This window comes from Strix aluco, chromosome 11 (assembly GCF_031877795.1).
Source record: "Strix aluco isolate bStrAlu1 chromosome 11, bStrAlu1.hap1, whole genome shotgun sequence".
Classification (NCBI taxonomy): Eukaryota; Metazoa; Chordata; class Aves; order Strigiformes; family Strigidae; genus Strix; species Strix aluco.
The window spans coordinates 9,631,209-9,771,761 of record NC_133941.1 but is presented as its reverse complement, the minus strand read 5'-3'; the positions used below and the strand labels follow the sequence as shown (position 1 = coordinate 9,771,761).

General features: G+C 40.5%; 2 protein-coding genes across 5 annotated transcripts; both read right to left on the bottom strand.

Moving 5' to 3' along the window:
- Window positions 1-69,079: 69,079 nt before the first annotated feature.
- On the bottom strand, window positions 69,080-102,125 carry PPP4R2 (protein phosphatase 4 regulatory subunit 2). Of its 3 annotated transcripts, XM_074836042.1 has the most exons (9): window positions 102,019-102,125; window positions 101,162-101,243; window positions 81,400-81,570; window positions 75,645-75,738; window positions 74,177-74,214; window positions 73,620-73,694; window positions 73,063-73,206; window positions 72,398-72,666; window positions 69,080-71,426 (listed from the first exon to the last, which is right to left on the bottom strand). In XM_074836042.1, the coding sequence occupies exons 1-9, from the start codon at window positions 102,050-102,052 to the stop codon at window positions 71,113-71,115; spliced, it is 1,221 nt and encodes a 406-aa protein (XP_074692143.1). In that variant the 5' UTR covers window positions 102,053-102,125; the 3' UTR covers window positions 69,080-71,112. The 3 variants fall into 3 exon arrangements, with proteins under 3 accessions (XP_074692143.1, XP_074692144.1, XP_074692145.1); XM_074836043.1 differs by lacking the exons at window positions 101,162-101,243; window positions 102,019-102,125 and adding an exon at window positions 100,431-100,570; XM_074836044.1 differs by lacking the exons at window positions 101,162-101,243; window positions 102,019-102,125 and adding an exon at window positions 85,346-85,439.
- A 9,164-nt stretch (window positions 102,126-111,289) lies between these two features.
- On the bottom strand, window positions 111,290-135,786 carry GXYLT2 (glucoside xylosyltransferase 2). 2 transcript variants are annotated; one of them, XM_074836037.1, is made up of 7 exons: window positions 135,527-135,786; window positions 127,890-128,079; window positions 127,566-127,697; window positions 120,988-121,239; window positions 119,859-119,982; window positions 116,365-116,537; window positions 111,290-115,618 (listed from the first exon to the last, which is right to left on the bottom strand). In XM_074836037.1, the coding sequence occupies exons 1-7, from the start codon at window positions 135,733-135,735 to the stop codon at window positions 115,436-115,438; spliced, it is 1,263 nt and encodes a 420-aa protein (XP_074692138.1). In that variant the 5' UTR covers window positions 135,736-135,786; the 3' UTR covers window positions 111,290-115,435. The 2 variants fall into 2 exon arrangements, with proteins under 2 accessions (XP_074692138.1, XP_074692139.1); XM_074836038.1 differs by lacking the exon at window positions 127,566-127,697.
- Between the last annotated feature and the right edge of the window lie 4,767 nt (window positions 135,787-140,553).

Genomic DNA, 140,553 nt, shown 5'->3' with positions numbered 1-140,553 from the left:
TGCACTTGACACACAAGACTTGGCAGATGGTTTTGTATTTATCCCCTTAAAATATCTGCACTGGAAGCAGCACACATACCACACACCCAGAGGACAGAGGAGGTTACGTGCCTTCAGGCGTGCGCACAACAGTATTGTTCTTTGAATTATTCAGGCTGGAGAAAAAAGTCACATTATTAAGAAAAAGTAATAACCACCACAACACATCTGCATGTATTTGTGAGTCACACATGTGCCAACCCTTCTCCTTCCTGAGTCCTAGTACAGTTTCTAAGTCTTTTGCCTAAGCATAAACAGCACCAGCCCCTCCGTGGAAGCTTCATGTGACTTTATGGGAGAAGGAGCAGACCTTGCGGAAGAAGAGTAGCTTTGCTCATCAACATTAACAGCTTATATATCAAACACTCACACACAAATGAGAAACAAAACCAAAGCTAGAAAACCCTTTCACCATGTTTTACAGTAATGTAGCATGTGTAGTTTTCAAAACTAAGTCAGAATAAATGTGGCAATTTCGGTTGCCTGCATGTGGCTGTTGATGAGTGCAGAGAAATATTTCCAAATTAAATGGATGAACATCCATGTGGCTAAAGTAGTACAAATAGGACCAGGCACAGCTGGTACTTTGTCTCCTAACATGGAGATTAGTGCTGTCAGCAGGGGCACATGAGCCCAAAATGCAGTAATTCTGCTAAATAACAAGTGCCTGCCAAAGGGCTTGTATATTCCCAGCACAGCTTTAAACCTCAAGTCATCACCAACATCTGAGACAACAAGGTTGCCTTAAAAAGGCAGTTCAGATTTTCATTCTCTCTACTGGCGGAGGAGGAGACCTGCTTCCAACTCAGTTTACTCATGTGCCAACCCACAAACAGCAGCAATGGACCCCAGCAAAGTACCTCGTAATACTGTCCTTTTTACTTTAACTACGCCAACAACCCCTCAAACATCTCTCACTTTCCTGTTTGATCAGTTCAGGTAACAACAATCTTTTGTTAAAAACAGGAACCCAACTTGCATTTACAAGGTCAGTGACCAAGCACATCACTCATCTGAAAAAGTCCTAAAAATTTTTTTTAAATCCATTTGGACCAAATTAAGAATCTTCACTCCAACGATGCTCACAAATGCAGCCAGTGCTTTCAGACATAAGTGAATACTCTTTGAAGACTGATATATCAGGTAGACTCCATGTGCTTCTGGTCCTCAGGTACAAAAATGATTGTGGCAAGCAAAAGGGAATGATCTATGCCCAGGCACAGGTACCCTATTCTTCTCCTTTGCAGAGTAGAATTGCTCCAAAGCAATTTATGCTTGATGAAGCTAAGGGATTAGAAATGAGCACCCACAGTGAAAAGAGAACATTACAAAAGGCAGCAACTGCAAGCCTTTCACAGGCTCTATATTTTAGCTTGTGATTCTTCCTCATCTTGAGTCAATCTGAAGTTTGTCCTCTCTCAGGAGTTGGCAGTCTTGTGGGAGGTCTTACTGCAAAAAGGCAAATCTTCAGGATTGTCGGCTAGCGGTCAGATGTCAAGAGGAATTCTGCCAGAACAGGAGGTGACCAGCTAAAAAAACACTGGCATTAAATAAAGCAGCTGTAGTTTTCTCTTTCAGCCAACAATCGCAGTGCTCTGGTCACTGCCTGCTCCTCCCTGCACAACCAAACTTCTCCTTCGTGCACATGGCCACAAAAGTATGCGTGTTTAAACACTGACATAAAGGCCCTTACTCATAGAGGCCACCAGGCACATGGAAACACTACACTGGGTTACTCGCAAGGCCACAACACGTTCCACCCTTTCAGTGACTTCTTGTGAATTCAGAAAGGAGCAAGAAGGGACCTGCTGACACATCAGACCCTCACGCATACCACCAACACGTGCCAGGACACACAGTGAGGTGTTTCATCTGTCCTCTGAGATGTTCCCAGTCTCTTTCAAAGCAAATGTTGTCCTCTGTGTGGTACTGAAAGACAAATTCTGCAGCAACACCAGTGGTGAGAACAGGAAAAGAAGAATGGGATGCCAAAGCGCAGCAGCAGGACAAACCTCTCTCCAGCAGCTGCGTATCACACCACTGTTCTGAGGACCCTTCCGAATGGGTGAATCCAGTTATGGCTCTCATCTTGCTCAGTGTAAAGGTCACATCCTAACGGGGTGAAAAGTGGGCTGAGGTTAAGATAAGGGATAGAAGATGAGAAACTCAGCCACTGTCACTGAAGCTGGGAAGGGTTCCTGAATGAAAGCAGTCACACAGACACTTAAACATGCAGGAGAGCAGCCACAAACAGAACATCCTCCCTGGCTCAGAGGGGGCTGCAGCCAGGAGGGCAATCTTGGGGCAGGTATTGTTTCGTACACTCACTCAAAAACCCCGATGCAGTGGAACTTGCTTTGCTTAACAAGCCAAAGCCCAGGCACACAGGGGACAGAACCTGGCTGAGCAAGGATTTAAGCCAGATCCATACCCCAAGCAAGTCCACTCCCCATAGGATCACTGTACAGTTTCCCTCCACCCAAATAACATTTAACTTTTTGTATAAAAGAAGCCTAGCTGCACAGAGTACTGACAGCAGTATGTGCCTGGGGTGCCTCATTGAGAACCTGAGTTTCACATCTCAGCCCTCCCAGGCTATTCATAGCTACTTTTCCCCATCTCCCTTCAGCTAGGAAGTCATTCTTGAAACTTTAAACAGAGTGAAAGCTAAAGATAACTGTACCTCCCACCCCCCCAAAAAGTTTCAGTTTTGAAGAACAGGCATTTTACAAGAGAAGAATATTTTGTTGAAAAATCCTGTTCGCTTCAGTACACACGATACAGATACATACAAATACACTTGCATGGATCTGAACTCAGAGTGTCTGTTCTCACCCACCACTGGCATAGGAACCTAACAAGTTTCAGAGGGCAGTTATTAGAAGAGAAGGTGAAGCATTCAGCCTCTACCCTCACATCTTCCTGAGGTTACAGCCATTATTTACTACATCACAACAATTTTTGTTTGCTTACAGTACACATTTGACAAAGCCCAGGGAAAGGCAGTCAAAGAGTTCAGTGATGAGATGATAAAAAACAGCATGAGGGTTGTTAGGCTATCAAGACAGCAAGCCAAAAATTGGGGGGGGGGCGGTGTGTGGAATTTTGACAAAGAAAAAACCAGAATCATGTGGAACGGTTGACGCACCCAGATTATAACCATTACTTAGGAATTACAGTGCAAGTCTGAATGAACAGAAGACTGTGAGAAGGAGACAGGCCTACCAGCTCGGGAAGTTCCCAAACTATTAATTGCCAGAACTTCTGAGGGCTAACCCAGGCAACAGCACTGGTTTGTATGTGCTTTTCAGGAGCATCTGCTAAACAGCATGATTAGAGAGAAAAGACTGGATTATACAGACTTTGGGTTTGACCTAGGACTGAGTCATCACACCACGATGGCATATGCAAGTAGGACAAATACAAAAAGGACCCCCATAGTCAGAAAGAGCCTTAAGGTGTCAGTTCAGATGTCTGAACCACAAGTGCACTGCTAGAAAGGGAGACAGGAAATGCATTCACTTCCGGTTCCTCTTTGTGGAGTAGAGTTACCTCCACAGCATTTAGCAGCTTACAAAGAATAACACCTTACTGGAAATACACATCAAACTTGTTCTGAAGCTGCTAAATGTGCTACTACTTTGGAGAGGAATACAATTTGATTTGTATAAAGATTTTTTAAGAATGCTTTATTTTGTTTGTAGTCACATGAAAAATTAGAGACTAAAATAAATCCTAAAATGCTCTGACAAAGAATTAGGCTATTTAAGCATAAGCCTGGGTTACTTGCAGAAAGCTGGGAAAGCCCAGCAAAAGTCCATCTCTGCCAACAGCTGACTAGTTCTGAAGGGGGATAGATGAAAGAACATCAGCAATTTTGAAAATTTATATTCTGAAATAAAGTGGGTAAACAAAAATTTAAACTGATATAGAGTATGAAATGGCTAGGAGTCCTTAAAAGTTAGTTCAAAGGTCACTAAAGGCAGTGGGTGTTTGATCAGGCCCATATGAATAAGGATTCTTCCCACTAGGGTAGAAAGATTAGGACATAACCTATCAGAGCCTAGCAACACCACAAGAATCAGCATAGTTAAAATCAAATCCGAATTTGATTTAGAATTTCTTGCTAGTAATTTCAAGCCATAGCTGAATGAAGCCAGACATCTTCTGCCAGAAGATGAATGATTTATACCCATGAAGTCACCACCTCAGATCATTTCTATCCTGACAAGTCTCAACCAAGGCTTTATTTTCTTATTGGCCATTTTTAATTGATAAACTAGTTCTATTAGTTCATTGTCTTTCTACCCACTCACTTGTAAACAGGCCAAAGTATTGACAGCAAGGAGTCCTCCCAGTGAAGACAAAAAGCTCATTCCTCCACTGGAGGAATTTCCCAGGCAGAGATGAATACAAAGAGATGGAAAACTTCTCTGCAAATATTTTCCATTGGAGATGTCCTCCCAAATAAGTGACTGAGGGGAGCTTTACTATCACAGCCCAAAACTGGGGTGGGCACCACAATGGCCAACTGCAAGCAATAGCTTCAAGTCATCTCTTCTTTAAGCCCTAATCAAGTTGCTTCTTTTGTTCAACAGATGAACAGACTTTCTTTGCTTAGTAGTGTTTGTCCATAACAAGCCAAACATCATCCTGCACTTGCAATGGCAAACACAACTTTAAGTTGAAGAGAAGAAATTTTAATGAGGGGGTGGGATAAGAAAGGAAGGTTAAAAATACTATCTACCGAGATTAAAGTTGCTGTTATGTGAACAGTGAGAAAACGACCAATACTGCCTAATAGTTGAATTGCAATCTATGAGGCCTTTTTGCTTTTATGGCTCTCTGGTTCATGCCAGTGTGAGCTACAAGCCATAACTTTAATAGCTTCAACCAAAGAGTTATGATAATATCAGACACTGTGGATGATGAGCAAATAACAGCAAAAATGTAATGAAAAGTATATATTTATTGCCTTGCTATTAAACCCAAAGCTATAAACATTGACAGCCCTAAGAGCAGCAGTTTCTATTGTCATTGATTAATGCCTTGTTTTGAAGAACAAGGAGAAGGTTAAAACAAGAAAGAAACAAAGATTTTTTTTTTTTTTTCTTCTCTCAATCTGAAAAATTACATTGGCTATTTTAGGTGGAATCTGCATTTCTGGAATGTTTTCATATAAGGCAAAATGCATAGCAGTGGAAATGCAGTTAGAGAGATCTTTTAGGGACTTTGAATCATACCACAATGCACATGCTAAAACACTAATTAATCAACAACCATCCTCACTAATGTGTACACTTCAAATTTGTTTCTTATGTCCTTTCATTAGCATAATTCTCAACTGACAGTGCAGCCATACCCACCGTGTATTCACTGCAAAATAAGGTTTAACTCTTAGGTAACTATTGCATCAAAGACTTCGAGGAGAGAAAGTCAACCCAGCCAAATCAATGCAAAAACTTTGCAATTAATGCAATTCATCACGATAACTACTGGTGCAAAAATATCTTCTGCCTATAATGGCATCAGGGATGCAGATGACAGCTTAAAACTTAGTCAGAAGAACATTCCATGTCTGCCACAACCTAGAAGACAATGGCTCTGCACCTGGATCCATCCACTGTAATACCACATCTTCTCTCTCTCCCTACCTAGCTACACCTTCAGAGGATTGTTTTTCCAGTCCAAGCCTCATCCCCACATCTGGTTCTGAATGGAAAAAATAAGGTTGCACACTCTTAACATTTCTGTAATGGTACCACCCTCTTCCAACCTGATAAGAAAGAAGTTTCATTTCTGCTGTTTCTGTTCTGATGAAATGTTCATACTAACATATGCTGAGAGCGCACAAAAGATTTGCACAATTCTTCCCTGCAGCACTGCTCCCCCTTTCCTGAACTCCTCTTTTAACCTTCTCTCTTTGGCACCATACAAACACAACCTGATAACCATCCAGGAAATCCAAAATTGTGTCCTCTTGAGATTTCCAGCAAAAAAAGAGCCTAGAGGTTCTCTTTTTAATCATTTCAGATTAAAAAAGAAATACAAAAAGGAAAGAAATGATCTAACTAAAGCTATATAAGATAGCAAGTCTGAGACTCACTCAGCAAAAAGCTAAGTCTGTGCCATTTTCTGGGGACAGACACTGTGCTCTTAAAATACAGTACATGGCATTGCCTCAGTGTTACACGTTGCATATTATACTGGCAGTTCATCAATTCTCCCGCCAACCCACTGACCCTTCTCCCATTAAAAGGGATCAGCTCTTCCCTCTATTGACATTTGCTATTCCTCTTTCTCAAGCCTCGAGCCCATCACTTCAGGTTAGACTAAAGCCCCCATGGCATAACTCACTGATTTTTTTTCCAGGTAACCACCCCTGGGCATTAGCCTGACTCGCTGCAATTCCACAAGTTCTCTCAATGTTTGCTCTAACAAGCTCAGACAAAAATGAGTTTTCCTACATAGGCAAGGGTTGAGAAGACGACCTTTTTGGTGAAAAGCCTAATATTCTTCCTCAACTAAAAGAAGGCCTATTTCTCCTGAACATCAGGAATGCTCATTGTGCCACACTGTTGTCTATTGTTATTTACATACACTATTCTTACACTGGGAGCAAAGATGCCCAAGTCCTATGGACCTTCCCCATGGCTTTGTGCTACTCCCTAAGGGAACTGGCATGATGTTTTCTTCTTCCTTTTCTTTTTTTAATAACCTGGATTGTTATTATTGCTGCTGTTGTTGCTAAAGAGCTCTAGGGGGAGATGTGAAAATAGTCTGTTCCCTTGTGTAATGCCTGAAATCAAACCAGAATACATCAGGCTGACACTGCCTGCCTGTTATTGCCTTAAAGCTTGTTATTAAAAACAAACAAAAACAATTGCTGCACCACACCATATTCCACCTTCCCCAGAATGGAAGGGCAATTTAATCTAGCGGTGAAAGACATACAGGATTCAGGACTCCTTTACACCAGCTCAGGCCAGCCAGGATCATCACCATGTGTGTTTATATGCCAGCCTCTCTGGGATATAAGAAATGTGGAGAGTATCCAGCTGAAGAGAATCCCACTCGCTTATACCGTTCTCTGCATATGCTGTTTGCACTGGAGAATGACATATCACTGAATAGCTGAAGAATTAATACAAAACAGCTTCAGGAAACGTGCATATAAATTCTTTCACTGGAATAGTTATAGAATAACAAATTCTGAGCTTGGAAATGTGCTTTCAAAAACCTGTCAAAGTAAAACTCTCCTGTAGCATCTCAACAGCAGCTGAACCAGTTTTATATAACTTATTCTAATCATCTGAGGATATCTATCTGCAGAAGATGGCGTATAAATCCAAAATCCAGTGTTGCAATTATTTGCGTGCTATTTAGAAAGTGGCAGGCACGCCACCCACAACACGCAGGTTTTCAACACAACCCCTCCCTCAAGAAGCAGATGTCACTCACACTGTCTGCTCACTGCCCTCACAGGCTTCTCGGAGCACCTGGAAAAACCTGACAGAGCACTGATGCAGCTGTTTTGATCAGAGAACTCCACAATTTGGCCTCCTAAAAGAAAAATACAAATCATTTCTCTCTGGACCTGACAAACACTGGTGTTTGGATGAAGGTGCTTAAAGTTCTATACTTTTAGTAGCATTTATGTAAAGAATTTTTTTTCCCCCTCTAGCATGAAAAGAGTGAAGTCTGAAGAGCTGCATTAATCTCTGTGAATCACACTCTCAGCTGCAACTACTGTTCAATATTCTTAAAACTGCCAGCACCAAAAATACAGGTTTTCTGCGCAATAAACACTTTTAAAAATACCAGTAAGGTCACTCTAGGGAGAACTGTTATCATGAAATAATTATGCCCTTTTGGGATATGAACACATAGCTGTGCTTTATGGATTAGAGTAACACCCCACATGAATTACAGGAGAACAACATCTCCTTGTGTTTTTCTCTTAAAGGTAGGAGGTTTCCTGGCCTCCTCCTCCCATATTTTTAGAAGATGGTCCAGGCGCCTTAGCTAAAAACATGTTCATAAGAATTGTAAGAGAACAAACAGCTGTGAATGTCTTACTCTACAGCCATCTGTGCTCATGTATTTTTAATGAATCATTTTGGCTATTCATTCACACAAAAGTTGTATTTGATGTAGTATTTGTAGATTACCTCGTTATCAGACAACCCTTTCTCTGCTGAGAGGGTAGCTAACATGACAAGAGCTTTACCACATCAGGTCTGAACTGCAGGTCACAGGCGAAGAGAAGCACCGGGACTGTCTTCTGGGGGAAGAGGACAAGCCTCTCACAGCTGCACTATCCTTAAGGTCCCACAGTTTGGTTTCACAGAGGCAAGTAATTCAAACTCCCAAGAGACTATCACAATAGACTCAAAGACATTGTCAGCTGTACATGAGGAAAGTACAACTCCAAATCCTCATCACTTGCTCGTGTCTCACCCTATTAAGGGTATCTCTAGTTCACATACATATACATACACACAATAACGCTTTATATATCTTGCTGTGTGTGCATATACGAATTAGTGCACCATTTATTGTTCATCATAAAGCAAGGCTAGATATCATAGCACTTAAAGACCCCTAGAAGGACTTATTTAAAATATTAAGAAAGGTATACAGTATTTAAAGATATTCTAACAGACTTAGAGTCAGAGCTGCAAGGATACGGTACATTTTCAATGGCATGGTGAAAAGCCTGGGTGAGACAGGGTCTTGGGCCAGTTCTAACCGGAGATTCACAGTCAGCAGTGCTGACACCTCTTGTCTGTGGGGAAGAGCTGCAAGATGATGGCTATTACTGAAGTAAAGAAATTAAAGCTTTCCTCTCAGGGCCTGCTTTCTTAACACATATACAGGGAGCTTCACCTGGATGGGAGGAAGCCACCCCACTTCCAGAGAAAGCCATGAGGAAAAGGGTCCCACTGCAAAGAGCTGCCTGCCAGCTGCTGCACTGGGGCTGCACCCACCTCTGGGGAGGTTCCACACAACGTGCCAAGCTGCAGCGGAGCTGGGTACACCAACAAGCCCCCACACAGCTCATCCCAGCCAGCTGAGGTCACCTACACTGGTTCTCTACACTCCAGTGCCAATAACACCACAAAAGACATGACTCTTTCACGGTTATTTGTTTTTCCAATCAAAACGAGAAAAGGTTGCAACATCTGTAAGATTTTGGACACTCTCCCAAAGAAAACAGTCATCACTTGGTTTGGAAAATGGCCTAAACTGCAATACTGAGGACCTATTTACACATAGACAATTTCAGGACAGAGCCCACACCCATTGAGGGAAGCAGGCTGAGGGATGAATTCACCCTTCAGTCCATATGCCAGAGAGAGGCTTTTGTGTCACAAATGCTCATTTTGGATCATTTTACATATGAGTAGGGACCTAAATGAGTGGGAGGCACAGGATGGAGACTGAAAAAGAGTGAGAGACCAAAAAGAGAGTAAGACTGAAATACCGTAGGAGACACAAGACAGACTGAAGGCTGAAAACACATGTAAAACAAAAAAAAAAAAGCAGGAAAGAGACCAAAAATGGGTGGTTGGCTGAAAAGGAGTGAGAGTCAAAGAGAAGATTTGAGGCTGAAAAGGGCTGGGAGGCCAAAAAGGGGGCAGGAGGTCAGAAAAAAGGGGGGCAGAAGTTAAAGTGAGGAGGTGAGACTTAAAATAGGTAGAAGGCTCGGAAAGGGGGGTAAACCAAAAAAAGTGTGCAAGGCCAAAAAGATGGTGAGAGGCTGGAAACTGGTGAGTCAGATGGGGGAGTTCAGGCCTGAAAGTGTTAGGAAGTCAAAATGGAAGGAGTTGAGGCCAAAAGGGGGTGGGAGACCAAAACAGTGAGAGACAGAGGAGACAGTTGAGGCCAAAACAGGGGTGGGAGGTCCAGAGAGAAGTTGAGGCCAGGATAAGGTGACGGACCAGAAAGGAGAGAGAGTTTGAAAAGGGGACACTGGAGACTGAAGTGGGGTGGGAAGCTGAAAAAGAAAGAATTGAAGGTGAAAAAGGGGTGGGAGGTAAAGGGGAGAATTGATGCCAAAAACAGGGTGCAAAACCCAGGAGGCAGTTGAGGCCAGAACAGGCTGCAAGACCAAGTAAGTGTGTAAGGCCCATGGTAAAGAGAGGCCAGAAAGGGGTAGGAGGCCCAAGGTTGAATCGAAGCAGACAAAGGATGGGGAGGCTGAAATGGGGCAGGAAGCTGAAAAGGGTTGAGGTGAGACCAAAATTATGGGCAGGTGAAGCAGAGCAGGAGCCAAGACCAGAACAGGGTCGTAGACAACAAGGTGGGGAACTTAAGATCAAAATAAGGTGGGAGACCTAGGGGAGAGTTGAAGCTGAAGGAGGGGTGGGAGGCTGAAAAAGAGGGAAAGTTGAGGATGAAATAGGGGTGGGAGGCTGACAGAGGAATAAGACTAAAAGAGGGATGGCAGGCATAGGAAAGAGTTGAGGCTGAAAGAGGGGTAAGAGGCCAAGAGAAGGGTGGGAGGCCCAGGGAAGAGTTGAGGCAGAGAGGGGTGGGAGGGTGATGAGAGTGGGAGGCTCACTGGAGAGCTGAGGCTGAGAAAGGGGTGAGAGGCCCAAAAAAAAGTTGAGACTGAAAGAAGGGTAGAAAACAGAGAGGGGTGGAAAGCTAAGGGAAGGGTAGAGACTGACAGGGGTGTGGGAGGCCAGGGAAAAAAAGAATGGCAAGAAGGGGTGGGAAGCAAAAAAGGTGTGGGAGACTGGAGAAAAAGTGGAGGCCAAAAGGGGGTGGGAGGATGAAAACAAAGGGCAATCATACCTGCTTTAAGCAAGCCAGCTTTTGTAGCCTATTACTTACAAATTTTAAATTCATGAACACACCCCCATTTTAATCACGATTTCTGCTAAGAAAGGAGTGCAGAAAATGATGAACGCATCCATGTGATACAACAAAACTTGTCTTTGCTAGTGTAATAACAGCCATGGGTTTATGAACCATTGGATAAAACAACCAACAGAAAAATTAGATCATTTGGCTGTAGCTACTGGAATGTAATAGATGGCTCTTCGGCTGGGATAACTGAGCACATACTGCAGTGATTAATGTGAAAATCCGGGTGGTGTATAAATTGTTTAACAGAAGAGAGCAATATGGCATGCAAACCAAACTAAAACAACCATAAATAACTTAAGCACCCTTGAAAAGATTTACAAAGATTTATTTCACATATAAATCCTCTTTGGTGTAATATCAGAAAGAGGATGAGCATTTCTTTGCTTATTTATACAGAATAGAATGGAAGTATCACTTCAGAAAGAGGAATGTTCCACTTCTCCACCCCCACCCAAGACATTATATAGCTGCATCTTGGCTAAAGGTCTGCTGAAAACTTCGACAGTAAAATCATGTTCATCAGCGCTATGTAATTATATAGCCAATGTTTATTTACAGGGTTGAAATTAATACAATACTAGAGGATGAACAACACAAAACTGGGTCTCACTAATAGCTTCTAAGGGCAGTATTCTCCAGACAGTCTCAGCATTTAAAACTATGCCTACATGGCAGGTTAGAGTGGGCTCAGGTGTGCCAACCCCTGAGCAGTACGGGGATTCTCACAGCCAAAAGAACAGTCTATCACATACTCACAGGGATGAATATAGAGCCTTTCGCGTTCCAGCAAGCCCAATTTCTTGAACAGTCTTTGGTCAAGCAAGGAATTGTTATTTCTTCATTGTTCAGACTGTATGCCAGGGTAGAACTTGCTGTGGGATGCCTTTCACTAACATGACAATACCTGCTGTTTGCTGTTCCAGTCTAGTAACCATAGCACAGCTAAATGGGGAAGCACTGGGCCAAGCCTTCCTGTCAATACTCCAGTGATTAAATCAAAGGCTGTGGAAATTCATCTAGCAGTTAAATACAATTGGATTTATCCTTCCAGCCCTATGTACCACTGCCAAGAACCACATATTCCTTAATTTGAGCTCAAACTGTAAAGTCTTTGGAATCCTGACATACACATATCAACCCATAAGATCAAGAGCAGCAAGCATGTAATTGTTTTCCCTGGGTGCTCTGAGGTTGCTCTGTAAAAGTCAGGCCAAGTTTAAAATGAATCATCACAAAAGAGAACGACTGGAGCTGAGCCTTATGTCACCACATCTCCTGTAACATAGAGAGTCTACAGCTCTGGTGTAAGCGGGGAATCAGGATGCTGCACATCAGAGGGGACAAAGCACGGCCCTCTCCCAGTTCAGGCTGCACACTGAGGGTACGTCCTCTGCACTGGGTTATACAGAAGCACTAGGGGCTGTAGCCAAAGACACATTCTTTAGCTGCTGCACATTACAGGGGGCTGCAGTTAAAAACGACAAAGCACCATTAAGACCACAGTTGGCCAGTGTCATAAGAGTTTGGAAGATAAGTTATTTTTTGTTATATAGTGATTTTAGACATTTGTCTCTATTCATCCACATTGGGCATGCTCTGTACGGAGTTCATCAGAAACAGATAACACCTTTGGACCGAAGGCAGTGGTGTCCCCATGCTTAGTATAAATATAAGAGTTCCCCCCTGTTTCTGAAAGCAGGGTATGACTAAGTCTCATCTGAAGTTTGAAGGCTTGGTTCACAAGCAGAACAAAGCCTCAGGATTTTACCCTTTTTATTGCTGAAAATGCCAAGAAAAGTTTAAAATTAATAGCAACCAGCATAAAGTGGAATAAGAAATAAAAGAAACATTTACTGCCTTATATACAGGCCTGTGCCCCTGACATTTCCATATCAGGGCAGTATTCTCTCTGCTTTAGCAGCAGGCAAGCATAAAACACACTCTTACTGCAAACACCATGAATTTTTCTGTCCTTTTAAACTTAGCTGTGGAAGGCTGCATACTATAAAAACAGAGAATGGAAGACTTTCATTCTACATAAGGCAATTACCAGGGCTGTCAGTGAGAGCAAGATTTACTACATGGAAAGGGTAAAGAGAAAGGAGTGTGCCAAGTAGTTCAGAAAAAACCGAGACAGTGTTGCAAGACATTTTGCCAACCCCAAATTTGGTAGAGGCCGTACAGCTGTAGGGCAACCTCCAAAACCCCAAACACCCCACAGGTCTTTATCTGTACAGGTGCTCCTATCAAAACCAGAATAACTACCTGTGTGGTGTGCAGCTTTTCAGAAGCTGCTTCTCTAGCAGAAGACATGGGACCACAGAACCAGATTCCTGTGCAGTTCTGAGGTTATCCCAAACAGTCACCTGCAAAACTAGAAGCTACAATGGGAAATTTTGCCAACAGACACCTGACTTCTCAGTAAACTGTATTAACCCTCCAGACTTCTGAGAGATGAACCACAAGTTTCATCCAATGCTGCTGCCACCACTGGCAGTGTTACCAGATGGTCCAGGCAAAGCAGATCATGAGCAGTGTGTTCTTCATCAGCGTTATTGCCCAGGAAGCTCAAAGGGAGACTGTTGCTCAAACTCAGCCAGAGCATCCTTGGTTCTGGGTGATTGGAAGTAGACTGCCACATCACAACTCGAAAATCTTAAAATACCCATTGACTGCAATTGGTCAGTAACACTACTTACAAGCTAAGCTCTCTAAATATATATCACCCTGCATCATCACTCTCAGTTTTGACCATGGTGCTACTATAAGAAATAACTAACATCATTTCACCCAAATCCTGCTGTACTTGAAATTCAGGCACTACTACTACTAATATGAAATAATGGTCACAGTTGGAAAGATTCCTTATGTTTGTAAGACACTCTTGGCTGGAGAAAGCATCTTCCATGGAGCTCCTTTGCTGGGTTAAACTGAGATAGCCATACTGGTGAACAGCTGAGGTTCTGCCCAACAAATCTCTATGCAATTAATAGTCCTTGCCAATGTAAGACTCTCAAAGATTGACTGCTGCTATTTTCTTCAAAATGGCACAAGAAAAAAAAAATGGATTTTTTTTGGTAAAAATTACTACTGTTTTGACATGAAAAGACACCAGATCAGCATTACAACATGGAGAATGCGATGCAAACTAAAGTATAAGTATAAAAATCTTTGTCAAACTCCCAAAGAAAGCAAATGTATTGGAATTCTCAGCCAAACTTCTCACTGGAGTAAAAAAGGGAATAGCAAGGGAATTATTCCATGTAGCATGTGTTGGTGGTTTTGGGGTTTTTTCCCCAAAGGATTCTCACTCAGCCAGTGGGGAGATACTGTGGTGATGAAAGCTGTAAGAAGTTTTAACACCTAATTGTTAGTTATTGCTATGATTGCTGGTATCCATTATTTTGGATTCCCAGCTGACTCAGAAATTACTGTCCCCTGTAGACAAACTGTTATCCTTAGCACAAAACATACCTGGTGCCTGTACAGCCAGTAAGAAAAGCAGCCTTCTGAAGTGCAGATAGGAGAGTTAAACTGAATCACTTTTAAATTGCTAAGCCATTGTTATGAAAGATTGTGCATAAATATTAACACCACTACTAAGCACTTGTATTTCATATTCCTGCTTGAAGCAAGTTCTTATTGCTGAGTTGTAACTGCCTGAAATTAACACCTTTTCCTGAAAATGCTGACAGATCATTCATTGTAATAGTGCTACAGGGCACAGAACACAGCTAGAACACTAATACCAGTCTATTTAAACCAGAAAGCAAAGCAAAATAGAGCTCTGGGTGTTAACATTAGCCAGCCAGCCCTAGAGCAGCCCATCCTACCTTTATAGCCCTGCAAACCTACATGGGGGGGAATCAGCTCAAATGCCAAAGGAGGGCAAAGAACGCCCCAGCTGCCAGTGCTTGAAAAATACCTGCCACGGCTTGGCCTTGCTGCTTTGTGCCTGATCTGAAACACTGAAGGAGGGTCAGTAGAAGGCCAGGATTCAACTTGATGTCACAGGTTAATCAGCCTGCCAAGGACAGTCTGACTGCTTTTGTCTTTCAGGAAAGATATCAACATGAAGTGACACAATCATCCTGACCTGGCACCGACTTATTATTTTGTAGGTGTTCATGTCTTCTTCAATCCCTTGATTTCCTTCCACAAAAGGAGTCAACATGAGGCATCTCCCATGCCAAAACAAATGCAAGAATGAAGGAGGCTAAGAAGGGGAAGAGATGGTATTGGATGCTGAAGCAATTTCACTCTCCTTATACCTCTCACTTCCCTTTCTACACAAGCACACTTGCAAGGAAATATTTACTAATTTCAAAATTTTATAACATTTCTTTTTAAAAAATTTGATAGTAGAAACTGAAAACACTGAAGCTCCGAACACACTGCTTTGTGTATATAAAACATTCTACTTTCTACGATTATTTTTTTTTCCACAAGACAGTTCAAGCAGACAACTTTGTTGAAGTTACAGACACAGCTTTTACTTCCTTTGCAGCAAAATGCCCCCAAAGCAATCTGAACCTATTGATCCCAAGTGAAACCCTCCTGCTGGTAACACTCTCTTGCCAACCCCAAATTAAGTTAAGATTTGTGCACAAGAACCCTGGCCATACTTTTGACAAACTATGTTTATGTCTCACTTTAGCCTGTTTGGATGTGGCCCAAGCTGCAGCCTCGGGAGGATAACCCTTCTGCTCCATCCTTGACACCTCCCAGGCAGAGTTCCAACAGCTCTCACCTCACTGATCGGCAGGGAAAGAAACTCATTTTTTCTCCCCATTTGCAGCAACAGAAAAGCTCATAAAGCAGTTGGCTGTCTGATTCCTTGCCATGAACAACAACTCACACAACCTCACAGAAAACTGTGACACTGTGCACTGCTTGCAGTGGTTTCCCCCGTTGTAATATTGCTGGTGCAGTGCTTCCTTCTGCAACCCCAAGCTGGCATTGGTTTTTCTCATCATTTTGGGGTGTGGAAGAGTCAGAATATGGGAGAAGCCTAGCTTTTCCACAATTTCTGGCCTTCCTTCCTTCAGCAGGTAAATTAGTCAGAAGGCCTGATAGTGTATTTGCTCCGCTGCTTCCAGAGTCAGTTAAAATTACTTGCAAAAGTTACCTTGAAAACTTCAATGCGCACCACAACTGGAATATTTCGTCTGCTCTACTGACTGGAGAGAGCCTACAATCTCCTCTCAGCACTGCTGTTCTATAACACGCTGTCCAGCCATACATTTCTAAGTAACCTGCCCCTCATATAGAACAATGCTTCTTTTGCAGGGTAGATAGAGGCACCAAGAGTCCAGCAGTGAGGTTTTCAAGAGGCACTTAGCTTTGGCCTAACCCCAACTCCTTTTGATTTCAGCAGGAGCACAGCTAAGTTCAGTGCTGTGAGCTACTTTTGATAATCGAGGCCTAAATTAACTCAGTAGTGGCAAACTCAGAAGGGTCTTGACTCCCATTAACCTGTGCAGCTTCCTTTAGTCACGAAGTAATAGCATGCAGAAGAGCTCTTTTATTCTGCATGGGTCATTCTATATCTGATTTTGGAAAATGCTTGGATTACCCCTCCTCAATTGCTGTAGTCTAATTGCATCTCAAAACACTGGGTCTTTATTTAACAAACAATCCCCTGTACACACTTATTTGTTTTACAAAGAACAGATTTCCTCATCAGCAATCTTAAAGTTGAATTTCTGGTTTTAACAAAGTCCTTCATAAAATGCCTTGGGGGGTGGGGGGGCGGGGAAGCACATTGCTGAGCTGAAGCAGAGATTTCAGCCACACACTTTAAGATTTTGGGTTTAGGATTCATTTGGTCTTTCCAGCTTCTAAAAGAAGAAAAGGGAAGAAAAGCTTAAAATTTCAATGAAATACATAATCCATCCTTTGCCTAAACCCTTCAAGTCACAGCATGCTCACCACCTGCTTTACTTTTACGCATGCAGCCTGGGCTCTGCAGGGAACAGTCTGTTGCAGTGAGGATTTCAATACAATTGCAAGGGCAAATGCTACAACTCAATTTTAAAGTGAAGAGGGAGAATTATAAATAGAATCTACTGAGAGTCATGCTTGCAACCATTAACAGTGTGTTGCATGTACATGCACCTGTGCATTTGCACATATAGCAAGAGCTCAGGGACTTGCCTTGTGACACTGGTTGTAACAGAGGGGAACAAGCTTACTAGACACTGTCACTTCAACGTATTTCTGCAGCCAAAGTTAGAGAAGATTAAAATATATATATATTAATCAGAGGACACTCAGTGGAGAGTTCAGAATAGCCTTTATCACAAAGGCTCAGATATATGAGTAAGTCATCCATTTACGTAGCTCAGCAATTCGTGTATTTAGGAAATCTAAATAAAAAACACCCCGCCTCCCGTCAAAGTGAAGAACGCCTTTCTTTGCCCACTCATCTCCTACACTGCCTTGCTGTTAAAGATATGCAACACTGCCGTGCTGGCCAACACTTTGATAATATCCTGATGAAAAACTGTGTAATCACAAAAATGACAAAAGTTATCCACGAGGATCTGAAAAAGCCATCATTTATACAGGGATGACTCAGATGCTGACCTTCCCTCGTGTTCTTTCCTAGCCCAGTGGCAGATAATCCACACTGTAGTTATTAACAAAGACAGTCCTATGAGCCTGATACAGTTAAATGATTTAGCACCTCCAGGTAAAACTTTTATACTGCATCTTAATTTACTACCCACTAGCGACCCTTCTTTTTTATCAGTCAGAACAGGCTAGATTAGATCTTCCATGTAGATTTTATGTTTTGTCATCCAGGAGATTTACGATCTTAGTTGCACCCACTGCATTCAATGAGGCAAAGCTATGTAATAGTTGTCCTCTTGCAATGCATGAAACTGTAGAGCATTACACTTCTGAAAAGCATCAACCAGAACACAGTTCAGGTCTGTATAAATTCAAAAGGCTAAGAAGAGGCATGTTACAATAGCAAGGCTCAGACAGACCCCACCACTGACCTGAGAAGAGCTGGTCAGGAATTTCCCACCAAATCATCAGCTTCCATTGTGTGCCATGCTGGGCAAGCAGAGAGTAAAAGCACAGTCTGCTTCCCAATAGCTTACAGTTTGTGTCTGAGATAAGGAAACTGCAACGTAAGGTTGCCTAGAACTAGAAAAAGAAGTTTTCTTGCCATGTGACGGTTTCTGCAGCTTAGGTGGGAATGGAGAGATGGTTTTGGTTTGGTTTTATTAAAAAATTGTCTTTGTATTTCAAGCTGGCATGATTCAAAACAAACATATTCTGGTAAAAAAAAACCCAGTCATTTTCAGTTTAAATATCATTTTTATATAAGCCAGTTGTAGTACTCAGCCCTTCAACTCAAACAGGAGTGTTAGTTGCCAAGTACCTCACATGTTTTGGTCCACAACAGCACTGGAAATAAGATGTTACAGAAACATTCTACTTGCAGGAACAAGACCCCCTAGATTTGTATTCAAAAACCTCTATCACCAACAATAAAAATGGTTGGGTTAAAAATCACATACTGTATTTCCTTAAGTAGATACTTAAAAAAAAAAAAGGCTAATATAGATAATAATCCATTTGCAAATATCATAACAGCAACTTTATTAAACACTAAAGCACAAACCACATTAACCTTAATTTCCAAAGATAACTTGCATGTGCAAGCACATTACTTCCTCAGTGGCCTTATGTTTATGAAAATTTCCAAAACTCGGTATTTTGATCAGCCAGCTAGCACACCTTCCCTGAAAGGGTTAATGAAAGCATTAGAGCATGCTTTTTTTTTTTTGTGTTGCAGTGCCAACACTTTCTGTATAAGGGATGAAAAACATGACAACGGACAGTTATAATGGGATGGATGGGTGTCTGATTACAGATAATATCCTCATTGTTTACTAAGCCACATCTGAGCTTCCTACAAAGAGGTAAAGAAAACAGCTAAGCAGGTTGTAATTCAGAAAGACAGAACTTTGCTTAATAAGAAATCTTGACTCCACATTTAATCAAAATAAGCTAGATTATGAGCAGTAGGGCAGTCTAGTGTGGAATATGTGCTATTAATCACACATCAAATAAGATCTAGGAATTTACTATTAAAAAAAAAAAAATCCCTATTCACCAGCAAGTTTATCAGAAATTTAATCAAAATAAAGAGCAAGTATGTAGCTTAAAAACGTGTTACATTAAGGTTAAGTGTAGTACCTGAAGCATCAACTATTACACATGCACATAAAATATGATATATTAAGAGCACATCTTTCAAGATCATAGGTATGCTACATCAAAGTGAAATTTTACATCTGCAAAGGTAAGAGAAGTCTCTCAGAGGCTATGAAATAAACCTTTTTGTCTCAAAACTGGGTGAAATTGAGAATACCTTAAGAGTCACTCCACTTATTACCCAATTACTTAGAAGCATAGCATTTGTATTTTACTCGGGAGTCCAGTACCATTCTGAGCAGGACCTCATCATAATCTGATTTGAGAGTTACACTCTTGTTTTGATGGATATGCTTCTTGAAATTATTGTCAGCACCCCAAATGCTGTAGGGCAGTAATGATTTTTATTTGGTTTCACTCAGAAGCAAGAGTTGTGTATATCATTCCCCTGACTAGACAGAAATAAATTAACCTATCACAGTACTTAGGAGTCTACAAAACTAGCTTCTGCAAAACTGCTGATTCCTCATATAAACATTGGGTATGTCTATCCCAAAGAAAAGTGTGTTATGGAAATACCTGAGTCAGCTAGCTCGGCAATGAGAAGCTGTGCAATTGCATCAGAAAGTGCTGAAGCTGGAGGGGAGCACACAAAATTCAGTCGTGTTGCTGCTGTCACCCCGCGCCACTCTGAGTCCACCCTTGGGTTTGTTGGCTCGTCACTGCCGGTCCCTGCAGCCCAAGCCAACCCACGGTACTGACAACACTCAGCTCTCCATTGGTATTTGTACACCAAAGCTACAGTCACAGCCACAGAATTCATTGTTCTCAACTCATTATAAATATTGCTACTCTGCGGCCGTTTTGTTTTATTGTGTTTTTATGTTAAATTTGATGAATAATTCTTGTTTAAAAGCAAGTCTCTTCATACCTCACTGTCTCAAATAATTTTAAGTCTTCAACTTGTGGCCTCACAGACTGTCGGAGTGCTGCAGGAACTGAGTCTGTGAGGAGAGAGAGGAGCTCTAACTCTAGAAGCATGGATTTCTTTGAAAAAGAGAGGCCCTGAAAGACCCATGTTTTCAAAATCCCACCTTAAACTGCTTCCTCTGCTTTAATCCCTACAACTGATCAAAACTCTCTTTATCCTCTGTTTTCATACAAGCTCTGTCAAGGAAGGTTCTTCGTTCTTTCCACATACCTGAGGACTTAGGTTGTTAATTTAGACTGGAGCACGTGCACCATCTTCTCTGCACAATTCCTCAAGTAAGGCTAACTAGTTCTGGTTGATGGAAAATACACACATATACGTAGATGCAGACATAAATGCTAAAGGTACTGCTCAAACCAGCCTCTTGATATAACTGAAGGATCATTTTCAATAACGGTTCTGAGTACATCAGAAAAAAAATCTATCATAAGTATGTAAGTACAACCCTTGGCAAATATCCACCCCATTTTGCTATTTTTCACAATATTATCTTACTATAATACTGTACGTCGCCACAAGCAACGTGTAGCGAAGTATGCCTTCATAGTATCCCCTGTTATTCTAACATAGCTTTATTCTATTACATAGCCACTTTCTTGTTAAGCCCTACTTCTAAAGATAACTTAGTGACTGAGATAAGCACCTTTTTAATATGGAAAACCTTATAGCAATTCTGTATCCATACAATTGTAGTAACATGGAAAATGCCAGTGGACACACACCATTCTGTGCCACCTACTTCCTGAACCAGAAGGGCTGTGTCTGAAGTGTGAGAAACAGCTTAATATATCTTCATTGATTTTTTTTTTTGCCTCCTCACTGAGACTCTCAACTTAGATGCAGAGGTTATTCTGCTTTTTCTTCTATGAGTAGCTATTAAGGACCAAACTAAAGTCATTGGCTTATTGTATAAATATCATGCCAATGGTGCGTTTCAGTTATTACTCACCAGGATCAGATCTCAAGTGAGGGAAAAAGCTCTAAATTCCTTTGCCAATTGCCAGAGATATCAAGGACCCTTTTCACACATTGATTTTTTCATGTTATTTACTTTACAATAGTAGGAATATCCCTTTGCATGTTCCAGATATAAGAAAGCTGAAGAAGTAATCTATATGAGTGTAAGATAGGATATTGAACTAGATTCCCTGAAGCAGAAGTCACTGGCATAGAGGTAATATTTCAGAAGGATGGAATTGATTTCTGACCCAGTACTTCAGCATCCTGCATTCATGAGAGCTCATATTGGATGAAAACAAGTCGATACAAGAGGCATATGAGATTTAAAAGGCTATGAAGTACAGTAAGATAACAATGGATAATTTACACATGATGCTTAATAAGCAACTGCAGAGAAGTTAGCTTTTTCTTTTGCTTACGCCCAGTGTAATTTTTCTTTTTCTTTACAGTTACAAAGTAAACTTTATAGGTGATCTTGTTAAACCTAAGCCAGGCCGGTAGCTCATACTCACATAAACCCTTCTGGTTTTAATGTGACAGTAGGCTACCCAGCAGGACAGCGTATTTCTTCTTGCAAGTGCATCTCATTAGCAACCGAGGGGTACCCAAGTGAAAATCTGTAAAGCTTGCTTTGCCCCTTCACACAGCGTGGGTTAGTCTGACAGCTTCTTCCTCTGGGAGGGGCTGTACCTCCTGCATTTAAAACACACCCACATAAAGAACAGACAACTTCCCCCCTTGCTCAACTAGGAAAGTTGTTGGGATGCTCTGTGAAAAATCAATGTTTTCTTGAACTGAACAATGTGTTTTAATATTAAAGAACACACGTTAAAGAGGAACATTACTATGAGACCATTTTACTACTTTCTGTGGTACTAAAGCCTTCTTCTGTTTCTGGTTTTCCCTCAGTAAATCTTGATCAACGGCAATCTTTTCAATTTTATCTCAGTCTCTCAGGATTTATATCCAAGGAAGAGAGCAGAATTTGGCCTTGCTCCAATTTGTCAAAATAATCAAAATAGCTTTTCTCTCATAAAAATCTAAGTAATAGGACTGAATATCTTCAGTTAACATTCAGCACTAACAGATTACTTGAAATCAAATACTCAATCTTACATAAAAATCCCTTTATTTTCCCTCTTTAAGTAAGCCTACATACTAACAATGCCAAGTATTGTCAGGTTAAAATATGAGACAAATTAACCCTCATTAAGAAAACGCACCTGCAACACAGCCTACCAACTGTGAAAAAGCAACTGTTCACTAGATTTGCATTCGTATTGTCTTCACCCTTCATTAAACAGCCCTACTGAATTTTGCTGATCAGTCACTGGCTGCTGTATGTTCAGCAAGAGGCACCTCTTTGGAATCATGACAAATTTGCAAAAGCAAATTATTTACTCAAAGAAAGTTAGCAGGGCATTTTAAAACAATCATCACTCCTTCCCCACTCCCCCCAAAAAAAGAAAACTGTATGTAAGAAGTCTGGTTAGCTGAAATGAGTATTTTAAGTTACAAGATTAAGTTTTTAGATTTTTATTAGAGTTTATTTCTGAGTCAGGAGAATGAAAAATACATAAATACTAGATGAAAGTATGATTACAACCTGACATAAAGGGCCATAAAAGTAAACAAGACAAGCACTCCAAGACCTAATCCTGACAGAAATGTTTTCAAACAGCTTTCACAAAGACTGATACAAAAGTTTTTGTTGAATTAAACATTGCCGTGTACAGCATTCATTTTTATCATTTCTAAGGGCAGAGGTACAAATAAAGTAATAAAACCAAAGGTGAAATAGCCTAAGCTTTGCTTGTCATTTAAATTGTGCAGTAAGCAACGCAACTAGAAGGATATTAGACCATTCCAACTGCATAGTCTAAATGCTATCAAGTTACCTATAATACATTCAAACAAGACTAACTTGAAGAGATGCCGTATTTGTTTTTACTACATTTTGTATACATGGGAATCACTAATGTTTAATTAATGGTTCAAGAACTATAGAATCAGGAACAGATCTAGTAAATAAGAAACATGGACATCAGGCAACATCGCAATGGGTACTAAGAGAAATTAGCTTAAAAAACTCTACCAGGTTGTGCTGCACCATTCTTTTACAGTGGCTTTTCACAGGAAGAAAAAAAAGAAATACATAATTCTCTCACAAAGGTGCCTCATCCCATTACATAAAGCTCTGGTCAGACAGACTTGTGTGTTGCTTGTGTAACTCGAAGCACAAGAGCAGTTCCACAGACTTCAGTGAGGGCAGAATAGAAAAGCATTTAATGTGACTGTTCTTTGCTTCTGCATCACGTCTTGCTGGCGTACTTCAGTTTTCAACTTACATTTAATTCAGAACTTTTAAAACACTGCTTTTGTGCATTCCTTTGCACCCCCAGCATGCTTTTCAATGTTTGCTTATAGTTAAAATGTTAAGCTCATCTGCTGGAGGGACTTACATATAAAACACCTGCATTACTCTAAGTTTAACAAACTCTTTCAGCACAAAAATGTGATTATTTGGTAAACAAATGGTCACCAACATTTGAAACACCAACAACAAAAACCTGCAGTCAGGTCTAAAGTTCTGAAGCCATACAGAGAACCTGCTTCAGAACAGGTGAAAGAGATGAGAGGAACTAAATGGAGGTATAGCAATGATGACCAGTCCTCCAAGAACCCAGTCTAAATCAAGGAACTGGCACACGTCAGAGTTCTGCAGATGGACAGCTATGCATACCTGGCTCATAGCACTTCTATTCCATCTCTGCCAAATACATCCTTCAGCCAAATTCACACAGAGAGTGCTGTCCAGTTGTACTAATTCTTCACAAGAGGCTTATTGCTTAAATCAGAGCCATCCCACTTAGTGTGTCAACCAAATCAGAGTCACTCAGCTTTTGTTTTTGTGGTCTTCTGTGTAACTGGCATTAGGCTATTAGCTGGGTGATTCTGGCACAGACCCTTACAGAGGCACAGCTCATGAGCATCACCGTTATATTCTCTGTTGGCTGCCCATCACAGAGGCCTGCTACAATGCTTAGCTTCACACAACCTGAGTTCTGAAGCCACTTCTGGATCTAAGCCTTCCCCTAATGCCATCTAAGATCTAATCTTGTAATGGACTGAGGACCTTCCAGAAGTTTGAGTTCAAAAGAACAGAAGGTTATCAGTTTTACGTAAGAATGACTACAGTAGGTCAGGCAAAAATTCATTGAGACCAATACCCTTTCCATCAGCTGCCATTAGACATTGAGGAAAATGAAAAATGTACAGTGTAGGTGTAGTGATATTTCTGTTTACCACTATCCACAGCACAGGTACACCAGACTCAACCTCTTTGTACATCACAGCCCACTGCAGATTTTCATTCTGTGCTTTCCACACATCCTGTGAAACATGAAGTTAGCTTTTGAACAGACTAGTAAACATCTACAGTCATCCGCAAGCACGTGTCTTTGGCAAACACAGCATAGAGCCTCCTTCGGCAACTACTACAGGAAAGATAATGCCTCACAGACCTCATCTGATTTCTTTGTGTGCATTTTCCCCTTGCAACTCATAGCATAATTAAACCAAAAGATTTAATACTCATGGATCATTGTCTGGAAGCTGGGGGGGGGTGGGGGGTGGGGTGTGTCTGTGTGTAGAAATCCTTGCTCTTTGATTTTCAACCTACTCAACAAACCCTGCTCACCCTAAGTTCATCCATCAAATGAATGGTTAAGTTATATATTATCCAAGACAAAGGTAAATTCTTATGTAATTCTCCATTAATAAGTGGTACACCTTCTGTAGTCTTTATATTTATTATTTGTGTATGTCTCATATGGCAGAGTCACAAAGACAATATACCAGGCATGAAAAATATATTATTGTTAATATGGTATATCTGTGCTGGAATCAAATGTGAATTGCTTTTGTTTAAATACAAGATATTACACATAGACTTTTTATACTTCTATAGCTATATTGAGGTATTACATTCACATAGCCAAAACCCAATAGGACAGCTGTTGCCATGTGTTAGTCCATTCCAAAGAACTTCCAGCTGACCTACAGCATATTATCTGGGAAAGCTTCAGTCTTGATCTAAAACCTTCAAGCGACCACATATCACCCAATTGTTTTGGTGTTTAGTTATCTGCGTTAGTATCAACGTGTTTCCCCACACAATTAACCATTTTAGAAGCATACCCATACAGACTGAAGAGAAGCCACCACATTTTTTCCAACAGAAACACACTCTCTTGGATGAGATGTAAGTGTATTGTTGTGTTTCTAGAAGGCTGTAAAGCTTGCCATATATGTTTGCAGCTCTGTACTTTGCATTGCCAAGACACTGCCCTTCTTAGAGCAGCGATCATCGTATAACATGCTCTGCACTACTCTGTGGAACAGATATTTGCCAAATTAGGTGCCACTACGAATCTTAACAGCTTGCACTTCAAACAGGAGGTGAACTACCTTGGTGGTACTTCTTACAACAGAAATACAGACTAGACCATACCTATGAAAAAAGAATATGACTCATACTTTGCTTTAGTTCAGCCAGTTTGCTGTGCCACTTGCCTTTATCAGTCCTCCATGGACAAGGTCACATACTAATCCTATAAATACAGTGATGCTATTCATGTTACTCCAGGGCCTACCTGAGTCTCTTTGATCTCCATGTCTTCAGAGGTAGCATCAGACTATGTCTGTCTAGCTGACCTGTAGGAATCTAGAGATTATAATACCGAAAATAATGTACCTAAGAATGGTGTGATCTCTATTTCTTTGGCAGTCTTGAATTCGAGGCTGGATGTTTTTCTAAAATGAAGCCAAGAAGCATGCAACCTGTGCTAAGACTACGCAGTTAAAAATCAGATTTCTTTTTTAACTTTCCCATATCAATCAGTGAAGAAAAACTAACAGCAGAAGTCACACATGTGGTTATCTCTGCCAAAACGAAGGTCCTGTAAAGGTAAACACTCTCAGACCTCTGAACTGACACAAGAAGGGATCTATATAAAAGTTATTTAAAACAAAACAAAAAAAAATTAATTGAACTATCAAGAAAATTAAATTAGAGGTCAGCCAAGTACCTTAGACAAGAGAAATCCACAGCTAATGGAGGATAAATACTGTGATGTTATGTTTCAAAGGACATTGATTGTTCAGAGTGACTTCTATCCAAGATCCTGAGGAGCTGTGCAAGCAGTAAGACACACACTACAGCTAAGGACCTGCTGATGGGCAGGTAGACACATCTCTCTGCACATTCTCCTCACAAAATGCTGTACTGGCAATCTCATCTTAATACCGCTACTCTGTTGGCAGCACCTTTGGCAAGCAGCCCAGCAAAAAGTGGGAAAGAATTGGGAAAAAATGTTAACAGAAGAACAGAACTATAAAACCATTCACCTCATTCTCCCTACTGCCATGGTGACCTTCTGCATATGCACAGTTTCAATGTTTCCATTCCGCTACTGGAAAACCCTGACAGAGGAAAGCTGTTCTTTTGCAGGAGCCCAAGTCTCTGCTGTAGTTTCTGTTTATTCTGGAACTAATGTCTATTTTTACTAGTTGCTCTCCTTCACCAGGACTCCATGTGAACTTTTATGCAATTCCACCTTTCTGGAACATCTGCAGATGCCGCAAATTGAATAATTTATGGTGTGACCTATGATCTCACAGAATTTGATTCACAGGACAAAACAATTCTGTAAGGAACACAAATCCTCCATTCTCCTGTTGAGAGCACAGAGCAGCAGTTCACCTTGAATTTTCAGCAGTGCCAGAAATGGAACAGCATGCAGGTACCTAGCATGTCACACCAGTTCTGGAGAAACTATCTTTTCCAGCCTCTTATGCACTGCAACAACCCCAGCTCCTGATAAATATTACCCTTTAGTTTATCCCCTTAAGACTAATATAGGCAACTAGAAGGGTTCTCACGGTAACCTCAACCCAAAATTATGTGGTCCATACTTCAGCACTCTTCAGTCAATGCACGATTCTTTGAAGGAAAAGAGAATGCATGTCTGCCAGTGCCAATTTAAGCTAACAAAATCTTTGCTTGCTCTTCTGTTTTTCTCCATTTCCCTTTAATTAAAGTTGCCACAGAGTATACTATTTCCTTATTTTTACTAAAACAGTATGGATCATTCTCTTATTCATTATTCTTACAAAAATAAAAGTCAATGAAGTAAATATGGCTGTTTTCATAAAGAGAAAATGCAAATCTATTCTTTTACACAGCTCTTCATCTGTTTTGCCCCATCATGGCCTTTCTAAACTAATCTACTGTTTGTGTTGGCTAAGAAGAGTTTAAAAATCCTTCAAGTTAACAAAATACAGCACTATGAAACAGATGACAGAACATACCATTTTACCACTGCTGAGAACTAATCCCACTTGAGATTATACTGACAATCTGAGAAGCTGAGCAAACACTTCAGTTTGAAAGTGAGGAGCTTTTCCACATCAAACTCACACATGTGATCACCTGGACACAAACTACCATGAAATGATTTGTTTCCGCACACAAACTGTTCCTTGCTGACATCCAAGAAAGATTCACAGGTTGGGGGTTTTTTGTTTGTTTAAATTTAAATTCTGGTTTCTTTTCTCTAAAGTTCTCCATCAGGCAAGAATCCTGCCCTAAAACCACAACATCAGCAGTCACGTCCATGGTACTGTAACCCATGGTCTCATCACAGCCTTGCAATGAGCATCTGCTAGGGATGAGCTAATAAGGCCAGAATTATGTGTATGTTGCACCTACAGCCAGATCAGGCTTTAGATACCACTTATTCACAAAGTTAAGGCCATCAGTAGAACCAGCATGGGAATTTTTGCAATATTTATTTTTGGCACCTCTTAGGAAGACACCTACAATATTCTGTACATGTTCTTAGCATCTCCCCACCTTTGAATTTTCCACTTCCAAAATTTTTTTTGATGGAGGAAATATCTCGTAGCTGTACAGAGTGTAACTAATGGGGCAAATGATGAAAAATTGGCTTTTCAAGTGATCTGTCTGAATGAACAGCCTCAGAACAAATTGTGGCTAGAATCTAGAAAAGCAGCAAAAAGAATAAAGTGGTTATTTATTCTTTAAAACTTGAAAAAGTAAAACTAGGAAAAGGAGATCTGGATAATGTAGTTCATGCTATCATTCCCAGTGAAAACAGTCAAACAACAAATTAATCATCTTCTAAAATTCGTTTCTTGCTGTATACAAGCAAAGAAGCTCTGCTGAGTGTGATGGGAAGGTACAAAGGTAGACATTCATGCCTTTTGGACCTTTGTGCCTTTTGAGGGATGGCCAACAAGGAAATCATCCATGGCAATCCTGCTATAGTGATCACATCCAAAACAAAGATTTTATGCAGTTGTGAGAGACTTCCTGAGCTTTACTGATCAGTTTTTTCCAGAGAGCACAACAGTATTCTTCATCTCAAAAAAGCCATTGATGAAATAAAGCTTGTAGGTTATAAAGAGCTCTGAAGTGACTGTAGAGTCAGATGATTATGTAAGAAATATAACATTGAAGATACTTAATTACATTGGCTCCATTCCTACAGCCTACTCTGCCAAAAAGGGAAGTAAATCACCCGAAAGGTACAAAACCACTATTAATACGCAGAACCACCACTCCATGACTGAAACCAGGCCCTTTTCCTATCTTACCTCATTATCAATGACATTCCTACAGACAGGTACAATGTGACCCTACTAAGGCAAAGTTTCTTCAACACCAGTGTGTATTCTAACATAGCTATATTTGTTAAATAGCAACTGAGTTATCAATAGCAGCACAGTAATTAACTAGAGATCACGTTTTTCCCTATACCTTACTGTTTAGAGTACCCCTGAAATTGAATAGGGGTTGGGGATTTGATTATCCCAAGCACTTTTGAGAATATCAGTCTTCATTCTGCCTGTATTCCTAATACGATCATAGAAGGGAAGGTCTTCACTGACAATGCTGTCGAAATTTCAAGTGTTCTGCAGTATTTAATGATGAGCTTTGAGTTGACATTCTTAAAAAAAAAGTTTTCAAAAATCATTTCAGTAAATGGGGAGTTCAAACTCTTTTTCAGAAATTATTTAGCAGTTAAAAGCCTACATCTAAAAGTCAGTATAACATAAGCACTATTGAATATTTCATCCATACGTTGGTAATGTTTAAGGTTGGATTTGGAATACAATGAACTTCAACTTCATACTTGAAGATTGAAGATATTTAGTAAATAGATACTCATTAAATACTTTACTGAAATTAACAAAAATATACTAAGAGACATGATTTAGATAATGTAATCAAAGGCAATTGTGCAAGCCAACTGACACTATCTTGAAATAAAATTTCAGTGCTCACATGAGCTTGTGTGTTGCTTCTGTGCTAACTGCCCTAGCTCTCAGTATAGAGATTGCTTCTAGAAATAGATGCTTTTAGCAAAAAACAGCTACAATTTGCAGGAGTAATTTCAGGACAGCAAATTAATAACAAAGAACAAGTTAAGTAAAACATGCTAATAAGAAGTCGCTTGCAGAGTAAAGCTCTCCCCAGCATTAAATAGCAGCAGCAAGAACCGTTCTCTCAGACACCTATAGGACACCTTTTTGTGTAATTATGCATTCATCAGTGCCGTGGGTAATGGAAAGCAGACCCTCAAAGCCTGCAAGTGCCACACAGTGTAGATGAAGCATTACTAGTTTTCATAAACCTGCCAGATATGACAGTCTGTCTCCCCCTAAACTCCACACATTTCCTCCTCTTTTTTTTTTTTTCGTTTGTTCTTTTGTTTGGTTGGTTTTACCCACCACTAGTATTATGGCTCCTCATCAGGCCTTACGGACCCTTAACAAACCCTTAGCTTCCAAGAACCACATTTCTAACACCAGATTCAACCATTTCAGTTAGTATTTGATTAAGGATTTGTCCCTAACCACAAAATATTGAACACTACATTTTGCTCTCACCTTTTTATCTGATCTTAGGGAACAATTAACAAGAATGTGGAGCACTAAAATAGCAGCAAATGCAGCCCGTGACAGCAACTGGAAAATGGACAAGTATTGCCTGCTGGATACAGCTGTCACATCTGTGCATTTAGGGGTTGGCAGAGCAAAGCTACGTGGTGAGAAATACTCTCTGGCCTTTGCTGTGGTGTATTTTTTTTTTCCTCTTTTTTTGCCCCAATCCATTACACTGCTTCTCTGTAGTCTTTGAGGATTATAACTGACACAGATACCCAAATCTGTTTTCTCCCAGTTATTACCCTTCGCATTACTTTAATGGACAGGAGCTCTGTTCTGACCTGGGGGTTCCACTGAGCACAACCCTGCATATGAAAGGCAGCACCAAACCACTGTGCACACCATTTAAAGTGCATGTTAAGAGTCAACAAATGCTCAGGGGATACAATCTGGTGAAGAAATCCATGGCCCAGTACACACTAAATCTGGCCTCAGGTTTCTGAGTCTCTTATCCGTACACTAAAAGTGGCAAGCACGCTTGCAGCACAAATGAGCATACCTGAACTAGGCAGCTAGCAGACAGGCTGACAAGCCTAGCAGGGGTGCAGGGTGCTGAAAAGGTTTGTGCAGGGGAAGGAGAGAGACCTTATCAGCAGCTCTGGAGAATGTTAAGTGAAATAGATCTAGAGAGAAAAAATTTATTATTATGAATGAAAATTCAGTTTGCATAATTTATGGTTTCGTGTCACACTACTTTTTACTCTTCTTGGATATCCTTCTTCACCTATGATTTTATAGGTAAAAGCTCTAGAAGAAGCAAACAAATGCTCTTTAAAAGCAGAAATAACACCATCAGCATGTAAAATTAAATTGTAGGTAGAAATCTATGTAATACCCATTAAACTGAAACCGGGAAAGCCTCTAAATGGACAAAAAAATTGTTTCACATTTTTAAGATTTCTTCTTAGTAACATCACTGCTGTTTTCTTTAGACTCAGATAAGAGTTTTCCAGCTAACATGCTTTTGGGTTTTTTTGGCCAGAGAAACATAGTTTGGCTGAGAAATTTCTACTAAAAGCCTACTGATTTCAGTGGTACAAGTCTTCTCAGCAATGGGATAAAGCTTCTGACACAAGAGTCATACAAATGTGCGAGAACTATTTTCATTAGTCCAGGGAGACTAGCCTCAGATGTTAACCACCAGCCGAATGACTATTCTCTTATGTCCCACTCGGACACTTCAGGGTTTCTCCCTCCTCAGCCCTGTTTTCTAAAAACTCATGTTAAATATTAATTGGAGCAGGGACTTGAATCAGGCTCTTTCACTTAGTATACAAGTGTTATAATTGCCAGGCAAGTGGCTATTAAGACCTGTCTTGTAGATATCACTCTTCCATTCCATTCCAACAATAGAAGCCCAGAATCATGCCATAGCAATGTGGTTTTTAAAATCTCAAAGTTTACAGATGCAAAATAATATTTTCCCATTCATTGCAATCTTTAAAGGAAAAGTGAAAGCACTAAATTCTCTTTGCTTCCTAATAGCGCCATGGATAGCTGGAAATTTCACATTCCAGCTCTCTCATAACAAGACCAAACGCTGGGCTCATCAGCACCTCCTAAGGCACAGACATTGCCAAAGAGCAGTAGACGCTCCAGAACCTCAGGCACTGCCATCGTCGTTTTTGCCAGATACACAATTGCCCAGAACAGCACATGAAATTCTCCACAGGTTTCTAAACCATTAGAATAATTCAAATGTGTATTCTGTGGTCCGCTTTATATTATTATAGCTCCAACTGAATGCAGATTATTATTTGCTCCGGTAATCACAACCCAAGTGTACTTTAAAAAGAATAGTGAGAAAAGAAAAAAAAAAAAATCAACTATTCACACACCAGTTCACTCTAGCTTGCAGCAAGCAGGTGGTTTTAATTCTTTTGTTTTCAAAATATACGATGATTCCATAAACCCGCAACCTCTTCAGACAATTCTTAAAAAGCCAACAGTTTATTAGTTTATTTATCTAACTATACTCAAACAGTATCAGTGCTCGAGGTGGAACTGAAATTTTTAGGACAGCACCTATGCCTGATTTGGATTACAGAGTGCCATACAGACTACAGGACTACATAATTCCTCGCCCGCCAAAAAAGGGGGTCCCGTAACAAGTTAACAATATGAAAGTATCCAAATATATGTAAAGACAAATACTAACAGTAGTCAAATAACACCAGCAATTATTCAATGCTCCCAGATAGTCCCCCACAGTTAGGTAGCTCTTAACAGAAAAAAACTGCACTCAGTTTTGAAATTCTGATACTTTTTTTGCAAGTTCACACTTGTGCACAAGCTTCAACTCATTCCTGTTTGGCAAAATATTTGAACATTAATCAGACCTTGATGTTGCTTGTTATCCAAATTGTCTTAACACATATTTAACAGAGTCCCAATTCTACTAAATTTTTCAAAGTCCAAATTAATTTTCTAAGTCATCTCTACTTTATGTTACTGCCATTAAGAGGAAGAGATACAGTATACAATCCTGTCCAAATGCCAAGTAAAAAGTATTCAATGAATAGAATTAAAACCAATGAGAAGATGCTAGCATCTAGCACAATCTCCCTACAGAAGAATCCAAATCACAGTATTTGTAAGCCTTTGAAAAAAAACAGTTTGAACTTCATTAGAAAAGGACCATTGCAATTTTGGCTTCAAATTCCCATCCTTCTTCTGAAAGTCTCTATTCCTCCCTTCCAAAATACAGCATTTAGTCAGCAATTTAATTAACGTCAGATAAAGCTCATAAAAGAATATAGTGCCTGTGTAATACTGTAACCAAGAAAATCACTCTACCATTAACAAAAGAAAAAAGACCCTTTGGGCAATTCATCCACCCTGTAGCACTATAATATGAAGCAATAGCACAGCAATATAACTAAGCATAATCTCATACCCAACAGAAGAATCTCTCAGAGATTCTTACAGGAAAAATGTCATTTAAAGATCAATTTTGATAGCATGAACTGAAAACAGTCAAGTTTCAAACACTATAAATGCTTTTGAAGCAGCATCTTCCTGCAGACATGACATAATGAGATTGGCATTCTTTGTCTCTGGGGTCTCGCAGACCATCCTGAGGCACCAAGCTTCCGCTCCTGCCAGCAGTGCATTTGGGAGCATCAGGATGCCACCTGCCCATCTGCCAGGTCAAAGGCTCATAGACTGCCAAAGAACTGTGCCAGAACTGGTTTCCATCACAGGAACATGGGGGAAGGGAAGGTCTGGGCAATGGGTGAAGTGTGTCCTGCCGGATATACTACGGGTCATTTGCAACTTGCCATATCAAGAATTTGAAGAGTGGTTAAGAGGTGCCTCAGATTTTGCATGTGGCATTGGAGCAGCACCCGTCACATTAGTGACTGGAGATCCTCTTTCCAAAAGGATTTAAAACCTGTCAACTTGAAGTAATTTTTACTTCTTCCTTCTGAAGAAATTCAGAGCAAGAGCCACTTTACTGGAAGCTTTCATAGAAAAGACAAAATGAAAAATAAAACCTATAGCCAAACCTGTAACTGAAGTAAAAATCAAGTATGGATGTTTTAACTGTAAAAAAATTAAAAACCAGAAGAAGTTTCCAATGGGATAGGTTATAGATCAAACAGAAACTAGCAAGATGAACACTACTGAACATAAAAGTAATACATTCCATCTTTTGGGTAACATCAAAATTGAAATAAACTATATGACTTTAGCTGTAGAATTTCTGTACAAGCACTGAATTCACCTGTTATGTATGAGCAGATGGCACAGTTACAGAAGTTTCTCCAGACTCTATTCACAGAATTGTGTACCTGGGAACCACCTTTCGGCAGAGAAGGGGCCAGAAAGTAAACCTGAAAGCTTTTAAAAGTAAAAAAGTGACAGTATTAGAGAAGGTCAAAAAGAAGAACTTAAGAACAGGCTACAAAGACAACAGGTTTTGTCTTCAGTTTCAGAAGGATGAAGTTTTTTTCCCTTGCATTCATTAAACACAATATTACCAAGTATTTTCAGCACACACTAGAAACAATCCAGTTGGTTTTCATCTATTCAAAGGGGAAAAACCCAATAACATAAAGCAGTAACACAGGAAAGTGATAATGACTGATGGCACAATATACTAAATTCAGAAGATGCCCTCATTGGCTATATTCCATTCTTCTGACAAAAAATAAAGAGGAAGGACAAAGGAAGAAAGATCTGATACTGTTTTTTCTGCTTCTTTAGTGTATAGTGTGTACAATGGCAAATACCATTATTTCTGGATGACTCTGCATGTACCAGGATTCATCCGTAATTTTTTTCTACATCCCTCTTCAGCACAAGTTCTCCCTCTCCTCATTCCCTGCTCATCCTACGTCTCTTGTTCTTCAATAGCTTCTTTAGAAGCCCTAGCTAGTCTCATTTTGCCATTTTTAAGGGAAATCTGTCAAGTACAAAGCAGTCACAAGAGGGATGTGCGGATTTCGTAACTTGGAGGGGAAAATAATTCCCAGGGCAAGATTTAAGGAACTCCAAACTCAGTTCTTCTAGAGAGTTTGGCTTCTCATAGAGGCACTAAATAATCTAGTTAGTGTTGAGAACATCAACATTACAGTGGATGCTGGACATTGAAAAAGGGAATCTATGTTCTTCTGTATCCAAGAAAACATAAGTTCCTTCATTATTTTACATGCAGGGAAATAAGTGTCATCCATTGTTTACTTCAAAAAACAAATACTTTTAGACTTTTGAGTGGGTGAAACTCCACAGCATTTTCTTTAGAGTTAAGTTATTGCTCTTTAAAAGCAAATTCAATACAAGCACAGCTACCTAATTACTTGTGAATCAGTCCTATATAAATATTAGGCTATAAATTAGACTGTTTGAAAGTAATTCCTCTGCTTCCCGAGGTCTACTGAAAAATAAATCATAATAAAATAGTACTGTGCCACAGTATAAAAGCCTTCATATTTTACCAGAGCTGAGATAATGAAAGATTCAGATGCTTTAAATTCTCCGAGATTCAAAATCTTGAGAAATCCATATATAGACCCACATACAAACTCCTTTACGTACTGATAACAGCCCTGCTGCCACCTTCAGAGCACTGTTTTACTGAGTTTAGTACTCAAAAGGCTCCTAGCAGAGAACAGACCTTTTCTCCCCACTACTGTTATTTTCAGGTAGGTCCTAAATTTAGAAGCCAGAAGAGTTCTGATGAACTCTAAACTGGTCAGAATAGATCCAGGCCCTTATTTCAGATGTGTCACTTAAGTGCTGAAGTGCCAGTGACAGATGGAACAAGCTGCATCAAGAGAGTGGCAACTGAATTGCCAGTCTCCAGAGGGATGTTTAGCTACAGACAGGCACATATGTAGCAGGAGACTTCAAGTACCATTTGCACCACAGCATGAATCTTCGTCTTGTAATGGATCTTAACAGAATTGACACTTGGCATCATACCGTCCTCCAAAGACCTAGGTATTCTCTCACACAAAGCGCTATAAATCTCCAGTAGGGGAAAGAACATACTTAATAATTAATCTGTTGGGATTTTAATATTGGCCACTAGCAAACTCTGCAAAGTGTTAAAGATTGATCAGCAAAACTGCCTTGCTGACAGGTGGATTTGCACTAGTGATAGCTCAAAGCAATGACAGCCTGTGTAACTTGGCATAAGATTCTTGAACAATACAAAGAAATTTACTTTAGGCTTGGATGAGTTCTGCAGTGGCAAGAGTCAAAAAGTAAGCAATTGGCCTTTACCTCCAACCACCACCAATGAAACTGAAACAACCTGTTTTACTCCTTTTTAAGCATATATACACAGCTTTTCTTTCTTACACATAGCCACTACTTTATAGATACACCTAGCACATGTAGCTAAACCAAACGACGACCTAGCTCTGATCTCTGATATTGCCAGTTGTTTTTCTACACAGCCTGGTGCAGTGACATGACACTAACTAGAGCTCTTTCAGGGATGATTTCTATGGCACTCATGACATCCACCTGGGACAAAGATACGCATCTAGTTACTACTGAGCTTTATATTCAGTATTCATACCACATACTTACGCTGATAGCCTGAGAACTAAAGGTTGAGAAAGTAGTTAAAAGCATTCCTTTATAGCTCCTCAAACAACGACTGACAGTTATTTTAATCACAGTTAATGATGTCTGATATCAGGTGATATTTTTTATAATGTGCTGTCACCAAGATTAGAAGCGTAGAAGCAATTTTATATTCTTATTTAGGCTATCGGGAAAAACTATTTGCAAAGAAATTGTTAAAAATGGCAGTCTTCAGAGAAAAGCCTATCACATAACAAATATTCAAGAAAAATACTAACTTTGTCCATCTCAACAACAAATACCATTTCTAAATTAATTTAAATGTGTTCTGTACAAACAGCCTGGGTACTTCATTCCAATCATCTTGTTTGGGGATTATGGACATAACAGTTAAAGTCAGGCACAGCAGCATCTGTATGCCTGCATTCTTAATAAAACCATTGTCTTAGAGGAGGGAGAAGCTTTAATGCGTTTTAGTACGCATTCTTAAAAAAAGCAGGCTGATGCATGTGGGAATTCTTGTATATTAAAAAGCTAAATACTTCCCCCCATTTTTGTTTTGTTTTTTTTCAGGTTTTTTTGTGGTGTTGTTTTTTGGGGGGTTTTGGTTGGTTTGGTTTTTGGGGTTTTCTTGGTTTTGTTTTTCTTTTTTAGACCCCCTCCACCAGGCTACTTTCTGAAAAGTACTTTTATTTAGCTGGATTGCCAGTCAAGATTCCTGGGCAATGATCACTTTCACAGTGTTACCAAGTGTCACTCACATCCTGACACATCACACTGATAAATTCAAAGTGATTAGTATACCTAGATATGAAAGGAACAGAGAGCATAACTTCTCAGATTCTGCTGTAACAAGGCATGTCATGTGCTAACAACTGAACACATGTTTACTAACAACCTGCCTTGCTTAAACGGCAGCAGCATCAGTACTGGCCTTACAGCAACAACATTGTGGTATATGGAAGTACTCTCAATCTGCTTGGTTCATGATTATGTTGAAATTTTAGGACAATCTCAGTAATTTCCAGCAAAATTACTCTCATTAACGAAGATGCGGGTATTTGCAGAATCTGGACACTAGACTAAACTCATAGGATAGGGGCTGATTTTTTAAATTAAGTGTATGAACATTGCAATGAAACCTCAATTAAGATCTCTAGAGGTTACAACCATCCAAGTAATAAAGCCACAACGGTCATGTAGCTTGCCACATGCAGTTGGCACATTAGATCCCAGCACACTAGTTAATAATTTTGATTTACAATAATACACATGCTCATTACTGGGAAGGGTCTTGAGCTGCTCTTACTCAAATAAATGCTAGTCCGTGCACTCTGTGGCAATATTCAAATCAAATTTCAAGTGAATTATCACACAGTAGCATTTTGGTCCATCTTCCCCACCTCCACCTTCTCCCATACTTCATTCTTCATTTAACAGAAGATAATGAAGCTCTGTCTCTGCAGCTGGCCTCTACCACTCAAGTCTGAAATGTGACCAGGCAAAGTTTATGATAAATTCTAGACAAACAATTCATTTTCACTAAAATTACAATCTCTGGTTTATGAATTTTTCAGTAAACTAGGGTCAAGTATCAAAGCAACATGGATTAAAACTGTCCTGAAATTCCAGTGCTACATAAGACTTCAAGTGTTTTGGGTAGAAGGCACAGAAATAAATCAGAAGCAAGGCACTTTTTTGAAGCAGCAATTTTCGTTCACATAAAACCTTAAACCCAAAAATGAAAGCCTAGAACTATCTCACTGAAGCCAAGGGGGAAATACCTCTCCACAGATCAAGCAGACATCTGAAGATCCCCTTCCACAAAGCCCCATTAACCATATTATGGTAGAAAATAACAGACCCTTGCTGGGTAAATTGCTGCCGACAGTTGGAGCTTTTCCAATGAAAATGTCTTATAAGCAACAGGGACATCTCAAATGAGAAGGATATTGGAAATCCTGCTCCAAAACAGCTGCTATTTCTCATGTTATCACCCCCTTGGGAACTCACGTCCTTGCACAAAACAGATTTTGCATGAGTAAGCCATGTAGCTGGGTCTGGAGCACTCAGAACTGCTGGAAATGACTCGCAAGCTAGTCTCAGATGTGCCCCATTTGGATTCCCCCTAAAAAAACCTGTGCCAGCCAAGGCTTTGGCACGAAGCTGCCCACAGCCTGACATCAACACTGTAATGATTTATGATGAACCTGCAAAGGGCTAAGTTCCTCTATTCCATCCCTCACTATTGCTTTTGTACACAATGGAACCTGGCTAACAGGACAAATCATAGCGGCCTTTGGGAAGTAGACAGGATTTTATCCTTCCTCAGAAATGAATACTGGCATGTTCTTACTTCCATCATCTTGTAACCAGCTTTCAAACTAAAGCATGACATTTCCTGTGGCTGCTTGCATATTTTATATTTTGTCCTTTCTGTGACTGAGGTAATTTCTCCCCTGTTTTCCTGGGTTAGTGGCCTAGGAAACTGTATATTTAGCTTTTCTTATTATAGAGGCGCAATAGAATGCAAGTCTCAATCCTGTTTCCCTCTCACCCACAGCTTAAACACAATTAACTTTTCATTTGATGCATTCTTCCCGTCTGCACTCATAATGCTCCCCCAGGAAATGAGAGCCAATAAGTCCTACACAAGAGTAGAAGAGCAGGGTACTGACCAAATATTGTATAACGCTATATTATAGGCCTATGGGAAAAAAGTTAATTGACGACCACAGATATCCTTTGGGAAAATGTTTAATATATTAGGCTCTTGCAGCAGAGTAATACAACACAAACAAACCCCTCCTCTTTGGAAACTGTGAATATATCACACATTTGGGAAAAAAACCAGCAAAATCCAATGCTGTTTTTATTAGTCATTGGTTACAAATATATCTAATAAGATACACAGAGAACACACTTAAAGAATATTAACTTCAACAAACATGATATCTACTGTGGCCTATATATCACCTTCCTGAATTGGGAAGCACCTTTGTATAGTTCAGGTGCTGTCATAACTTTTATGACAGTAATAACAATTAATAAGCATTTCTACATAGTTCCTAATGCTTGATAAGCTCAAGGAAAGGCTCAAAGACAGGCCCGGGCTCCTCAACACTCTCAGAGTAGGAGCCTTGGAAGCCTGAACAGTTGTATCAAGAGACTAATTTCAGAGGGTCTCTCTCCCTGTCTAAATCTCCCCAAAGGGATGTACAACAGTAATATTCTGCAAGGTATTAATTTGGAAGGTCAAAGACTAAATGCTCCAATAGCCACACAGCTTATGCAGAAGAAAAGTGGAAGTTCATTGAATAGCTTACTCATTAGCATACAGTTTCAGAGGAACTAACCCAGTCTCTACGGTAATATTAAGCAAGCCTCACGGCTAGGTTTTCCTTTACTTGTGTTAATAACTCCACTGAAGCAGATGCCAAATTTAAGCACCTGCAACAAGTTTACAGAAACATCCACATTTGCATTTGAGTACAAATAGGATGTTTGTTTGAAAATTAAGTGCATTTTTCCTGCCACAGGCTCCAATAAGAGCCCAACTAAACTAATCCAAATCAAACTAATCCCAATCTCAACTTCCACTAGCTTTGATAAGGTATAGGCACATTGGTACCCAGTCTCCTTGGATCTCCCACTATCCTCAGCAGGAAAATAGGTGTTCAGAATTGCTCTGGAAAAGCCCGTGCTTGCTTTGCTCCAAACTGACGGATCACATGAATGAAGTCCCTAAGCACGCAGACTGTGGTCAGCATGTTTGAGGACATGAGAGAAATTACTTAAACCACAAGACAGGGATAATCTGATCTGCAGTGGGGTCCGAGACTCTTCCTGGTGGGACTGCAGCCCACTTCCTGCACAGTCCCAGTGCATCCCAGGTATCACAGCTCACTGGGCCAGTAGCTGTGTCTGACACAAAGGTCCCAAACGGGGGAAAAAAAAGACTACACAATCAGAAGCAGCCAGCACAGCACAGACCGGTGAGGCTGGGATCTACAGGCACATGCATCTGCTTCTAGCCTCAGGGAGGGCACACAACACCCAAGCAGTTCACAGTGTTTACACTTCACCTTAAGTTTCAAAATTCAAGGCAGAAATATTGATCTGGAAGCAGAACTCTGAAGCTGTGTGTTCAGTGTAAGTGAAGAACAAATACAGTTGGAAGATAGCTACATACATACAGTTGGACCATAGGCGCTTTTTTTTAATTGACACATTTTAAATTCATATGTAACATGCAGCTTGCTGTTGTTCTTACTTAACTAGGACACTGGCACTTACAGGGTCTTGCCATAAAAATCAAGTTATATGTACATCTTCCCTGCACCTGCTCATGTCCATACATCTTTTCACCGATATATCTTAGAAGACTTTATTTGAATAGGTATTCTAGAGGAGGAGGAAGAGGGATGCCATGGCCCATCAGGCTACTGCCAAAGCTGTCACACCTGCCTAAATTGTAAGTCAAGGCTGTATCCTGTAAGCAGTGTTCCCAGATCCAATAAAGAGGTCAGCCCCCTGAATGGGGCACTCAGGGGACTAACAGCAGCAATAGCCAGGCCAGCTCAAAGGAATGTCCCCCTTGGTATTTGATTGGGGGCTTTTTTTTTTTTTTTTTTAAACAAAACTACCCACACCCAAATTCCTTATAATCATACATATGTTCTTTTTCTGATTCTTAAAAAAAGCATACATCTGTAACTGGGCCACCCAGAAATTGAAACAAGAGTCATTTTTCTAGCAGGGTTTCTTAGTGAAATACACAAGAAGAAAGACACAGCCTCTGTGCTAAAAATAAGCGTGTATATCCACTGTGTTTAAAGTTTTAACTTTAAGCTTTAACTATAAGGTCCTCTCTGAATAGAGCTATTATGCCTATGATTTATCAGGCAACATTTGCTATTTACTTTTGTAACTACAAGCACCTTTTCCAACAACGCTCAAATGATTGTTTCTCAAAAATTACCTCACATAAAAGGAGTAGGAAGTACTAAATGATGTGTCATTAAGACCACTAAAGAATTTTTATTAACAGTTGCATCAGATTTAAGTAGCATCTTTAGTATATGCATGTGCATATGTATAATGTGTCAGATGTGTCAGCTTTTGATGGATGTTTTCACTCCCAGTGTTATTATTACTCTTATATAGTAATACTGGCAACAGGGACCTAGTTTATTAAACCTTATGTTGCATCTGCCACAATGCCTTGGGGCTGGAGTATAGTCATCTATTCCAAACACTAGCCCTTGCAATTACACTCGATTGTTAACTGTGTATGTTCAGTACCACTTCCATTTGGCTGTTGCTGTTCCCAGTTTTTCTTCTGATGGGCCATGCCTGAGCTCCCACACAGTTAACAAGATGATACAGATCATTAGAACTGAAACACAAAGTAAAAGTTACATTAATTTAGCTAACAGTGGATTAAAATATCAGTGATAACAGAAAACAGCATGGCTTCAAAATCTTTTGGTCACATGTTTTAGAAGCAGCAGGTTATCAGCTTGAACTGGTACTGAAGATGGGACGTGCCAACACCACCCCAGTATGGCAATGCCTGGCTAGCAGCCTAGCCACCCTCTGTGCCATCCAGCCCCTCAGGGCATTCAGGCTGCACACACTACCCCATCCCTCCCACAGCCAGCAGCCTCCTTCATCCTACAAATTATCAAGTACCAGAGAAGAGCCCAAGGAGATAAAGCCTAAGGTTTTCAGTAACACATCACAATCACACACAGTAAATGCACATTTGGGGAAATCCACACACCTGATGAGCACAAACCGAAAAGAAGGGAAGGGATCATTTCTGTCATTGACCCCTGAAGTGACAAACCTCCAAGAACATACTAGTCATGAAAGAACACGTTGAATTTCTTGGTGGCTGCATCACCATAAAGCCAACTTCTTCCAACAGAGAGCTTACTTGAGATGTCCTTGGGACTCAAGAACAAGGAGCACAAAACTAGCCTACCAAATGCCAGCACAAGGCACAGCGTGAAAGCCACACGCTGAGTAGTCCTACAAGAAATAAGGCAAGGCAAGAGCATCCACTGCTCCACAGAACAGTCAACTTAAAATTGCAGAGTAAAGGAAACAACCAAAGAGGGAAGTCAGCCCATGCACAGCATTTGAATGGAGGCTGTGGAGCTGCTTAGCAGTAGCAGACAGAATGTACTCACTTGTCACTGAATCTGGCAGCTTAGCCTGAAAGGGTGAGAATAAGAACGAGGCTTCGTATGAAAGCCACTACTCTGAAGTACTGTGTACAGGTTTCTTTTATTTGCAGCAAAGTTCCTGCAAGCCAAACAGCAAGACAAGGAAAGAGTGGAACCTAAATGACAATATTTGCTTCCATCAAGTCAGAAAGCTCTTTGCCATAAGCTAGGTAAGTTTATACCTCAGTACAGCAAAGAGCCAGCATAAGCCAGAGACATGAAAACAAGCATCTGCCACTATCAAATTATTTTGTCAAGTTATGCTTAAGGGTTGATTGATGCACTTTTAACATCAAATAACATTAAGCTTGGAAGCTCTGAGATACAGTCATCATTCATCAGTTAAACTTAAATTTTCAAATCAACCAGTGTGAGATTAATTAATACAGAAGCTGTCAAGATGTCTTTGTGTAATTATTGTTCTGCAGCAATTAGGAAGTAAAGTTTACACTATTTGCTAAAAGATAGACAATTCCTAAGCTTGTTACCAATAATAAATCAAGTTCCTAACGAATTGTTAATCTTCAATATAGACACTTGCATAGACATATTTATTCACCTTTTTCTGAATATGCGTGCCTTATTGAACACAATGAGTTTGTGTATATTGAACACAAAGTTTGAGTTATTTCATATTCAGAGAAGCGAAAATGTGCTCTGTAGTAGTATCAGAAGGATCATAGTGGTCTCCTACAAATAAATAGAATAATTAAATAATTAAAGTCATACCAACAGACAAGCAAAAGATGGTCTAAAAAATATCAAGAGACTGAAGGCATAAATCATGATTACAACCCATATAATCTTTGACCTACACACAAGCTACAAGGTTCAAAGGTGGCATTGCATTATGTATTTATTGCTTGCCTGAGCCATTATTCACCAGCCTTCATTTTAAGAGGTAGGTATGATGGGAGTCTCGTACAGGGAAGAATACATCATAAAATCTTCCATATAAAGGATGGTACAGCTAATTTATCTTCTGTTGCCTTCTTCTCAATTTATGGCGTGGCAGCTTTCTACAAAATGAAGATTCACAATGCAACGCAAGAACAGAACAAAGTGCAACCATTCCCAGAGCAGCCTTTGCATTCTCCATAGTCCTCAGAAGATCTCATCATATTGACAAATGAAAAAAAGGCATACTATACCATGAGGATGGTAGAGACGTGAGGAACAAAGCACAAAGCTATTCCAATGCCAGTACGACACCATAAACTGACATCTACAGTGATTAACACAGGACTGAAGCAACCAATCTTCTCCTTTGGACATCAAGATCAGGTTGCCGAGCACTGCCGTTAGCACATGCTGATATGTCAGAGCAAATACACCAAAAATCACATCCAAGCTTTTAACCACAAGCACTCTGCTGTCTTGTTCCATTTGTCCTGTGTGTTTCTGACAGTACCCTGCTTTCAGTGAACAGACTCCAGCAAGGTTGACATTTCCTATGTTGTGATAGGGAATCAATGAGTAGTATAGCGAGTTTGACAGCCCTGTGCTGGGTTTGCCCATTTGTTCTACAGCTCTAAAGTTCTCAAAAGGTCTGTGAAGGCTGTCTCTGGGCCATGCTGGAGAAGTTACACCTTGGGAAGGCATAAAAACAGCAATGCGAGATCAAGAATAGATCTTCACAGCACCCATACTGTCTCTAGATCTAGAAAGACAGGAACTCTATTAGATCCAACAGATTCCAACAGGGAATCCTATTCTTGATTCATTTGTAAAAAAGTAAATCCCTTCTCAAAGGGACAAGTTAAATGAAACTTGTCCCAATGTTCCCCAAACAGAATTGCTTGCATTCCTTGAAATCAAGAGCAGTGTGATGTGCAGCTTTTGCTCTCATTTGAAGACCTGGCATCTTGGCTGGTAACATACCCACCAAGGAGTGTGGTTTGTCTCTTAAGGAGCTTGTGAAATGCAAAGGCCAACTTTCCTTTTCTCTGTTGATCACAAGAGACTTCTTATGAGCTGCTTCACATAGGAAGAACAAGATGACTTTTTTGACTATATCCCACAGAACACAGGCTTGGTTTAAATGCCTAAAGCTAAGGAGTTGTGTCCTATTAAGGAAAACTGGATCCTAAGCACCCCTTGGCCAATATTCAGCTCTTTCCAGTAATACAAGAAAACTATATACCAGACATCTTAATTAATGCAAAATATTCACAAAAAATGTAAAAAATATTGCAACTTATGCATGAATATGCATTCAGTTTCTCCTGTATTCAATTCCAAGAGGAAGCAATTTCTGTAAAAATGAGTTTTGCTGCATGGTTCCTGGCAGTTATCTAACATGCCCTCAGGCAGTTATTTGTAGTATTTACATTTTTTACCAACTTATCAAGAGAAAATCCAATTGTTCCTAATGACAGTCACACTGTGTGTCTCTCATTCTCATATATAGGGAAGGGTTTATTATCCATTTGTAGTAATTAAGGCACTGATGTTATATGGATCCATAAAGTCAACTTCATTAAGCAAACAAAGGCTTTTTTTTCCCCCTCCAAACTTACAGCTGCAAAAATATTTAAAAATAAAAGCTGTTATAACGTGTCACATAGTTTGAAGGACAAACGAGTATTGGCAAATCTGAAAGTATTCTTAGAAATTGAAAAAATAAAACCACAGTCTGTAAAAAAGTTATTTTTCCAACAGTAGCTAGAGAGAAGCAAAATAATTAGCTAGCGCAAAACATCCGAGAGATAGTGTTTGACTATGCCTGTCTTTCTGTATTTGAGATTTTCTTGTAAAATGGTTAAGCAAACTGCTTTTTACAAGTTCAAGGCCACATATTACCAAGGGGAGGGGAATCTTCTATACCCTTTCAGAGACTTCACATCATTTGTTTCCAATAGATTAAATATAATATTGGACAAGTGACCAGGAGCTGCTGCCAAACGCCACTGGTCTTACCAGGGACTTACTGAACAGTAATTCTACTGAACAGACGTAAGGTTAGAAGCCAAATAACTCATCCAAATCAAGCAACTTCTTTAAAAAAAAACCAGCAAAGTAACAACACACTAGACCAAAAAACCTGCTGTGAAATACATGTGGGCTAGGTTTTGTTACTGAGCTTCCTTTCTCTTTACCCCCAAAAGACAAACTCCACTGGTCATACAGCAGAACATCTCTCATATGACCATTCCTGAACAATTTCGCTGTGCTCATACAATACTGTGCATTGCTTTATTGTGGGACTTGCAACACTCTAGGAGCCTCATCAGCAAAATTTCTCACCAATTCAACCTACAGCAACAGAACCTCAGTTATCACCCTCTACAATTACAGCACTAACGAAGTTATCAGAGTAAGGTGGAGAACCAGGATGGGAATCAAGTACCTGCATTAAACAAGCATAATTAAATCCACTGCAGCCAGTGAGACCAACTGAAAACTAACATGGACAGGTCTAACTATCAAGTCAGGACCTTAAACCCCCAAAGAGGACACACGCCTCTGCCACAACACATCTGTCAGTACTTCAGAGGACGAACAGGATTCTAGCACATTATCATCACGAGATCCTCAGAGAGGCCAGGCAAAATCCCAGAGCCAGTGTAGTCCATGGGAACACTTGCATTAAACTTTGTGTTCATTCTACATCTTCTTGATTCTCTGTAGAAGCATGGCACAGCCACAGAACTTCATGCAAGTGTAAATTTTACTTCATTACTTCTTACTCCTGTGGAGGACCCCCAGACCACCGGCATTCCTCCAGAAGAAACACAGCTCTTCATTTCTTGAAATGCTATCTTGCTCTACATCGAGTCCCATTATAGTTTCTCTCTTGGCAGTGCTGTAGTTATCCACTGCAACACATGTGAAATTAGGACTGGAATATTTTACAAGTATTTTCTTCCCCCAGCCATGCGGTAAAACAAACTTTGTTCTTCTGCAAATCCCTCCTGTAAGTGCACATACAATTCCAAACACAACGGTCACAGTGATTTTTTTTTTCCTGCAGAGCTGGAGAAAGGGGGAATTCAAGTCTTCTCATGGCATAGAGTTGAAATGTTTGAAAGACGTGTCTCACTGGAGCTGTACGAAGTTTTTGTAAAGGTGACCAAATCCTAGCAAGTTTGGATTTCAGTGTAATATGTAAAACTTGGACTGTGTTTTCTGAAGCTTGCAAATCTTCCAGGCAGATTTGGGCTTTAGTTCAAACAGATCTGGACTGATTTCTATTTTGTTTGAAATGATGCCCAAAACTATGATTAAGTACGGTTTTCACCAAAACTCTCAATTCAACTCAATGGAGTGGTCTTATTTTTCCAGCAAGACAAGTCCTAATGCATTCACACTCTACAAAAGGAGGCAGGCGTGAAGAGAGTTCCTCCACAGCCTACTGAGATGACCAAAAAAAGAGACTCCAAAGACAATGAAGTATAACACAGCACTCAGCCCAAGTGTCAAGAAGTGACACAGTAAATCAGCTTTGCATACATTTTTCCTGATTAATATTCCAATTTAAGAGCAGCTCACACTTCATCCTTCAGATTTAAGCAAAGTACAGTAGGAGAAAGAGGTCTGGTACTGGTGAAGGCAGTTTCATAGCAACATTCTTATTTTATTTTTCCCCTTTGATAACTGAGGGTGCAATGAACAGAAAACCAGGTGCTCAGTTGGAGCAAGTCAATATAGCACTGAAGTAACCTAAACCTAGAGAACTGTTGGGCAGGGGTTTAACCCTACTACAGGGGTGGTCTTGCGCCTTATAATTGTCTCCCAAGCCCTCAGTTAGTGCCACAGTCAACCAATCCTTAAGGAAAAGGAATATTGTAGTTTCCACCTGAGGAGCGAAAACAGTCTGGGACCCTCCAGGCTGAAAGAGCCAGGGTAGGCACTACCATCTCCTCTTGCAGATTTTACTGTAGCAGCTTTGCAATGCCTTATCTGTTAACCCCACCTTCGGCCTAATTAATCTAAATATCACATGGTACATTGACAGAAATAAAAATGTCATCCTGCTTTCATGTTTGATTTTAGCATGCAAGCCACAGCTAATCACATGTAAAAGCCTTCCAGTATATATCCCAAAAGAGTTTGAAGAGTTTGTTAAGACCAGCTAGTAAACTTTAGGGCTGATGGCATACATAACTTAGTTTTTAGGACCCACTCCAATCTTCATATGAAAAAACTTCTTCAGTATGAATGGGACTTGTCCAGGTTTGAGCTCAGAGGGCAACTGAGCACAACGCAGCTGCTCACTCTCCCCTTCCCCCCCAGCGCTGAGAAGAAGGTATCGCAAAAGGACAGGACTCTATGTTTAGGACTTACTGTTTCTTCACTGTACTGCTTCATAATAGGCTGCCAAAAGTCATAGTTTGTGTTGTTTTGTTTAAAAATCAGAATCTGTTTAGCACTTTAATGTCATAATGCATGTTACACAGAAGTTGAATTTCTAATTATTTAATTTATATGAAATTTTACTTCTATGAAAAGTGTTATTTGCACATATATTAAATAGAGTTTTCACTTTAAACTGCATTAAAAGTTATGTATTAATGTTCTGTAACAAAGTCGGATTTTATATTTTCAATACATAGGGAAAAGAGAACCAAAACTGAGTTTCTGCAACATGTAAAATAACAGGTTCTTCAAGCCTAACCGAAGTCTGTAAACACTTATAAAATGCAGATAAAATACCATTACAAGACATTATGACTGTATTTCAACTTCACATTCTAAAGTACTATGTTGCATTAAGAGTCTTTGCAGCAGATTAGGGATGAATTAGTTTAAGTAAGGTTTGTCTACAGAAGACAGTCATTCCAAAGCAAGATGGACTATACATAGAGGACTACTCTGTACTAACTCCCACTAGGAATAATCAGACACAATGTACGTAACTACTGAACATCTCAGGGCATTGTACCAAGAAGGCACACATCATTTTCCCCAAGCACAGATAAATGATATTAATTACTCTTGCACAAGGAACTAGGGAAGTCAGCCTCTGCAACCAAACTGACAGCCAACAATGCACTTAAATATTCATGTAGTCTGTGTGATCCTGATCAGGGGGATGCACGTGCAGGAGACAGCCACACAGCACAGAAATGCAATGAGATCAGGCTTTACAAAAAGTTTCTGTGTTCCTCTCTCTACAATGTAAGGGCTAAACCTGTGGGGTACACACTGGGAACTAAGGATCCAAGTAAGGCATTTTCTGGATAGGAAGGTGGCTCAGGACTCAGAGCACCTCTAATTGCATCTCAACTTCAATACTAGAAGGAGTTGCAGTTCCAGACAAGAATTTCTACAGCACTTAAAATCATAAAATTTGGTCCCTCAAACAAACTCATCATCTTTGCAGGTGAGCAAAGCTTACAGTACAAAACAGAATATATGTCAGAATCAGTGTTATCAAAGATGTTGAGATACATCCAGTATAAAAATGAGCATTTCATCTTAATTGCTGTGTGCTTCCTAAGGAACAGCCCAACGTTCATATGGAGGGGAGTCAGTACAGTTCTCATAATATCCCCGTTGTAATGCAGTGAACATCTTTTCTAACCTCCAGCAAGCCATGTAGGGAAAAACATCAGTCTTGTTTCTACCCGCTCACCTTTCTCAGTGTGGCCATTCCCCTTCGCAAAAGCCTTAAAAGTTCACATTAACAGTATACTACCTTACAGACATTATCCATATCACCTACCTCACTGACACCCTGGGCTGGGTGCACAGATCTGCTTCTCACAGGAAGAGAGACAGGAGCTTCATGTGTCACACTCTTTCTCCCTTTACAAACAGGCAGGTGATTTTTATTTATTTTTTTAAACTAACCTTCACGTAGATATATTTATGTACTTGGTCCTGATCAAGTCACATCTTTATAAATAGGAAAAGAAACACTTATTCTTGATACAATAAAAATTGTACCTGCTTTGCCTCAAATGCTCAGCATGGTATTGCCAGTAACAGTACTTCGGAACATAACCACTCAAATTATTTGCTATAATGGTGCCACACTATAGTTCCCAGTGGAATTGGAATTGCTGAACGTTACAGTCTCCACCAGGATGGAAATGCTACTGTGGTGCTTATGTGAAAATTCACTAGGTTTCTGCTCTCAAGGGAATAGTTTCCTCCTGTGATAATGCTAAACATAAGACACATTGAGTTTTAGGACTGATGAAAATAAAATTGGTGTGAATAAATGATAATTTATATAAAAATGCACAGTCAGGGCATCTACTACATATACAAGACCATAAAATTTAACTATCTCACTTCATCACTATAGCATACTCATGAAAGCTATTGTCCATTCATGGTCACACGAATTTGTCCTAATCATCTACGAGGATCACTGCCTGAGCAGTGCATTTCATTATTTAATGGAGAATGAGATAGAACTACTTTAGGAGTAAGCTGTGACATGTAGTACATACAGTGAGAAGTCCTGCTCAGTTCATTGGAATGCCATCTGTTTTCCCTTTGCAAAGACTATGTTTCCCAGTCACCACCTGCACCATTACCAGGAATTTAGAGTAAAGGAAACCTGCTCTACCAGAAAATAGCTTTATCCTAGTTTTCACTGAGTGGCCTCCCATGCAAGTCATTGCCTCTCCTCTTCCTCACAATCTCTGCTTCAACTGAAAATTCTTCAGATGGTCATGCTAGAGACGATACAGATGTTAAGAGGCAATCTACTCTGGAGACACAAGGTAATGCTTTTATAAGCATGCTAATGACACAGGCTGTTGCATTAATATGACACAAGGGCTTAATGTTATTTTTAATAAAGGTTCTGGTTTCTTGTTATTTTCTAGGAAAACAGTATCAATTTAAAAGGCAGAAATGGGAAAACCAGTATGGCTTAACTTGCAGCCTTCAACTGAAACACATTATAAAACCTTCCTTCAAATTGAGAGTCACTATTAGAAAAAACATACTTCATGCAGATGTTTCTGGAAGACTTAAGATTAGCATGACAGTCGCATGGATGGAGGTAAAATGCTTCTGACAAGTTTCTCTGCTACAACTTGATTCAGCAAAGCACTTCAGCATATGCTCTCGAGCTTTGCTGAATCAGAGCCCAGAAGTGACACCCCTTTTGACAGCTTCCTTATTACTGTTAGAAGTTAACCCTCTGGTGGGGACCCTTCCCCTCCCTCAGCCACTCTCACATGTGATGGAACAGACATATGGCATGACGTACCCCCGCAGAGCTGTGGGACTTGCATCTTACTGGACGACACTACCTATTTGCAAACAGCATACGGCAGCAGATGCACATGGCTCTTCCCCTTTATTTCAAACAGCACATTCTGATCCAGCACAAACAGCTGAAAACTAACACGACTGACTGCTAAACAAGGATCATGGAGCTACTGTTTAAAAAAAAAAAAAAAAAAATCACTAAACAACTGCCTTAAAAGCAAAAGCTGTGTAACTCACTTGATGGCATTTCAGTAACACCATTATTGACGTGCCTACCCCACTGCACATTGACAGAACTGGTTATTTTGACAAGCATGAAGAGAAACTTCAGCTAGCTGCGTAGGGACTGCAAGTTATTTGTATTCGCCGTTGTGTTATCTACTGCAAGTATGTGCTGAAAGAGTTCATCTGGTGGAACAGACTCCCAAGACTTTGTGAAGTGTGCCACAGTGTTCAAATGAATCAGCCCTAGTATCTGAATTTTTCATTTAAAAAAATCCCCTACCGAGACAAACGCTGCCTGTGAAATCTGTGCTGCTCATGCACATAGAAAGATTCATACTTTTCCCCATCTCTCCCTCTCTCACTTCTGTCACCCCAGCAGTCAGTTCTCTCCAGCAGGTTACCTCCACAAAGGGAAACGGTTTGGTGTGACAAACACTGGCCTGCGATGCCACGCTGCGTGCACAGGATGCAGTTTTTGGCTCCAAGCTGCATGCCACCCTCCCCCTCCCAGCCCACCAAACTGGAAGGCAGAAGGGGCCAGTTTAGCAGTTGATGTTCATGTCAGTAATGAATACATGACTGCTGCCAGCTGCTTTGATCCTAGCTGCCCAGTTCCACAAACATCCCACAACTCTGGATTTGCAGTTGTCCTGAAGGTATGGCAAACAACGTGCCCCAAATCAGCTACTCTGCCTTTCTACCAGGAGTTTAATCGCTCCTCTGCATGAGCTTCCCTCCCTGACAGAGCCAGGGCACATCACCACACCACTGCTGCTCTGGATACTCCCCTTCAAGCCACCCAATGCTCCCATCCACGGCCCCATTCAGACTGTAGCAGCTGGACTCCCCAGCACCCCTCGCTTGCAGTCACGATGCTAGGGTCGGAAATTTTTAGTCTAGACTGATTCAGTGTTTGTAAGTCATAGAACTTCTCTTAAGAGTCTGCTTCCTAAAGAGAAAAAACTAAGGCTGTTGGACAATGTGCTTTAAGCACTCCAAAGCAAGACTTTAAAAACCTCTACCTATTGGTCAAGTAGTTAACCATCAAATAATACATTTACAGTCTAAAGGGGTGATTTCTAAAGAGATCTAAAGAAACTGTAAGAGGAAATAATACCGTGACCGATTGCTTAACATTGGCAAGCCAACACACATAATACTTGTTTAAAGCCCTGGCTCATTCAAGTCATGACAGTAGCCCTTATCGAGTGGCTGAAGCCCCCATGCAGACTAGAGTCTCATTCCCTACCACTATCCCTTAATACCTGTCCAGATAGAGCACTCTTTTTGTGTTATCATTTTAATTGAATACTTAAAAATAATAGTTCACTGAATGCAAGATTTACTACCACACATAAAAATAAAATGACAATAAAGTCATACACATAAATTAAGCAAGAAGCCCTATAATCTAGTCTGTATCAATGCTGTATTTTCTCTCATGTCAATGTCTCATTCTTCACCTTCTTTGAAGTACAGTAAGTTACCATTATTGGTAAATATTTATATTCAGTTCTGCAGTGTCAAGATACTGACAGTTAATGTAAGTCTTCCAAAAAACGTTCCCATCTTCCCAAGATAACACAAATATTTATCATCTATGTCCTCCTGAAGGCTTATGCCTTTTTGGGAATGAGTTTTAGGATTATCTTTATTCTTGTCTCAGCAACTTTTAGCTAAGAAAACTAGAACAAATTAGGACTGTGGTAGCCACATACACACTAGCTAAAATCAATAGCTTTAATTTTCACATTTAAACCTACAATTTTCATCTGACAGGCTCAGCAGGTTTTAATGCACACAACAATTTACTTTTACTGTTTTAATTGTTTTTAGTCAATCACTTTTATTGCTTCTCTGCATCTGACTAAACAAATTAATAGAGCTATGTTCATAAATGATTACTTTGTGAAATGGCTTGATAGATACATTTGCCAGTTTCACCTTCAATTACTGCCAACATTAGTAATATTTATACCAAAAGGTACATTTATCTAGGTTTTATAATTAAGTGAGCAACAGGAGCAGCAATAGCAAAAAAAAAAAAAAAAAAAAAAAAATCTATTTCATGAGCTCCATAGTATCAAATTTCATCTTTCTAACAGTGTTCCCCCCAGGCCAAATGAAAATCGGCAAGACCTGCCTGCATAGTTGGCTGAAAAAGCCCTTTCCAGATCACAGAAAGTCTACTCCTGCCTAGATTCTTATATGGTCTTCTGGTTGAGGAAAACACAAACAAAGAATATATAACTCACTGGTCAGGATGACATTGTTATGGGGCTTGAGAGACCTGGATCAAATTCCTTGCTTTGTCCCTTAGACAAGGGCAGTGAGAGTCCAAACTCCAGAAGACACTTAGGGCTCCCTCCCTGTCCCCACCCAATTCTGCTTCTTGGCCAGATCTGAGGTGGGTCAGGTACAGGAACATTAGCTTGAACACAATACATAGTAGTGCCTCTTCCCTTCAGCAGATGTGTATGTGGCCAAAGTTGGAAAATTCACTAATACTAATTAAAAACATGATACAGTTGCCACAAAATTGGAAATCCCAAGAAGTCTACCTTTGCGAATGCCAGCAAGGGGCAGCCTTCACTGACACAGTCTTTCCCATGTTACGCACAGATCACAGGATCCAGAATAAGAGATTATCAACCTTCATAATCATTACTGCAGTTGCTGCTAAATAAAAACATAGGAACGCAATTCTGCAGCTTGGTCTTTCACCAGTTACAGCATCAGGTGAATTACTACTGTGAAAACAGAACTAATGGCAAGCAGAAGTTGCCTTCAGATACTGCTTCCCAACAGATCACTTAGGAGGTTTGGCCCAACAAGCATTTTCCAAGCAAACCAGACACAGAACCAGCAAGGCTCTTCCGCACAACATGCAGCACATGTACTCACTGACGTGAGAGATCCCAATCCACCGAGTGAAACCCAGGGTTAACCTGATGGATCTTCAGCTCTTCTGCCTGAATTTAGAAGAATAAGTTCACTTGACCAGAAAGAACACAGATTTCCCACACACAAGAGACGAGCTACCCTAGACACTGAGCTACAAGGACCTTCACACCCAAGATGCTCAGAACCCCAGACCTAGATCTTCTTCCTAAAATAATAAAATAGGAATTTATCTAATGGGAGAAAACACCACAAAACCAGAAGCTAAAGTCAAAATCTCTTTCTTCACAGGCTCCAGAATCAGGCTCCCTCTGGCAAGAAACACTTGAATGCTTTTCTCCCATGTGTTTTAAGAGGCAGGCTCGAGACTGTCACCAAGAACAGCCTCCAGCCAGTGCTCAAGTCTTTCATTAGCAGTGGAGATCAGTGTTTGAACACCTTTACAGCTGAGGAAGATAATTCTTCTTCTACTTTCTGGACATCTTATTTAATCTAACCATTAGAATAGCTCAAGTCTTGCATGAGAAACACCCTCATTAGAAAGGGGGAGGCTTTGGTTTTGATCCAGTCAGGCAGGGGAAGCCTGAATCTGGTTCCTCCCCAGACAAGACCATTATTTTTTCACTCTTTCCTTCTCCAGTTACAGAACCACATCAAATATCTCCCCCTTTCCACCGCACCCTGCTTTAAGTTGTTTGAAACCGAAGGGAAATGAGGTGCCCATCTCGGAGCAAGACACTAGGCCACCAAGTGGAGGAGGGTGTTTCCTTCCTGGGTGCAAGGCCCAGGGAAGGGGGAACCCCAGCCTCCCTGGCCTCCCCATGGGTTAAGTCACAAGAGGGTGCTGCAGGGCCCAAGACATTCAGCCAAATTCAACGTGCTCAGGTCTCCAGATGGACCTAGACACACTCCTCCAGTGGATAATGAAGTGCTTCATCTACAGCTAACACACCAGTTCTTCTTCCCACCCCACACCTATTTTATCACCACTTTTGTGGTATCCTGTGGATTAGGAAAACATAACTTATGATTTTGGGAGAGTCTGTCCATCCCTCTCATTATGTTTCTTAAACTTCGTCCTTTGCGAGCAAGTAAATACTTAAAGCTCTCCTCCCTGCCTTCGCAGACCCTGTTCTTTTTCCCAAGTAGTCACAGAGTACTAAATTGGCTGTGGCTTTTGTACAAAAGCTAAAAATTATTCTACACTGGTCAAAACTGCTGACACCAAACTAGTTTTTCATTTGATATTCCTACATAATATCACTCATATTTGGTTTAAACCTTCATTGAACACACACCCTCAGAAGCGGTCTAGGTCTTAAGCTGTAGGAAACTGATAAACTGCATAGTGTGGTAGAAGGGCTTTTTACAATTCTTTTAGAAACCTGCATAATATCTTATATGAAAGACCCTGATCTCTGGCTGAGGCTGCTAGGTACTTCATGAATATAAACCAAATATATTAATCCTTTTGGTCCTTAAGCTACCAAGCCTACACTCTACTGCAACAAGAAAAATCACATAAAGCTTGTATGACAAAAAAGCGCACATCTTACTACACATCTAAACTGTAAAGAACAAATCTGTGTATTTACCGAGGTTCATGCAAAAATATAATTTGGATTTGTTTTAGTATTTCTATATTCCTTGAGTCAGTTCCCTAGTCTAAATACATACCATTTTTACTTTAAGTTGCTTGGTAGTAAACAGATACTGGATCCACCAGTAGTTTTCACAAAACCACTCCTTGCTCCCTTCCCTGCAGTGAGGTAACACAGCTGTTCCATAATCCTGTCTTTTTATTGTCAGACAGGACAGCACTCACCAAAATGTCAAACTGAGGACAGCCACCTCACTTGGATGACATACCCCAGAGCATGTCTGTTGTTGAGGATTTCTTCAGTAAGGAGCCAAGTCTAAAAAAAAGTCTAAATCAACAAATCTGTCACAGATTTCCCAAGTTCTTGCTACTCAGGGCAGATATTAGCAGAAAGAACAGATAAAGCCAGAGGTGGAAACAGCATCTCCACCCACAGCTAAATATATACATTTTGATCAAACAAAGCCAGCCCCCTCCCACCACTATACTACAGCAGAGAGAAGTAATCAACAGAACCAGTCACAACAAAACCCGGGCACATCTGTATTCCTGCAGAAAAGGACTAGCAAGATCATTTTAGCTCTGTGCCTGGTGTGGTAGTTCAGCAAGGCAGCGGTCTCAACTCATTTTTAAACTTGCCTTGAAATGGCAACAAGCTGGGGAAAAAAAAAAAAAAAAAAGGTAATTTCTTTTCCTGCAGGCCAAGATCCTGGGACATGGGCCCACAGAACCCTTTGCAGAAGGATTAAAATGGTATCCAAGAGTGACCCTTAATTACTTTGTACAAGACACATGGACTGTTAGACTGACTCACTAGAAGTTTTCACATGGCCCAGCTACAGTATATTTCATATTTCTATCAACTAATGACATAATTTCATAAACACTAGTGAAGAATCAGTGGTACAATGCGATTTCAAAGGTCAATTTTCAAATATGGGCAAGGTACCCCTTACTGCACTCAGTGAAATGGCCAGCATGATGCTGCTCAAGATCAGCTGGAAGCTTTAAGTGACAGTATTTTGCTATTTCCCTCCACGCACACCAGAGCACGCTGCCCTTAAATAGCTTTCAGAAAAGGTCCTTTACAAATAGGATCCTACTTCGTGTGGTCAGATAAGACCTGCTGAAACACTGTTCAAGATCACTTTTCTACAGTACTACCTGAAGACCCCAACCAAGACCAGCCCTTTTTGTGCTAGCCACACCATGCAGGAAAAGCCTGTCTCAGTCTAAATAAATAGGACAAGCAGAAAGTGGGTAAATAAAATAAATAAATAAATAAATAGCTTGCCCCAGGTCACATAGTCCCTCTGCATCAGAACCAAGAAGCATATATAGAACTCTTGACTCCCAGTGTCTTACCTGCAAGACCATCCTTTCTCACTCTTAAAAAACCAAACAACTTTAAAAAAAAGCACAAGGCATCAGCTTACAGCATTATTATTGACAGTTATTCTAATTGTCCTTCAGGAAATAGAGCTACACCAAGGATCAACCTGGCCCATGTGTCTAAGTTGGGGACAGAAATCAACAATAAAGCGAGCTGAAGTTTATGAGAAGTTCACTGCTTGGCAAGATCCTTCCTTCCATCTCATCTACCTGGAATGAAAAAGACTTGATATCATGTACCATGTCAAGAGACCACCCCCACCAAAACATTCAATATACTTTCACAGAGATGTTACAGAGTATATTCCCAACACAGACATAAATATATTGGAAATGCACCGTTTTCTTCCCTTCACTGAACTCTCTAGCATAGCAACTCGTATATATCACACAGTTCACTTTACAGCAGCCAAAACAGATGAAAAAGAATCACGTCCAAGCTATAAATCATATCCACCCATTGCAATTAAACACATTCAAATTCTAAATCCCAGAAAACAGACTTTGTAATGATACAATTGCTGACTGCATCTACCAAATACTCCATTGCTGCCCTTCAAACGTGCTTTCCATATACAAGCACACAGAAGCTACTTTACTGCCAATTCCTCCACTGATGGCACATTTTATTGACAAAATACAGCTGAGCCACCTAAAGCAATTTCAGCTACAGAATAACCTTTCACACAAGAAGTTAACCAGCTCCTCCATCCATTTGCAATAGATTTAGATTAGCAAACACCACACAGACACATTCAGATCCTTTGAACAGTCTTGTGCCAGTTGACGGCGAAGGACAAGGTAATGTTATAACACTATTTCATGCTTTGAGTTCTGGGAAGCAAAGCCTTCCTTACTCAGACGCAGGAGGTTTGGATTCGCACTCTGCCACAAACTGTTTGATCTACCTATACCTTCTCTCCCCCATCTCCCGTTTCCCCTTTCCTTTGTCTTAGCCCTCTCCTGCATTACAACTTTCTTGTTACACATCTACAAGGATTGTCTTAGTTTAAATAATGCTTTTTTTTAAAAAAAAAAAAGCTGCCCAGTCTTCCTGCAAGCTTAAAAACTACCAGATGTATTCAAGTCTGTCTAGAGTGCAACTACTGGCACCAGGGCGGCTGCTTGTAACAACTAGTTTGTGAAAGGGAGGCTGTGTGGCCACAGACAAGTTCACCATTGAACAAATACTTTTATTTTTAAAAGCAGTAGATTCCAACACGAAGTTACACTTCTCTTTCAAATGCAGTTGTATAAAACTGTATGTTCTGTATTACTTATGGAAATACCAATCTTAAAACATGCCAAGACTTGGAGCTCCCCATTGAAAAAACTTGTTAGGAAGAGACAGTTTTAGAAGCTACTTTTATCATCAGGCTTAATCCTGCATTCCTGTCAAGTCGGTCCTTCAAGTGCGTTTGCCTGATCAAAGATCTTACGGTTGACCTCTCAGATTTTGTCCATAGATCACTCAGAGTGCTAGTTTACTACCAGCTGCTCTTAACATCTGTCCAGTGCTAGCTGTCGTGCCCTCTTCAATTTAGTCTGTGCTAAATAATTCCAGAGGTGGGTGGGAAAGGGGGAGAGACTGTAGAGCAGCATATTCTCCCCAAAAGTCACAAACAAAGCACACACCGTTTCAGGCAGTCTGATGGAAGAAGATAAATTCACCAACAGATCTGTACCAGCGTAAGTCCCAGGCAGAGGCTGCTACAGCAGAAGTACAGCTGAGACGTGTTTGCAATCAGACTGCAAGTTTCCAGAGAAACATCAGACATCCTCAAGTGCAAATACCTCCCACATGAAAACAGACAAGGCCTTGCATTACCAGATCACACGGTTCAGCTCCATTCTCAGACTGAGAGCAAGCCCAGGAGTGCCAGACACTGTAGCTAGCAGTCTGCCACTAACTGCAGAAGAATGATACAGCTGCAACAGGGATTGATCCCTGCAGAAGGTGCTACATGGGGAAAATCATTTCAGCCATGGGAGGCTGGCTGACTTTTCTCAGACTTTTTAATTAACCTCATGCAAAAGAATTCAGTACTACCATCTAAGACTCTTTTACAGTTCATAGCTCAAATCCACTTTGTCTTAGGCTGTACACACAAGTTGAAGCTGCTACTTACTGTCCCAGATGAACTCTTTCCACAGCTCAGTTGGAAAGAGCAAAATCTGGTCATTTATTCCCACCGGTTGGGAACTGACCAGAGTCACAGTTAAAAGTAACACTAAGAAGATAAAGCCAGATCTAACAGCCAGACACCACATAGAAAGTAAGAATCAATACATTACTTACCCTGGCCAGAAAGCCACACAGAGCAAGAGAAGTCCTTGTGCTCACAGGGCAGCCTGCACCACCACGCCTGATATCTGGGAGGCTCCTTTCTCCTCACTGTGCAGCATTTCTAGTTCACTTACAGTGCGCTCAGATACTCCTTGCACTGCTGTTTTGGAGAGCACAGATGTATCAGATGGCCTGGAGGAGAGCTCATCTGTCCTTCTGCCTGGATTTTTTAGTTCACCTGCAAAATATCATATTTTTTTTTTATGCTCTGTGATAGCCACACAGTTCATACGTGGGTGTTTTTTTTGTGCTTTACCTCCCTAAAGAGATCACCCGATACTTTTTTCTGGGTGACCCAGTGGCAACACAACAGTCCAGCATTAGATCCAAGAAACCACTACAAAACTGCTCACTAGTATCTCATGAGAAAAAGATACTTCTGTTGCAAGGCAAGTGTATTATTATTTGCTTTGCTCATTAACAAAAGCTGATCAAAGCCATACTGGTCCCTGAAGATGTTGCACTCTATAAGCTACTGCACTTTCCTAAAAGAAGACAGTGGCTTAAATCCAAACAGCTAAGGCACAGCAAGCACTACTCTTTTTATCCATTTTAAAACAGGGCAGGGAAGTCTGGTCAGGAGCTCCGATTAGTGCAGAATTACTTAGCTCAAAGTCAACCAGAATAATTTCAGAGCTGGACTTCTTGCCTCCTTCCCCCTTAGAGAGAAGTTCACCTCCTCCATCACTACAGAGTTGACACTTTATTGCACAAGCTCCTGAGCCCTTCCATTTCCTGCAGGGCACCACACTGCTAAGGACAGGAAGCTCAGGTTAAAATTGTCCCCCCCCTTTGTCAGAAGGCACCTGATACTATGCCCTAAAGTCATAAGGCAGTCTTACACAGAAGCCACTCTCCTTCCTAAACCCCATCTTTCATTTGTTAGGTTAAGGCCACAGATATTTTATTAATACATCAGACCACACCACATAACTTCCCTTCTGGTTAAAACAGATTTCACTGAATTAAAAACAGTAACTGAAGTTCTACTAAAAGAGAGAGAACCAAAAAGAACTATCAGCTATTACTATCCTTACCTGTAAAACCCACCAATACCCTCAAGCCTGTAAGAGGCCCAGCTCTTTTTATCCTACCCCACTACTGCTAGACTGATGAGCTTGTATTGCTACCAGCTGACAGACATAGTCCCTGCTGAAATGAATTAGATGTTAATAGTCAAGATGTGATGGGTTGTTTTCAAAGTCCTCAATTTTTCATTGAGGAACTGTTTTTCAATTTCTAGTTTTATTTGTGTTACTATAGAAAACTGTGACTAGCCTATTTTATAAACATCAGAGAGTTTATTGCTAGGCACTACAAAAGATACACCTATATACTGACCCTCTTATGAAGATTTCTTGTCAAAATGAAAGATTAGGTTAATGTTTTTCATTAAGTTCCTAAATTGTAAGTTCATTTTATTGTTTAAAAAATATGTAAGAATTTAAGATTATATATAGGTGAAATTTCAACTGTGAGCATTTTAAATGGATGGGAAGAAAATATTTATGTTTAAAAGCTGGTTTTTAGCAACTGTAGAGTAACTTAGCACTAAGAGGTTATACCTCCCCATATTCATGTAGAGATATACAAGATGACTCTATGTGCCTATGGAGGGTATTCACCCTGACCAAGAGCCTGCTTAAGGGTTCTGTGAACCAACAGAGTTCTGCAACAATGCCTTGGTAACGCAAAACTCCTGTGTTTAGAGAAAAACCCACTTTAAGATCACACAATCAAGACTTCTGTTTTCTGTGGGGTAGTTTAGCAGCAGTACTGCCAGATCTCCAAGCAGAGGCTCTGCACCTAGTTCTAGTCTTTGCCACACGGAGGCCCATTTGAATACATAAATTTAAACAAGATAGCCAAGACCCACAGTCAGAAAGAGAGATCTGAAGAGGAGAGCCTTTGGTGCATGGAGCACAGCTCTTCAACTGAGTTGAAAGTCAAAGAGAATGCAGAAAGGAATAAATAATCAAAAGAACAGAAGTAGAAAGAAGCTAGTAAGACTCCAAGAGGCACAGATCTATTCCTAGAGCACCAAGAAAACAAGGCATTTATTTTGTTGTTTACACTAGATTTTGTTGTAAATTACACTATTACATAGAAAGAAGTGCCTCATAATAACAGAAGTTTTTTATTGTCCATGTGACTTTAATATATCCCTTGTACAAAAGAAGAGTCAAAGTTGTATGGGTCTGGAAAAAAAAAAAAAAAGAGCAAGTTTGGGCATCATCCGATAGCCCAGTGATGAGAGCAGTCACCTTGGCAGCGAAAAGACACATGTCAACATCTTGCTCCCAGGGTTGCTCAGGAATTTGCATGAATCACTTCTCGAATAAATGGTGGAGGACAGACAGTCATTGACCAGGCACTGCTGTTGTATGAGGAGGGCCCAGCATCGTAACATCTGCAGGCAAGATCCTGGGTGTGGTAATTGCATGGAGAGAGGCCCATGTAAACAGGGACAGTCACTCCTTCCTAAGATTCCCTGGGAGATAAATGATGCCAGTGGAAAGTAGGAGTCTCTCTCTGTCTCACGTATAAACTGTCATTTACTTGATGGAGAACCCAGCATGTCCCCTTAGCACCTTTACAAGTTGTTAATAAAATGCAATGCAAGGCCCAGTTCAGAAAATAGCATCTGAAGTCACTGGGACTCAGTTGTGAGCAAAGGTAGAGTAAATATGAAACACTTGAGGGGAGTGGCCCCAAAGGGAAAGGCTTGACACTCAGATGTGTGTTAGAAGAATTAGGATACCTTTAAGTGTATCTTGGGGAAATGGGATGGAATAAATAGTTTATGATGAACATCAGGGGGAAAAAAACAATCCTGAAAGGCAAGTACATTAGAGAGTAGAATTATCTTAAACACCTCAAGCAACTGAACTTTATCATGTCCCTTCTGAAACTAGACTGGAAAAGGCTTTAGGTACCAAAAATAAGAGATAAAAAAGAAACTACCTGGAGAAAGAAAGAGAAGACCAATTAATCTCTCATTTGCCATATAATTCCTTGCAGGAGTCATCCTCAGCTTCCCAGATACTGCATCTGAGCCTCAGATTTGAGGTTCTAGGTTTGGTATATTTTGATTCCAAGGGCAGATGCTCAATTGTGTACCTTCCTACCACCAACTGGACTGAATCAGCTCAGTGAAACTCTAACCCAATAAAACAGAAACCTTCCAGAAATGTAGAATTATAAGAGGGAAGAAAATTATTAGAAGTAGAAATCATCTGAAGAAGTCCACCCCAAACCATATGGCTGGGTTCCATCATGGGGAAGAAGGCAGGGAGAGGGACTTTGAGAAAGCTGCATGAGCTATTCCAGCACATCACTTACCCTTACAACTACCCCAACACGTGGCCTCTTTCCCTGCGGTCATCTAAATCCACGACTCCTTTTCCTAAACACTATGGGCAAAGAGAACAGGTCATGCCCCTCCTCAGTGCAGCAGACAGTGCTGAAAACTTTCTGTTACTCAGTCTGATTTCATGAGACCTCTTCCACTTAATAGTCTTGCTGCAACCATTTGTGAGATTTGGGAAATAGCAGAGAGGAAGATCACAGAAGGTTTTAGGGGCTGGGAAATGATGCAGGTCTGGTGCACTGTAGCCTTGATTCCCTGACAAGCTGGGCTAGCAGCACGCTTGCCATGGAATCCCTGACGGGATCAGTCCCACTCAAGGAAACAGGTATTTCACCTTCAGTCAGTTGTAACCCACAGATACAGTAACAAAGTTGTGGTACTTTCCAACTTTGGACAAGGAAGGAGCAAAAACTTTTGCAACGTTCACCTTTCAGGCCAATACCCCTTTAGCATTGCCAGTGCCTGTTTTACTGTATTGTAGCATTTGTTTAATTCTAAAGCTCCACCTCCTGGAGCCATGAATACAGAGACAACTCAACTTTCACTTGAAGTAAGGGTGCAAGTTAAAGAGGAAAGTTTGCAAAGGTGTGAATCTTAAAGGGGCAAGATCTAAAATTATAAAAGTATCCCTGATTTGTTAGTTTAAAAAAAAAAAAAAAAAAAAAGAAAAAAAATCCGCTCTAAATTGAAAGCTTATCTCCTGAGGGGAGTCAATTTAATTTCTCAGCACTTGAGGGCAGCGATTTTTGACAGGGTTGGTGCAGCAGCCCTGTTCAATGTCGCGTCACATCCCACTAAACTGAAGATTTAAGGTTTTTTCCAGTGTAAATACAGAAAGCTAATTATGACTGGTTTTCCCCCACTTTAATTCATCCCCCCTTTTCACGTCTTCGACCTTCCCACCACCGGCATCTCACAGCGCACCTCAGGCACAGCCCAGGCTGTCCGGAGCGGTGCCCCACTTGCTCCCCGCCGGCCGCTTCGCCCCGGAGGGTACTCTTCTCCTCCTTCTCCTCCTTCTTCTCCTCCTCCTCCTCCTCCTCCTCCTCCTCCTCCTCATTGGAGAAGAGCTGCCCGGCCTCGGGGACGGCCGCCAGCCCGAGGAGCTGCCGTGCCCGCCCCGCCGGCAGCGACCACCCACCGCCCTCAGCCGCCCGCAAAATGGCGGCGCCGCCACCACCCCGCGTTCCCGAGGCGGCGGCGCCCTCTGCCGGCCGCCGGCGGCACCGCGCCGCCTTGCCCGGGCCTGCCGGGGCGCCTGTGAAGGCCGCGGGGCAGGAGCCTCCGAGGCGGGAAGGGAGAGGCCGCCACAGGTCCTCCTCTTCCTCCCTCCTCCTCCTCCTCCCCTCCTGCTGCTGGGCCTGCCGGCAGGGCTGCTCCCCTCGGCCCGCCCCTCTCGACTCTCAGAGCGCCATGTTCCCCTCAGAGCGCACCTGCGAGGGCCGGTGGGCTCCTCAGCTCCGCTCCTCTTTGTAACCACATTGCTTGGAGGAAAAAGCGCTGCTTGAAAGTGCAGAGGGTTTGCCAGGCCTTTCTTAGCACTGCTCAGAGGAGTTTTATCCTCACTGTCGGCTGTCACAGACCTCTCTTCTACTTGGCAGACCGAAATTTAGCTGCTGCTGTGTAGCAGAGAGGCTCTGACCTCCCAGGCAGCCATGCTGCGGTTCTGCCCAGCAGCCGACTCACCAGGGGAACACAGGTTTCCATTTAGTGGCGTAGCCTGAGGCCCAGCATCTCCAGAGCCTCAAAGTCTCCCTCAGGCTTGCCTGGTGCTCTAAAGGGCGGCTCCACATTGTCCACTCTAGGTTTCTCATTATGGGAACTGGATTGCTCAGAAGTTTCCTCACCCTGCTCACCTACCCAAGGAATCCACGTCCTTCTGCCTGCGAGTTGATGTACGTGTGCTCGGTGACCACAATGGCAGTGCAAGCCGTGCTTTGCTGGGTTCACTACCTCTGCACTTGTTACCATAGCGCATCTATCGGTGTTGCTGACTGAGAAGGCTCTGCTTTCTCATCAGCCTTTTTTCTGCAAGATTATAAGACAGGGTTCTAGCAATACAAGAGCCTGTCTTGATTAGATATCAGGAAGAAATTCTTCCCTGTGAGGGTGGTGAGGCCCTGGCACAGGTTGCCCAGAGAAGCTGTGGCTGCCCCCTCCCTGGAAGGGTTCAAGGCCAGGTTGGACAGGGCTTTGGGCAACCTGGGCTAGTGGAAGGTGTCTCTGCCCGTGGCAGGGGGTTGGGAACTGCATGATCTTTAAGGTTCCCTCCAACCCAAACCATTCTGTGATATTCTGTATCACTAGCACATTGCAAAGGCAGGTTTCACAAGCATTCATAGAGCTGCTGCAGGACAGCCCCAGGGCATCTGTCTACCTGATTACTACAAGAGACTGCAGTGACAGTGAGAGGTGAATGGTGCTAAAGCTGTCTGAGAACACGAGTGTCACGATGAGGGATGAAGCAAGAGCAGACTTGGGCAACAGGAGCTGAACAGCTGCAGTTTGGAGCTGTTGCCTGCTACAGTTCACATGAACCCCACAAGGACGAGTTCTGTTTCTGTTACACAAATCCCAACATACACACTTCCTCCACAGGTCCTAACACACAGCCTCATGCACTTTTTGAATAAATACAAACTATCAAAGCAAAGGCAGAACTGGATTATCTCAAAGATAAAGGTTGGGCCTTCTGCTTTCATTGGCCCGGTTCAGTGTCCTCATTCCCAACACAGTTTAAGATCAGTTTGAATCCTGCAGGTATCTGCTCTGGGTCCAGTTCTGTTCCAGACTGTTATTAACAAGACAGCACTGTAACATAAAATGTCCCTGAGAGTATAGCCAGAGGACAGTGAAGAGAGAAGCACTTTTAACAACCTTATGAAAGAAGATGAGAGATCAAATATTTAAAAACAAAAAAAAATTGGAAAGGGTACAAAAGACTGCATGATGTAGCTGGAAGGAGACAAGAGCTGAACAGTACACTTCAAGCAAAATCAAATATACGCCACAGGACATCACAACTCCGAAATCAACTTGGGCAGAAAATGATGTGGAGATTATGGCAGACCACAAATTGAATACAGTCAAATATCACTTTGAGACATATACACAACACAGGGGAGGCATTACTTGTGCTGCTTGGGAGGCCCCAGCTGGCATACTGTGTCCTGGTTTGGATACAGCCATTTGAGGACGAGGGGGACAAATGGGAAACGATCAATGGCTCAGCACAGCACACACGGTCGGGGAGGGTTGGGAGAATGGGGATTGTTTAGTCTTGTGGGCAGAAAACTGAGGTGGCAGGATAAACTATCAGGGTGTCCACCACACGGGAGAACAGCTAGCAGGATGTCGGTCACCAGGCGTGTTCTTGGTAGCGTGGAAGGGGGGAAGGACAAGAGGAGGAATGGCAGCTTAATTTGCTGCTGAGATGATTTGTCTTAAATATTCGGTGCCACCCTTACTGACCTGTAGTCTGTGCCAGCAGTTGTCTCCCTGCGGGGTCCCTGGGGCCGGGGCCTGTCAGCAGGAGTTTGTCCCCAGAGCCACCGGGCTGAGGCCAGGGGAGCGCTCCGCCCGTGCCCCAGCCTCTCCCCGGGGACCCCCCCGCCGCCTCCCCCCTTCTCTCCCCCGGGGAACTCCTCGTTTCCCGCCGCAGGGCCCGCTCCCGGCCCTGCTCCCGCCCCGCGCCGGGGCCGCCTCACGGCGCCCGGATTGAGGGGCCGCTGCCGGCCGCCAGGTGGCGCCGCGCGCTGCCCGCGGGCGGGCGGGACGGGGCGGGGGGGTGTGCGGGCAGAGACGCCCCGGCCCCGGCAGCCGCTTGTTGTATTAATTGCTTGGATAAAGCTGTAAAAACAGCCCCGGTTGTTGAGAGAGAGAAGCAGCCGCTGTGGAACGCGTGTGGTGCCGATGTCACAGGCGGGCGGGACGCATTGGGAAGAAGCTGCAGCAACCGGCGGGCGGGAATGGCGGTGTAAGGACCGTACAACACCTCAGGGGTGCCTGTCGTGGCACAGGGGCAGGAGACACACACAGGTATCGGACAACACGAGCCTGAACTGGTGGTGCCCACAGGCTCTCAAAACTCCTCCAATCTTTCCTTGTGGTGACCTGGCGGCCATTACAAATCGGACCACAGAGTAAAAGATGCTGGAAAAAGAGCCCAGTCCCGGGTAGTTTCTGTCACCACTTACTCAGGGCAAGAATTTCCAAAGGCCAGAAGTAGTTCAAGAACTTTGTCTATAGTTTATTGCAATAAACATGGATGGAGAAAAGCAGCTTCCCCGCGTGAGGGAACATGAGGACAGAGGATCAACTTACAAATGAAATAATGCAACAGTTCACAGCGAACCTTTGCAGCAGCGTTGGTAAATAATAGTCCAACACTTGGGGAGTGACTTCAGGTGCCTTGTTTACCTCCATTAAAAGATCGTTCAGAACCAAACCATAATTGCCAGTTCTATCCGTAAAAACTAGAACACCCTTTTTCAGATAGAAAACACAGGATTATTTTGTAACCTAAAAACTTAAATCTGCAGGAGGTTAGTTGTTGGCATGAGTATTTTTTGACAGGCTGTAGAAATCCTCGAAATAAGCGCCTTGTGTCCCAGAACCTGTTCACAAATACAGAAATGAAGACGTAATATGCCATAAACTCATTCCAGCTATCAGCCTGTGGGAGAGGCCCAGCGGCAGAATGATTCCCTGTACAGAAGTATAGAGAGCACAAATGCATCGGTACATGACAGAGCCCATAGACGCACATTTCAGAGCTAACCCCTTTCAGTTAAACCGTGCAGATACTAAAAGAACATTATATCCATAGAGAACTTGCTGGCATGAATGTCCTTGAGGCAAATGAGGATGAAGAGCTAGTTAGGTGACAAAAGGTGGGTCTCTCACTGGTCATGCCAGGGATGTAACTAGGATGCCATTGGTAATCCGTACCTCTTCTGTACTTGTCTAACTGAAAAACACTGACCTCAGACACATTGAGATGCAAATAAACTTTAAACTCTTCCTAGAAATGCACTATATGAATAACAAATGCCAAAGGATTGCAGAAGGGCGTTTTGTACAGTTGTAGTCAATAGAAAGCATTCATTCTAGAAAAAAAAAAAATCTATTTTTTTTTTTAATTAATCACTGGGTTGCCACTTAACTATTGCAACAGAAAACTTGTGTAACTAAGATTCTATCAGGCTTCAGCTCTGTTTTTTTCCCCCCCACATACAATTGACAAAGAAGCTAAAAATAAAAGCTTGATTCTTTTGTACCAGACCCAGGGCAATCTTGCTGGAGTCATGATGCAGCTTTTCAGTGAACTGCTTGAGTAAAAACCACCACACATACAAAATTTCTCACAGACTGAAGGAGCAGAAAAAATATTTTTCGGCCCACTTCCCGCATCCCCTAGGCTAGGCATAAACTGGAATGCAATTCCAATTTACTTTTCCAGCTAGGAATGCTTCATGATGAAATGCATAAAAAAAGAAAGCGATAGAGACTCAGAGGTGACTTAGCCTCGGAAACCCTCAGAACACCATTTTTATATTAAAAAAAAAAAAAAGTTTACTTTGTTCAAACCATCAGTAGATCTAAAAGGATTTAAAGAAGAAATCCAAGTTTATCCTGGACCTGGTTAGCAATACAAAAAGCAGTAATAACCCTTGCCCCCAAACTTGCCACAGGCTCAGAGCGCTGTGGGCAAGGACACAAACCCAGAGGTGGTGTACAGGGATATGGCTTTCGCTGTTGTGGGTGCTGGTTAGGGGACCAAAGGATGCCTGGCTTTCCTGCAGTCACCCCTGCCCTGGGGAGCCTGGCCACAGCTCCCCCGGCACATAAATTAACCCCGAATTCCAGCAACTTCTGCTCTGTTCACTGAATCAACTCAAACTTTTTGGAACTTTTGGGGACATTTTAACTTTAACATACTAGTCTTTCTAACCCCAAATACATGCTCTACGAGAAAGCTGTTTCTATTGCAAGCACTAAAGCAGTCCCTGAAGTTTAAAAATCAAGGCTGACAGAGCATCTTGGATACTTTAAGGAAATCGTATTTTCTGAGATAGAAATTTTTTTAAATATCAAGAGCAGAATTAAGGCGGACCTTTGCCTTGTATTCTGGAAAGGAAGCTCCATTACATTTTCTCTTTATATTCTGGTCCCAGATAACAGGGTTTTTTAATAGCAAATATACCCATGAAAACTGTAAAGCACCTGCTGCCTGGTTTTCTGGTGATTAACCAGAATGCAAGCAGAATTCTATCTGAATGGCTGTATACAGAAACATGCTTTGGGGTGTATGAAATTACAGAATTTAAAGCATCCAGATTTGAAAAATACAAGCTATGAAAATAGATTCAATGCCACACCTCCACGCACACAGAAGAGCAGGTACCTGTGTATCTGGAAGAGTGCAATGCCTCTGACAAAACAGCTGCTTAGAAATGCAGTTCATTTGTTTTGCTTTTAAATCCACGTTTTTAAAAAAAAGGAATCTTCTCTGATTTAGTAAATGCAATCTTTAAATGTAGGCACATGTTTAGTATTAAGATGCTTACTGTGATGTTAAAGCATGATTTCAATTTTTATTAGCCATTGCAAAAAAAAAAATTGCAGAGATGTAAATGGATCCATACCTCAAAGTTCTTCTGCCAGTCTTTGCAACAGTGGCACTAGTGCTGCTAAAACAAACATATCGAAAGGTCACAGGTGCTTAAAGAACAAGTTTATTGACAATATCTTCACAAATAAACAGTCTAAAGAAAATTTCAGAAATCTCTAAACTTAAAAATTTTAAAATTTTGTTCTCATTGGCAAAATATTTAAAAAAACCCGAAGTGTAAGATGTCACTATTTTTAAACTTTCCTAATTTCAACATTTTGGTTCAGTCTTTCAATTTTATAATACACATCCAACCCTTAAGCACAATGAAAATGAGTCAAAAGTACAATTTTCCTTGTTGTAAGGGGATCTTGATCAATCCAATTATTTTTTTTGGCAAGCATCTCCCTGAATCCTGTCTGCTTAGAACTTGATAGGTAATGTCAGCAAGAAATTACTTTATAAATATTCCAACTGAGCCAAATTATTCCGGTATTAAACAAAACCTAGATTTCCCCAAAAACAATACAAAGCATACCATGTAGTACTGGAAACTATCAGCATGCATTTTAGAGGTCATTTTTGTACTTCAGGTATGTGAACTTAAAACTGAAGAGGGACAATTCTGATAAAAATGTACTCAGATATTTCATAACATTAATATTTATTGCTTTATATGAATACTGTATTGAAAGCCCAAGCATTCAGTTTACACACAGAAATTATACAATTATATACCGTTTCACAATGGCAGTGAGCACTCATTACAATCTACAAAAGTCTACTTTACAGAAATTTAAAAATTCTAAATATCAAAAAGGTACAGTTGAAGAAACAGGTATAAATTTGGCAGCCAGTAATTGTGACTGGGAGGTTGCAGCTTGCATGTCTTTAAATATGGGAACTGGAAAATATCGAGAGTTTAAAGCAGTAGTTTGTGCTTTGAGCTGGTTTGAAAAAAATGTAACACTGGCTGTCAAAGTAGCATGTTCAAAAATATTTAGTTCACTTCCAAAATGTTATACAAATCATGGCGATTTCTATGCACCCCTAAACCCTTTAGTCATTTAGCTCAGGTCCATAACTATGGTCATATATTAATTCTTCCAATACAGTGGTGTGATCATACCGATGCTGTCTGCATACCTTAGAATAATTTTGAGACTTCTCTACAATATTCACAATGCTCCAAGAAGCACTCAAAAAGGCAAGTACCTGTTCTTTTCTTCCAAGATATTTTCTTATCATATTTTCAAACATTTCTTCTACAAAAGTTTAAGCTAATGTTTTGATTACAACGTTCTCAACATAAAGCACATTTTCTCATAAATTAATGAAATCCTTTCACTCAGGCACCTCAGAAGTATACAAAAATGTTGTAATCTGAACAGTTCTCTTGGAATGTGTTTACTCTGGTGTTTTCAACAATGTTAGTATTTCCAGGGTTTCATATGGGCCAGATTTCATTTGTTTTGTTTTCCAGAGGCAAAACAAAGTGCCTTGAGAGGTGAACTCAGTCTTTTCCTATAGAAAAAGTATTTGCTGTATTTATCTTTTACAGAAACAGAAAAATATACCATTTCCCCCTTAGAACAGTGAGGGTACACATACGTGTGCATGCGTGCATATATATGTGTGTGTGAAATGTAACACATTTTAAACACACAACATAAGGTTTCATAGTATGTATTCAAATAAAAATCTGGAAACCAGCATGAAACCCCATATTTCACATGTCAAATGTTGAAACTGTAACCAAAATATGAAGTAACTGCTATAGCTGTCAGAAAAAGACGAGACAAAAAGCTTTCTTGCTTACATACAACTAGGTGTGGTAATCTCCAAAAAAGTTGTCAAAATTATAATTACCTTCCAGTTTAAAAACTTTTATTCTAAATAAAAAAAACTATACACAAACCACTGATTTGACCAAACGAAAGTTCAGCGGTAAGCAGGACCTGAAGGAGCTGGTATTCACAGTTCTTATCATGTACAACTCTTTCAAGGTTCAATCCATGGAGAAGTTTATTTTACAACCTGCTTCTTTTTGTAAAACTAAAGGTCCACTTTATTACATAAAATTATTTATACAGTGTAAAACCGGAGCCTTATGGAAAATACTGCATCTAAGTGTATTTAAATTAGTCTTGCTCCATAGGTTCATCTGCAACTTCTGTGGCTTCATCACTGTTTTCCATAGGGGTCTCTGATGAAATTTCTGGAGTTTCACTAGCGTAGGCCCCTAACTCTTCAGTTTCACTGCAGTCAGCTCCACTACTGGCAGATCCACTAATTTCACTGTCATCCGAGTGTAAATCCTTCTCTGCTTGAGACTGATCAGACTCCTCCATTTGATTGTTCTCCTCAGAGATCTCTTCATTCACAGTTGAGGATTCAGTGTCTTTTTCTTGATCTTTTCTGTCTGGACCAGCATTTCTGGAAGACATGAAGGACTCTAGAAACAAGAAAAGTACAGTATTACTAAGGCATTTTTAATCATATCTTGATCCTGCTAACTTTCCATTCCCAGCTATGCTGAGCAATACTTGTACAGCACAGCCAAGGACAGGAAAAACTGACAAACCCCAAGTTTATTAGAAGATGTAAAGTATCAGCCAACTTCATCAGGATAGCTCAACTATCCCAATACGCCACAAAATAGAGTCCAATTTTTTTCTATTAAATACGTAGCTTCACTTAATTAAGCTTCAGTGGATAAAGGCACAGGCTACCAAGTAACTTTTTCTTGCTTCCCCACATTCCTCCACTTGTTGTCAGAAGCAGTCTTTTGGAAATGTTGAAAACAGTAATGTTTCAAGCATACATCCATTATGATCTAGAGTAACATTTTACAAATACATGAGCCACAAAAAATAAATATTTACAGGAAACTTTGGAGAATATGTAAAAAATAGACCAAAAATAATTGCAGCTCTCTCTTTTTAATTAGGTACAGGGCCTGCCTTAGAGTGAGGTAATTTTCAGTGTTCTCAATAGGATCTGGAGAGATGGTTACTCAGCCTCCTCAGTGAAAGAACATAACTTTATATCCGTAATTTATTAATAATTAAGACAGTCAAATGTAGATATGACCCATCCCCCTTCCAGAGAAGAGATGAGAATATCTGATGATACCCTAAAGCAGGGATTCTCAAACTCTTGGTGCATCATTACCACCCTCATGTAATTTACTGACTACAAAGATTTTAAGTACCATTTTATAAATTTTTAAATACAGATGTAGGACAAAGAAAAAAAGAAGAAATAAGAGAATTGCTAAATTATGCAAAATTGAAGTATGAACAAGCAGTTCATCTTTATGCAAAACTGGAGATATGCAGCAATCCCAACGGCATTGGCCTCCAGCAAGGGAAATCACAACTCCCTGGAAAACACACAGAGAAAAGACAATAAAATCTGAAATACCTTCCTCCTCTTCCTCTGTACAGTGCTGCCTGGCACAAGTAGCATCTTTTTCTTTATCCTGAGATGTAGAGGATGTTTCTGTCTCTTCCCCCATGCCTAAAGAAACTTCGCTGGAGGCAGTTTGGTTAGGTGCATCTCTGGCTTCCCCTTCCTTGTCAAACTTAAGTCTTTTTACCTCATGTCCTTCTGCTTCTGCAGGATCATCTTCAGAATGCTTATTTTTTACTGGGCTGCTCTGAGCACCTTCTGATTCAGATGCTGGTGATTCACTATAAACAACAAAAGCAGTTGCAGTTTTTATTTAAGAATAACATTCTGTATCTTGTCATACTTTAAAAAAAAAAAAAGTAGCAGCTACTGCAAGTTAAACACTTGAGAGAGAGCAGTAGAACTAACTTCACTTACTACATAACAAAACCCCAAAGCCATCACTCCTTCACCTGTCTGTTGATGAAAACGCAGAGTGGTCAGGCTATTCTGGGGGGTCCAAATTACAGACAGCTCCTACTGTCAGAATCAGTGGCAAACGTTTGAAATGCAGATATTCATATTTTAAGACTTAATTATGCATACCTTAGATGGCCATACTCTTTTAAAATATTTTTTAAACATAAGTGAAAAATTTGAGAATATTAAAAACACAAAATACATTACTTTTCACAAACCTGTGTTTTTTATCTTCTGTTTGCTGCAAGCTTGATTCTTTATGTTCTGTGCTGTCTGGCAAACCGTTTGTTGTCATAGGAGTTGACAGAGAAACCTTCGGTCGATTTACTGGTCTGGGAGTTCCAGGACCATTTACATTAGATCTTTAAAAATAATAATAAAAAATTAACCCATCCTTTTAGTAAAGAAATTTGTTCCTAATAGGCAGAGAGCAGCTATAACCTTGTTTTAAAAGGCCACCAAAATGAAACAAAAAAGACCAGGTACTTTGCTACTTTATGTGGAGTAAAAAATTTCTTGCCTACAACATGCAAACTATGATAAAAACTTTAAATAACAACAAAAGAAATTCTGAACAACATGGTTACAAAAAGATCACAACAGAGTACATAGTGTGTATGTTCATGCCTCCTCTACCCTTCTTCCCCCAGTATTTCATGTCACACCCCATTTTTGAGGCTACTTTTTTGAAATCAGAATAAAGGATCTGCACCAGCTATTTCCAGAACTACCTTGCTTTTATTCAGAAAAAGTTAAATCCCAAAACTAAACTTACCTGTCAGAGTACCCTGGTGAATTTCCTGGGAACATAACACCATTCATCCGATTTAAACTATTGGAATTATTTTTCCTAACAAAAAAAAAAAAGTTATGAATAAAGGAACTTTAAATTACTTTAAGCTTGTTCGCACAAAATTTCCCTCCCCAACCTCAACAGTCCCCCACGGCCAGTTCTTAAGGGGTTCTCTCTCTATACATTATACTAGAGAAACAGGTTAGAATATGAATTTACAGCACAACTGTAAATTGGGGTATCCATTTTTTCCACCACCAGCTATGGTATAAAGTAAGAGCTTAGTGTTGGGGGATAATACTGAACTGTACCATCTATCCAATTCCAAAGCTGTTTGTTCATTTCCAGATTACTACGTGTAACACTTGCTGACCTCTACCACTACTGTTGACGTGACTATTGATAACGAAAACTGAACTCTGCACGTCTGCCTGTTCAATACAACTACTGCCAGCAAGAGAGATATATTAGACACACAGGCACACATTCTCCCCTCTACTAACATAAGCTGAAAGTTCCAAGAAAAAGATTATACTTACTCTGAAGATGGATATACACAGCTGACAACCATGACATTCTGTAAGCAAGACACAAACAACACATTAAGAGGGCAGAAACAGAAGCTTCAGCTCTTGACAACACCCCAAATCTTAAAGACCTACAGGATTTTGGTAGTATCTGTTAAAGTATCTACAGATAACTGGGTTGAAAGCTACCAACAGATGACAGCTACATAAAAAGTCTCTCTGCTCCCTCTTTACAAGGTCAGGCCACAATTACACTACAAGTCAGTATTTTCATAAGCAGGTTACTGTCATAATGGGACCAGCACATTAAGCCTCAGGCTCAAGTGTTTGTAATTTTTAACTGAAGTAACTCTGGAAAGCAAAGTAATTCCAAAATGTTGAAAACGTCTGAATCGCTGGAGAAATGCTCTATTTGTACGCGAGTCCTGCATTCAGAAGGGTGCAAGCACTATGAGGTTTTTTTGGCACAGACATATTTCAAATGTTAAATTATTTTGGCCCTGCATAAACAAAGAGCAGAAATAATGATTAATTCAGTATGCTTTGTTTAGCCACCTCTCCCTCCTGAATGGCACTGCAAACTAAATCAATTTTAACATCTAGAAACCTAGCTTAACAATTAGGTAAGTTTCTCTCTTCAGATCAATATTTAGCCCAATTATTCAGGGGGGTTTTATCACAGGGCCACCTAAATTAACCCAGATGAACTTTAATGAGGGTTCTCCATAAAACCTGAGGTGTGCTTTCACAGATATCTTTGTTGGCTAGGACTCTGCTTTGTGAAATTCCTATCTCACCATTCCTGACCATCTCCTTCCCATTTTAACTTGCAAGAAGACACCTGACTCCATCCACTGTAACTGTGGAAACCACTCCATTTACAAATTAACGTTTCTTCAACCAAATAGTCTAAGTAGGGACCTCAAGCCACTTTGCTATCAAGAAAATCCTATGTGGAACCACATCCTGAAAGTCCGTTACCTACTTTTGAAAGATCCCACATTCTGACATAAGCTATAAAATACCATTAAATGACAACTGTACGCTTTTACGAAGGCACAGTCCTCTACACAAGAAGATTTAAATACTGAAACAAAAGACACTAGGGGAAAGAAGCCTCCCTTCTCCTTCACCTAGTGTATCTAATCTGAACCCAAATGTGAAAGGAAATGCCTGATTAAAACATATTCAAATTATCTCGGCTGATTATTTGATTATTTCTAGCTAGGACTCAATATACAAAGTTACATTACACAAACTGCAGTACTGCACAGTGATTACGGCCCTGAGATTTACTTTTATGTCTTATTTTAAACCTACTTGTTTCATACCTTTTAACATCAAAAAACTCATACACTTAGAGTAGCTATTAGCTATAGTATGGCTATGAGTCATAATGAAACCTTTGGGAGTAATTCAGAAGTTATTTAAGTGGTTGTTGTGACTGTTCAGCTGTGTTCTCTCTCAGAAAAATACATACCTTTTCCACACCTCTTAGAAATTTGTCAGTTCCTGTGTAATTCCTCCTAGGATCTGTCAGCAACTCACAGAGTCGCTGAATAGTGAAGGGGATGCTGCAATGAAATAAGATTTATAACAATTTAATTTTATTTTAATGAGCATGACTGTTAGGAAGCAACAATGTTATTGCTTTCTCCCCCTCACTGAGAAGACAGGAAGAAAACAGTACTGAAATTTGTTATTGTTAGAAATATAGGGAAAAATAAGGCCTTGAATTACTACCCTATCTCACACACTGAGGTTACAATGCACTGCCTTTTGTGCTCACCACCACAACTCAAGCAATTCATTAAAACCATGAAAAGAAAAATCAGATCATCAACAGTAGAATAGTTTAAGACTGTATTTATTATTCAAATATATAGAACAGAAAGGGTAAGCAGTTCAAATGTGAGTCATACACACTAGAGCTAAAAAATTCTCAACTTGTAGTTTATTTCATGTTTTACAAAATACATTTACAGAAAAAGCATTAAATCTTGGAATTAGTAGAACCATTATACTTAATCTGTTACAAATACTCTATTTTGCCACCACTAGATAGTATATTTATCAAGGAACAGCTCAGTAAAAATAATTAAACTCAAGAGTAATAAATATATAAATCCATACGCATCACATCCATACATTGCTTTCTGACAATTCTGCACTCAATTGCATTCCCACTTCAGCGAGAACCTGACCTTTCAGACAAGCAATACTTCACATACATTTACCAGTTACCTGAGATGTGATATGCTTTCAGTGTCACTTTTTAACAAACTTCCGTGACTTTTGACAAAATAGTAAAATACTTTAAAAGTTATTTCAATAATAAATAATCGTGCATTTTTACAGTTAACTATTTGAAGTTGAAGCCATAAACATTTCAAAAAATCGTCTAAGAAGAATATTTGATACAATACAATATTTAAGAACCATTTCTTGGTTGGGAATATGACTGATACACCAAATCCAGAGCAATATCAATACAGACTTACATACGTGTGTGTGTATACATCCCTACCCTGTAAATTTTTGTAAAAGTTCAACTTTTATGATTTTCTGAAGAACTCAGTACACAATATCTTAAGCCTATTTCATTAGCTAACACAGTATGTATCTCAAGCTTAGCTCATTAGCTAAAAAGCCACATCTTAAAGATGCACAGATCTACCACTAGCTCAGTGCAAACAGGTCAGCATGGCTATGATGAATCATACTACACAACACTTCACTTGAACCAAAACCAATCAGTAATCGGAAAGAGAGTGACCAAGTATCAACAATTTAATTATGTTTTTCAGAGCTGTCTCTATATTGTGTTACTGAGGAAGTTATAATCCTCAACTGGGAAAAGTAAGGAGGTAGGCTACAGTGCAACCACCCTTAGCCCTAGTTCCAACACAGCTACCTGAAAAAACACAGAAGGTATATCGCACATTTACTATATTAGGTAACACCTTCCCTTGTTATTCACCCCAAATTACACCATACTAACTTATCTTTACTTGACTTCTAAGAACAGAAGGATGGTTGATCTCCATCAAGCAGCTGTGGAGAGTCAGAATACAGTTGATGAAGTATTCAATACCTTAAACACTTGCAAAAGGTAATGCTGTAAGACAGTATTTCTAAAACATCTGTTTTGACATGTTATCACTTAAAAGCAAGTAAAATAGCAGAAACTCAGTGTTTTGGCACACAGGCAAAATACATTTCACCTCCCTCTTTTGACCCAGATGTATATCCTCCCCTGTCTCCAGAATCTGCTAAGTACAAACCAGAACAAACCAAGAACAAGTGTTCCTTTTACTTCAGTTTATTACATGAAGGCTCTTAAACTTGACAATGGTTCTGTCATTATTAATTTCCCTAAAGCTTCTTTAGTATCAATCACATAGTGCTGCTCTTCAGTAAGTTTTGGTCAACAAGTAATCTTTCTAACACCCAAATTCTTCATGATGTTCAGCTTCTGCTTAGTGCCCTCTTAACAAAACTCCCAACTCTATCTCAGTCACAAAGAATTTACTTGATCAGTTAACTTTTCCACATAGGTACAGTGCTAATTGTATCTGTTGTTTCTCATTGATGGCCATTTTGGTTTGGAGTTGAAAAGTTCATAATTAAAGAGACTTTGTAATTTTTTCATAGACTAGACCAGGAGTTCTCAACCTTTCCTTCACAACGGACCTCCTTAAATACCTTTTGTGGCTGCAGACCAAGACTTAATTCAAGATTTAGAGCACTAGACTGCATCAAATATTTATTTCAATCTTCTCATGAAGGGTCTTCAAATTTGAAGACATATGGAAATAAGTTAATCTGTTAATGCACACACTCTTATTATAATATCTTTATTGCTATGGTTCCATATGAATTTAAAACAACAGCATCAACACTCTTCTTGCTCAAATGGCCCATTTTATGGTATTTTAACGTGCTAATTCCAAATTTGATGCCAATTTCTGCATTAAAATTTGATGAAGAGTTTTTATATTTCTTCTCACCTCCCCCCTTGTTTGTCTGTGTTCGGTCACCATATATTTTTGTTTACAGGTCCAGGGCCACCACTTGGAGGAACAGACTTCAGCCCCATTGTGGCCCTAAAGAGGGCTGTTGGATTAAGAAAACGTCTTTAAGAGAAAAACCGCCTAAAGTGGGTCCCACCAACCATACTAGCACCAAATATCCTAGCGCATCAGGGCAGGTGTGAAGGCGGAGACTTGAGTATGAGAGGAGCATTGAGGGGAAAGGGCTGTGGGAAAAGGAGGCGCAGTGCTTACCACAGGCCAGACTAAATGTTTCCGGGCTGGATGTTCCCCACTCCTGCTTTAACCCTTCACAGACCCCCTGTGATGATATCGCAGCCCCCCAGGTGTCCGCGGACCACAGGTTGAGAACAACTGGACTAGACTGTCCATTCAAAATCAATTTATTTCACAGAAACAAAACCACAAGGAATTTTAAATTCTTTTTCATCAGCCAAATCTGTAAGACATCCTGGAGAATCACTGCCTGGCTAAGTTGTATTTAGCTGTAGCTAACTGGACACCTGCAGTACCAAGACATGAAGTATTTTGTGAAATCAATACAGGTCTGGCTACTCGGGGAATAAAGCATACTCAATAAAGTGTGCAGCCTGCAACTAACTATAGAAGCAAAAGTTGCCTTCCTATTTCACTCTCAGCTATAAAAGGCTTAAACAAAAGCCAAAACCAGTTAATTTCCCTCAAAAAATCTTCCACAGTAAACTGAACTTCGCTTACTGAGCAGCAGATGGCACCAAGCGTCACACTAAAACCTCCTTTGCATGTAATTTGTTCAACATTCGTGGTTTTAGTTGGCAAAAACCGAAGTTAACTTCATCTCATGAGTTCTTTTCAGTAAAATTATGTTAAAATAGTTTAACAATGTGATTTTAAAATAGAAGTAATTGAAATTTGTGTAAATCTATACATGAACACCAATGTAAAAGTGTGTGAGCCGTGTGAGAACTGATCTTAAATGCTTAGAAATTTAATTAGTTCAGTACATGAGCTGCACGAATAGTCCTAATCTGCCTACTTGAGGTAGCCACTTAAAATTCTAGACAAACACACTCAAAACTGCAATTGTATGGACAGGATTCAAGAGAGATCTCAGAAAATTACTTATAACAGTTACATTAAATTGTAGCAAAAAAATACACATAAATGAAAGTTTGGATAGTGATTATGTCTATTTTATTAATGCTGATGTCTATTTTATTTATGCTGTGAAGACTCCTCTGTCAAAAATCCCCTGTAACTTACCTTGAAACTTTCTGCTTCACTAGCAAAGGATAAAGAAAATGGCAAGACTTTTAAGAAGTTCCTACTCCAAAGCAATTCTAAAGTATAGCATGAGAGTCTCTGCAAGCATACTACACAATGTCAATTAAGATACAGAAAGGATAAAACAGCAGGTTTCTGCTTTATTTAAAAAGACACTTCATCTAGAAAGAGCCCAAAACAAAACATCATTCTTAATTCATTAGTCTGACTTTAAAAAAAAAAGTTTAAAAAAATTAGCTAGTTTTAATGAACTCTTTCCCTCACTCTTTTAAACAAACACTAATAAAAAACATCCTAATAATAAAGTCACATCAAGTAGCTTTCTTGTCCACAATGGTAGCCTGAAATGGCATCCACAACTCTAAATAAAGCTGAATATATCCAGTTGCACAAACCAAAACCTGCTGCTGTTATTTTCTGGACACGTCTCTACATGACTCAGTAAATCCTACAACTCCTGCAGCGAGGATATGATTGTGAAAGCTAAATTGACAGTTCTACAATCCTAGATTCTGACACATCTAATATATTATTTTCTTTAAGGTAACTAATGTATGCAGTTTGCTTCCTCAAAGACTGGGTGGTTCACTTCAAAATATGAGGAAGTTGAGCACTCTTAAGTGTTCCAGCAATAGATCAAAATAGCACGGCCACAGAGTAAGCTCCAGACTTGGTCACCCAGAGGTTTGTTTAGTACACTTTGGAACAACAGACCATAACAGCAGCCCATTCATTAGCTGTCTCCATGCGAGAACATGACAAATTTTGTGGGCAGTGAGGCATTAACAAAAAGCTGGGGGGAGGTGGGAGAGAGACAGACTCAGGCATAAAGGGTAAGTTTGTTTTTAAAGTCCTTCAGTGAAGTAGCCTGGTATAAATATTGGGTAGCTGAGAACAAGCTGGATTTCACATTCTTAGAAGTATCCTACACAAGAGCAATTTGGGAGGCGAAGATAAGATCTGACTTATAAGAGACACTTATACTACAAATAAATTCATTAGTATGGAACAATGACAGTAAACATTATTAACCTAGCATCAAAATATGGTACTACGGACATGTTAGTAGCACCTCCATTCTGAAATGTCAGGGTAACAGGGAGGAAAGCTTTATAGTATGCTCATTTACTGACAAGCTGAGAAAAATGCTGAAAAAGTCTCTTAAGCAAGTACTGAGACCCACAAGCAGGATGACAGCTTATGGTAAGTATGTAATCCAGTTTAGAAACAAGAAAAATACTATATAAACTACTAACAAAGACAACCAAATAAAAGACAAAAAAAGAAAAAATAAAACCAGGAGCTTTATTTTGAAGGAAAGAAGACTTCCATAATTGTGAAACCAGCAAAGGGTAGATACTTTGATCTAAGACACTGTCAGCAATAGATCAAATACCCCAAGTCTCTCAATTAGTATGTATCACTCCATCTATAAATTTGAATCTGGCACAATTTAACAATGTAAAACCAGGTACACCTTCCTCCTGGTCACACCATGTTTGTCACAGCATTACTTCTTCAAAAGCTACTGAACTGCCACAAAGCAATTAAGAACTGAACACCACAGGACTTCTTTCAATTAGGTATTTCAAAAGATATTGAAAGAAATCTGACTTTACTATTTATTTTACCCGTTAAATGCACATAATAATACCATGCTTCATGGAAATGTATTACTTAAAAACTAACTACACATTGAAAAAACTGAAGTGACTGACATCACAGGATGTCGTAATTTTCATTCAAAGAAAGAGTAAAAGTGAAAGTTCTGAAACGATAATTTATTTCCTTAGTATATATTTGCTTCTGCTCATCTATTTGAGAAAGCAAAATGAACAGTCACAGACAGTACAAACTACTAAGTTAAAAATTAGAAAAATATTTTCGTTATCCTCATTTTAGAGAACAAGTAATACATACCCATTAAATCCAGTGACAATTTTCAGAATTCTTTCTTTCATCTCTTCAAAGGGAATATATTCCACATTTGGATTGGGGGGCCCTCTTGGTTCAGGAGCTGAGGTTCTGAAATCATCCATTACTTTCTCCAGTTTGAAAATAAAATAGCCTTTAAACTGAGACCACTGAACCCTGCATAAAACACAAGAATTAAGACAAATGTAAGTCAGCCCTAAAAGCACAGAAAGACAGCAAAACTTTATGTTTGCAAAACAACATTCATGCTGGTATGCCAATCCTAAAATAAATGAGGCAAGTAATGCAGCATTATTTTTCTTCCTGAATTTAAAGCATGGTAACTATTTAAATAATTACAGTAGAACAATATTACACAAGTCAATTGCCTTTAAGAACAGGGTAGGCCATTTCCTTAAAGAACTAATATCCACTTACAAATCAAACGTAAATGTGAAATATGCATGCATTCGATACAATTTACCAGTGAGCCTACATGTCAGCTAAAGTTTTCATTGAGCTCACAAGAGGGAAAAACAAAGAAAAAAAAAAAAAAAGTGTTTCAAGTCTGGAAACCATACAGCAATTGTACACAGCATTATCTGCTTCCGTTACAAAATCTTACTGAAAGGCCTTTTGTAACTAACTGCTCAGTATCCATGCGCCTTAAAAGCATTTAATAGTATTTCTTTTTCTCAGAAAGGCAAATATATTTTGTACTACAGTTGGCACTTGCTGATGAATATCTGAGCAAAACAATTTTGACTCCTGAAAAACATTCCCACAACAGTAACTAATCTAGTAATTTCCAAATTACCTTCTGCCTTACAACTTAAAGCTTTAGCATTTATAGAATTCTATATATTGACATTTTCAAGAAAACAGATCTCTCACACTGCACACAATGGACAAGGTGGGAAACTGCTGAGAAAGCCCTTCTACACCAGTTGCCCCACACAACAGTCACAGAAGTCATTCTGGACCTCCTCTTGTTAGTGCATTTCTCAGCAGCATAGGGACCAACTTCAAAGCAACGGATTTAGTTCAGTTACTGTGAATTTTACTCTACTCATGCTGATGCAGGAGCTTTCACAGCTACAGCATGGAGATGCTAGTGGAGAAAACGATGAAACAGGGAGAATAACAAACCAACAATAAACAAAGAGAGAAAATTACCTTTGACATTTATCTATAACATATGCAATCTGGAATGAACAGGCTCAAATCAAACAAGCATAAAATCTGAACCCCTGGACAGCCCTTCAGCTCCTGCTGAAAGAAATACTATTTAGCCAAAGGCTGTATTTCTACATGCTGTCTTTGGTAGCAGTGCTAGCTTAAACAGCCCTGACTATTTTCAACCCCACCTAACATCAGACCTTCTGTCGGGCTGATACAACTATTTGTGCTGTGAATGACACGTGGTGACTCCCCAGCAAAGCAACTGCGATTGTGTCCTGCATGATACTCTCAAGCCTCAGTACTACCAAATATAAAGCCATAGGCCAATGAAGTCATATTAGCCCACTTTCACCACAAAAACAGTGTCATATTAACTTTGCCTTAATTTTCTCCTTTGTCTCAAAGAAATAATAATGAGATGAAAAGTGAGAAAACTTAACTCAGGTTTATCTACAGAGAGATTCAAACACAAAACCCTCATCTTTTATTAACAAGGGGGAAACACAGGACTTAGTGAACAACAATAAAACCAGAAACAAAAATAGAAAGAAAGAAGAAATAAGGTCCCAAAAGGGAATGGCATGGATAGATTAAACAGCATCATTGAGTCTCACTGGATTATTGCTCCAATTAGCATTATACAGCCAAAGCAGAGTAGTATCATGTTTCCAATGTACAACATTAGACATTACTACTACAAATGTTAAATTAAAAAGCTATCCAACTCTGCAGCTCTACCACGAGACCAAAGCTTTCACAACAAATCACAGATTTTATACATAAGCACATCACAAAACAGACAGAAAAGATCCTGTAAATAACCCCATGCCAGAGTCAGATTAGTCCCTACAGAGCATCCCAAGAGCTTTACTTGCCTTACGAAAGGGGATTCCACTATTATTCTAAACATTCTTTGACAACATCATTTAGATTTTTTTTTTTTACACTTTAAAACTTGAGCTGTTCTTTGTTTTCATTGTTATTTATTTCTTGCTAAATGGTAACACTTATCTTTCCATAGACTATTAAACCATCAGTGTTGTGTTGCTGAAATAAACCAGCAACATACAAAGTTTCAAATGGTAATCCACCTCCTGAAAGTAGAACCCAGAACTTGTTCTTTATGCTGAAGCTACAGAAAACAAAGTAACATTTTACTCCTATACAGAAGTCTAGAAAACTGTCAGTTGATTTAAACCCAAGTATTTTTAATTAGTATTTCTTCAATTAAAAAAAGGCTAAGAACTTACATCTACATACACTGCAATACTGACAGAAGAAGCATCTTTCATCCTGGATTTCAAAACACTTGATAAATGACTGCCAACCAGGTGACACAGTCCAGCTTACAAACAGACACAGCAGTTTAAGGATAAACTCATCCTGCAGTCACGAGCCTGACTACAGCTAACCCAGATATAGCAACACCAGCTCTAAATCAACTAAACGAGCTGTTGCTAGAAGCAGTGTAACCACAGTGGCAGGAGCTCAGGACAGGCTTGCTCTTCGGACATTTACTCTGTTTCTCAAGCAGGTTTTTTCAACATCGCAGTGTGAACGTACCGCTTGCTTTTAACCAGTCAGCTTTCATGCTGCTTGTAGTGCAGCCACAGCAGCAGGGAATTCAGCAATCGTAGATGTGACTGCAGTTTGTACCATAAACAACTGCTTCCAAGTCAGAGGTGTCTCGTGCTTCTAGAGGATAATCTCCTGACCTCAGTGTGGTAATGCTGACATTAAAACACGCTCCCATTTAGATGATGGCCCTAAAGCACTTTCAATCTATGCAACCGGTTTCTGATGAACAGTTTTATCCCAGTACCAGTAAGTTACATGGGAACTCCAGCCACTTGACAGGAAATATTTTTTTGCACCACAAAAGACTGAGTCAGCTCCAGACACTTCAACCGTGTAGGCAAAATTCAGTCCTGCAGTGGCAACACTGTGGATTCCTGGAAGGCAGGAAGAAGGAGGGTTTCTGGAGGCTACAATGCAGGTCACTTGTTTCTTTTAGGCCCGACTCTTCTATCATTACCCTAGGATGAAGAATCTCCAACTTCTGCACACCATCCTTCAGCTACCTCCTTCCTACCTTACCTACCAACCCAGGAAGCAGCTGTCCCTCTTCCCCCCTCTTTCTTACGCACCTACTGATCATTCTGTGTCTGCCAGGCTGCTGGGAAGGGGTCAGAACTACACACTGTTCCTACAGGAGGAAGAAAATACTTCAAAATCAAGGGGAAGCAGTTGTGGAAAGCAGGTTCCTGCTCCTTCTGCTTTCACTCCAAACTGCAATTGCTTCCTTTTCTCTCAAAGCCAGTCCTTGCATCAGCAACAGCAGCATCTACCACCATGTGATCAGACAGCCACAGTACCTCCTAGGCAGCTGCACACTATGCCTCTAGTTTAAGATAACTCTGAACAAGTCCTCAGAAAAGAAACTAATACACAAGGTGGATTAATAAAGGATTTACATAAAAAGAATCTTACTTCAAGCAACCTTAATTATGTGTATTTGTTAAAGAAAGTTATCTTCACTTCTGACAATGTACTGCACAGTTTGAACACTATTTTTAAATTGTTTATAAAAGATTACACTCAAATCAATCTACAAATATCTGGCTGTATATCTGAAAAACAAATTGTTAAAATAACAAACTCACTTCTGACCAAAAAAAAAAATCATTTCTGCAGAAACAGGAAGATTTTCTTCATTTCCATTTACTTCAGTGGAAGTGATCAAAAGTGAGTGTCAAAAGAGGGAAGTTACCTTTCCTGTTTTACCAGTCTATGGAAATGCCATGTACAAGTCGGTATCAGCTGAACTCTTGAAACTCACTTGCATCTCATCCACAGGGAAAACCATTTAGTCCCTAAACGATGGGTAGAACTGTTAGCCAATACAGCACAAAAAATTAAGATCAAAAATGGCATATCCTAATTATCAAACCATTCTATACCTACACCCCTAGAAATTTTAAATTCTCAGCATACACTGAAAGACCAGTCACTTAGAAGGCCAAACAACAGTAGTGCTAAGAGATAAACAAACAGTAAATAGCTGTTTTCAAGACAAGAAAAAAATCTTCCACGTGTATCACAGGCTCCCTGACAACAACTCTAGCATTAGGATGCAAGATGTCTATTTTATCTGCTTTGTTACAAAATGGGAGACACTGAAAATGGACAAAGTTTGGTCAGTAACTTCTATAGTTAAATCAAGAACTGAATGGAAGTGAAATAAAACTCTTCTACAGAGCTTTCTGTACAACCTCATTAAGTTCTATACACTGGAAAAAGAACCTGACAAACTCTTAAAGCTCTGTAAAGAAACCAAATTAAAGAAATTCCATAGAGAAAATACTGTTCGTGCTTTCTTCTGAGCAGGCTTGTTTATAAATACTTGCTCTTCCCACTCCGCATTATACATAATCAGTCTTTTCTAAATGCGCACTTATGTCTTCTAAACCACTTTTCCTGTCCACTACGTTAACTTGTGAATTTATACTAGCAACTTTGAGAGTTCTCTTATAGCCACTCAAAGAAAAAATTCCTGTGAGCATTGTATGATCCATAAAAATATCTTCAGAAACAATACTTCAAAAAATTAGTTGATCCTAAAATGTTTTGGTTCAGTGTACTGTCATCCTAGAGAATGACAGCTTTTGAAATTATATACATTTTATGTATATCTAAAGCATCTTTCACTACAGTATCTGGGTCATGCTGTATACATATACCTGCACAGATAGTCCCCCTGGGCTAACGAGCCTGTAGTTTTGCAGCAACTCCAAATCATCAGAAACTGGCATTTTTTCTTAAAGAGTCCTCTGCTTCCCTCCCACCAGCAGCTCCTGCACCATCCTTCCATTATATCAACCTAAAGGTTTTGCTCCAACATACAGAAAATTAGAGGAAGAAATTGTTTTTATGAAAAAAGCATCTAGCAAGGAAAAAAGTCACCAAAGGCAGTAATGAAAAGGCTGAAAAGAAGCCACCACAGCACACTTCAGAACTACAGCTTGTACAGATACATGTATCATAGCAAAACCACACATCTCAAATTCTCCCAGGACCAATGTAAATGCTGGTAGTTTAATCCAACAACCTTTTTTTTTTTTTTTTTTTTTAAAAAAAAAAGCACCTTTAATAGTCAAGCAACAGATGAAAGCACAGAAACTAACACAGAATCCAACAGTTCAGTCTTTGTACATTACTTAAGTACATGACACTACGTCCAAGATTTAATATATGCTAATAACTGTGCTTTAAGGAAGGAAAAGATATTTAACACCATGATATTGTACCAGAATGCAGTTCCTGACCTTGCAATTTAACTAAAAATCAGAAACATAACAAACGTGGATGGAAGAGACTTCAGTGTTTGAAGATAGCTGTGTTTTACAGAAATTAAACAGAAAAGCAGACAGCACCTGACTGAACAGTCAATAATATGAGAAATATAAGCAAGTTTTAAGAATATTGCATATAATTACAGAGGCTGTATTAGAAAAGGCTAAAAAAGAGTGGGGGAAGACATAGGACATGAAATGAGCAAGCAGAGATTAAATAAAATGACAGGCTACGTAAAAAACCCATCAATAAATAAAAACTAAAAAAAAAAAAAAAAAATAATCACACACACACAAAACCCCAGGATGGGGTCAGAATTACTATGTGAAGACAAAAAAGTTAAGCCCTGCGAAGAAAGACACAAAGGAATGTAAGGAAACTCTACAGTCAGAACTGTACTACAATAGTGTATGTATTCACTGAAGGTTGATGGGGCAGCAAAAATATCTCCATTGCACATGGAAGGAAGAATTTTAAAAAAGATTAATTTAGACAAGGGCCACAACCTAGCATTACGAGAGCGGAAACAGGGAAGAACACAATCCTAAGTAACTCTGTTCTCTAAGAAAAGCAAAGTATTTCACACTTGTACTCGAACTACATGATTTTCTGTTAGAACTAATCCATTGCTACAGATTAACCAAAGTTCACCAAGCAACATCAACCAAGTTTGGTAATCCACCAATTCTATTTCATAAACAGCACTCCTCAACAAGGGACAGAGGCCACCTTAGTGACCAGAAAGCAGTTCAAGTAATCTGATGCTATGCTTTGATTTAAAAGAAGAATTACTAGCACAAAGTTGCCTGCAAAGTATAACTGTTTTTCTACTAACATGATTTGCACAGAATTCACCTTTACAAACACTCAGATCAAAAACAAAATTGCATTTTACATGGAAATAATCTAATCCTACCACACCCAGAATGTGCAAAAGACTTCCCCCCATTCCCTTATCTCCTGCTTACTCAAAATGTTTGTACTGATGAAACTGAGAAAGCAGCTTTCTTCCTTACCACACCGGTGGTTGTCAAAGAGGAGAACCCTCTGTCAATCACCTGCACTATCAAGACGTTTTTTTGTCAGAGAATTAACCAGTATTTTCTTCTGACCACTAGACAAGTTTATTTGTGATTCTTTTGCCACTTGGTATATCCACTTTGGGAGACGTTCAATTTTAACAAAAAGCAGAAACCCAGAAATGTTTAACAAAGTTGTTTGGGCAATATTTGACAAACATTAAAAACCAAGTATCAGAAATAACAGTGAAAAGCAATTTATCCCTACCTCCTTCATACAGAGTGCTTTCCCTACTATTTCTAAGAAAAACTATCCATGTTGAACAGGCTATATAGTACTTTCTCCTGTATCTAGTACTACACTGGAAAGCTTTGCTACAACACAGTGATCCCCAACATTACTACATGACTTGGACATGAAGTGCAGGTTGGACTGCAAGTCTCCACAAGTGCAGAAAACAACTAGGGTAAGTCACCTATCTCCCTTTTAGCAACTGTATTAAAATATCAGACGTAACACAAAGGTTACATGCTTTAGACAAACTCTACAGGATTTGAAGTTTCAAACTTCAGTAGGACCCATGGAAGGTAAGCAGGACAACGCCTAAAATTAACTAAAGAACAGGAGGAAAAATTCAGAGTGCCTGAAATAAGCCTACCTCCTGAAATGAAGGTACGGCAATTATTTCGTAAATCTTTCTGGAATTGCTTCACAGATTACAGGTTTAATTAAGAAAAACATTATATTGAAGGGATGTTAAGCTTCCAGAGACCTAGCTATGTACTTAAAACATTAGGAGTCCCAGGAGTCCTGGTGGGATGTCTGTCTTCAGATTGCAGAGTGTTTAAATTCATTACAAAATTACTTGGTTTAAATTTTAAGAGGATGCCATCTGTTTTGGAGAGATGCTATATACCACAAAGAACATAAAAAGAAAAGGAAAACAAAGTAGATCTACTACTGATTCTGTTCATTGAACAGGCCATAAAAGAAACATCAGAACTTAGTAGAAGTTCCCTCTCAACCCTCCCCCTACTATTAGCTCTCTGACAAGCAGAAATAAAAAAATAAAACGTATAAAATAGTATATTCAGGATGCAAACACTTCATGTTCAGCTAAACTGATTTTAAGGCAAAGTCCTCAGAACACAGAAGGAAAGAACCAGAGGACAATCTCAGAGGGATTCACTTAACAGGTAACAAGAGATAGGAGTCACTTATATTAGCTTTCCCAACCCTCTCCTCCCCCCCAATTATGGTTGACTTAGATTACACTCCCACAGAGACTTGCTAGTAGGAAACAGCTGTTTTTAAGTGAAATAACTTGCCAACTTTAATAACTGTTTCTTCTTTTTTGTGCCTTGCTCTAGAACTCCTGGAAGAAGATATACTCTAAGACACAGTAATTTCCCCAGGCTGTCAGAAGCAAAATTAAGGTTTCGTACAAAACAGTTAATCCCTTTTCTATTCTGGTCTGTCAATGACATCTCCAAAACCATTTGAAAAGTCAAAAGGTACAGAAAATTAAGTGCACCCAGGAATCATGTGTCCAGTTCAATCCTGTGTGCAAGCTGGCAAACTTTCCAGTGTGCTCTTCCACAGCCTCACCGCAAGACGTATCCCAACAGGAATATGGTGGGCTAGATGGAATACACCACTTCTCAAACCAAAGGCCCACCTCTGCCCCCAATTTATCCCCAGGCACGGGAAGCCCCAGGGGGGTTCCCTTCCCCGTGGCTGTGGAAAGGGCAGCACCTGGGAGTCAGCATCGGGACCCTGGCCCAGAGTGACGGCGGTCCCGCTCCCCGGCACCAGCACGGCAGCCGGAGCACACGTCCTGGAGGTCCCCTCTGGTCACGACAGGCAGGGGCTGAAGCTGTGCAGAGGAACTCATGGACTGCAGTCCTCTGCGGGAAAGAAGACCGAGGCCAAACTCTCCCTCTCGCTGATCTCCCTCCTCAGTTATCTCTGTTCTTTGGGAGGGAAAGGCAGTAGATAGAGCCTACTCCCTCTATTATTTTGTTGTTGTTGTTTTATTTTAATCTTTACCTTACTTGGCACACCCTAATTTCAGATACATGGATTGGGTATAAACAAGGATACCTGGAAGTACACAGTTACATAGAAGGGCGTGCACAAGCTAATAAGAACTGCCTGTAAAACACAATCCCCAGCATTTTTCATACAAAACAAACAAACCCCTGTTGCCATTTGACAGTTTAGTTTTTGTCCAGGAATTACTATTTCACTATTTATTAAATAAAGATTGCTTCTTAGCAAGGAGTGCTCAGTGGTAGAGAAATGGCTCTCAATTTCTTCAGAAAATACGTCTGAAAAATTCTGGGGTAGAAAGCTGGCAATACTGAGCTCCCATTACAGGGAGATTAGCAGGCTGTGGTTCAGCAGGGATTTCATCACCACGCAGTGAGGAAGGGTGCTGCCCCACCATGTACTTAACCTTATACTTGGTCTAAATAGAAAGGGGCAAGCCTGCTCTGCTGCTCCCACACATTCCTGTGCTCCCACACACAGGGAAGTGAAGCAAATCAGTAATCTAACCACAAAATTAATGCTACAGATAAGGAAGAATGTGTGATGTGATGACAAGCAGAGAGCAGAGTCGTTCCTTTAAGCAGCTGCCCTCACGTACCAGATAAAAGAACATACATTGCTTAATTCCACTCTTGCTTCAAATATTCAAACTTTTTTCCTACTTCCCGCGCTTTACTTTAATACTCGCTATTTTGATGCAATTAATTTTAGTGTTATCATTTTGCACACTGTTGCTATTTTCACCATCCACACAGTGCAGATTAACACAGGAAATGCCAAACAATGACAACAGATTTACACAGTAAAATCCCCCGTGCATCAACACAGAAGAGTTTCTTAAATGCTTCTGGCAAGCACACAAACCCTTCAACCTAACATTAAATTAAAACCATAAGCAAGTGCTAGATTCTTTATCGGCATTTCTGAATGAGCAATAAATTTTAAACTTCAGGTGATACAGCACAGTGAATCGACTGGAACATCGTGCTTTGCTGTGAAGGGTATACTCCTGCTAGAAAACATGTTGGCAACACTCTTCCTGGGGGAGCATCCTGTTTGCTTTCACCTGATAACTCATGTAAAATTAAAATGCTCTCACGTTTTATCTTCAGTAGGATTTGACCTCATGTTACCTTTCACTTTAATTAAAAATATATTGAAGAGCACAAAAGAGGAAAAACTGGTATTTCCCACTAGCACAGAAGATATTTTTCCATCTTCACTCGCTGATTGTTGTCAGCCTAAATTAATTCTTTGCTCTCCTTCTTGTGAGCATCACAAACTCATTCCCGAACCACGGAAACTCTAGTACATTAGAACTACATCTGCTTCGGTAGTACGAGTGCTCACCTCTACTACTTGCAAATTACTACTGCTACTGCCAGGAACAACAAAGATTAAGACTTTGTTATAGAAACAGACAGCTGATGAAGACATTAAAGTAGTATCTGTAATCATCAAGGGACTAATTCTGATCTCTGCTGATAAATATTCAGCTGACTCCAACAGAATATAGCTGTTCCACGGAACAGAAAAAAAATATGAACTAGGACTCGGAATTTTTCAAGTAGTACATTTTTTAATATAGTATCTAAAATGAAACTCAAGTATCTTTCATTTTCTTTTATTTTACAGGCAAAAACTGACCACAGAACAAAAAAAAGTACAAGATTACAACAGATTCTTCATTCAAGAATTAAATTCCTTAGAGCAGAGTGGAAACCAACACACACAAAGTAACCGAAAGCCTTCAAAACTTCCACAAACCACCAGAAGTGGCTTATCTATAAAGACAAAAGTAAAAGTAGATGGTATTTTCATTAGATTTCCCTCTTCCACTTGAAAATTTACTTGAAGTTACCTTTGGTTGATAAGAACAAACTGTTGTATTTACTGAACTATTCCACTTACTATGCTTCTGCACTATAAACCAGTATGTAAATTCTTACCTTACGCTGACTTCTTCATATAATTTCATTTATGCACATATTCAAATAACACTTACAAATCTCCAGTTTTAATAAAAGTAGAATGATCACCCTGGATACTGACTTTCCTCTAACTACAAAGGTCTCCAAGTTTTACAAACACAGACTTTTGAATAAGCATCAAATACCAGCTAAATCCTCCCATCTGAGCAATATCAACTATACTTATTTACAATTTAGTTACCTTTTTTCTTCTGTTATGCAGCAAAATCACTAGTTCAGGGAATCACACTAAACTCATGCGACAATATATGCAGACCAGTATTTTCCTGCTGTCACATGTTTTTACAGGATACTTTACCCCAACACATTTTATTTCTCTAGTTCTGGATAATTTTTTTACCAATATTCTGTGTAATTATTACATTTACCTTTTTAGAAAAGTTTAGTTATCAACCCCTGTACTAGATTATCTTAAAATAATTTATTTTTGTGTACTTTAAAGTCTGATTGATGACCTTCTGAATAATATTTCCTTGTACAACTTAATTATAAAACCACAGCATGGTTCAGAACTCTCAGTAATCACTTAGTCTACAGCAACTTTTTTCTCAGCCCATATCTCTCATTTCTATAGAACATATCTTCAAGACAGGGACAAGATTACTACACATCCCTGCAACACTTAATGCGAGATACTGATCCAGTTGTTACTACAAACTATACTAGGAATAATTATTTCAGAGAGGCATGATTTCAGTGACCATATTCTTGAAATTTCAGTTTTAATCTTAAACTTCAATTAAAGAACATTCACATCAATCTTAGAGTTGTAAACAATATCACTGAAGCGACTAGCACAAGAAGTTCAGGAGGGGGAAGTATCTGACTTCTCACACAAGTTACAATCACAGAAGCCCTAAGACATTTATACTCACCTGCTCTACCAAAGATAACTGTGGCTGCATTTGAACAGCACTAGCCAGATTGTCAACAGCAGATAGGCATTACCCATGTCAAAATACCTCCCCAAACCCATGCCTTTAACATGATTGAACATTTTGTGAAATTTAGACAACATATTTATTTCAACTCTAACAGTTCCATGGACTATTCTTAGCTTTTACTTATTTCCATTTCAGATAAAATTTGACTGAACAGATTAATGTTCACCAAGACATGTTTCAAGAGTGATGCTGTGCACTGTGTAACAGATTCTGCAAGAATTCTATAGCACTATTCAGAGTGCATCCCATTCAAGAGATATTGCACCGAAAAATAATCCATCAAGCAAAGGCACAAAATAATTCCATAGCACTCTGGAGTTGATTGTAGGCAGAACACAGAAACATTACATAGATGGCACTTTCTCAATGAACCTGTATAGCAGAAGCTCAGGAGCCAAAACTTAAGTAAGGGAAGCGTATTGAGAAGTCTTCCTGAATTTGCAGCAAGTTGAAATTACTATATAGGAGCTACCTACAGAAAAAAAAAAAAATCACTCCAAGTAGTATAAAATTGTTTGGATAATTGCATATATAAATACATACCCTCTTCCATAAACAAACTAAATTCCACATATCTACAAATACAGGACACAAGTCATTCCAGGTATCACCAGTTTGCACAGAATAACCAACCAAACAAATGCTGTAACTCATCTGGTAAAAGTGCAGCTACCACTGTTAAATGACCAGTGCATAGAGATCCACAGGTTACCACAGAAGAGCAGCAGATCACACTGAGATAATACTATCAAATCTTTACTATACAGCGCAATACAGCTGGGAAACCAGATTAAGGAAAATGCACTCTGTGCAACTACTTCTGGATCTGAATTTACTTTGCACCATATTCCCATGCTTGCCAGTTCACACATTGTCCCACAAAAAGACAGGCTTCACTCAGGTCTGAAAGCAGTCCTACAAGGTTCAACCAAATTGCAATTCTGTTACTAATTCTTTCCAAAACCAGAAACAAAAGCCATCCAGTCGGCTTGTACACAAGGCAGTTCATCTGACACACACTAGGCTTGGGCTGGCAAGGTATCCCCTACCTCAGTGACCTAATACACAGGCATTAGGTGTTTCTGCGTCATCACACTCCCTTACCACTTCTGAGCAAAGCCTCATCAGCTGTAACCATCACGGAAATCTTGTAACTGTCTTCAAGTAGTATTATTTCTAAAACTGAGACCTGCCAGCCACATAGCAGCTTTGTGGAAAAGCAGCATCAGTCTGGTTTATCCACAAACCTGATAATCCACCGCCCCGACTGCTTTGTATCCTCCCTTCTGCATGCACCGTTGCCTTGTTCCTTCCCCCCAACATGTGCCATCAAGCACCAACCTTCCCAAAACCTGCAGACAGGAAGAAGGAGCAAGGCTCATCAATTCCAAGGTCAAAACAGAAAAACATCCTTGCTACTGTAAAGTGTAATATGGAGTGGAACAATACCCTAACGTCTGGGAAAGTACTTCAAACAAAATAGTAACAAGTGGAACAGGACACTTGAGGTCCACGGGAAAAGACAGAGGTGGTGCTGAGTCAGCCACTGCAGCTGTGAAGAAACAAAGAGGTAAAGGTAAGAACTGACAGAAACTCTGAGGATGAGAATTAGGCAACGTAGAAGAACTGAGCTTGAAGAGTAGGATGCCAACAGAATACTACAGGTGATCATCAGAAGCACATGCAATTGTATTAACTGCTACAGAATAAACAGAGGGGTGGTTTTCTGTGCAAAGTAGGAGTGAACTGCCTGCAAAAAGACTAGCAGGGAGCTGCTTATAGAGGCAGACTGTATATAGCAACAGGGAAGACAGAAGTACTTACAAATGAAAGTCTGCATGTGCATACAGTGACATTTGCAGTTAAAATAGTCCGATTACACTGAGAAGTTAGCTCTGCCATGAGGAGCTTGCCTTGTGTCTTTCCTTACATGTGTATTCTACAGGGACTAAAGTTTATTAGGATCAGTTCATCATGCATGTTTTATAATGGCAGTTAAAGTTTGACCTTTATACTGTAAACCCCACTCCCAACTGATATGAAGTGGCAGCATTTAAAATAAAACACTACAATAATGTGTGTTTCCTAAAGGAACAAGTGATTTCATCTGTATCACAACTGATTCCTCTGAAGTACTACAACTGCACATTTGATACATACATTTTTTTTTAAAATATAGGTAAAAGAGTAAGGAAGCTAAACTATCTTAGACAAAGATAAATCAGTAGGCTTTTCAACTGCCATTCCTGTCCTTCGCAGGCATCAGTGGATTACAAGACAGAAAACACAGTTCAGTGGATTGGGAATTCGGGGGGAATAATTCCAGTCACTTAGTGGAATGGAGTTAGTGAGGAATAATAGGGAAACAACGCAAGGAAGTTTACTCACATCTCTTGCTCCCCTGAGAACATGGAAATGGAAGAGGCCTATACTAACAAAAGCCCACAGACTTCTTTCAGAAAAATATTATCCTGTTTATTATGGCAGGAACTTGAGAATTGTTTTATTTCATTTTTTTAAAAAATCAGAAGGAATTACATTCCCCCAATAGTTCTAAAGGTTTCCAGATAATGATTTCCCTCCAAATCAGACCAAAATTTTCAAACTAGTCAAAAAATACTAGCATACACATGTCAAGCAACAAAACTGCTAGTTGAATAAAACCAGAGAACATACTTCATAGAAAAAAGTAGACTTAAATTTAATCATGTGAAATAAGCTAAAGGACATATAGCTACAAAAATCTACATATTTGTAACATAAGGAAATTACTATACAAGAGTTCAGAATACGTCATTAGAACACTAAAGCTGAGAACAGGAACTCATTCTCATACATGTTCATCGCTACCATATCTCTACTCGCATCTTTTCTACAGCTGACAAGCTATTTCACTGCTGTAACAAAATAATATGAAAGCTAAACTGATCCAAAAAAGTGTTCCAAAAATGTAATAACAAAAAAAGTTCACTGCTATATAGGGTACACAAAACAGTATCAAAGGGTCAAAAACCACTTTTTGCCATTATCTTTGATATAACCATGGTTATGTAACTTACATTTACGGTTATATAATTTACCAACAGCAAATCATCCCTGAGCTACCTGACTGACTCTGTTGATGAGGGGAGATCAGCAGACACTGTTAATTCAACTTTAGCAGGACACATGGTACAGTGGGCCATCAGGCCTACACAGTAGCCGTTGTGGTTAATGGGGTCCAAAGTCTAACTGCAACCAGTTATAAATGATGTTGCTGAGAGTTAATGCTGCGGCCGGTACCGGAAGCTGAACATCTGTTGGTGTGCCCTCGCTGTGACAAAGGCTGCCTTGCGCACTGGGTTACATTTCCAACATCAGACAAAGGGATTACACCCCTCTACCTGGCACTTACGAGTCCATAACCGCGATACTGTCTGGTTTGGGGTCACGCAATGTAAAAGAGCAGAAAGAGTGAGATGAGCAGAAGTCTACCAAGACAGTTAGCAGAGCTGCAGCACACAACCTAGGCGGGAAGCTACAGCAGCACATCTTCTGGAAAAGAGGCAGCCTGTGGTGGCAGCATCTAACCGCTATTTTTCAGCACGGAAGGGCCAACTGCGTACAGGCAAGACAGAAACAGACTCCCTTCAGAGCTGCACAAACGAGGGGTAAGAGGCAGTGGTCCCAGGTAGCTCCAAAGGAAACTCCAAGTTGCTGCAAGTGAAACATTCTTCCCAGTGCACGTGGTTAAGCAGTGAAACAGGGAGCCAAACAGAGGCAATGGAATTGCCATCGCCAGAGATTTTCAGAAATGCCGCACAAAGCCCTAACTTTGGAATCTGCTCCCCTTGAATACAGGGTCTGACCAGATGACCTTCAGAAGTCCCTTCCAACTTACACTACTCCATGGTGACACTATAAATGTTCATATTTGCTCTACAATCACATGTATTAAACTTGACTCAAGAAACTTTGCAGAAAAGCATTTAAATTGGTCCTCAGGAAAACTAGTGAAGAGACAACTCCTGTCTTCAGGCTTAGATGAGGTGCAAATTAGTATTTCAGATCTTCCAGGGAAACTCTGAGGAAAGAATTTGACTACACAAAGAAATAAAAACAGAATGTATTTTAATGGCTGTTTACACTGCATTCAGGGCAAGAACTGGTATAACAACATTATGTCCTGGCCAGAACAGTGTTCTCTACTTAAGCCTAGTTAATCACTTCTGCCTATATACTGTATTTCTTCAGATTTTGGTACCTCATTTCTGGATTCCTTCGCTGTCAGTAAGCATCTGTATTATAACTTCCACTACAGTAAGCCATTAAAACTGTGCTTTACAGGTTGCCTGCCCCAGGGTAGGAGTGGGGGAAATGCAGAGAAAATTAACAAAATTTTTTTTTATTATTTTTGTTTTCTAAGTTTTATTTTCAACTTTAGAACCAAAGGAAGAGTTTAGTTTTCCTTTCCAGTCCCACAAATTGGATTTTCTTGGTGAAGTACCTAAATAAATGGTTTAGAAACATTTTTGCTATTGAAGGGGCAGAACGATTTTAAATCCAAGAGAATTTCCTAAGAGGTAAAACATATTTTAAATGCAAAACACAAGATCATAACTGAAAAGTGATCTTCATATCTGTTCTTTATGAATTTGTCAGAAGAACAAAAAAATGTCACTTCTAGTACTGCAGTGCTGTGACTTTTGTACCATCTCATAAAGCTGTTTCTACTTCAGAAAAATAGCTAAGTGGATTTCTTATGCAAAAAAGCAAGCACAAAAACATATCCTGTTTTTAAAGAGGTCTTCAGATAAAGTATTAAGACTAACAAATTTCATATCTCTTCACTTTACTCAGCTTCACAGGTCACACAGTTCTTTTACAAACTAGAGAAAAGGAGGTTATAATGATCTTCCCGACTATACACAGTCTCACTAAGGAAATTCCATGTTAGTATCCTAGTAAAAAGCCAAGTCAGACCTCTGAAAAAAAGTACCAAGACTCAACACAAGATTAAAAAAGGTTGAACCATAAACTTTATATTTCACCTAAGGCTAAGTCTTACCATAGCAACCGCTAAGAAACAAAAATATTTCAAAGTAGCCAAGCAATCAAACTTTTGCTTCTGTTCAACTATAATAAAGGAAGTTTAGATTGGCTTTTGTAAATGCAGGCCATATCTCACAAACAATTAAGTGAATGGTTAACTTTGCACAAGAAGATAGCTTAAATTTCAAATAGATGAAGTTAACACACATGATTGCATGATCAGGCTTTTACTTGCAAAGTACTGATAACACAACTAAGTTTATGCTGATAATATAACCAAATTTAGCAACATTTTTATTCTAGACCTTCCTTGTAAGTGAAAAGGACTTGCAATTACAATAGAGACACACTCTGAAGAGCCTTATCGTAGTTGCAGTGCTGGCTTATACAACTCCCACCCTTTGTTCCTCCCCTACATCATCTCCTCAGTTGTGCTGGGATTTGACATACAAGTTAACAGGCACAAAACAAGCTGGTTCAATGAACTGAACCTTGTTAAAAACAGTACTGCCAAAAGTTACTTACAACTGCGAGCAGTTTCCTGCTCTAGGTTACCATGCAGCTACGTAAACAGTTGAACAAGCACAAGTGAAATAGTGACAAGGGTTGCATTAACCAAGACTGCTGCCAAGAGAAATACTAGTAAAATTACAGACTAACCTAAACCTGCATCTACCTGTTCATACCTCACTCGGATGAATAAGCACATTGAAACAAATGGGGGCAGGGAGGTACCCAACAGCCTTTCAATCTGTTAAGCAAGCTATGTATGCCACCCTCATGCTTTGATGAGAGCCTTAAGTGTCATTTTAATTTACTTCATTAGCACACTTTCAAACTAAGTTTACTAATTGTTTACAAGATCTGCTGCAACTACATCCAGAAGAGGTATGGGGGTGGGGGGCGAGAACACTCTACATCTAACCCAGGACACAGTGTATCATCTAAAGATCAGTATTCATCACAGAGTTAGAAAGCTGAGAGAACACCCATGAACACTATATAACTCTCTAGAAAGAGCAATAACTCAAAGCAAAAATACTTCACATTTCACTTGTCCTTATTTGCCTTGGTCCTCACTTACACGGGTACTTTTTGTTTGTTACTTTAGGAACAGGCTGTGACCGAGTAAGATCCATTGTTTTTCAAAAAATAAGTCTGCAAACCATTTGTGCAATTACCCTGACTTAACCATCCCCCCCTTTTTTTTTTTTTTAAGCTGAGCTCTGAACTTCATAAGAGTCCTAATAAATATCACCACAAACTTATTATTTTAGATTTCATCTTCTCATACCAAGGCAATTATTTATTACTGGTTTAGATTTCTATTAAATAAAGTTACTTTTGCATAACTGGAAATAAAGAATATTTAGCTCATTTTGAATTAAAATGTATTGGGTAGTTTGTGTGTTCAGTAACATTTTTACAGTGTTCAAGCTGTACTAGCTTAAAAATACATTAAGTTCTTACAATGCATATTACATGCATCTTTACATGAATGTTTACCGTGAGATTTTCATTTTTACTCATTTCTTCTTGATACCTTGACACATAACACACCAGTAAAAACAGAAGCATATTTGATGAAAAAATAGAGACTTTGGTAGATAATGGGAAGCAAATTAAACATTATGGAACAATATTTCCATGTCTGTCTCCAGATTATATTAGATACTTCTGATGTTCACATCCGACACTTTTTAAAAAAACAATTTAATGCAACTGAAAGATTCAAGAATGCTGAAAAAAGCTACAGACCTGGAAAGAAACCAAAGCAAACCCTGGAAACATAGAAGGCCAAGGTTTGTATGAAGTTCCAGGTGACAGATTCCAGTTCAGGTTTAAGCAATAGTTTGTAATAATCAAATAATAATTAAAAAAAAAAATCATCTAGATTTTCCAAATGGAAATAAAGCCAGGAGTTTATTAATTCTCCAAGTTTCACATAGGGAAGAAATTTCCCAAGAACTTGCTCCTATACAGTCACTTTTTAAAATTACTTTGGAATATATGTAATAGTGGCAGAAACAATAAAAACAGCCTGAATATTTCAGAATGCAAAAAATATTTTAAACATATTACAGAGACAAAACACACCACAGCAAGCCCATACTAAAATAAGTACTACACCAAAATATTAAGCATTACAGCTGTGTCTTTCTGCTGAGCCAAAGCCTTCTATTCAAAGAGCAAAGTACGTTTCAGAACTTGTTTTTCTTTCAAAACCATTAATTCAAGCAGTACTAGCAAGCTACCAAAAAAAACCCCAAAAAACAAAACCTACAAACCTCTTCCAAGTTAGAGGCATTCTAGAAACCTGAACAAAGCCCCTGCGATCACTGGTTGCTAACAAAACACTGGTAAAAGCACGTATCTCTTGCTGAAGCCTGCAGTCTGGCACTAGGCCTCAAAAACAAGGAGACAGCCTGGGAGCCAGAAAGTGAGCAAGTCTATAGCAACGCACCCAGGGAAGCCTTTCCCCTTCCTGCCAAATAGGGATCCAGCAAGGAAGTCACCCAGCGCAGCACCAGCGCTCATCCTTGACAAGGAGCGCGTACAACGGCTCCTTCCAGCTACATCCCACCTTCGGACGGAAGTCCGCCAGGGTCATCTGTGAAAGAAAGTCCAGGAAAAGTGAAACTCCTGGGCGAGCTGAAAAAACGAGCGACTACGGAAATTCAGAGTAGTTTCCATGTGTCTCCTCTGCAGAAAGCACCTACGTGATTCTCCCCTCTTCATCAAAAGCATTTAGATGCAATCGTCACACAGCATGGTATACAAAGCCTAGGAAGAAATAATCTAAGCCATTCATATCTTCATGTAAATAACACTATTAGCTACCGTATACAACAGATACTACAACAGACATTACAACAGTGAGCTAAACTTGCCATTTAAAAAACCCGAATGTCACATAAAATGCATTAAAGAGCAACAGGTTTACTGTACCGAGCAGGATCAATGCGACCTGACAGTACACCTGAGCAAAGCCTATACAAAAAGTCTCCCTGTTAGATAAAACTAACTACCAGCAAACACAACTAATCCATCCAAAATTATATGGGAACTAAGGCATGCTTATTTAGCTCACGGAAGCAATCTACAGGCAAAAAGAGAACCCAGGTAGCATCCCACTGACTTAAAATGCAGAAATGTTACAAGCTACAACCGAAGATCACCAAAAGTCACACTTACATTGTCTCTCCAGTCTTAGCAACATGACAAAGAAACTGATCCAGTATGGGACACACTTCCTTCTTTCCTCTCTTCTCAAAATCTGTTGGTATGAGAATAAAACAAAAAGAATGGTAAAAGAAGATAGGACAACAAAAATTCATAACAGCGATTTATTTGCTTTAACGAGCAGTACAGCTCCCACAAAAATATTTTCATGCTTTCACAATGCTTTAGTTGTTCCCAAGAGCTCCACCAGCTTCCCAGCCCTGTAAAACACTTAATATTTTCATGTGGAGAAACTACATGCATCTGACTAGCAAAAGTTGATTTGCAACTTCTTTTGAGCAGCTACAACAGAGAAAGAAGCTGATTTCCTCAGGCTCCATCCAGCTAGCACAGAAGTGGACTGGGGAGGAAGAAAAAGAAAAGGTACAGGCGAGGGCCGAGGAAAGGGAGGCAGGCGGGCATGCAGGGGGAGAAGGGGGCACTCCAGGCGAGGGGAGCCCCGGGCCTGGAGGAGGAGGGGGGCCGGTGGGGTCACTAACCTCCCCCTGCTGCTCCCCCTCACGCAGCCCACTGCGAGCCCGGGGGGATCGCTGGGGCAGGGGGGACTAGGGGCTCACCCTTCCCCTTCCCTACAGGGAGCCCCGGGCCTCTCCCCACTCCGTGGGACCCCCTTCCCTCCCACGCGAGCAGCCCCCTCCCCACGGCACGGGGACCCCCAACCCTCGTCCCCTGCGGAGGTGAGCTGCCGCCCTCAGCGAAGGGCGCTCCCTCCCCCCAGGAGGGTTTCAGCTGTGAGGAAAACCCCTGTCCCCCCCTCTCAGCGTGGGGACACCGCTCCCCCCACCCCCCGCCGCCAGCCCCGGCACCACCTTTCAGAGCTTCCTGCAGCCTCTCGACATCCATGATCCGCCTGGGCGTCTCCCCCCTGCTCCGCGCTGCTCCCCTCCTCCAACCCCCCCCCCGCCCCGCGCAGGAAACGGGCTCCAGCCGCCGCGCACACACAGAGACCCCGGGCTCAGCAACCCTCCAACATGGCGCCCGGGCCGTCCCCGTGCGCGGCCCCGACAGCCCGCCCTCCCCCTCCCTCCCTCCCGCCGGGGGGCGGGGGCGCGCGGGGAGGCGGGGCCGAGGGCGGGGCGGGGCGGCCCTGAGGGAGGTGGCGGGACCGACCGACCGACCTGCCGGGCTGGAGGTTCCGGGCTCGGCTGCACCGGGCACCTGCAGTCGCAGCCCTCCCTCCTCCTTCTCGGGCTACCGCCCCCTCACGGCGGCGCCGCCAGACAGGTCCGCGGGGAAGGGGATGGGAACGCGGAGCTCCGGCCTGACTGGCGGGGCCTTCCCGCCCTCAGCCCCTCAGGGAGCTCCTGCGCCTTCCTCCCCCCTCAGGCTGAGGGCGGCTGCTCTTCCCCCACCCTCAAGTCTAATACCTGCTTGGGCATAGATAGGCCAGTTTTTTTATTCTCAATAAGGATCTATCTTTCCCCTTCTTCACTCCACCCACCTCTCCCCCCCTCCTTTTGTGCACCTTCAAACCCAACAAGCCGTTCTCACCCTGGCACACACTCCCTGTGTCCCTGGGGATCACCCCTTCCCTTGCCCTGCGCCATCACTACAGCTCTAAGAAGAGGAGGTGAAGTCCAGGCAGCTGCTTATCACCCCTTTTTGGACGAGGCCCTCAGGTGAGGTGGGAGGGGAGCTGGGCATGGGGCAGGTTGGGGGCTCTAGCCCAGCAGCCAGCTGGCCACATACCAGCCTGACCACCTCAAATGCTTCGGTAGGACTGAGGGACACGTGGTGGCTGTTCCTGGAAAGAAAGGGAAATGCTCATTTATAACACACATACAACGAAGTTGTAAATAAGGTAGCCAAATATCGATGCCAACTGTTATTCTAGGCATATGTGAGCTGGCACATTCTGTACTGGTTTACTATTAGGTAAAAGCCTGATATAGCCCTGGATCATGTCCCAGTCTCCTCCCAAGGCCGGCACTTGCAGGCAGCCATGGACGCAGAGGTGTCCGTCCTCCCCCACAGGCACGTCCCTGGCAGCTCTCACGACCAGGGTCAGCCCGGCATTGCACGGGGCTGAGCACAAGCAAGAGCAGATCAGCCATCTACAGCAGAAATGCCAACTCTGCCATACCATCTCAGAGAAGTCCCTATAAAGATCGTAATGCCAATGGCTGCACTAACTTCTCCACTCTTCCAGGTGCCAGCTTGACAGCAGAAAATCTCTGACAAAGCTACATTTCTTAGAAATGCTGCTTAATGTCACAGCACAGTGACACAGTTTGTGGACCACCACAAATAGCTAGGAGATGAACTTGGCACCCATAGCAAGCATTCCCATGCTGCAAGTTGCTTTCTCTGACCCCTTGTGTTGATTTTATCATGCAGGGAATGATCCACAAGGTGTGCAAGTAACCATCTCCGCTGGCAACTGCATCATACAGAAACCCCAACTTTTGTTTATATGATGTATGGCTTATAAAATCAAGAACCTTTCAAGACCTTGATTGTTGGAGGACTACATGATACTAATAGGGTATTTAAGGTTTCACATTTACAGACACGCTGTACAGAATCCTCATTTTATACTGTTATGAAAACCTCTGTTAAAATAAGCAGACCTTACAAAGAAAGTTCTGGATTCTCTGTGGAGGCTGTGGTCAGGTAGGGGGGAGCTAATGAACCTCGGTGAGCCTCTCTACCTGGCCAACAGGAGGAGGGTAAAGTGGCAGCATGGGTTAACAGACTGACCCCATGGGACAGGTCTTGTTGTTCAGGGCACCTGACAGGGCCAAACGTGGATTTTAACGGTAGGAATCCTGCAACCCGCATGTGAGAGGAGGGGGCCGAGTCACCCTTCTAGCCCGAGCAGAGAGATGAGCTGTGGTTGTGGCTGTAAGCATGAGGAGAGCGGAGCTGCTGCGCTCCTGTGCCATCACATGATGGGGAGCTTCGGAAAAGCATCTCTCAAACTTCAGAAACAGTTTAGAGCAGGTACAGACACCTCAGATTTAGTGTTTTGGGACTCTCACTGACCAAATATGAATAGCTGAAAGCTTTCTTAAATGCAACTTTAAAGTGCTACTACTTTTAAGTGTTTTGCAAAGGAATTGTCTTTTTTTTGTGCCACAGATTGATTCTCAGCTTAGAAGGAAAACGTCCCCACTGGACGTAAATTACATGAGAAATCTCAACAATACTTAGGACTTTGCACTTTTTTACTTCATTGTATGTTGTCTCGTGTTATGTGTTCCCTTGCAGCCAGCCAGCATCATTAACTCTAGTAACCAAATAAACGACCAGAGAGACAAAGAAGATAGGACTTGCCCAAACCTCTAGAGGAAAAAAAACAAACCCAAAACCAACAAACCCCAGTGCATGAGATGGCATTAAAACCATGGTGAATTTAGCTGCCGTTTTTCTTCTAACCACTTTGGTCATCATAGAGACATGGACACTGGTACCAATTTTCATTATTGGCCATCTTGCCCTTGCAGCTCTGCTACCACCACCCTCTCTGCCTCAAGCCTTCTGTAGCACACGTACCTTTTCAGCATTAGACACCTCTATTAACTGAAACTACATTAGTTTGCTTTTATAATTAGACAATAACACAGTGTCTACCACATTAATAATATCCTCCCCACCGAACATCAGAGGGGACTCCACATGGTGAGCAAGTGAAAAATCTCTTCAACATAGGAAGAGCTGCATTGTGAAAAGAGTTGGTAGAGGATGGGAGAAACAAGCAGTGGAGACTGGGCTGAAAACAGAAGCCCTGGGGCCTCTGTGCAGGTGCACCAACAATACAAAAAGGTGAATCAATTCAACTTACAGGGTAGCCTTGTCCTTTTCCCTGAGGTCCACTTTATTATTTTAAAAGAGGTATCAAAGCCCAGTTAAAGTAACAGAAATACTGACTTACCATTACAACCTTCAGCAAAACAGAAGAGACCAGCACTTTCCCAGAGCAGAGCTTCTCTTAAATAACTTCTATACCCCAGCTGAGTGCATTTCACCCCAGATACCCCATTAGCTCACATCCCCAGCACAGCTTGCTCTTTGCAATAATTCTCAGAGCTGATCACATGCTCTCAATTTTCAGCTCTTCCCGAGGAACTGCATTTCCCAGCATGATTGCTCTTAAAGAATCCCACCAGCCAAAACAAGCCTAGAGAGGCATAAACACGCATATGAAAGTCTAATACAGTTATACAACCTAATTAGAAAACCCTAGGAGAGCAAATTCAATCATCCTAAATAACGTCCCATTCCATTTACAGGTATCACCCAAACCTTCAAAATTGTCAGTTTCAAAAGTTGTGTTGCTAGCCTGTTCTTTTAAAACAGAAGGAAAAAAAAAAAAAAAAAAAGACTTGTTCCCAAGATACCTAGAATTACTATTGAAAACTGGGACAACATAGCATTTCTTCACTGCAAGTCACAGAAAAAAAAAAAAAATACGCTTTTTCTAATTTCTTGTACTACACTCTGTACAGAAATATAAAACTAATTTAACAGCTTGTAATAGAATAAAACAAACTCAACTGTTTTATTGAGTACTTTAGAGCAACTTTGCACTCAGAAAGTAACAGGTGAGGTTTGATTCCAGGCTGCATGATGCAGTAGGTATGTGTGCAGTCCCCACACTTTCTGCACCTTGGCTACTTGCAAGTTAGACATTTCCTTGGTGCTGATCTGTAACACAGACCCTCTCCAAGGGTGGGTGACACCACGGGGGGCCACTGCTCTCACATCTTGTCTCTAAAAGTGAGAGACAAGCTAATAGGAAAATTTCTGCAGGATTTACCTGATAGTGGAAAACAACTCTGGTTTCATTCTGATCCTTTTATTTCTTATTCTGAAAAAAAAAAAAAAAAAAAAAAGTGGACTTTTCTGAAGTGTAGCATTTATCACATATCTGTAGTATATTAAATAAATTATCACTGTGGTACGTTGGGTATGATGCTGAAGGAAGATCTTTGTTTCGTATTATGGTAGAATCCCCAAGAAGTGAACCCACTGTATGTTAGCATTGACTTTTCATTGTTGAGCAGCCTTTCTAATTCTTTCCATTTGGTCAGACTAGATGGCAAATCTATTCTAACTCTAAAAAACAGAGATAGAGAACGTGTACATAAATCTACCAGACCAATTACAAAAACTCTGCACTGAGCAAGTATTTCAGAGAGACAGGAATCTTTCATTTTTAAAAAATGTCATTCCCCAACTTACAGAAAATAAATAATAAAGCCACATTCCTTGTCTTTTCTCCTCCTGCCCTCCTACCACCGGAGGAGCAGTAAGAGAAAATGCTTTCCATTTTTCAGCCTGCTCTCTCTCTTCCTCCCCCCATTAGAGGAAAAAAGACCAGTTGACCAGTTTTTCAAATAATGTCCTTGCAAAACCTTTTTCGTTTCTACAGGAAAGATATTTTAAATTGAATTAACTTTAAAAAAAAAAAAAAAGACAAACATTGAACATCAAGAGGTCCTGGAAATTCAATGACAAACATGTAGATTTAATGAAAACACTGCGGTATTTTTGTTTTCTTTTACTTTGTTTCAGGGAAAACACTTAAAGATACGCAAATAATATCTACCTGTTTCTGAGGAAACTAGAACCATATCCTCTGGAGCAGGAACAAAATAAAAACCACAGTTATTTCTATGGAAATAAAGCAAAGAAAGCACACGAATGACTTGTATACTTGTATGGCAACAAAGATTATTTCAAATGCTTTTCAGGATGAAGCTCAGCTTGGGGGAGGTTTGTGTATTTTGAAACCCACAACCCCTCAACTAACTGAAAAATATTTCAATTCACAGCAAATCACCTTTTCCTTCCATTTTCAAAGGAGAAACATTTAATCATAATCCTAAAATACAAAAAGGCTTGTACGTAGTTTCGTCATTGATTTGTTGTGTGATCCCAAGCAAATGAGTGAGGCAATCACACCTGAGTTTCTTCATTAGTGAAACAGAAATGATAATTACTCTTCTTTGGAAGTTATTTGGCACACCTTGTAATAAAAACATACACAGAGAGTATGATTTCATTTTGTGTCAGTTCCCAGTGTTGCTTGTATTTATTGAGAATCAGCAATGAAAAAAAAATCATCTTGTTAGGAAAGGAAATGTGGTGGTTTTAAACATTTAACTGAAGAACAATGAGAAATTGTTTTACAACCCAAACTTTGTTTTTCTTCTTGCACTAAACTTACACAAAGCCTTGTTCAGATTTATGTTTCAGATTTTTTTTAAAGTTTCTGCAAAACTTATGTTTTGGGAGTTTTCAAAGAGAGCAGGATCAGGTCCTGCCCTCAGTATGAGTCCTGTTCTGCCTGATGCTCTTGGACAAATCTCTATTTTCTTACTTGGCCTTACCCTTGAGAAGCTCAGATCAAGCACTGATTTGATAAGACTTAGGTTCATATTCATCAGTGCTGAAGGAAGACACAGATGTAACATCTGAGTTACATAGCATAATTATGTACTTCCATGTTCTCGCCTTCCTGAAATACCAACAGAAGTTAGAACAAACTAGAAACCAAGGGACAACAATGTAATCATGTCATGCTCTTTGCAGACAAAACCGAAAAAAACGGCAGAAAATATATTGCTGATTCAGATGGATCTTTAAGAGATTAATGTGCGCTACCCAAAAGGGCATTCCTGCATTTCCTGTTCCTTCCTTCATGTCGACCCAGGTGAAAGCCATCATTTTGTAGAGTTCTCACCACCATCAGCGGCTCCCCCAGAGCAGCATGGCCAGGACAGCCAATGCAAGGAACAAGCAGCAGCACATGGGGAAAGCAGAGGGACAGAACATATGCGACTTGGCAGCAGCGCAGGCTCGGCTGGGCCAGTGTATCACACTGCCCTGGGAGGTCTTTTAACTCCACAACAAAACCTGGTTCTTAAGGTTTAGGACTATAAGACTTTTGGAAGTTTCCACAGAATTATAGACTGTCCAAGCCCTGGGCACTGATCACTAGGCCTGACGTTGATTAAAATGATGTAGGGCATAGGACTGGCAGATACTTTTGCTGTCAGTAATGAAGCTTAGATTAGGTATCTAGAGATTCCTGACCTAACCTGACTTAAAGTAATTTCATTCATTGATGTGCGACAGCAATTTGTAAAGTATTTCAACTCAGTTTGAACCAAAATTGATTAGTGTGCTTTGAAAGAATCTGTAGCAATTCAACACAATATCAAGCAGGCAAGATGCAACGGAATTGAAATAGTGAGAACAATAAGAAAGTTAGAACAAATCTATGTTTCAAGGCCCAATTAGGTCTTCAGAAAATACTGGACATCGATATATATCAAAGGATTTACAAAAGGAGGTTAGGGGTTTTGTTTGATTGATTGGTTTGTTTTTTAGTTGAAAGCTGCAGAATCCCAGGTATGGTACAATAAAATGACACTAGAAAATTGTCTGTCTCTGAACCATTCAAAATGGAGAAGTTTTTTGGTTTTTTTCCAGTATATGATAGCCACTTCAAGACAAATTATGTCCCTCCTCTGAGAAAATTACTAAAAATCTTTAATAGGCTTTTAATAGACTTTTAATAGACCCAGAAGACTTGGGAGTATCAAAAGATCAGAATAACTCAGGCATGGTGCCTTAAATCCAGAAAAGGCTGAAAACAGAAAAATCGTATTTGTGGGAGTTGGTTTTTATTTTGAAAGAGCACTCACAGGGACATCTTTTTTAAAAAAAAAGGAACAGTTAGATGTGATAAACATTCTGGGTTTTACCTAGGTTAGCCATTAACCCCTACACTGACACACATCAAGCCCCCCCATATTTTCTCATATTATTCCAAGCCCATGGCAAACCAGTGCCGGTGCAGTTTTCTCACACCTTCCTCCCAGCATATCCTGAGAACAGAAAGCTGCTTCTAGCCTGCTCTACAAACTGCAAGATCACTCAGGTTAAAACCAGACTTGTTTTTTCACCTGGAGCCTCAGGTGTGAGGAAGCCAGTATTCAAAACAAGTTGCCCTTTAGAAGCACCAAGCAGAAGAGGAAGATTTTTCTTTAAAGGTGTGTACCCTGAGAAGGCACCTGCTTTGCACATTCTAACCACCACAGCAGGGAACTATCCTGTTTCAGAAGGACTTGGGAACAGGGTTTCTGCAGGAACAGAACAACTGATACCACTTTTTTCTTTAAAAAAGGGGCCATGTCATTGCAGCATCATTATTTCAGTATGAGCAAAATAGTTTAGATCTAAGACACTGTTACACATTTTTGGACTATACTGTAGTTTTCACAAAGTAACATAAGCAATTATGGTATATTTATAGAAATGTAATAGTCAAAACAAAATACCTCAAAAGAAAACATTAACAAAGTGCTTTGTTAATCTTACATGCTGATTCTCATTTCAGTGTTCTGTCTCCGTTTCCATTTTCATTTCAAAGAAAGTGTTGACAGTTTGTTTTTTACTCCAATCCAGAATGAAAGCAAAATTTCCAAACATTGCTATCTCTTTTGAAGCACAAATAGCAACTCCTTCTCTCCTGCCAGCGGGAGGCTGCAGTCGGTGTGGATCCCAGTGCAGATAGGCACTTGCCTCAAGAGCACAGTGGGGGAACGTTTCCAGCCTCTGCGGGGAACAGCCCCTGTACCTGTGCCACCCCATCCCTGCGTGGGTACTTGGTGCCTATTTACTAGCATGGTATGTGACTGTAGCTGATGGAGAGGAGCAGACATTCCCTGAAAGTTGGCTCCTTTATGGTTACAAGTACCTGATTCTTAGGAGAGAAGTCTCTTCTTGAAGCACTGGGAAGGCAATTACTGGGAATTAAATGATCCAGTTTGTGCTAAAGTTGATAAAGTGTCAAGATTTATCCTAGTATTAAAGTTGCACTTGTTTTCTGGTTAGCGGTACTTCAGTCCCAGCTCTAAATGTCACAGAACACGCTGAGAATTTATCACTACTGGGATCATACTTGTGAGGATGAATGTAAAATCCCGCTCCATTTAGACTCGTGCTCCACGACAACGCAACGAGGACACCTCCTGGGGTCCGAGCCAGTTACCAGCGTGCATACAGCAGCGAGGGCAGGGAGAACAAGGCTACTGCAGTACCCAGGTCCCGCAGCGGTGGGTAACTGGGCTCCATGGCCTTGCCTCTGGGAACCCAGAGTTTATTTGTTCCAAGCTGCAGCCAACGAGACTCAGACTGAACTAAGGAATCCAGCAATACAGCAACGGGGATGGGGGAAATCACAGTCCAGGTCCATTCCTCTGATTCACCAGCACCAGGTCAGGGCCCAACATGTTTGCTGTTGTTGCCCGTGTTACCTCTGCCTCGCCGGTACCCTGGAAAAACTGTGTCTTCTCCCCCCAGCCATACTGACTGAAGCCATGCTTGTGAGTGAAAATCTTGGATCGGGACATCACTGACCAGTTTGATTATGGAGCGTGTAACCACCCCCCCGCACCACCTCCACACCTCCCAGGCAGAGATGAAGCAGTGCTGTACAGAGTACTATTGTTTGACAGGCAGCCTTACCTCCTCTCATGAATACCAATAGGAGTTTTATTCCTGACTTCAAAGAGTGTGACCGAGCCCAACATACCACACGGCTCAGCAAGTTGAGCAAGCGAGAAAACAATTTCATCACCAGGCATACAACAAGTTTGGCTTCTGTCACACAGAGATGTCGCAGCACAACCAAGGACAGCGTAGCAGTGACCATACAAGAGTGTCAAAACAACAAAATTAAATACAAGAAGAGGGAAGGGAAATGATGCTAAATGACCAAATCCTCTAAGAAGCAGATTTCCAAGAAATAATAAAAAGGTAAAACTTCATTTTCCTTTGAGACCAGGTTCTGATCTATGGTGTCTGTAACACAACTGGAGTTGCAGCATGACCCATTAGCACTTTGAGGAAAGTCAAATGTATGTATTTGTCTCCTTCAGTAACATATCCAATATAACAATTATCTCACTACGATAAAACTGCAAGAGTAACATTTTTCTCTGCTCAATGCAGACAAACCCCTATAGGTACACTATACCATCACTAATACTAAACTCCTTCCCAACCAGACCCAGTACACACACACACACACGTTATATTTAAATGAAAACTATCAAAATACAGAGCTTGCTTAAAACTTCATTTATTTGTACTGTAAGCCAAAGGATCTTGATCAACACAGAAATGCACTGCTAGGCCTCCTTGGGAGCTATAAACAATTGGTGCACTTGTCAAATAAAAATACACAAGCAATTAAATGATAAAGAAAAGGTACAGAATTCTTTACACATCTGCTCTCGTGTACACACACAGAGAGCAGTTTCCAGTTTCCACCTGTAAGCGAAATGACAGCGGAGCTATCTGAGCCCACTTTGTAACATGCAGGCAAATAGCCTAGAAAAACTCACATTATCTCAACGATGCAGCCCAACGCGTCCCACTCTGGCAGTTCTTTGTTGTACAATGTGCACTGGTAGCCTGACACTTTCTTAAATGGCTTTGGGCTAAAAGGAGGTGCTCAGCAGCTCTTAATAAAAAGCCCCTATTTATCTATCTTCGGCAAGTTCAAGTATAATATAGCAAATTTAAAACCTGAATATTTGACGCTGATACAGCAAAGACTTGGTTACACGCTTAACTTTATGCATTGCATATAAGCCTACCGACTACACGGGCAAAATTCAGAGTGTCAAACATCTGCTGGCTTAGGGCTTATGTTCAAATAACCCGGGCACAGTGCTCTGGGCTGTACCCTGCCGTTTCTTTCTCAGTGTGAAAGGTGATTCTTCTCCTTTGTTATCAATACATTCCATGTGCTGGAGCTTCCATTCATTTAAGGAAAACTATTTTTGTTTCCCCTGTATGTTATGATGACACTGCACAAGGTCTTACATTAGCAAAGGTGTTTTGGTTACATTATACCATTGGAAATAACTAAAATACTCGACAGGAAGGGGAAGTGATGATATAAAGTCTATATAAGTATTTACACATCCCATTATTAAAATAAATGAAGGCTAATTAACAAGGAATTAGCCACAAGAATGAAATACGAAATGAATTAAAACTGGTTTCTAAATAAGATTAAAATTAGAATGAACTACTGTTAAAACCAAAATATAACATGGTTTTAGAAGGTGTAATAAAATATAAATTAATAATTCTAACAACAACAACAACAACATCAAAGTTACATAATTGTTTTAAAACACTTTGGAGAGCTCAAATTGTAGCTTTTTTCTCAGAAAAAGCCCAGCAGGGGGGGAACCTCCCCCATTCTCCCTGCAAGTTGGTATTACATTAACAAAGTCTTCATGTTAAAGCATGTACTTCATATATTTTAATAGCTGTTGAGAACATAGCACAGTTCTTTCTAAGCATAATGTAGCACCTCCTGTAAACATAAAAAGCACTGCTGTAATCTCTAATCATTTTATATGCAATAATGCCTTTATTTTGTAATGAATTCCATTCCTTCATTTTAATGTGCCCATAGTTGCAAGGTTCTGCTGAATCATAGCTTACACGATCACAGCCTCCTCAACTTCAGAGGCTTAGCACCGGAGTTGCAACTGTCCAGACAAGACTTTTGCTCTGCAACTTTCTGTGGCTTGTAGATACCATAGAAATGAGGAATTTGGAGTGCCCAGCATGCGTCTCGTCTAGCCTTGTTTGGCCTACAGTCGGCTTTACCCCAATACTTGAAAATAAAGATCAAAAAGCAAGCTAATACTTTTTACAAGTTCTCTGCACTGCTAGTCTAAAATGTTTACCTGTCGTACGTTAGGCTTACAATATCTCAAACTTTTTTTAAAACAGCGTGTTGAATTCTCCTTTCATTGCCTTCTGGCTCTGAAGTCTTCAAGGTTCATTTGGGTTATGTTTTCAAACTTTTCTCTGTACCTAGAAATAGACTGTTCTTTTTAAGTGGCAACCAAAACTTCAGGTAAAAATAGAAAATACTAAGGCAAGTTGCAAGAGACAGGAATGTCTACGCTTAAGTTTAAATGCTTTTCTGGGGCCCCGGCTTTCAATCAAAATAGATGCAGAGCTGCCTCTGTCCTTTGCACGTCGATTTACACTTCTGTGGCAAAGGCTGCAAGATAATGGATCTGAGTCAGAAACACGCAGAGATTGTTGATGAGAATTTGCAGCACACAGAGGCTCAAACAACAGACATTTCCGTTTGTCATGCTTGCCAGCGCAGAGCAGCAGTGAAACTGCTAGGACCAAGACCATATGCCCCTTACCCCATCTTAACACCTCCTTTACTCAGCTGACTCGTTGTGTCATTCACCCAGCACGCTTATGGATGCGTCATGGACATTTTCACATCCTAGTGTTTGGAAAGAGTTCGTAGGCACTCCATCCTGTGTACAGGCTGTTTATCTGGCAGCCTGAGACGCCAGCAAGGCCTGCATCTTCCCTCCTCTCATGAGCTGCCACACGAGGAGGAGCGTGCAAACTCAAAGGACTTTCTCTTGGAGTCTGTTTTCTTATGAAACTGTGCATCAGTCCTCACTGGATAGGGCAGAAACCCCCAAAACTGCAATTCTTCAGAAATCCTACTTTTTAACTTACAAAACATATCATTTCCCTCATCTACACGCACCAAATATTTCTAATATGTTACGTGTACAGGATACACAATCTGTATCAGTTTTCCTTTCATTAGAGAAAAGCTTCATTTTTCTTGCCCTCCTCACCCCTCTCCTACTTTGCCTATTAAAGTGAGTAGTTCCAAGTAATGGCTATTTTTTTTGCTGAATGGACTTGAAAAGTAAGATCATTTTCTCTGCTGTTTTCTTGGACTTGAAAAGTAAGATCATTTTCTCTGCTGTTTTCTTCAAGCCCTCCCCTACACACACCCCTCAGGGCTTACACTTAGAAAATGCCCTCGGGGAGTCTGCTCTTGTATCACTGCTCTTTAAGTGTCCTCACTTTCAGTTCCCCAGTGATTTGCCCCAAGCACCTTTCAGCTACTTCAAGTTTTAATAAGCTCTTGTCTGTGCATATTCCATCATACTTTCAAAATCTAAGCTAAATTAAGTATTTTAAATAGACATCAAAACCTCCTTGTATCCTCTTCACTTTGATGCTATTCATTATGATCCTGGCATAAAACCGTGGACTTCCAGGAACGGAAGTGCCAGGCAGAAAGTAATTTCTGTGCCCAGGTTTCTGGCAAAACAGAAGAGGGGAGTCAGAGACAGCATCCACAGTCTCTCAATGTAGGGATGGAAGAACGGTTGTCGGTGGCATACCACTGTTACTGTGCAGTAAACAGCAATTAAAGACGATTAATTAAAGAGAAAAACAGATGAATAGTATCTGGTTTTGTACACTCACAACATTCTTGGACTGTGCCTAATGTAATTAGTATTACCAAGTTAGGAAATACATTCTCAAAACTGTAAGTGACTGGAGGGGAAGACCACGGCTGTACTCCACGTGAGGAAGGATTCTCTTGCTGTTGTCTATTAGTTGTGCAGGTGCCACAGCTTCCACGGCACCCCTCTCCCATTTCTTGTCCATGGTTTTCCTATTTATGCTGTAATTATTTTCCTTCTAATTCCTTCACGTGAAGCCCTTACAAAACTACTGAAGAGCAGAAGGGGAAAATCACAATCACTAGACAAAAAGTGCTGTAAAATATAAAGTAAATAGGCACTTCTATTCCCCTAATCTTTTTAAGTAAGAGAAATCTTAGGTCCTACATGTGAAGAATAGCAGGTAATATACCTTCAGACAGAAGTGCAATTTTAAACAAATACTCTCCCTTTACTACAGTAAATTTTAACTCATCCTTACACAAGAGTGATCTTTTCTGTAATTCAGCATTCTCATGACAGTCAAGAATATTTGCCCTATCATTTCAAGTTACATTCCCTACGTTATTTAGCTCAAACTGTAACTTCTTTATCAAGCCTAAAATCAGGACAAGCTTTTGCACAACTTCAAAAAAGTTACAGTGAATACAACTGTACTTAAACAAATAACCAAACTAAACTCGTCAAATAAAAGTGAGAATCATCACCTCCCCCTGTTGCAACCAAGAATAAATGCAGGAAGAGAACAAAAGGCCTAGGAAAGGACAGTTTAGGTAGACTTCCAGGATTTCCTCTGGTTTTGTAACTTCAGGGGTTATTAGGAAATTGCATAAGGAAAATATTTTAATTCAGAGTTTCAGTAAAAGAGTTCATACTCTTCATTTACACATTTCATGAGATGGGGTGCAAGAATTAAAAACTTTGCGTAAAAATGCAGCTACATTTAGTATCTGTGGTTGGCCCCCAAGTAGACAATGACACGGTTTTCATACACCTTCTTCATAGTTTTCTCAATTTGCTTCAAAAATACTTGTGGAATTCTCCCACATAAAGTGTGCACTGTATCCAGAAACTTAGACTGCAGTGGGTAGTACAAAGACTGGAAGAGATTGTCTTCAAATGGAAACTAAAGAAAAGAAAAAGAATTATTAGTTTTCACTAGTTACAAAATGGCATTTTAGAAGTTTCGGCAAGATAAAACCTTATATAGGTAAGTGATGATTTGTCCCTCACCTTCCAGAGTGTCATCAAAACCTGTCAACTTCAAACACTCAAGCCTGACAGTGCTTGCTTTCAGAAAAGTTTGCCTGGGAGTATTACCTGAAATAGCCAACTTCCCAGAAACTGTACTTGTAGAGTCTGCATTTAAAGGAGGTTTACTAACAAAGGGATACTGTAATGAAACCTGTATTTGAGAGAGTGGAGTTGTACACACTCAACATCCAAAGTGGGAATACAGATCTGTGTCTGTATGCAAGCTTCTGCCCTCCATGTGCCCAGAGGCTCTAGGTGCTCACTCAGGGAGGACAAGCTTTTGCCGGGTATTTAGGGGCCAGAGCTGCAGTACCAGCAGGGAGAATTCCATTCAAACACTTCTTTTCTACCTCCAGTATTACAGAAAAGCAATTTTTCAGCCTTTTTATTAGAAGTTTATTATAATATGAAGGGGGATCATTTAAACCACCCCAAATACACACGTGCAGTGAGACAGGAAAGACCAAAGCACCCTTATTATTTGGTATCTGATGGGTATACGCAAAGCACAGCTGTGCTCAGCCTGACCTGCTGGAACAAAACAACCTGAGTGACCTGGTTAAAGCTGTCATCTTCATGGAAATAAAACAACTGTCTCTATTGGGACAAAAGACTTACATCACGTATCACTTCATAGAGGGCCTTGAATGTAGGCTGTTTGTCATCATGGTAGACACCTCTATTTCCATGCAGAATAGACACACCTTCCTCTTCTGCACCTTTACAGTTGCTTCCATACATACAGTGATCAGGCCGGTAGTTCCACTGACACGGGAATACATAGAGACACTCTGCCAATGTCGGTCCGGGGAGATGGGAGGGGAAGAAAGAAAAGACACGTCAAACAAGAGTTACAACAAATTAAACCAGGTTTCTGTGGAAAACCTGGGACTGATGATCAGAAAAATTTCAGTTGCTTTTTTCACAGACATCCCAAGGAGCAGCTAGACACAGCAGCTTCCTTTCCTCAGGGGATGGCTATACAAATCTCAGCACTATTAGACCTGAACTAACAGAAAGAGAGGACAACACAAAGACTGGGTGCAAACATAAGCCAAGCAAGCATTTTACAAAGCTAAAAGTGACAGAATCAAAGCCAGAGAGTAAGCACCAGGTGGCACTATCCAGGGTCCTTTGCCCTTGTAAGAAGTTTCTGGAGTTACAGAAATGATTAGGGAAGCACACAGAGCAGCGAGTATTATGCAAAATCCTGGATCCTTCTGGAGACAGCACGGGAAAGCTTGCAAAGGATATCCAACATTTGCTGCTGAAGCTTTCACTGAGGCTATGACCACTTGTTATACTGAGATACAGCAGAGCATGAGAGGTAGTGTATTTTATCCCCAGTCCTCCTGAGCTGCCATCCATTAATTTCACAAGTCTAGGTTATTTAAAGATAAGCCTAATTTCTCAAAAGGGCTTATAACCTCCTTTCTCCTACTGATTTTTTTTAAACTTTCTCCACGCATCCACAGTATTAGCAATATGCTTATAATCACAGAATCACAGATTCATTCAGGTTGGAAAAGACCCTTGGGATCATTGAGTCCAACCATCAGCCCTACTCTACAAAGTTCTCCCCTAAAATAATAAATTGCACCAGTCCCTGTGACCATTTTGCTTCAGAAATGGAGTACAACGAAACATTGCATGATGCCAGCAGGTCACGTTAGAAGCACTGAAGACAGAATTCTCCACTTGGCCTTTCCTACTTTCCCAGGAAGTCTGCAGCTGGTCCTGTGTGGTTCTTGAAGTAGGAAACAAAGTTTCTGAAACATTTTTTCCCTTGAGGCCTCTCTAGCAGGAGACTTCTCCAGAAAGGGTACACTGCAAGTGGTTTCCACTCAGTCTGACCTATCACACACTCAGAATTGCTCCCCAGCGCTGCTGAAAGGGCAGGAAGAGCAGTAACACCTGATCCAAACCCTGTTACACTTAACGGGGATCCTTTTGGTAACCCTGAACAGACGTTTAGAAGTACAGCCCATCAGCAGGTCACTGTGGGGAGAGGATGTCATCAGGTGCTTATTAGCTTTTGTACATGTCACTTAAGTATTCCTGATCTTCTCCTCACCGTGACACCTTTGTGCATTTTTTTCTGTCACAGCTGGGCTCAAGCTCTAGCTGCCCTGTGAGCCTTCAGATCCATTCATCCTCAGAACAGCCCTTAGAGCTGGGAAAAAAGGGGCATCCCTTCAGGCCCCAGGTAACACAGTTCTGGGTATTTTTAAGCCAACACACTGCATCTAAAAAAAGCCACCTGCAACAGCCCTGACTGATTCCTTCCCAGGCCAGTCTCAAAAATCCAGCAGTTTAATACCTCAGGAAAATCTAGTTTTCTGTTTTAATTATATCCAGTTCTTTGTTTTCTTTTCCTGTGCAGCCTAATGTTACATAAATCGCAAAAAATTATTTACCAGTTACAAGGAAAAGGCAGACTATGGTGCAGAAAAAGAGTTTCAACATGTGGATTTGATAGAGAATACTCTCATCACAAAATTAAAGTATTTTTGCAATCTTTGGTTTTTTCCTTCACACTTAAGTTAGCAGCTTGAGTTTGACTTCACAACTAATCTGGCTTCATCTTTTTCTTCCTCCTGTAGACCCCATTCCCACAACACTCATTTCTTTTTGGGAATTAATTTATGATTTCATAATGAAGCTTTCTTCCACTTGATTTTTCCCTAGGATCGAGGGTAATACACGGCGTACCAGGGACACTGATGTTTGACATCTGTCTGCAGTAAACAGATGTCAGCTTATTGCTTTGCTTTTGCTCTCTCCTTGTATTTGCCTGGATTTACGTATATCCAATTACCTACCCTATGACTCCTTAGAGAAAAAGAAAAGGGAATGGAATAAATAAAGATAAATCCAAACTTACTCTGTTCTTAAAATCACTTGAGGGAATACAAGGTCACATAGGAAACAAAGAAAAGCAAGTAAGAATGGATATTCAGCATCCTTTCAGAGGCATGAATCAAGGTTCTCAGCTTCTCTGGGAAGCACGTACTACGCTACAATTTTGAAATCCTTGCATTTCTCAGATGTTACTGGTTTTGGAAGTGCCTGAAGTCATTTCTGTGTGATCAGTGCAAAATACTTACAAGGGGCTGAATTTCCAGAAACTGTCTCAGCACTTGTGGAGAAAGTCACACCCTTTTAAAATAAAGATGCCTAGACTTGCCAGTTCCTTGGAAATACACACTCATGAGAACACAACTCCAATTCAAGAAGAAACAAAGGACAAACCAAAAATGTTACAAGCTGCTCATGGAGGCACTGTGCAAGAGTGACAGCCAGGAACCAAATATGACATTTCACTGGGCTGACAAGTACACCCATACTGGCCACGCTAGCCCAGACTGGGACAGGTGGGTTATGCCAGCTGTTCTCCCAGAACAAGGTTTTGAGAGACATGAAGTGCTCCGTAGCTCCTCATAGTCCCAGAGCAAGCTAGAAGAGTAGAAAACACACAAGTGTAAGCAGCAGAATACAGATGACACCATCCTGGTGCCTGCTGAGGCTGGATCACTCAGCTGAGATGCTGGAAGCATGTGTCTCAACAAGTAACTTTTAGCAAAGGAGCAAAAATACGGAGGGCAACAGTTTTAGACAAGATATGGCTGTGTCCAGTTCCTGTTTATATTAGCTTTGTTACTCATCTGCATAAATATCAGAATTCAGCTGAATTTCAGAAAAATAGAGCATGGCTTTGGACAAAGCCTGGCAATTTCACATTCAGATAAACATCTGAAACAAAAACATTTTTTCAGCTAGGCCCTGGTCCAGTGACACTCTTAAGCACACATACAACTCGAAATTCATTCCTGCATTTGGTCATTAATGTTATACTTCCTTATTTTCTCAGAATCTCCAGAAGACAGATTTGCATATTCAATGGACCCAAGTCTGAGCCCCACTACCCACACCACTTTCAGAAGTATTTTCATAGGTTGTAAATCCTGAGTGCACTTACACATTAACTTCATGTCAGAGTTCACTGCATATTATAAATAACAAATAATAAAAATTGCACTTCTAAAAAAATTTTTCAAGTTCCAGAAATTTTCTTAACACAGATAATCATGACTCCAAGAATCATTACTTACCTGGGTTAAAGTAAAAAATTATATTTAGTAAATCCTGGTCTCCCCATGTAATGTAGTTTTTGTACTTTTGGTATAACGGATATAACATTTCCTCCCAAGTCAAACCACTCGGTATCATGCTGTTCTGTAGGGCAGAAAACCAGAAGCAATGGGTTAATACCGTGACCAGTGATGTGATATATGACTCAGACATATATCTGTAAGTCTGCTAAGCCATGTCAGATACCTAGGTGAAGAATGAAGAACTGCCAGGAGATGTTAGACCTGGATAGGGCTGGAACAGCAGAGCTGACTGTGCTCCTGTTTATCTAAACAGGAAAGCAAGGTCTCCGGGCCTAGCTCTGATGTCAGCTCCTGCTATTCACAGTCTTCCTCTTCTGAGCAACAGGAGGGGGAAAAAGTGGAAAAGTGGAAAAATGCAGGGATAAGGTGAAAACTGAGGTATAAAAGTCAGGAAAAATGCAGACTAAGAATTATCTTCCCTGGGAATTATATTAAGAGCAAGGGCTTTTTTTATTCAAGCTGTTACTGTAACAGTGTAAGAAACCCCGGCCTTGACTGAGGAACAAGCCCACTTGGGGTAAATAAAGTTTTTAAAGAGATTAGAGAATGCGTGCTCAAGGAAATAAATAGAGATTTCACAACTCAGGCCTTTCACAAAAGGGGAGATGTCAGAAGTCAGTGAAAATGTTCCCTTCTCATTTATATCAGTTCATGGAGTCACTTGATCTGCAGCAGGACACAAAATTCTATTTACAGCAGATGCAAAAAATTACCAATTTCTCTGGCTATTTACATCAAGCTTTCCAATTTTAAAAGCAATACACTGACTGCACTGAAGATCCTTGAGTTTATTCTCTCATGCATCTTTCAAGGGAAAATGAAACGTTGAAGAAGCCATTTTTACTACTGCTAACAGACTGCCACATCTGCAAGTTCTCAGTACTCCAGCCTCTTCACTTGTTTTAGTAAGCATTTTCACTATCATTGCTTTTAGTATCCAATTATATATACTCTATATTTTTCAGATTCTTTGTATTACAAACTTTATATAATTTTATACTAAGTTTTAAAAGATGTGAAAAATACATACATCATTAGTTTGGGCAACAGCTGTATTTCTTCTCACCTTGAACTGAGTGTTGCGTATCCGTGTTAAATTCATTAGCATCACTCCAGAATTGACTCCAGTTGTCCCATAATAAGGGTGACGTGCAAATCGACTGTACCAGCCAATCTTTGGTATTTCATGTTCCGGGGCCATAGCCGCTAGCTGTGTTGAGTTGAACTCTTTCAGGATGTGCCAGATGTCATCGATGGGCCTCAGGAAGAGGACATCAGTGTCCACATAAAGGAGAGAATCCACATCCTTTAAAATGACCTTTTAGGTTTGCATAGCGAGATGAAAAAGAAACCAAACAGACAACAAAAAGGAAAATTACTGGAAAAACGTACTTTTATTTTAAACTGATAATTTGAAAGAGGTTATTGATTTATCAGCTAAAAGTAATTACACATAGGAAAAACAGTTATAGTGTTATTGGCTGCTTGTTTGTTTTGTTGTTTAAACTGCTCAGCAAAACAGCTACCAGATCACTGAAGTTGGATTTCACCCTTCATATGAACCACTAATCCACTGAGCTCTTAAAAATACCTGCAAGAACTATTTAGTATCAGTTCAGAAATAAAATGCAAAGAATTTACATAGCTTTGTTAGTTCTTTTCAAGATCTCTAAGTGATGAAACGTACCACTCCCTCCACTGACTGAAAGGGTAAGCTAGTACAACAGAGCACTTTTCATCTCCATTTGGTATCATGTTTCCCTTTGCCTTTCTAATGACTGTTTTTCCTATTACAACCTTGTGCTCCTAGGAGACTTACATTCAGTATTAATATATACAAATGTTTCACATTAATTAAGAAAACCCCATCAATCACAAAAATGGATATGCATCCTCCTGAAGAACAAAATTTGCTTGGTAAATAGAAATGTCATATTAAAGCTTATCAGGTCAGATTCTCATCTCTGTTATCGGACTCTCCATCAGGAATAACGACTGTAAAGTTAGTCAAGTCAGAGGGGTGTAAACTGTAAATTAGATCCAGGATACCTAATCTATTCTTGTCGACCATGTTCCCCCTTGTGGCTATCCCAATCCTTACAGGCTCATTCATTAATTTTAGTAGGGCAAATTATATTGTGCTTCAACAGTCCAAGAAAACTCTCTTAATATTTGCACCAGCTATTTGTAAGGTGGTTTGTTAAGTAATAAATATCATTAGCTAATGTTGACCATCAGTTCCAACTGCATTTTTGTGGCTCTTCTTTATTATTTGCTAAAACTGTCCAAAAATTCCTTAAGGACTGATTTTTTCTTGGTTTGGTCTCAGCCAGAAGCCTTATTTCTCTCTCTTTCTTTCTTTGAAAAGCAAATCCAAAAGACTATTGATTTTCACCATGTTGTGGAACAGAACAATCACTCTCTCATCCAACTGCAATGATACTAATGACAAACTCTCTTATTTATGCAGGTAACAATAAATTCTACTAAAGAAATTGAATTCTACATAAATTGAAATGTTTTGTGACTGAAGATTACCTGTGAAATAGAGTGAACAACATTAAGATTTTGAACAAGCCGGGGGGGGGGAAACCACTATTAGGCATGCTCAACAGGCATCCCTTAAGATGCCAAATCCGTGAGTACGGACCTAAATGAGATTTTTCACCTGACTGAACACTTCAGGATTCAGACTGATACTTAACCAAGTTTAACAAATCCCTGACCTGTATTTCTGATGTGATAACTACATGTTCTTCCTAGACAGCAGGACAAGCAGGAGAAGGCAAATGTCTCTATATTTTAAACAAAAGTTATGCTTACAAGAAACTCCATGTCCAACACAATCCAGATCACTCTGCTGGATGGAAGGTTATAGCAATACACCATTTTACCACAAAAAAGACAAACCAGCATGTGAAGGTATCAATAAATGAGTGACACAAATAGTTCAATAACACAGTAATATCTGCAAACGTTAAGTATCCTGGAGTCCAATACTATAAAAAAAAAACAACCCACGAGTAAAAAAAAAAGACAGCTAGTCAAGTAAGTCACCAGAAGACAGACTCAACAGTTGAAAAGAAGAAAGGGTTTTTCAGCTTAAGGATATCCTGGATATTGTGTAGCACCTAGAAGCCCTAATTCATAGGGACCTACTATATGAAGTCATATATAATAAAAATATATTAAAAAAAAATTTAAAATCACCCCCAAATTTAGTCTGAGGCAGGAGATAACACATGAATACAAGGAGAGCAGAAGCTATCAGATTTTGCCTGCGGGAGCCACAGCACACTGTGTACCACGTAAAATATTTTTGAAGGGCACCCTGGTAGAGGCAAGTTGAGGCATTTTCCAGCAGAGGGTTAAGAGGGAAGTTTAACAGGTGCATACAGACACTCCTCCCGAGCATAAGTGACAGCCTGGCCACTGCTTCTTCCAGCAGGAAACTGTTCTTTCAGTAACCTTAAATATAAATATAGATTTAAGTCTGTGGAAGTCAATGGACTGTAATAATTCTCCTTTATATAAATGGATTCAAGCAGTTCTTTGTGAAGTGGGTGCCTACCAGCATCTGACCCCACACTTTCCACCTTGTATTCCTCCACTCAGAATTCACCTGCTCTGCTTCCTGGTTTATCAAAAGATTCTTCTCTCTCCTGTGTCTGAGGTGTTGCCCTGCAGTGACACCCAACAGGCTAAAGGAAAAGCTGTGCTACTTCCTTTAAGCCCTTCACACTTTCCTCTTTCACATGTGAAGTCTTAAGACTTACTTAAAACCTACAGAGGTCAGTTTGAATTGATCACATCCCCTTCTGGCTGTGCATTTAATTTCGCCTTGGGCAGGGGAATTTAATTTCAGCAGTTGTGGCTGTAAGAGTTCCTTGCATAGCTCCCGGGATTTCAGTGGACTTACACTGGGGATAAACGTCATTTAAATAACTGGCATTCCCTATGTCCCATAGCTTTTAGGTAGCTCTGCTCCCAAACTAAATAGAGTTTTAAAAAAAAAAAAAAAAAAAAAAGTATTTTACGCTTTACACAGCTCTGAAGACAATAGTTGGCTTTTACTTACTCAAAGCATACAAGAGGAGATGGTGTATTTTTGACTCTGCTGATTTTCAACACCAAAAGCAGCTGAGCACCACAAGACAAGCCTGGGGTACAAGAGACCCCGCTCCAGCTCGCTCTGCCCGAAGCAGGCACTGGGCAGGCACACTGGCGGCACGCTGAGCCTGCCGGGAGGGCTAACTGACAGGCCGGGGCTGTAGGTTAGAGATGACAGGCCTCCGACCTGCAGCATAAGCAACGCGAGACTGCAGCTGGTAGTCTGAGCTCACTCTCACTAGCATAAACCATGTAGACATACCTGACAGACTGTCATTTTTGAAACGAACTGTCAGGAATATGGCTTGACTGTGCTTGTCTTCCTCCTCGCTCTACAGGCGCTCACAGCTTAAAAGAAGTGTGATTTTTTTTGCAGCTATATAGAGGATTCTTAGTAAATCTGTCAAAAAGTTCTGCACAGAACTGGCTATATTTAGCCTGACACTTCACTTAAATACTCAATTATCTGTAATTTGATTTCACAACTTCAGTCTCCATAGATTCTCCCTGTGTTATCGAGGTTGGCAAGTAATAACACACTGCTGCGTACACACGTATTGGCATATTGTGAAGCTGTGCTACCTAATGGTTTGCAACAGCTAGCATGGCAGCTTATCAGAGCTTTATCCAAAATTAGGGACAAATCACAAATCTTGATGCTAATGTAGCAGTATCACAAAGTTGAGTTACTAAACTTAATTGCAGTAAGCAATTAACTCAAGTTACAACAGAGTCTAATAAGGCCCTGGCATCTATTCCCAGTGCTGCCACTGATCCACTGGGCTGGATACTTCAGCACACTCAAGGGGACAGCTATAATGCAGGGATATTATTAATCTACCTTAAAAGCTCTTAAATAGATTAAGTGTTTTGAGAAGGGTTCTAAATGTTAGTTACTATTAGAACTAAAATAATCCAAAAATCCCTTAAGCATTTCACGATACTTTAGCTGATTGTTTTGGTAGTCTCAAAACAGCCACAGAGACAGCTGCAAGCCAGCCCTGGGGTATGCAACACTCGCGAGAGCAGAAGAGAGATTTTTCACCTGGTGTATTAACATCCATGTTAGTATTACAAAACAGTCTCAAGTGATTGCCGAGAGCATTACCCTCCTAGTTTATTTTTAAAGTTTCATTTTGCACTCCTGTTCAGATCCAAAACTTCCTTATTCTGCCTTTGCAAATCCCATTGACGGTTTTATTGGAGTAGACTGCAGCAAGAGATTTAGACTTGTGAGATTACATGGAGGCTCAAGCTACTTTCCCTGCATGTAAGTGGCAAACGTGATCAGATGTCACAGAATGCCCCTACAAAACGAAGGATGCTCTACGATCTTCCTTAACATTTTAGCAACCCTAGAGACAACAAGTTGGGAATGTGTACCTCAACCTGTCACCCAGGACAGAACAGTTCATTACTACAAGCTGCAGGATCACATCCCAGAGCTCTGATTTCATCAGTGAGTAAAAACCACTGAACGATTCTTAGAGAGTTTTCCCTTAACACATTTCTCATACCCTCCTGTCCACTTTCACACGCCTGCTGGTGCTGCAGGAGATATTTCCTTGGCAGGAGAGGCACTTGTGAATCAAAGACTCACATTCCACTCGGGTTTAGCATTGTCAGGAGCAAGACAATCCACACAACTGAGAGCTAAACAGCTGATAAACTCCACTACTGCTCTCCTGGGGTCCTCCCTAAATCCAGTCACATTTTATGCCCCTGCAGGGGAAAAAGCTTAGTACAGGGAAGGATCAGATACTGACATCCTGCTGGTATTTGTTTAAAATAAAAGTCAAAATAGTTCTCTAAACAAAAACACTAGAAACCCTCTGCTCCTGCTGTGTGCGGACTGGATTTCTATAGCATTGTCTGGTTCAAATAGGATATCAGAACCTAGTTATCAAACACTGAAAAAAGTAACAGTGGCTGAAATTACCCAGAAACAGCCCAAGGTTCCGTCAGCCTGCAAACTTGAGTACCAGAAGTCCAACCGGACACTTGCCACCTCAGCTATTACTACAACTTTTTTTTTGTTATATCCACATCAACTTGGTGTCAGCTGCAATACTCTCGGACAACCCCTCCTATTCAAAGCCATAAACCTCAGCCTGACCACACACAACATTTTGCAACTGCCCCAAGAGAAACAAACATTTACAGTTCAGGCTGCCTCCCAGTTTTGCTAAGACCACATGCAACAGTCTATATATTCCTTACAAGAAGTTACTGGAGAACTTCAGCAACATGCAAGTGAAAAAAGGAACCAAAAAAGCACTGCCCAGCCTAAAGGAGTCAGCGTGAATACATAACCCTTTTCTGTCATCAGAAGGGTGATGACAAATAAAAGTGAAACTATTTCTGTGCTGAGAGTCTACCAAAATGACAAAAAAATACCACAGAAATAAGAAGAACAGAGAATTGTGTTTACCCAGTGAAAATAACCCCATTTGAGTACATCCTTACAAACAATCAGTATTGAACAAGCTAACGCTTAGGGATTGTTTTCCTGGTGATACAAACATTTACTCAGGGAAGAGAGGATCCCTGCTGAAGTTGGAGTTAACTTTCAGCCCATCTGGGCTTTGTGCATTTGATAGTCTACCCCTAAATGGCAGATAAGCAGAACTGCTGACAGCACATATTTTCTCACATATGTATTCATAGTCTACGTATCTGGATGTGCAGCTGTCTCCTGATTGTTTCCATCTGAGAAAGTAAAGATTTCTTTGTCCGTCAACCCCATTTCTCACAAGACAGCAATGAAGAAATCTGGATCATGTGAATAGCATGTCACTTTATTGGAGTCACCCCAATCAACAGCAATGCACAAGATATTTTTGATATAAGTTCTCAATTCCACAGAAATTGCTTTATGCAAAAGTTCTTTCAATTTCTGATATTTCTGCATATGCAAAATTGTTATCAACACCTTCCTTCTCTCCAGCAACCTTAAATATTTTCCAGGTTTATGACACTAAGTATTATACAGTAAAGAATACATGTTTTCAGTGAATCTGGAGATCCCTGGATACACTGGGCTCTTGCATGAAATCTGACTGTGAGCACACTGGAATTATTACCTTAAGGGCAAATCTGACAGTCCTGGAAAAAGAAATAAAACTCAAGGAAAAGGGATTGCTGAAAGCATCAGTCTAAGGGCTAACATATGGAAAGGGAGATAGTGGGTAAAGAGGATATGATGACTGCATGCTGAAAAGAATGTTATTTATGGAAGGCATGCAGCATCTACACTGAAAGCATCTGCCCTGAAAGAGCTCTCGCACTGAGTCTTAAGAGCCTGAGAGGCTAATGGAACTAGAGACAAATAAGAAACACATATCCTTTGTTAGCAGGAGAAAAAGCGAGGCTGAATTTCGGGTTTGTTTTTTTAAGTGGCTAAAGCACAGACTAAAATATCTGTAAGCAGATGTTTCAGCCTGAAAATGGTTTTAATACTACACCAGCAAAGCTTCCTTTTGGTGGAATTAACCTTTTCCTAAAGCAACCTACTCAGAAATCCAGGTGCCTTACCGGAAGAAAAAGGCGCTGGGCAGCACATGGTTTGAATAACTTTTTCCATTCCTGAGCATTTCCTACGGAGAAGGTTATTGGGTAAATGTTGTATTCAAACTTCTTTGTATACGAAGAAGGCCATTCCCTTAACTGAAAGACATGGGGGGAGGATTAAACACTACATGTTATGCAGCTTTTCTGGAAAAAAAGCATACATGCATAAGGAATTTATCAACAGTGTAGAGTAAAAAAATGCTTTAGTTGCTACTTGTTGATTTCCACGTAATTTTGTTCAGAGATTTGCAACTTATAACTCATTTATCAAATGACAAAGAAACTCACCTTCTTCTCGAATTCAGGCTTAAGGGAATCTTCAGCAAAAATGTGAAAACAGAGCCTCCTGTTGCTAAAGAGAACTGCTGATTTCAGCATGATTAGTGTCTCTTCCAGCCGGTCCCCACATGCCACAACTGCCAGATGCATGCATTGCAAAGATGAAGGCTCTTTTGAATGTTTCTGTTCTCCAGGCTTCCTGAAAAATCATAAATAGGCATATAAAAGATACTGAGGTAAACATGAAGAGAATTCCGTGTTTATCAGGGTTTTTCTCTGTAGGGGATGTAGGCGATCAGGAGGGTTTTTTCTGATCAGCTATCTACAGAAGATGCGAGTGGCACGCCAATTTTGTCAACAGTACAAATCAAGACTGTTAAAAATACAACACAAAGAAATACGCTATTTTCAGAATTTTCTGGTTATCCCTACATTTCTGGATTTGCATAAATCACTGCACTACACATACAGTAACTAATTCAACAGCACCTCAAAACAGACAACTTGCTCTGTGTAAATGATAGCTTTTTTTCCCAATTTAGATGTTATGAAGTCAGAATGGGCTTATTAACTACCTCGCCAACTTTCTAACACAATGCAGATTACAGAACCACATTCAGTAATTTCATTACCAGGCCCATAACTTTTGGCTAGACTGGAAGAAGACATCCATACTTTAAAAAAATCCACTCCATCCATATGTAAATTATTCTAACAGTTAATTAATTTTGCTGTTAAAAATGCATGCCTTAATCCTGGCCTGAAGGTACTGGCATTGTTTCAAAGGACTGCTCTCCATTTCACCCCATGGAATCCCTGAAATTTTGCTAAAACAAAGATTTTAAAAAACAAACATATTCACATGTCCCAGATGAATCAGACTATATTCCACAAGCAGTCAAGGGCCAAACTATGGATTTTCCACTTAGCACCCATCTGTGTGGGCTTTAAATAAATTTCAGCTAGACTACAGGGGAATCTGCATGTAAAAGGCACACTGAAGCTACTGGCTAGCCAGAAAACTCAGGGTTCTTTGCGGGACTTGAATAAGTTTTGAAAATATGACCTTTTGGTTTTGTGTGTGTCCTCCCCATCAGTATGGAGGTAAAATCCCATCCTCCAGGAATGCTTCTATCATATCGTATTCACATTCCAGCACGGATCGCATTTATACTCCATTACACGGGTGTGTGCTGACAAAGCAACTAAATCACAAACATTGTAATCATTACAGGAGCTAAAAGGCTAATCACAGATCACTACCAGTTCTCAACATATCGCTGAAGAGAGGACAGCAATCCCTGCCTCTTCTCAGCACACACAATTACATACATACAATTAAATCAGTAAACCTAATGCTAGAAACAAAAGTTCTAAATAAAGAGAAAAATGACAGTTAATAAAGCTGTCATTATCTTTTCCCAGACATTGAAATGCTGCTCTGTATAACAGCAGTGTTCTAGAGAGTAATCCACTTCTGTGTTAAGGAATACCAGCCAATGGTACTTTACTGAGTATACAAAGCAACATGTTTCATTAAGGGTTTAAAGTCTTAGGCTTTAGTCTTAATTAAACCCCAATTTCATCAGTGCATAAATAATGGAATACATCTATGTGAAGTGGTATTTACTTTCCAACCTATTAGTGTAAAAACCACTGAATTATTGAAGTGAATAATTAGCTGCTCACACAGATCCCCTTTTCCCCCTTCTCCCTATCTCTTTAATGTTTCCTCTTAATTGAGTCTCTAAATCAAGCCATATGCAGGATGAGAGCTGCTTTGATATAGCTTGTGGCAATGGAATTTACTGGGAGAGGGACTAAACTCTAAGCTTTTATTGCAGCATTTCAAAACCTGACACCAAAGCACTAAGCTTTTCTTTGCAAATTTTAGCCAGAGTGAACTCTCCATTATGCAGCTATTTTGTAGCGAAAAATCCAGGATATGTAGACAAGCACTTCTAACGTACAGACTCAGCAGAAGCAACCCTCAATGAAAGCACAATGCCCCGTAAGCCCATGGGAGCTACGGATGAACAAGAGACATCCCGCCGACCAACACAACCAGCCTCCCAGCCCCAGAGAACACAGGAGAAAGCTGAGCCTTGGAGACAAGGAATTAGGAGTTGCAAAGGCCTGGGCTGAAGGAGTTCAGGAGCCTGCAATGGCAATAAAAATCCCCAGGAAAAGGAGCATGAGGTAGTATTTCAGCTACCTCAGTGATAGTCTGGGACACTGAGGGCAACAGTCAGTGAGGAAAGTAGCAAGGAGATACGTTGGGACACAACATTTTGCATCTTTTTTGTAAGTACGTAAGGAAACCAAGAGGACTGTGAAAACAAAAGTGAGATGGAAAGAGAGATAAGAGTGCCGTAGCAGGATGCATTTAACAGCAATTTCAGCTTAGCCTTTACAAAATTACTGTTATTATCCAGAAGTCTGAAAAGAAGCAGGTGTAAAGGCAAAGTCAAACTGCCAGAAGGCAAACCAGATTACAGCAAAGAACATCACAACTCCCCTTCCCTCCTCTGGTTTATACAGTGCAGGGAGGAAGAGAAGGGGAGAAGTAACACCTGGATGAAAAGATATTCCTTAAAGATCTGCAGGACATGGCCAATGTCTTCAAGTCACAACAGTTCCAGTTTGACCAACAGCATCTAGAATGCTTCTGCTTTACACAGAATGCTGTCTTATCTGGATCCCCTCTTGAAGATAAGAGGGCTCCAGCACGTGCTGTCAAGAGAGAAACTGCAGGTTGGAACTCAGCTCATACCAGTGGAGCAGCTACTTCTTTTCTAGCAGGGTAGGTCAGGCTGGGCACCAGGAGTCTTCTCGTTCAGACTTGCAGCTTAATGAAAGCCCTTCTTTAAGCTGAGGTTTCACAGAAGGTACAGACCGAATCCTGTTTATCATATAGTTTACCAGTGGTTGATGCAAACATACGGGGAAGCTAAGAGTTTTCTGAAATACTACCTGCTCAGGTGTTCATAGACAATACAACAAAGGGAATAGATGAAAGGTGCACACTTTGTTTTGAAGGATGGAGTATGTTAATACTGTGGTAAATTGTATAAAGGATAAAATTTGGTACCTAGAATAAAAAACAGCTGGCAAGCAAGAAAGAATATATTGCTAGGTTATCAACCTAAGCCATTAATACACTTTTGACTCAGAGAAGTACTCAGGCAGTGGTTGAAGGGTAAGCGAGCTCCGTTTTTGGCTCTATTTCAGTAAGTCAGCCCCTGCAAAGCTTTGGGCAAGTCATTAATTCTTTATGCTTTAGTTGTCCTATCTGTAAAATGGGAACAGCTGTTACAGTAGTAATAGTTACCTATCTCAAGAGACTTCCAAGCACATTAAAAAGCACACAGATCCACAGAGAACTACAATTATTATTATTAGCCAATTCTTCGTAACATTTATACGTGCATTCATTCATTTATAGTCCAACTTATTGGTTATGGATAGTCTATAATTGGATTTTATGACCTAAATTAAATGTTTAAATGCATCTAAAAACCCAGTGACCTGGGCCTTAAAGTTTAATGTATTTGACAAGAACAAAGAAAGAAACTATATACACAAGGACTTTGTTGCCTTGATATCCTTCTTCTAAATTAAGTACATAAATGTAGCTTGTCAATATATTATAAATCTAACTTTTACAACATGTCAGACTCTTTGTTCTGTTCCCCGTTTTACCAATCTGTTCAGAGAAAATTGCTTCCTGCTCTCCCTTATCTGCTGTTCTCCTATGATATTATTATATGGCTATAAAATAAAGCATCCTTGCCTAAGATTAAGCACTGCAGAACGCATCACCAAATACTTGCAGAATACATCCCATGAAACAGCTGAAGACACACTTGATAAGATGTAGCACGATAAAATGTTTATAGCAAAGGCCTTCCAACAATACAGAACAACTCCCACCCAGTTGCCCAATGGTATTTTATTTACCGCATATATTTTTTTCTGACAGGCATAGGTATTGACAGCAGAAGCAGCCTGAGTGCTCAAGCACAACAGCGTACATTTCTAGGTCTTAAACTTTAGATTACATATAATTTTCTTATTAGTCACAGCCAAAGTGACTCAAACATAATTAACCCAAAACCTGTCTAAATCAATCTAGATTCATTCAAAATAATGCATTCCCATCTCATTACAGAGCCTGCTAATCTATTCAAGCCTTCAAATTCATTCCTGAGAGAAAGATAATGCATGCAGATTCTTACAAAATGCAATATAGTTGTTAAGTTTTTGAAACCTTCTTCATATTATGATCTCATTTACTCTTGCAGCATAAACAAGGTTAGAGTTAGGCATTGTATCAAAACTGGTGATTCACTAAATAGGCTGTTTTCCTGACAGTCAGCACTGAGTCGATGTCCCAACAGTGGCTCCGTTATATGAAACGCATTCTCTCCCACCCTTTAAAATATAAATTAGAAAGGTTCGAAATGTTTTTAAATAAATGTTTTCTCACTTTAATGCAGTTGCACAAAACTGACTGGAGCTGCTGACAATCAAAAAAAATGTTGAAGTTCCAACCTCCTTCCACCACTCAGAGAAAGGGCAGAAAACCACACAAAACCAGAATGGATGCTTCTCTCTTATCAAGTGGGTGCCTTATTAGACAAGTATGAGGTATTTGGGCCTTCAGCATGTTATTATAGGCTACCAAACTCAAGTCAAACTTGCATGTGTGTGCACAAAGGCTACAAAGAAAGTAAAGTATCTTGACAGGTTGCCATCTAAGAGACATTTTGCTTTGGAAAAGTCACTTCCAGAGAACTGGCCAAAGTTCACTTCCCAAGCCTTGCCACGCTGGTTTAATAGAAAGTGTGGTCACATCTGCCCTTTAAATGAAAAAATAATCCTTTTGCTTTTTGATACTTTCCACACATTGGTTTGGCACATACTTAGAATTCTTCATATGAAAAAAATCTTACTGAAGGCATAGGAGTTGCTACTTCCAAGAGGAAGGACCAGTAAAATCACCATCAAAAGTCAGTTTTCAAAGCTAACCAGAAACTTAAACGCAAAGCTTATCTAGAGTTGCAAAAATTATCTAATGACCCAAGCAGGACACATGAACTAGTTCCTAACATTTGCTAGGTACCAGACAGCTAACGATATGTGACTAAATTAAGCCTTGCTCAGGTATTAGAACTACTTACATTAGAAGAAACCCGCACTTCTTAAACCTTAAAAACTTATGTCTTCTATTATTATCATGTGACTACAGAAAGTGGTATTACAACATCCTAGTTAAACTACAATTCACCTTGCCTGCAACATGACTGATTCTTATAAAACAAATGCATATCCTAGATAATGCCTTTGATTATTCCTGAGTTCAGACCAAAACCTGCATCCTTCTAACGGGACTACAAATCACCTTGGCAAAACTAATTAAAACAACTTTTTACAGTCACATAGACAAAACTTTGCTAAGATTATCTAATCAATCATACAGCCTAGATATAAAGACATGATCAGATTGCAAGATCTTACACAATCATAATCCGATTTTTTTATTATTCTGAAGGAATCACTTAGATCATACAGGATCTCTCACATCAAATTAAAAAAAAATAAATCTTCCTTTGCTCCTAAGGAGTAATAAAATAATAATTATTTATATTCTAGGAATGAATAGGCAGTAACAATCCCAGTTCAGCATGTTACATTGGATGTGCTTTACTGTAATCACACGCATAAGCAAAGCCTATTAAATCAGTGTGAACACTCACTCCTGAAGTTAATAACTAGTTAAATCATTGGCTTTTTCTTCCACTCCAAATTCAAGCCTCCTGGAAACAGCCTCACACTGCTTTCAGTGGATCTCGGATCAGGCTTAAGCCAAGCAGATCCCACCACCAGATGCCTTCAGCATGCGAGCATGGATGTGATTCATCCCAGAACAGCACTCATTGGCAGGCCCAAAAGCAGGCATCTCCTCGACTTGGACCACGTTACAGCACCCACTCCCACCCCAGAAAAATATTTTCTATGGATATCCTGATTTAAATAAATTTTATTTTAGTAGTAACTAACACAATACAGAATCTTTCAGCAAGGGGCAGAACCGGACCCACAGAATTGTGCTTCCCAGTTATACAAACTCCTGCTGGTGCCAGAAGTGCTGGATCACGCCCTGCCAGCAGATGTGAAGGGAAAAAAACCCAACAACCAAACCTCACAAAAAAACAACAACAAAAAAATTTGAAGAAAAGGAATGGTTTAAATACAGCATTCCTCTCTTTTTTTTTTTTTTGTTGCAGACCTTGTAAAAAGTACTTTCAAAGTCAATAAATAATAGAAAAGTTAGATAATGTCAGATTTTGGAACATGAAGATGCTCACTAAAAAGCTCATTGAAATGGAACAGTTGTTTACACTCTCTAGCAGTTCCATACTTTCTGGGCTCCTTCCTTCAGTGTTCTTGATTTCCACGATAATCGCAGAGATATGCCTTAAAGAAAAATGACTTCAGGAGGTACAGTTGCTAGTGGAAATAATCCTGCTTTAATACATGCATTTGAATTCTGTCCATGATCCATTCTCAGCCACAGTAAACATGTCTCACATTCAGTAGGGTAACAATGAAGAATAAGAAACCAACTGCTTTAATAAGTTAAGGAATAAGAGCTCAAAAAAACAGGAGTAGTCTTTCATTCAGAACATCTCTGTGAAATCATGAATCAAAGACACAAAGACATACCAAGTTAATTAGATATATGAGGTCACACTGACCATAATATAGTTGGAATGCAAAGGGGAAAACAGTCCTCCACCCAGCAAAAGCACGCTGCGCCTATCTTTTTCTGAAGTAATTAGTTTTTTAAAAAATACTCTGCCTGTAAGGTGCTCAAAGATGAAACATAACGCGTCACAATTTCAAACTCTTTTTTAAAGTTCTGCTAAATTAATTTACATATAAAAAACATTCAAAACAAAAAGCTCAAGAGCTTAAAATCCACCAGTACCTCGCAGTTTGGAACCCAGCGGTACCACGGAGAAATAGCCAGCCACCTTCCCTCTTCCCTGTGGCATTAATAAAAATTGGCAGAAGTGTCCCGAGACTGACAGCAGCTCCTCACAGACTCCAGCCAGCGAGTGCCACATTCCCCACGTCAGCCTTCAAAACAAGGCCAAAACTAATGGAAAAGCAGCTATTTCAGAGGCCGCCCTCGCACAGGCACGCAGATGAGGTATCGCCCCGCTCAGACGCGGGGCTCATAGGAGGAGGCAAGACCCCTCCACGCACTTCCTTACCTCCACGCACTTTCGTGGCATCTCTGGCAACCACGATCCAAACGAAAACACGCAGGAAAAAGTTTACGCGTCTAAAGCCAGAGCGGTCTGCACAAGGCTTTCTAATCACCGATTACTCGCAGAAGCGAGGGGAAAAGGATCTGGGAAGGGTCCGGGCGGCAAAGAGACACCAGTGAGCGGCCACAGCAGAGTGGACCCACGGGTCACGCGTGGGGCTGGGCGCGCCTGACAGCGGCCGGGCCGGAGGGGCCTGGCGGGCTCCCCGCCAAGGGCTGGCAACGGGGGGCGGCCGCGCGTGGGGCGCCGTCCGGTCACGCGTGGGCCGGGCGAGCTCCCGCGTCCCGGCAGAGCCGACACCGTTACCTGGCGCTGGCGAGTCTGCCGCCGGCTGGGCTCCTCCGCGGCGGGCTCCGGCTGAGCCGCGGCTGCCGGCGGGCGAGCGGCACGGCGGCGGAGGGGGGGGGCGCGGGCGGCGGGCGGGGGGGCGCGGCGGCGCTGCCCACCAGCAGATAGAGCAGCAGCAGGCTGCCGAGGCACAGCAGCACCGCCGCCACCTTGCAGGAGAGCCGCATGGCGCGGGGAGGGGGGTCAGGCCGCGGGGCACCCGCCCCTCAGCCCGCCCGCCGCCGCCGCCGCCGCCATCGCCCGTCGCCCGGCCCGGCGCGGGGACGTGGCCGCCGAGCCCCGGCCCGGCTGCCGGCAGCGGGGGCGGGGCGCGCCCTACCGTAGTCTCTGGAGTAGCCGCCCCGTCCCCTCCTCGGCCCCCGCAACGGCGCACGGCGGGGGGTCGGGTCAGCCCGCGGCCGCTCGGGCAGCCGGACGGGGCGCGCCCTACCGTAGTCTCTGGATTAGCCGCCCCGTCCACTCCTCGGTCCCCGCAATGGGTTATTGGGGGGGTGTCGGGGTACCCCTGGTTAATAGCTGTGCTGGAAGCTATAGGTACCGCACATATGGGGAAACGTGGTCAAGATGATCTTGATGAGCCATAGGATCGACTTGGATATCCAAACCTTAGAAAATAAGCAGAACGTCCAGGACCAGAAAGAGAACACCTGGGATTGTGTTGAGAATGAGTTATCTGACGAAGTGACTAATCAATTAATTAACTTGGCAATGAAACTAACTTTTGAGTATCCTGAAAGTGAGCTGCCTTCAGTGTAATACTATAAAACTACACGCCCAGGTCAAAAAGACCTCCCCTGACCAGGTCACCCAGGCCTGAATACATACAATCTCTCTCCAGAGCGTGTTAAGGTCGGTGTATCGCATGCCCGGCACGAATCCACTTTTCGGAGAACATTGATCTCTGATCTCAGCTCTCTGCTGGTGCCAGTGTGCGGTGCTGGAAGGGTGTGGAGGAGCAGGAGGAAAAGGTGAGAGAGGAAATTGCTCTCTGAAGCAGGGTTCATCCATCTGTGCTAACAGGCAGACTGGTGCTGAGCTTCCCTCCACCTTGCAGCCCCAGTTTATCACCTCCCCACACACTGTTCTCGTCCCACCTGCTACGAAGGCAGGTCGTACCGGGATAAACTGCAATACTTGTACAACAGTGATGGAATATAAGCATTCACTTACTTTTGGGTGGCTTTGGGCTTGTCCTCATATGACTGATCAAATTCCTTAGCCAGTCTTCTGTGCAACATCAGCAGAGATCACACCACTGTGAATGTCACAGAAATAAATCCCATTAGGTTCGTAACCAGATTTAGCACCTTTAAATGTACAGTATGACAGAAATAAAAGCATTCTTGTTGCCCCACCGAGCTGGAGTATCAGCTGTGCAAAGAATGGAGACATGGAGCTTGGAGCGGGGAGCGCAGGGCAAGTGGAGCCTTGCATGTCCCCTCGCCGTGTTCGTACTGGAAGTGAAGTGGACTCTGCGTGGCTGGTTTCAGTTCCAGGGACTGGAACTTAATATATATATATTAAAAGGCAAATCATTCAAAGGCCTACACTATAATGTAAAATTTTTTTTATGTAGCTTTGTAAGGAACGATTTTAAAGCATAGTTATATTTTGAGAAAATCTTAAAAATGAAGCCTTCTTAGTAAATTTTTTTTTTTTTTGGATTACAATTTCTAAGGTTGTGTAACAGGTGCTATTTTCTGCAGCAGCCAAAGATTAAAGCAATGTAAATGACTACGTTAAAAGAGCAGTCTGTAAAACAGCAGGCTGTAACAGCAATTCACCCTCTATGTATCAGACATATAAAGAAAATTATACCACATTCTATCTAGTGAGTAATAAATTTTTAAAATTCACTGTCCGACAACTGAGCTAAAAACCCAGCCTAGCAAACAAAGGTGTTTATATGCTACTTTTGGAGTGTAAGTTGAACAACTCCAAGGGCTCTTAACACACAAGAGACCACAACAGGTCCCTGGGAAGCTGTTTAAAAACCTGAAAGTTGCTTCAGCACAAAAAGCCACATTAGCCACAAATACATGCCATTCCCACTGTGCCTGCCTCTGCACTAGTCCATGGGCCATTGATCTAAGAACTCTTGCTTAGCTGTGGCAGGCCATGCTCTCAGAGAGGTTCATCAGGGCTTCTGCAACAGTTACTGATATTACAGTTCATGTCCTTCAGTCACTAAGAAGCTAAACTGTAACTTCATCTCTCACATGCAAACTTTACATCAAAGCAGGTCAGACATCTGTCTAGCAAGTAACACCTCAAAATGTAACACCAAGGAACAGATTACATATTTACATCCCTGAGTGTTATGATTTTATTTTTGTAAAGACTATTGCAAGCTTGATCCTGAATTTATAAAGACCACCATCCTGCCTCTAGAGACTCATGTTATTATCCTTATCTGAAAAAGCACAGAGGGTCGTTGTGATCCAGGATCTTTCCCTCCTCTGGAGAAATAAAATGAGAAGCTTCATTATCTTTGGATAATGGAAACTGCAGGAGGAAATAGGAAAAATAAAGCTATGAAGATATTGTAGTATTACGAACACAGTGCTTCTGTAAGTGAAACTGTTAAGGATTATAAACTCCTGGAAAATCAGATCTATGGGGAAAGGAAACTCAGATTAAAATGCATTAGATTCAGAGGAATGCTCCAGACCACTTAGACAAAAGAAGTAAAAATATTTGTTTTCCATTTGTTTTCAAAGTTAAAGGGAAGAATAATATGAATTTTTCTCAAGTGTGCAATGATATCTTCTATTTCCATCTCAGGAAAAACCCTTAATTATCATTTACATTGTTCTTACTCTGAATTTTATAAAGTCTAAGTCTGACAATTACAGAACTATTTATAGTTGTTTATAAAACTTATAGCACTGATAATTTATATAATGGAAATAGTTATGTATTATATTGTATTTCATAGTGTATGTCACAGAGTATGTTTCTGACTAAAACATATACCTACTTTACTTCCATTTGTTTCCTGCATAGAGACAGTTTTATTCCTTGTTATTCCTTGTATTTTATTACTTGTTAAACTAAATGCATATTTTATATCTGATTACCATTTTTATGTACATGCCAATTATATATCTAGACTATATTATGCATTGTATCCACGGGATTATGCCAGATTTACTTGCTATTATTAGCCATGTAGAGTCAATTGTGCTCATAAATTGCAAAGCTTCATGTTTCTGTTTTACAAAGGGACAGCAAATTTTACTAATCACTTGCCTGAAACATTGTAGATAATGCATTTTCATTCTTCAGTGCTTCCTTAAACATATAGCAGCCAAATTCACTTCTTCATCAGAAGGATGCACCAAGAGATGTAGTCTTTCTACATTTCTAAATAAAAACTTTTTCATTACAGTTCTAAAAAACTACTTTTTACAGAAGAAAGCAATACAAATTTCTTAGAGATACTCCTTCATACTTTACTTGATGGAAAAGCAGAATGGCTGAGGCACCAATTTCTTCACTGAAATCAGCATATAAATATTTATTTTACAAGGAAAGTATTACCAGACAAAAAGGGCTGGGAGTTCTTACTCTTGAAAAAAAAATAATTCTGAGGCATCTTGGAAAGTGTCAGTTAGACAAGAATAAACTCTCTGATGAAACATCTTCCTTATCCTTCATAGACTTATCTTACGCATATTTGAATTTATCCAGAGAAGATGGTGCCTACTGGTTCATAATCAGCTTCCTGTCCAATATTCTTACTACAGATTACATTGGTAAGGTCCAAAAGTTAATTAGTGCTGAAATTCTCTGGAAACGCATCAAAAGTTTCTGAGGACTTGATTGAGGCCCTGGTCTAAGTCAAATCAGCATCTGAAATTATATGTCATTAACTTCTTAACATTAAAAAAATTCATTTTATATGCCTTGCATCTTCAATTTCTGCATGTGAAAAACTGGGACACAAGAAGGTTTAGGCCAAATATTAAAACCATCCATCAATTTTAGATCAATGGGGAGAATGATCTATTTTGAAGCAAGTATTTATTTTTTATTCATGTCAACAAGACAATTTGTGCAGTTTTTAAACTGCTGGTTCAGTTCTGTGTAGGAGTGAAGATATTTTCTCGTGAAGAGATGTCATATTCTGTGGAATTCCAGCAAGAAAAATCAATCTTTATCAGCCTGGAAGATTGTCTATTTTTTTTTAAAACTTCATTAGCAGAAGTTACGTAATTGTTTTTTTCCCTCCAGGAAAAACATTTGAATGCATCTCAGAGGGGGCAGGGAGAGGAAGAGAGTCAGTAGCATCTAAATATTTTGAGAATTATCTGGAACCAGAATACCTTTCATGGTCTAATGACAGAAAAATAAGATTAAATCTACATTAGGTACTATATTTAAAGATAAGTAAACTATGGCTTTTAAACAAACTTCTCTGATTTTAGCAATTTTTTGAGCTTCTTGTTGCATTTTCTCCTTAATGCTGTATTTCTTTTGATTCATCAGGATCTGCCTCTATTCACATTGTCAATCTTGTTTGCATTTATCTGTTGATTTGGAAGAGACGTATGTAATTGGGAATTCCTGTTCTGACAGTGTGGGGCCACTCCTCTGTTTCCAAAGCCCTCCACTTCAATGTATTCTGGCTCTTGAAATCATTTTATCCTTACCACCTCAATTTAAATGGCATTAGCTCCAAACCTTCCTATTCCTATGTACTCAGTTAACTTCACTCTCTCCTTCCCAGAGATATTTGCTCTCACTGCATGCTGTATATAAACAAGCATTTCTTAGATTCTGAGCTGCGAGACAATTTACTTTCTGTAGCCTCTTATGTTTAAGCAGCAGTATCTGATCACGTCAGATGCCTACAATTTTAGGTATGGCTTCAACTATCACAAAGGGGGAAAGAGTTGGGTTTATATAGGCAATCTTCACACTGCAGCATCTCATTCTCTAGCATTTCCATAGGTTTATCAGGACGGCAGTAGCTGAGGTTT

Bases quoted from the DNA above. Each gene is read 5' to 3' on its own strand.
- PPP4R2 (XM_074836042.1), bottom strand. From the start codon at position 102,052: ATGGATGTCGAGAGGCTGCAGGAAGCTCTGAAAG. The intron at 73,695-74,176 runs GTAAGTATAATC...TTTTTTTGTTAG, and splicing joins TGTGTATATCCATCTTCAGA to GAAAAATAATTCCAATAGTT. The intron at 72,667-73,062 runs GTTTGTGAAAAG...TGTTGTTTATAG, and splicing joins ACAGAAGATAAAAAACACAG to TGAATCACCAGCATCTGAAT.
- GXYLT2 (XM_074836037.1), bottom strand. From the start codon at position 135,735: ATGCGGCTCTCCTGCAAGGTGGCGGCGGTGCTGCTGTGCCTCGGCAGC. The intron at 127,698-127,889 runs GTGAGTTTCTTT...CATGTCTTTCAG, and splicing joins AGCCTGAATTCGAGAAGAAG to TTAAGGGAATGGCCTTCTTC. The intron at 119,983-120,987 runs GTGAGAAGAAAT...TCTGCCCTACAG, and splicing joins TACGCAACACTCAGTTCAAG to AACAGCATGATACCGAGTGG.